The sequence below is a fragment of the Macaca fascicularis genome, chromosome 1 (assembly GCF_037993035.2).
Source record: "Macaca fascicularis isolate 582-1 chromosome 1, T2T-MFA8v1.1".
NCBI lineage: Eukaryota > Metazoa > Chordata > Mammalia > Primates > Cercopithecidae > Macaca > Macaca fascicularis.
This window is the reverse complement of record NC_088375.1, coordinates 217,963,969-218,076,823: the sequence shown is the minus strand read 5'-3', so window position 1 is coordinate 218,076,823 and position 112,855 is coordinate 217,963,969. Positions and strand designations below refer to the sequence as shown.

The 112,855-nt window shown below is 49.9% G+C and overlaps 1 protein-coding gene and 1 long non-coding RNA gene across 3 annotated transcripts; one reads left to right on the top strand and one right to left on the bottom strand.

The window, feature by feature from the left end:
- Window positions 1-9,390: 9,390 nt before the first annotated feature.
- Window positions 9,391-61,136, bottom strand: PADI2 (peptidyl arginine deiminase 2). 2 transcript variants are annotated; one of them, XM_045379599.2, is made up of 17 exons: window positions 60,965-61,136; window positions 46,977-47,160; window positions 45,178-45,250; window positions 38,116-38,177; window positions 35,744-35,861; window positions 34,284-34,409; window positions 30,094-30,159; window positions 28,389-28,567; window positions 26,474-26,577; window positions 25,601-25,712; window positions 24,419-24,526; window positions 21,198-21,349; window positions 18,570-18,714; window positions 17,746-17,839; window positions 13,979-14,064; window positions 12,689-12,817; window positions 9,391-11,884 (listed from the first exon to the last, which is right to left on the bottom strand). In XM_045379599.2, the coding sequence occupies exons 1-17, from the start codon at window positions 61,054-61,056 to the stop codon at window positions 11,651-11,653; spliced, it is 2,064 nt and encodes a 687-aa protein (XP_045235534.2). In that variant the 5' UTR covers window positions 61,057-61,136; the 3' UTR covers window positions 9,391-11,650. The 2 variants fall into 2 exon arrangements, with proteins under 2 accessions (XP_045235534.2, XP_005544699.3); XM_005544642.4 differs by lacking the exon at window positions 30,094-30,159.
- A 19,123-nt stretch (window positions 61,137-80,259) lies between these two features.
- Window positions 80,260-86,715, top strand: LOC102128096 (uncharacterized). The gene is made up of 3 exons (XR_010581035.1): window positions 80,260-80,589; window positions 82,480-83,388; window positions 84,928-86,715. It is a non-coding gene; the product is annotated as an uncharacterized lncRNA (long non-coding RNA).
- Window positions 86,716-112,855: the final 26,140 nt, after the last annotated feature.

The window sequence follows — 112,855 nt, the reverse complement described above, 5'->3', positions numbered from 1 at the left end:
CTTTGATTTTCTCCATATAACTTATTGCTATCTGCAAGTTTGTTTTTAATTCTTTTTTTTTGAAACAGAGTCTTGCTTTGTCACCCAGGTTTAAGTGCTGTGGCATGATCGTGGCTCACTGCAGCTTCGAACTCCAGTGCTTAAGTGATCCTCCCACCTCAGCCTCCCTAGTAGCTGGGACCACAGGCATGCACTACCATGCACAGCTACTTTTAAAAAAATTTTTGTAGGCTGGGCATGGTGGCTCACGCCTGTAATCCCAGCACTTTGGGAGGCCAAGGCAGGTGGATCACTTGAGGTCAGGAGTTCAAGACCAGCCTAGCCAACATGGTGAAACCTGTCTCTACTGAAAATACAAAAATTAGCCAGGTGTGGTGGTGGGCGCCTGTGATCCCAGCTACTTGGGAGGCTGAGGCAAGAGAATTGCTTGAACCTGGGAGGCTGAGGTTGCAGTGAGCTGAGATCGTGCCACTGCACTCCAGCCTGGGTGACAGAGCTTTTTTTGAGAGACGGAGTCTCCCTATGTTACCCAGACTGGTCTTGAATTCCTGGGCTTAAGCAATCCCCCTGCCTCCCAAAGTGCTGGGATTGCAGGACTGTGTGTCCATGCCTGAACTGAACTAGTGTTTTTTTTTTTTTTTTTTTTTTTTTGAGAGAGAGTCTCGCTCTGTCACCCAGGCTGGAGTGCAGTGGCACAATCTCAGCTCACTGCAAGCTCTGCCTCCCGGGTTCACGCCATTCTCCTGCCTCAGCCTCCCGAGTAGCTGGGACTACAGGCGCCCGCCACCACGCTCGGCTAATTTTTTGTATTTTTAGTAGAGATAGGGTTTCACCGTATTAGCCAGGATGGTCTCGATCTCCTGACCTCGTGATCTGCCTGCCTTGACCTCCCAAAGTGCTGGGATTACAGGCGTGAACCACTGCGCCCGGCCGCCTGGACTGTTTTAAATTTTTTATGAATATATTTATTGTCAGAGCCTCCCATGACGGATGTCAAGGACTCCCAGAATTGGAATAGATGGAATTGGCAAATCAAAATGTCAACCAGCCAGCGGCACAGACCCTTTCTAGCTCCTACTCCAGTCCCATCTATGATCGTTCTCAGAGAAGCCTTGTCCCTTATGCTAGGGCACTCGGTGGTCATCTGTACTAAGGTTCATGGGGATATTGGGGTGACTGATGATGGTAACTGACACATTTGGAGGACGTACTGTGTACCAGGCACCATGCAGAACACTTTGGATACATGTCCTCTCTCTAATCATTTCAGCAAAGGCACAAAGTAGGGATTACTATTCTTCATTTACAGTTGAGGCAACTGAGCCTCAGAGAGGGTCAACATCTCACTGCAGGTCACCCAGCAAGTAGGTCAGCCTTTTCTGAGGCTCCTGGGAACATGGTGGTTGCAGCCACTCTGGTCCACCTGCAGGGGGTGCTGCTGCCTCACAGAACTACCCAAGGCTCCCTGCCAGACCTTGCCAACCTGCCCTTAGAAAGGCCTTATCTAAACTCTCTTCCCTCATCCCATGCAAACCCCACCATATAATTAGACTTCTCAAAATATTCTCTTCGAGTGGGATGGGGACAATCATAGGCTACAGTCTTCTCCAATTTCAAGAGCAGCCTCTGTGGAACTCCCGGAGCAAAAAGTCATGAGCCACCCCCACTCCAGATGGAGCTGCGTTTCATACAGCTGAAGTCAGCTCAGCTGCTGGGACTTAGCAAGTGGTCCAGGGCCTTCTGGGGACTGTCATGCTGCTGGCCCTGTAGCAGCACACACACACATACATTTGGAGCTCACCCACCCTGCTAACCTCTGCCTCACTCCCAGATGCCTGCCATCACCAGCATACTCTCAAACGAGCAGTTAGTTTGTTCCTCTGGATGTGTATGAGTGGACGCTTTGCAAACACGGTATATTGCCATGATCAAATGCCCTTTCCAGCTCAAAAATCTGGATTTTGAGCGCTGTTTCTATCAGAGACAGAGCCATGCAAATGAAATGCAAAAACGAATAGTGATAAATATTCATGTGTAGCAGCTAGATGTCAGCCGACTGGAAACACAGTCAGAGAGCTGCAGAGTGTTAAAGGCAATTTGGCCTCTTAGGGAGGCTGGTAGCTAGAATGGTTAAGGGTGCAGGCCTTAGGGATCTGAAATCCTGTTATATCAGCCATTTGCTCTGTGATCTTGAGCAAGTTGCTTAACCTCTTTGTGCCTTCATTTCCTATTGTGCAAGGTGGTAAAAAAGAAACAGAGTCACATTGCAGGGAGGAGAATTAAGTGAATTAGTGTCTATAGGGAGCCATCAATCTTAAATTGGTAGTGGAGAGCCCAGCTGGGGGAAGGAAAGAGGTAAAAGATAGCTGTGCCTTATTAGGGGAAATAGATTATGCTTATCAGAATGGGAAGACTTCAGCATACATATGATGTCAAGGATTTCAGGCAGCTCTAAAAATTATTTTAGAATACTGTACATATGTAATTAAATTCTCACTATGTAAAAATTTCAAGCAATAGAGATAAAGCTTAAATCCCCTCAGTCACACTTCCTTTCCCAGGGGTGATTGCTATTGTCAGTTTTATGGGATTGCTTCCAGATTTTTTTCTTTGTATGTATTTACATATGTATTTTTCTACAGAAATCCATGGCTTTGCTTGCTGTTTTTATTTTATTTTATTTTATTTTTAGATGGAATCTCGCTCTGTCACCAGGCTGGAGTAGAGTGGTACAATCTCGGCTCACTGCAACCTCTGCCTACCAGTTCAAGTGATTCCCCTGCCTCAGCATCCTGAGTAGCTGGAATTACAGGTGTGCGCCACCACGCTTGGCTAATTTTTGTATTTTTAGTAGAGACAGGGTTTCACCATGTTGGCCAGGCTGATCTCGAACTCCTGACCTCATGATCTGCCTGCCTCAGCCTCCCAAAGTGCTGGGATTACAGGTGTGAGACACTGTACCTGGCCGTTTTTATTTTTAGAAAATACAAATGATAATGTACATGTTCTGCAAGCTGCCATTTTTTCATAAAGTGCTGTGTCTTGGAGGTCTTTCCATACTAGTATGCATAGATCTGTTTCATCATATGTGCTGCAGAATATTTAAAAGCAGGGCTGTACCATGGTTTGCTTATTCCTCAGGCAATTTCTTAAACATGTTTTCCCTATGAGTTTAATATCAATAAACAAACATGTTACTGTCAGTTTCCTAAAATACAGGATTGATCATGTGACTGCAGTGACCTCACACCTTCAGAGGGTTTCCAGGGCACCAACCCTAGTGTTTCCAGCATGACTGCAATCTATATTTTAGCTACTCACTATAATCACAATTTTGCAGACATATTATACACCTGGACCTCTTTGTGTCTCTACTCAGCTTGGCAACCCCTCCTCCCCTCTTTGCCTAATCATTCATTTCTACATTCATTCGGCAGTCATTCATCTTAGCAGAAATGAACACCAGGCCATCCTTGGTCATTCTTCCAGCAGGAAAGATGTGTGTGTATGTGTGTCCACAGATTTTTGTACCTTATTCATTCCTCCATTCAGCAAGTATTTATCAGGTGCCTATTCCATCAGTGTGCCTCTCTGGTTTCCTGTCTGTCTCCCTGACTCTGCTGTCAGCTCCTTGAGGGATGAGATCATGTCTCATGCACAGGGCCTTCCAGGGAGAACAAACACCCTGGTTCGCCGAGCGTAGTTCCGGATTCTCCTGTTGCCCTGGTGGAATTATTTGTAGGGCTCCTCTGAGCTCTCAGAAATACCCTGGTTTAGATGAAAAATTGTAGGATCGCTGGTTTTACACACCGTACACTCTTGGCAAATGTTAATGGAAGAAAGTGAACGGATGGATGAATGAATATAATTTGCTTTCCACGATTTAGAGATGCCACCTTCCTCCGAGCTGAGGACTAGAGAGAACGCATACTGAGCCACATAGAGAGCATTTCATTGTGGGCTTTATTGCCTTAGAGGAGTTTGTAGGAATCCTGTAATCGCTAGACATCTTGCTTGCAGGTAGAGGGGATTTCTTGTTGATAAGATTCTTCTAGGCCGGGCGCGGTGGCTCAAGCCTGTAATCCCAGCACTTTGGGAGGCCGAGGCGGGCGGATCACAAGGTCAGGAGATCGAGACCACAGTGAAACCCCGTCTCTACTAAAAAATACAAAAAATTAGCCGGGCGTGGTGGCGGGCGCCTGTAGTCCCAGCTACTCAGGAGGCTGAAGCAGGAGAATGGCGTGAACCCAGGAGGCGGAGCTTGCAGTGAGCCGAGATCGCGCCACTGCACTCCAGCCTGGGCAACAGCGTGAGACTCCGTCTCAAAAAAAAAAAAAAAAAAAAAAAAAGATTCTTCTAATAGGATACCTGACATGCTAAAAACTGACTGGTGCAAAGATAAGGTAACATTTGTGAATAAAAGAATGCTAAACTTGGGTTAGGAAGCTGTTTCTTTTTTCTTTTCTTTTTTTCTTTTGAGACGGTGTCTTATTCTATTGCCCAGGCTGCAGTGCAGTGGCATAATCTTGGCTCGCTGCAATCTCCACCTCCCGGATTCAAGCAATTCTCCTACTTTAGCCTCTCCAGTAGCTGGGATTATAGACGTGCGCTACCGTGCCCAGCTAATTTTTGTATTTTTAGTAGAGACAGGGTTTCGTCATGTTGGCCAGGCTGGTCTTGAACTCCTGACCTTAAGTGATCTGTCCTCTTGGCCTCCCAAAGTGCTGGGATTATAGGCATGAGCCACGGTGCCCGGCTAGAAAGCTGTTTCTGAGATGTAGTCAAGAGCAGGAGCTCAGTGGGTGGGCTCTGGAGCCAGACCACTCAGGTATGAATCCCAGCTCTGCCATTTCCTGCTGAGTAATCTTGAGCAAGTCACTCCCTCTCTCTGAGCTTCAGTTTCCTCATCTGTAAGGCGGGGATAACAGCCTCACAGCTTAGTTTTGATAATTAGATGAGATGACGAATGCAAAGTATTAGGTCGAACCATCAAAAATCACCTCTATTTGACCATTTTGACCTTCCAAATGGGGTTTCATATAGTTCCACCTGGCGGGAATGCAATCAGTGTTTAAGAAATGTTTGGGCTGACTTTTCTGCTTCCATTGCCTAGCTGAACAGATGTTTCATTCTTTTATTCAAAACACATTTGCTGACCACCAGCTATGAGCCAGGAATTGCCATCAGTGGGAAAACAAAATATTCCCCCCCCCTTTTTTTTTATTATACTTTAAGTTCTAGGGTACATGTGCACAACGTGCAGGTTTGTTACATATGTATACATGTGCCATGTTGGTGTGCTGCACCCATTAACTCGTCATTTACATTAGGTATATCTCCTAATGCTATCCCTCCCCCCTCTCCCCTCCCCACCATAGGCCCCGGTGTGTGATGTTCCCCTTCCTGTGTCCAAGTGATCTCATTGTTCAATTCCCACCTACAAGTGAGAACATGCAGTGTTTGGTTTTCTGTTCTTGCGATAGTTTGCTGAGAATGATGGTTTCCAGCTGCATCCATGTCCCTACAAAGGACACGAACTCATCCTTTTTTTGGCTGCATAGTATTCCATGGTATATATGTGCCACATTTTCTTAATCCAGTCTGTCACTGATGGACATTTGGATTGATTCCAAGTCTTTGCTATTGTGAATAGTGCTGCAATAAACATACGTGTGCATGTGTCTTTATAGCAGTATGATTTATAATCCTTTGGGTATATACCCAGTCATGGGATGGCTGGGTCAAATGGTATTTCTAGTTGTAGATCCTTGAGGGATCGCCACACTGTTTTCCACAATGGTTGAACTAGTTTACAGTCCCACCAACAGTGTAAAAGTGTTCCTATTTCTCCACATCCTCTCCAGCACCTGTTGTTTCCTGACTTTTTAATGATTGCCATTCTAACTGGTGTGAGATGATATCTCATTGTGGTTTTGATTTGCATTTCTCTGATGGCGAGTGTTCCCCCCCCTTTGTGTGTGTGTGTGTGTGTGTGTGTGTGTGTGTGTGTGTGTAATGGAGTCTCGCTCTGTCCCCCAGGCTGGAGTGCAGGGGCATGATCTTGGCTCACTGCAACCTCTGCCTCCAGAGTTCAAGCGATTCTCCTGCCTCAGCCTCTTGAGTAGCTGGGATTGCAGATGCCTGCCATCACGCCGGCTAATTTTTGTATTTTATTAGAGACCAGGTTTCACTTTGTTGGCCAGGCTGATCTCGAACTCCTGACCTTAGGTGATCTGCCCGCCTTGGTCTCCCAGAGTGCTGGGATTACAGGCATGAGCCACTGTGCACGGCCGGAAAACAAAACATTCCTTTTAAAGACTGAACGTATCTCTTCAGCTCTTCAGTAGCGCAGTAGCCTGCGCATGGGGCCTTAGCATGCTGGTCAGAGACTGTTAGTCATCTTTGGGTATAACCAGGGCTGTCAGAAAGCAGACTTTTGCTGGTGGAAGGTGAGGGGTCGAGGCCAAGCTGGCGTGGCCTGAACCCAGCAGTTTCCTTACAGACTACCCAGAGAAGACCTTTGCTTTTTCAAAGATCAGGGCTGAAAAAGAGCCCAGCTGGCCAGGGGGATGGGGTGAAGGTCTTTCACATCAACCAGGCTTGAGACAAGGCTGCAGAGCTGGGCTTTCTGCCTGGGGGCATCCTTTTTCTGCATGTGCAGCTGGAGAAGGGATCCTACATGCTGCCATTTGGTGTCACTCACTGTATTTAGTTGCTAATAACTTTTCCATCAGCCCCTTGGATCTGATACCACTTGGGTGAGGATCCTGCATGAATCTCACTGGTGAGGCAGATGGATTCCTGGCTGCTTTTTGTTTCGGGGGAGAGACCTCCCCCCAACCACTTCCATGGGGTTTTGGCTATGCCAAGGTGTGGCTCAGATCCCATCTGGAATGCTGGAGGAATCTGAGATAACAAGCTGCTCTCGCCTGGGACTCCAAGTACACATTTTAGATTAAATGCAGAATCAGTTGTATCCACAGGAACAGTGAGAGTAAAGAGAGGACCTGGTGGGGTGTTCCCATCTTGACAGTGGGCAGAGGGAACTTGGCCAAAGACAATCACGTTGCAGAGAGAGAGGGAGGTCCTGGTAACTTGGCAGCAGCCATGATTCAGACAAGAGGACTTTCTGGAAGGGCAAGGGTCTGCATACCAGGGCCAGTGATGGTTCGTATCTATTTTACATTTCTCTTTTCAGTATTATAATAATAAACTTTTCTTAACCATTGCAGTCAAACTAGCTGGACTCTGGGGGTTTAAGGAATGTGCCTATTTCCACAATTGGCGCTCAGCCTGGCAGAGAAGATTCTAGAACAATACCTTCCAATATGATAGCCACTTGTGGCTATTGAGCACTTAAAATGTGGCTAGTCTGAATAGATGTGTGATATAAGTATAAAATAAACATTAGATTTCAAAGACTTACTACCAAAAATGAGAATGTAAAATATCTCACTGAAATTTTAAAATTTGGATTACATATTGAAATGATAATGATTTGGATAGATTGGGCTAAAGAAAATATGTTATTAAAATTAATTTCACCTGCATTTTACTTTTTAACTGTGACTACCAGGAAATTCAAGATCACATTATGTAGCTTGCATTATATTTCTATTGGAAAGTGCTGCTCAAAAGTCTCAAGGTGACACTCAGTGACCCTGAGGTGGGTGATTGGCCAAGATGTGAAAACATCACCAGGATGAACTTGTTGAACATCCCAGCATCCATTGGGGAGTTGCAGAACTAGGTGGATCAGGAAATCCATGAAAGATTGGCCTTGCAGTGGCTTGGACCACATTAGTTGGGTATAAAACGGATTTCAGCTGAGCACAGTGACTCACGCCTGTAATCCCAGCACTTTGGGAGGCTGAGGTGGGCAGATCACAAGGTCAGGAGATCGAGACCATCCTGGCCAACATGATGAAACCCTGTTTCTATTAAAAATACAAAAATTACCTGGGTGTGGTGGTGCATGCCTGTAATCCCAGCTACTCTGCAGGCTGAGGCAGGAGAATCACTTGAACCAGGGAGCTGGAGGTTGCAGTGAGCCAAGATCATGCCACTGCACTCTAGTCTGGCGACAGAGCAAGACTGTCTCAAAGAAACAACAAAACAAACCCCCAAAAAGGGGATTTCAGAGGCCTGGTCCCCTGGGTTAAGCCTGGGAGTAAGTCAACCAGTGATTTTCATTTTGCAGTGGCCTCTTTAAAACAATGGCACCGAGATATTTGTCCAGAAGCCCAAGATGGGACTAAGGAGTGAGAAGGGCCCCAGGTGTCTCCCAAGAACTTGGAAGCAGCATCTAGACTCAGCAGCCAATCAGGTGGCTCTGTTTTAGGGCCTCAGGAGTTTGTACACAAAGACCCTGTTAGATCACGGTTATGTTGTACGGATTTTCATACCATGGGTCAAATCACAAATACTTATGTGTAATAGCTTTTTATTAAAAGAACACAGCATCACCCAGAGCAGTGGACCTGGCTGGTTACCTGCCTAGACCCTCTTCTGGTTGTGGCAGCCCATTTCTCCAGCCTGTGACTTTGCTCCTAATCCCAGTTGTGATCTTTAGATGGTTGTCTGTGAGCTCCTGGTACCCCCTCGCCCATTCAGAGGGCCACAGTCCCCACAGCCAATGACTGGTGCAGACGGACAAAGACTCAGCCTCCAGACAGGACAGCTCAGAGGTGCCATTTGTGCTCCAGAGCTCTCCAGGGATCGGGCTGAGGCTTCACCTCACACTCTTGTATAGTTTCTTCCCCTTCCTTGGCCTGCTCCCCCAGTTCCCATCTTGGTTTCTTCTGGAGGCTCTTTTTTTTTGAGACAGGGTCTTGCTCTGTCATGTGGGTTGGAGTGTAGTGCAGTGACACAATCGTGGCCCCCTGCAGACTCCACATCCTAGGCTCAATCTATCCTCTTGCGTCAGCCTCCCGAGTAGCTGGGACTACAGGCATGTGCCACCATGCCCAGCTATTTTTTAAAAATTTTTTATAGAGATGGGGATCTCACTATGTTGCCTAAGCTTGTATGCAACTCTTGGGCCCAAGTGATCCTCCCGCCTCGGCCTCCCAAAGTGCTGAGGTTACAGGCATGAGCCACTGTGCCTGGCCCTTTCTTAATAAATCACTTGTTGTCAAATGCTCATCTCAGGGTCTGAACAACATGGTCAGACTTTATTGCAGGTACTGGTCTTCACCTTTGGGGGTGGCCATGTAATATGCAGTCACTGAGTGTGTGGGGGATTCCGAACCCTCAAGATATCTATGCTGAGAGCCCAGACCCCGTGCGCAGAACAGCAGGGGCTGCAGGACCAGGAAGGCCCAATATGTGGCTTGCCTCACTCCAGGCCATGTCTATGAAGCAGCAAAGAACATCACACCAACAGCCATGTGACTTCCCCTTGGACCATTTATTTCATTGTTCTTTAGTCGAGCTCTTCCCTAAACATCTTTAGATCTCTACCACAGGCTCTTTTCCAGAAATTTGAAACTGTGTTCTTCTTGCCATCTTCACGACACCCCCTGCCCTCTTACATAGGATATTTCAACATCAAGGTGGAAACAGGAACTTAGCTGAGTTTTGCAACAGAGAAGCATATTCTAGGCCTACATTTATAGAAAGTGGGGGTGGGGAAGAGCCATGAGTCCACAGGGGTACATCCACACCGAGGGTCGTCACACTGGGTGGGCAAGTGAGATGGGAAACGGTGTGTGAGTCCTGGGAGCTTCAGAAACATCAGAAATTACCGACATCATTGGGGAAAGCCTTAGAAAAATCTATAAAGACACACTGTCTGCACGTGGGAGGCACTCACTTCCCCCTAATGTAGACTAAAAAAAAAGAAAGAAAACCCATAAACCCACATTAACCAAACACACACACACATGACAAACTCTAAGTCTCCAGACAGACACCCTCAAATAGGCACTTGGTGTTTTCAGCTCTGGGGCTGGAGAGATCTGGGGCTTTGGCCTCCAAAGGCAGGAGTTGCTGTCCCCAGAGAGGAGACAACAGCTTCTGGAGGCTCTGGGGACTCACTGGATAGGTACTGGCCAGCTAGATGGGAAGGAGGGCTGTTTAAAGAACACCCCCTCCCACCGCCCATTTCACCATGACAGTGACTTGCTGGAAGTTTTGTGCCCTGAGGATGAATTTCTGAATATAGTGGGCTGGCATTTCTAAAGAACGCATCACTGAAGGGGCAGGGGCTGGCCTTTAAATGTGAACTTTGCATGTTGGGGACTGATGGGTTCCATGCCAGTAGGGACCAGGTCCAGATTGCTACTAACCACTGTGTTTGCAGAGCCCAATGCCGTGCCTGGCGCTTAGGGGCATACAACAAATGTTTGTTGAATGGTTGAAAGAAATAATCCCAAATGAAAATCTTGTTCCTCCAAGAATATAATTACATTATAACCTTTTCATTGGTTATAAATTGGTTCTTCAAAATGGGATTATAATTCCTTTATTCTTCTGGCCCTAAAGGAACTTTTAAAGATTGAAATTGAGTCTTTTCACTTGGAGCCAGGAATGAATCTGGATATGTCCAAATGAGAGGGTCTTTGGCAAATGCACTGGTGAATTTCAATGGGATAATCAAACCACCCCTAAGCTGGCAGCTGACCCAAAACTGGCTGTTGGGCTGGAGGGCAGGCCAGGGTCCTTATGTGTTGGATGTGGTGTCTGGGACGAGGGGCTGGTCACTTATTATGCCCCAGGGAAGGCCTGATTCTGGCTGCTGGTGAACAAGTTCTTGTCTAGCTGCCTGGACAGATGGCATCAGGAATAAAAAGGAAGAAAGTCAAGGCAGTGGGAGGAGGAAGGTCAGGGACTGACCAGAGAATCAAGGACCAGGCAAGAGAGGATGGATATGGCTGACCAAGGGCATCTTTACACATTGAACTCTCAGGCCACAAGTATGCTGGTCTGGGGAGAAATCCCCATGCATGCGGGGGAACCTGCATCCATGAGACAGATGAGGTAAAAGGAGCATCCCACACGTGGGGAAACCTGCTCAGATGAAATATTTCCAGGAAGGTTCTAAGCTAACTTACTGGACCCTCAGGGAGTGGGGAGGACTAGCCAACAGTGTCCATGCTGCAGAGAGAAAGCCAAGAGGATTTGACAGATTGGTAAGGAATGAAAAATTGGAGGTGGCCACCTGGAAACCCTAAGGGAGGTGGATTTGAAATGATGATGGCAGTTCAAGATACGTCTAGGGTCCTGGGGTCCTGGGGTCCCTTTCCATGGATTCTACCTTGATTTTCAGGGCATGGCTGCTGGAAGAACTGGCGATCCCAGAATCTCCTTCCCTTCTCCCCTCATTCGGTGTCAGACTAGAGACTCAAAATTCTTTGGGGAACGGTTTGGGCACATGGTTTGCTGTGTTTTGTTTTGTTCCTTATGTCAGGGCTATAGAGACACTGGCCCAGCTATTTTCAGCAGGGACAGAGTCGAGGCTCACTGGGGATGGCTTCAGAGGACACTGAGGCCCCGTTCAGGGAGGGCAAGGCACAGACACCCCAAATCCCACCCCACGTCCCAAAGGTCTCCCAGCGGGGCTGTCCAGTCCATGTCAGCAGAAGGCTCTGGGCATGTGAGGGGTCTGGAGAACTCAGGGAAGGAGGCAAACACCAGGGCCCCTGGCAGGTCAGGGCACCATGTGCCACCACTTGAAGGTAAAGGGCTTCCTGCGGACGTTGGTGCCGCAGTGGACTTCCCCCAGAAACTTGTGGTAGGCAGAAATGTCGTCGATGAAGGTGCATTCGAGGCCCAGAGGCTCCAGGAGGCCGCGTACGTGCATCTCCAGGCAGCACTCCTCCTCCACCTGTGGCCCGAATGGCTTGGGGATGCCCAGGTCCTTGTCCAGCACGATCATGTTCACCTGTGATGGGGGATTGTGATGGTAACAGCTTCCATTTAGTGAGCACCTACTATACACATGCCCGTCTTAAGCTCACTGAACCCTCACAGCAACCTGTGAAGTAGTAACTGTGATTGGATAGGGACGGAGTGGGTCTAAGTCACTCACAAATGGCAGAGCTGAGGCGGAAAACCAGGCAATCTGCCTCTGTATGTATGTGTGTGCAAAAGCATTCACATGTCTGTACATGTATGTATACATGGCTATATATGCATGCATCAGTGTGTACATGTACATGTGTATGAATGTGCACACATGCGTGAGTATGTATGCATTTGTGTGTGCATGTGTATTTCTGTGTGTGCGTGTGTGTGTATATATGTTCATGCTGCACGTGTTTCTGTGTGCACGTGTATGTATATGTGTCCACGCATGCACGTGTGTTTATGTGTGCGCATGTGTGTATATATGTGTCCATGTGTGCATATGTATTGTTCTAACCTCTTTCTATGTTATGGAAGACTCTCCTCTATGTAACAGGAATCCCTCCTGTACATAAAGGACTTTTAATCTTTTGCACAGCACTTTCCTATCTGTTAAGAAAAAGGGTTCCCAGTATCTCAGTGAAGCAGCTAGGACGAGCATATCACCCCTAGGAGGAAATGGAGGCCCAGAGAGGGCAAGTGCCTGAGGTGAGGTCACACAGCAGTGCAGCCAGGATTGGGACCTGGGCCTCCCCATTGGACAGCCTCAGTTGAGGGGTCCTTCTGGATCTGGCTGCCCTATACTGGCATGGGGCGAGGGTTGGGGTCCGCAGGGCCTCACCATGTTTGGGAAGAAGGCTCTGGCGCGGTGGTCCTTGTCCATCTTGAACAGAGCGGGCAGGTCAATGATGTCCTGCTCTGTCAGTCCCAGCTCCTTCTTGAGGATGTCACGGTTCCAGTCCAGGCAGCGCTGGGAAGGAGAAAAGAGGGAGGGCATGCAGGTGAGGGGGACACACACCTGCCACCTTGTCAACCCCATCCCAGTCTGCAGCACCAGGCCAGGGGCCCCGGCAGTCCAGAGAGACTTCTAGCACTCAGTGGGCACCTCTGCAGCCTCTCCCCGGCCCTGTCTACCAGGGTTCAGGACAGAGGATGGTCACAGATGTCAGAGCAGCAGCTGCCATTTCCCCAGCACTCACTAGAGCCGGTCCCTGTACTAACTGTTTCCCACACAGCACCTCAGTGACCCCTTGGGCCACCCAACACTGATGATTTTGGTAATAACAAAAGCTAATGTGTACATGTGCCTGGTACTGTCTAAGGGCATTACATAGACTGCTTATTTAAGCTCCAGCCCTGTGATACAGATGCTATTATTATCCCCTTTTAATTTTTTTTTTTTGAGACTGAGTCTTGCTCCATTGCCCAGGCTGGAGTGCAGTGGCATGATCTCGGTTCACTGCAACCTCCACCTCCTGGGTTCAAGTGATTCTCCTGCCTCAGTCTCCCAAGTAGCTGGGATTATAGGCGCCCGCCACCACGCCTGGCTAATTTTTGTATTTTTGGTAGAGATGGAGTTTCAATATGTTGGCCATGTTGGCCTTGAACTCCTGACCTCGGGTGATCTGCCCGCCTCGGCCTCCCAGAGAGTTGGGATTACAGGCATGAGCCACCACGCCCGGCCAAAATTTTTATTTATTTATTTATTTTGTAGAGACAAGTGTCTCACTATGTTGCCCAGGTTGGTCTCAAACCCCTGGCCTTAAGCAATCCTCCCGCCTTGGCTTCCCAAAGTACTGAGATGACAGGCATGAGACACTGTGTGTGGCCCCCATTATCCCCTTTTTAGAGATGAGAGAACCAAAGACAACCTTAGTGAGTTGCCCATGGGCCTACCGTCCCAAGTGAGGGGCGGCACAATTTGGCACTCCTTTAACCCTGGGACTTTAGCCCAGAAGTAAAGCAAGGAGGCTGGCTGAATGCTGGTGGAGGCTCTTCCCCGTGCTGCTGTGCTCCGGGTCAGGAGCTCCTGAGCCCTCGGCCATTCTCTACGGAAGGCCCAAGGATGTGAGGGCCTGAGCCTCATCCCTCCCAGGGGCCCTCTGGCCCTGCACCCCTGCCCTGCCCTCACCTGAAAGTACAGGTTCTCCTGCACGAGGCTCTCGTTGGACAGAATCTTGTTGATGGTGATTCGTTTGCTGCTCATCCCACCCAAGCCTGCGGGGGTCAAAGGACAGGGGATGGTCAAGCTTTAGATACCCAGGCTGGCTGTTCCCCTTTTGCCAAGACCCTCCAGTCCCTGGGCTAACTGCTGGACTGGGACTGGGGAGATGGGGCTGGGGACAGGCTGGATCACAGGAGGGCACTCCCAGGAGAAATCAGGCCCCCTCTGTCTGGGAAGGGCAGCACACACTCTTTTCTCCAGTGTTGACTATGACATCTGAGCCAGGACAGTGGTGGCAGCTGCCTTGCTCTCACTCCGGCCAGTGGGATCAGGGGTGGTACAAGTAGCCCCCTGGTTCTCCCACCTAGAGCCTGCTCCTAAGGATGAGCAGCTGACCAGCATGAATGTGGCAGAAGCAGCATGGCCAAAGGGGACACCCTTCCCATTTTCCAGAACTGCCTCATCTTGGCTGCTGCTCGGGAGTGGCCTGCGTCTGGCTCCCATACCACATGATGGCTTATATGGCTTCCAGCTTGATTAGTAATGCCTAATGCTCAATGAGCACCTACTATGTGGCCGACACTCTTCTAAATGCTTTACATTGAACTAACTCATGGATCCTCCCCACATTTCTATGGGGTAGTCGCTACTCTGAAAAATGAGGAAACTGAGGCACAGAGAAGTTATGTGATTTATCCCAGGTCTTACACTAGGAAGTGGCAGAGTTGGTGTGCAGATCAGTCTGATTCCAGAGCCTATGCTCTTAACCTATTATTTATTTATTTATTCTTTTTTGGCCTCATCTGGGAAGAGCCTGCTGGTCAATTACACTTCCCAGGTTTATAGCTGCATAGCGGCAAAGATGCCCAGCTATAAGCTGGATGTAATCTTTGAGGCTTAGGGACTCAGAAGGCAGGGTCCCGGTAGAGACAGAAAACTTTAGGGATCTGTGATTTTCTAAAACTGATCCAAGTTCAGGGGATAGGTTCATATAAGCATTTTTCTGGAGGGCAAGTCTGTAGTTTTTATCGTCTTTTAAAGGGATGTGTTTTCCCCCAATGTTGTAGGCTCTGATCCAGCAGAGATCCTGGCTCTTTGGCATCGCCTGGTTCACCTTCCTCTCCAGGTCTCCTGTGCACTTCCAGTCTCTGCTGACTGCACATCCACACATCCTCTCTATGTCTGTCCCAATTATGTGAATGTCTAAGTCCAGGAAATAATGTCTCACTCCAGTACTGACGACAACGATGTCTGACCATGCCTTCTGCCCATCAAAATCCACTTTTCTTCCTGTCCCCAAACTGCATTATATCTATTTTCTCTCTATCTCTCTTTCTAAAATACAAGGAGAAATCTGGGGCACTGCATGTCCCTATTTGTACAAAAATAATGGTCCCTATATCCTATGGGTAGGTTTTGAGGGTATGTTTAATATTAGAGAGGAAGCCTCCAGGAAGTCAGGACTCAAGCTCGCCAATCCAAGAACAAACTTCCCGTTGATGGGGAATTTAAAAAGGGTGGTGGTGTTAAATTGGTCTTGTCTGTCCTAGACACCAGTGACAGTCAGGAACACTGTCTCTGGATCTGAGGGGCAGTCATGTATCAACCAGCTATGGGAGTGGATACCAAGCAGAAAAGTGACAAAAGTCATTTAAGAAAAAAACAGGCCGGGCGCGGTGGCTCACGCCTGTAATCCCAGCACTTTGGGAGGCTGAGGCGGGCAGATCTTGAGGTCAGGAGATCGAGACCATCCTGGCTAACACGGTGAAACCCTGTCTCTACTAAAAATACAAAAAATTAGCCAGGCATGGTGGCAGGTGCCTGTAGTCCCAGCTACTCGGGAGGCTGAGGCAGGAGAATGGCTTGAACCTTGGAGGTGAAGCTTGCAGTGAGCCGAGATCGCACCACTGCACTACAGCCTGGGTGACAGAGCGAGACTCCATCTCAAAAAAAAAAAAAAAAAAAAAGTATAATGGATATAGAGAGTGCTGATGCTTAGCCAGCATTGTAGATGTGTTTAATGTCCCGGAACTGTGCCCTTACAGATGATTAAAATAACAAATGTAGGCCGGGCACGGTGGCTCACACCTGTAATCCCAGCACTTTGGGAGGACAAGGCGGGTGGATCACGAGGTCAGGAGATCGACACCATCCTGGCTAACACGGTGAAACCCTGTCTCTACTAAAAATACAAAAAAAAATTAGCCAGGCGTAGTGGCGGGTGTCTGTAGTCCCAGCCACTCGGGAGACCGAGGCAGGAGAATGGCGTGAACTGGAAGGTGGAGTTTGCAGTGAGCTGAGATCATGCCACTGCACTCCAGCCTGGGAGACAGAGCAAAACTCCGTCTAAGAAAAAACAAAACAAAACAAAACAAAAACAAATAAATGTATTAGATTAGGTATATTTTATCACAATAAAAAAGGTATTGGACATAAGGATGGCAACAGCAAAACATTGGGGACTACTAGAGTGGGGAGGGAGACAGGAGGGAAATAGTTGAATGACTAACTATTGGCTACTATGCTCAGTACTTGTGTGATGGGATCATTCATATCCCGAATTACACAAAATACTAAGGTAACAAACCTGCACATGTGCCCCCTAAATCTAAAACAGAAGTTGAAAAAGAAAAAAAAAAGTATGAGGAATTTGCATGGTGTCTGTAACCTGGCTGGCTGTCTCCACCTGATCATCTTTCCCTCTTTCCATGATTAATTCAAATCCAAACCTCATCCCGTCTATATATGTCCCAATTATGTGAATGTTCAAATGTAGAAGATCATGTCTCACTCCTGGGCTGACAACCACGATGTCTGACCATAATATGCCTTTTGCCCACCAAAGTCCACTTTTCTTCCTGTCCCTAAATTGTATTGTATCTATTTTTCTCTCTATCTCTCTTTCTAAAATACAAGCTCCTTCAATGCAGACTGCACATCAGTTTTCTTTTCTTTTTCGAAATTTTTATTATAGAGAGGCTGGGTGTGGTGGCTCATGCCTGTAATCCCAGCACTTTGTGAGGCTGAGGCAGGTGGATCACCTGAGGACAGGAGTTCAAGACCAGCCTGACCAACATGGCGAAACCCCATCTTTATTAAATACAAAAAATTAGCTGGGCTTGGTGGTGCATGCCTGTAATCCCAGCTATTTGGGAGGCTGAGGCAGGAGAATCGCTTGAACCCGGGAGGCGGAGGTTGTAGTGAGCCAAGATTTCATCATTGCACTCCAGCCTGGTCAACAAGAGTGGAACTCTGTCTCAAAAAAAAAAAAAAAAAAAAAAAAAGAAAATATTATAGAGATGGGGCTCTCACTATGTTGCCCAGATTGGTCTCGAACTCCTGTCCTCAAGTGATCCTCCTGCTTCAGCCTCCGAAGGTGTTGGAATTGTAAGCATGAGCCACCAGACTTAGCTGCATGTCAGTTTTCAACCATTTAACCCTCCACTGGGTCTGCTGCCATTTAAAGTATACACTAGGCCTTGAAGATGTGCCATGCACTGCTGGTGACACTAAGGAGCTATGGGCTGCTCACAGTCCACCCAACCACAGCAAAGGTCACAGGAGGCCAGAGGTTCTTCCCACCATGGTGACCTCACAAACCCCGGATCAGGCCAGACACCCAGGGAAGTGGAACTGGGTGCTCAGGGACAAAGTGCTCATCTGCCCCACCCTCCCGAGGGTCTCTCTGGGGCCTCCAGCTCGCCACTTCCTGCCAAGGCCCTGTGACCACTTACCTTTGAACATGATGGCCTCTCCATGGCCGTCCTTCTGCTTCTCTCGGAAGAGCTTGTAGCAGGCCGAGGTGCTGGCCATAAGCAGCAGGAATTTCTCCAAGAGACAGTCCAGAGGGACAGAGTCAGCAGTGGGAGGGCACCCAAGGAGCATGGGGGAGGCCCTGCGCTGAGGACCCATTGCCTTGCCTGCTCATTGCCTCAGGCCCCCAACGCCGAGTGGCAAAGGCTGCCGGGGAGGGTGTTCTCTGCTTCAGAGGAATATTTCTCACCTTTCCTCTACCTCAGCAATGTCACCAGGTCAAGGCTCAGAGCCAAAGGTGGCCTTGGACAGGACTTCTCCAAGTTGCCAAGCAGCCACGCAATTTGCAGGGAATTTCCAGGGTATGAAGTTGTACCCATAAGAAAATGAAAGAACCTCTTTCCAGTGCCACAGGTGCATACTCTATTTCTCTCCAGAGCGTTATCGCCAACACAGTAGCCACTAGCCTTGTGTGACTATTGAACACTTGAGCTGTGGCTAGTCTGAATTGAGATGTATCATATGAGTAAAATCCTTACCAGGTTTTGAAGATTTAGTATGAGAAAAGAATTTAAATCTCTTGTTAATAATTTTTAGGTTGATTACGTGTTGAAATGCTAACATTTTGGATTTATGGGGTTAAAATTTTACCTGCCACAGCAACAACATGCAAACCAGCTTCAGCCTACTTCCTCCTTCCTTTATGCTGTCTGGTTCCCCTAGCTCTTGCCCTCTGCTGGCAGGGGCTGGTAATATATGGGTTTGCTGCTACCCCATTCACTCCAGCCACAGGGGGCTAGCTTACCTTTGTGCCAGGGATGGGGACAAAGGACATGAACTCATCCACGTGGCCCACAGTCAGCCAGTCCGAGTAGAGCTCCACGGGCGCCTGCACCTGCTGGGCCTTCAGGAAGTCACGCACCACCTTGGTCATCCTCCGACCACCAGACCTGGAGAAGGGAGGAACAGGAGTTTCAGAAAACTACCCACCTTACCAGAGGGCCTGCAAAAGGAGTTTGGTCTCTGGGACCCATCCCGGACCCAGAGTGGCATCAGCAGAGAAGTCCCAGGAAGGAGACTAGGTTGGGTTAAGAGACCCTGGCACAGGCAGTAAGGCGTTTGAGTCCAAGGGGAAAGAAGTAGGTGTTAGTTGCAGCTGCGGCCTGTATGAAGGGCAGGGAGCCCAGATCTCAGCCCTCGAGGGTGCCTGTGACTGTGCGGAGGCCACATTCTGTGTGTGAGAGTCCCACCTGGCCTGCCGGAGGGGGCTAGGGCACAGGAGGGCTCCCAGATCTGCCCTCATCCACGTGCTTCTTTGCTACATTAACTTCTACTTATTTTAATCTTTTTTTTTTTTTTTCTGAGATGGAGTCTTGCTATGTTGCCCAGGCTGGAGTGCAGTGGCATGATCTTGGTTTGCTGCAACCTCTGCTTCCCAGGTTCAAGCAATTCTCCTGCTTCAGCATCCTGAGTAGCTGGGACTACAGGCATGTGCTACCACGCCCGGCTAATTTTTGTATTTTTAGTAGAGACAGGGTTTCACCATGTTGGCCTCCCTGAGCTCCTCAAGGGGATTGGGGGCCCCTCCCTGGGCTGCCCTGACTCCCTGTCATTTTTTCTGTCGTTGTACGTCCCTCTATTTCATCAGGGTCTATGTGCATGCCTGAGACCTCTGCCATCTCCTTGAAGGCAGGGGCTGGGCCTCCTGTTTGGGACCCTGTGCCTGACACAGGGCCTGGCACTTGGCTGGTGCTCAGGAAATGGTTGCTGAGTGAATGAGTGGCCACTGAGTGGAGGGAGAAGGAGGCAAGAGTGGGCAAACAATCGCTGCCTGTGCCAGTGGCCTTCCCACAGAAGGTTGAGCATCCCATGTGACTCGGAGGAACCTGGTGCCCAAATCCTGGCTGATCCCATCTGTGCAGGCTCCTGGCAGCCCTTTTGTGGCATGAGAACCTAAGGTATTCACTCTCTCCCCAGCGACTGCCCTGACAAGGAAGAATCTTTTCACTGGCTGGTGGATCAACTGGGCAGGGAGTGAGGAGAATCATGCACAGGCCTGGGAGCCAGGGACTCACATTTCTGGGGCAGGACCACATCTGCTCATACCTCTTTTAAGTACGGTATTCCTGAGGATTCATTGGTATGCTCCCACTCATACCTGTCAGTGTTCCTTTTCCGGACTCCTCCCTCCCTTCCCCAGCTGATTTATTTAATATTTAATTGAATTTAATTTTGTTTTCTGAGACGCAGTTTCACCCTTGTTGCCCAGGCTGGAGTGCAATGGCACGAGCTCGGTTCACTGCAACCTCTGCTTCCTGGGTTTAAGTGATTCTCCTGCCTCAGCCTCCTGAGTAGCTGGGAGTACAGGCGTGCGCCACCACGCCCAGCTAATTTTGTATTTTTAGTAGAGACGAGGTTTGTCCATGTTGGTCAGGCTGGTCTCAAACTCTGGACCTCAGGTGATCCGCCCACCTCAGCCTCCCAAAGTACTGGGATTACAGGCGTGAGCCACCGCACCTGGCCTAATTTTTTTTGAGACAAAATCTCTCTCTGTCACCCAGGCTGGAGTACAGGGGCATGATCTCAGCTCACTGCAACCTCTACCTCCCAGGTTCAAACAATTCTCATGCCTCAGCCTCCCAAGAAGCTAGGATTACCACTATGCCTGCTAATACTTGTATTTTTAGTAGAGACGAAGTTTTGCCATGTTGTCCAGGCTGGTCTTGAACTCCTGGCCTTAAGCAATCTGCCTGCCTCTGCCTCCCAAAGTGCTGGGATTACAGGCATGAGCCACTGTGCCCAGCCTATCTATCTGTCTGTCTGTCTGTCTGTCTGTCTATCTATCTATCTATCTATCTATCTATCTATCTATCTATCTATCTTTGAGATGAGGTCTCTTTCTATTGCCCAGGCTGAAGTGCAGTGGCCTGATCTCAGCTCACTGCAACCTCCACCTCCCAGGCTCAGGTGATCCTCCCAACTCAGCCTCCTGAGTAGCTGGGACTACAGGTGCATGCCACCGTGGCTGGCTAATTTTCATATTTTTTGTAGAGACAGGGTTTGCCGTGTTACCCAAGCTGGTCTCAAAGCCCTGGACTCGAATGATCTGCCCACCTTGGCCTCCCAAAGTGTTGGGATTACAGGTGAGAGCTACCGTGCCCGGCCAACCAGCTGATTTATAATCTCATTATACGCCTTTCCATGTGGGGAAGAGAGTTGTTTATTTAGTTATATATTAGATCCTAAATCACACGAAGATGTAAAGGTTCGCTTAATTTTCTTTCCAAGGGTGTCAGTCTCTTAACAGGAAGTCGTGGGAGGGAATAATTCTCCCAGCCACTTGCTCCATGTGTGAGCAACCCAGGCCACCCTAAAAGAGAAACAGTGACCTCCCCACTCCCCCAGCCCCCAGCCCCAGCCTGGCTTCTCTTACAGAGGAAAGCTGCTCCCGATGAGGATGCGGCCAAGAGGGTATGTCTTGCCGTTCACGGTCACTGGGGGACTGACCTCCAGGTTTCCAAACGAGTCAAGGCTGGTGACAGGCTCAAAGAGGGGCTCCCGGGTCACGTAGCCAAAATCTGGGCCCTAGGCAGAGGGCACACACCTGCATTAGTCTTCTGCAGCCAGGGTCCTCAGCCCCCAAGCCAGCTACCCTCTTTTACCACCTTCAGTCTGGGTCTGTGGGCACTTAGTTTCTAGGCGGGTTGTCCTTGGTCTTCCTATGATTAATAAAGAGCAGGGGGCCTGGGCATGGGGAGGCTGAGTGTGTGAGCATGTCGGTGTAAGTGTGAGAGTGTGTGTGAGAGTGAGTGGGAGTATGAATGTGAGTGTGTGGGCATCTGCATTCCTGTGTGTGCCTCTATTTCCCAAGCACAGATACATATTGGTGATTTCAGGATTAGTCCCCATTTTATGCTATGCACTTTCAGTTTCCCCATCTGTTTTGTTGTTGTTGTTTGTTTTTTTTTTGAGATGGAGTCTTGCTCTGTCACCCAGGCTGGAGTGCGGTGGTGCGATCTCAGCTCACTGCAACCTCTGCCTCCCGGTTCAAGTGAGTCTCCTGCCTCAGCCTCCCCAGTGGCTAGGATTACAGGCAAGCACCATCCCTGGCTAATTTTTGTATTTTTAGTGAGATGGGGTTTCACTGGGTTGCCTAGGCTGGTCTCAAACTCCTGACCTCAAGTGATCCACCCACCTTGGCCTCCCAAAGTGCTGGGATTACAGGGGTGAGCCACTGCGTCTGGCCCATTTCCCCATCTATAAAGAGATACCAGATTAGGTAACCTGAGGACGGGGAGCAGCTTGTATTATTACTGTGCAGTAAGAGAATTTTGCATCCTGACCCATTGTCATGTGACTTCTGGCATCCTCCTGCAAAAGGAATGTACTTCCCTGCCCAGTGTCAGACTTGGTCACATGACTTGCTTTGGCCAATGAAATGTGAGCAGAAGGGATGCATGCCAGTGAACAGCAGAAGCCATAGGAACCCCCACGTGTGTCTGCCAACTCTTTGACTTCTCCCTGTGCTAGGAGAATGGCATTTCCCAGACTGGGGCTGCTCTGGCACCTTGAGTGCTAGAGTGAGGAAGGCATGAAGAAGCAGAGTGGCAGACCAGCATCAGCAATCAACAAGGAATGCCAGCAAGACACAGGCCTTTGCTGTTGTCAGTCATGGAGATTTCGGGTTGGTTTGTTACTTGGTGAAGCTGACCAATACATGTAAAAGTGGCAGCTGTGAATATACATGCCATCTCAACCCAGTCTCAACCTGCCAGACTTGCCACTGAGCCCAGAGGAAGCCTCAGAACCCTTCTTCACACAGAGCTCCAAAAAACTGGAGTTAGCACACAAGACATAACTCCATTGGCCCCTGAAATTTAAGATTCCTCTCATGACTTTTGGGGTACAAATACAGGAATCTTGTTTGGGAGCTTGCACTGGGCTTGGGATGAAGCTTGCCTGACAAAATCCAGTGGAGTAGGAGGATGTGGCTTATCCTGGCTCAGCTGAGAGGCTCCAGGGACAGCTGAGCCCATGCGGTGGTTGGCAGCAGCTTAGCGCTTTCTCACCTTGGGGCCCCAGCTGGCAACATGGGAGCTTGCCGAGGCTGGGGTGCTGGGGCTCTACAGCACCATACAGGTGGGCAGGTATGCAGCACAAAGCTGGGCCTGGTCTGGGCCTCAAGGAACAATGCAGCCGGGGGCCTTGGAACCAGGCCAGCCTGGAATACTAAAGGCAGGTGGTGACCTGGAAAGGCCTCGTTTCTCATGCCTGTGGCAACCATTGCTGGTTGCCTACTCATCATAGTGTTAGGGAAAGTGGACAATAGGCTCACTGAGGACAGGGCCCAGGGAATGATAACCATAACAACAGTGAATAATGGTCATTATACCAGCCATGGCACTGATGCCTTATATAACGCTTTCAATCTTCACAACATTCTGTGAGACCGATATCATTTCTATCCCCATTTTACAGATGAGGAAACTGGGGCTTGTGGAAGGTAATTGCTTGCCCAAAGTCACATGGCTGCTAAGAGGTGCAATTAGGACTCAAGACCAGGTCCGCCTGACATTCCAAAGCTCTGTGCCGACGCCATTGGCTCTAGCATCTCCTTGTGAACAGGGCACTGGGTTAGGAATGTGGGGCAGAACAGGTGTGAACCTGGCACAGGGTCAGCTCTGGGCAGTCCTGGCGTCTGACAGGAACGCTGTCCTGCATGTGTCCTTGGGAAAAGTCCCCTGACCTACTCCAGTCTCTTGTTTCATGCCCTGTTCAAACCTCCCCCAGCGTGTTCAGGGCAGAAGAGTGCAGACAAAAGAAAGATTGATTTCAGTTCTGCCCTCACACACTAGGTTGTTGAGGGCCTAAAAGGGGAGTGAGAATGGCTTCCAGAATGGGAGGAGTCAGATGGCTTAAAAACAAACACACAAAAAACATGGCCAAGTACGGTGGCTCACGCCTCTAATCCCAGCACTTTGGGAGGCCAAGTTGGGCAGATCACCTGAGGTCAGGAGTCCGAGGCCAGCCTGGCCAATATGGTGAAACCCCATCTCTAGTACAAATACAAAAATTAGCCAGGCGTGATGGTGCATGCCTGTAATCCCAGCTACTTGGGAGGCTGAGGCAGGAGAATCGCTTGAACCCGGGAGATGGAAGTTGCAGTGAGCCACTGCATTTCAGCCTGGGTGACAGAGCAAGACTCCGTCTCAGAAAACAAAAACAAAAACACACCCACACATGCACCGAAAACCATAGCCTCAAGGTGCTGATGAACTTGGAAGTCGGAACCATGATTTTTGACAATTGCATAACTATGTTTTTTTCTTCTTTGAAACTTACTTAACTCACTTTGCTGCAATTTGGAGGGGAAGGGCAGCACCAGGGACCAGGGCCTCTGGAACTAGATCTTACTCTATTTCCCTTAGCTCCCATTTCCCACTAGAAAACGCTCCATGTTTTGGAAAACATCAGTTATCAGAGCAGGAAAGGACCTCAGAGGCAGCTATCCCAAGTGACCCGTTTTGCAGAGGAGAAACAGAGGCTCCAGGCAGCAGACAAATGTGTCAAGGTGGCCCAGGGTCTCCTGACCACTCTGTCTTATGAGAGTCTCTGGGATCATCCTCCATCCCCAAGTGGCCCTAAGCATCTTACCAGGAGCTCCTTCACAGGAAAGTCCTTTAGGTTTCCATCTCGGGGGGAGTCCAGCACCACGGGGAAGCCTTTGTGGGGGGCCTCGATGTAGCCAAACTCAATCTCATCCTGCAGGGACACCAAGGAGAGCTGTTAGATGAGCCCAAGGGACAATTTGTGCACATGGGCAGAAAACTCGAGAAACACAAGAGCATCAAGGAAAAAGAATGTCTATCTTGTTCCCCATCCCCTGGTCCCCCATCCTCCTCCCCTCACACTGATGATGGCAGCATAGGTGTCCACAGGTGGTCTCTGCACATCACAAGCAGGTTTCTTACCGATATCAGCTCCATTTTTTTTTTTTTTGAGACAGAGTCTCACTCTGTTGCCCAGGCTGGAGTGCAGTGTCATGATTATGGCCCACTGCAGCCTCAAACTCCTAGGCTCAAGCGGTCCTCCTGCCTTAGCCTCTGAGTAGCTAGGACTACAGGTGTGCACTACCATGCCAGGCTAATTTTAAAATTTTTTGTGGAAACAGGGTCTTGCTATGTTGCCCAAGCATGTCTTGAATTCCTGGTCTCAGGCAATCCTCCCACCTCAGTCTCCCAAAGTGCTGGGATTACAGGCATTATCCACCATGCATGGCCTAGACCTCACTTTAAAAAACACAATAACCAGGCGTGGTGGTGCACGTCTGTAGTCCCAGCTACTTGGGAGGCTGAGGTGGGAGGATTGATTGAGCCCGGAAGGCGGAAGTTAAAGTGAGCTGAGATCGTGCCACTGCACTCCAGCCTGGGTGACACAGTGAGACCCCATCTCAAACAAAACAAAACACACAAATAGCAAACAGCATCCTGAATATGTTTTCCTTTGAGTAACAACTTAACTCGAAGCACATCCTGTATCCATATTGAGAGATTGGCTTCATCCTTTGTAGCGGTTGCACAGAACCTCCGGGAAGGCTGTTACTCAGTCCTCCACGGATGGACATTTAGGTTGCTTTGCAATCTTTTGCTACTACAAGAAGCAGCACTGCAGTGCGCTGCCTTGTATGTTCATGTCTTTGTGCACGTGTGCAGATATGAGCTGACAAAAGAATCTCCATCTGCAGAGCTGCTGGGTCCGGGCAGTTTACATGAAGCCGACTCTTCTTTGCCTGACCCCGGGGTCATGTCCTTCCCAGCCTGGACCTGGACTCCTCACCTGGATCCAGCGATCGCCTCGGTTTATGTACTGGAAGCAGACCTTCAGGTCACAGTTGGTTTTCTCCACCAGGTTCTTCACCTCTTTCAGGAACAGGTAATTATCCTTCATGCTGAGAAATTGGGGGAAGAAGGAGAGGCCAAGAGAAAGGGTGAGGAGGGGCCAGAGTCATTGCCCTGAGATGGTGACAGCAGCTGGTATCTCTGGGCTATGCTGGGCAGATCAGTCTACACCTGTGCTCACGGCCACCTTTATAAAGGCTGCTGGAATCAAAGGCCAAGTAAACCCACCCATTCATGTGGCGTTTGTCAAGGTCATGAACAAATAAAATGAGGAGGGGAACTCTCACCCCCACCTGTCCCAATGCCTTACACCTCTGACTCCACAGATTTTCAATTAAGAGCTATGCCTGGCATGAAGATGGGATGCATGTGAGGACCCGAGGGGTCCCTTTTGGGTTGCCAGACATCTAATCATAGGCACTTTTTCCCTTGGTTCTCATCTTGCTATTGTGGACCTAGCTCATAATAGGTGGTCAATAAAAGTCTGTTTAATGAATGAGTCAGATGAGCTGCATTTCCACTGCATAGGAGGTTGCTAAGTGCGTGGTAGGGGGTTAAGCAAGAGAGCAGAAGGGCAGCTATTATTTTTAGAGTATACCCTGCATGCTGGATCTTGGATAAATGCTTTGCCTGCTTCGCCTCATTTAATCCTCACCGTGACTCTATGATGTGGGCATTTCAGAGAGGCTGAGAAAGTTGCTAAAGGTAACACAGTGGTAAGTGATGGGGCCAGGAACTAGACTCATGTCCATCTGACTCGGCTCTTGGCCACTCTGCCATGCTGCCTCTCCAGGCTGGGGCCACCCCTTACCAGCATACAAACACCGACACAGGAGGCAGGATGTTGGGGGTCATGATCCACGGAGCAATTCGGAATATCACGGTGTCCGTGAAGATGGGTGTCAGGGGAATGTCCTGGGTGTGAGAGACAAGGCGTGGGGGGTCAAAAGGTCTTGTTAGGGTGCTTTCTTTGCCTGCCTTTCAAAGCGGGTGAAACTGATGACTGAATACATTTCCTGAGTACTTGCTGTGCACCAAGACTGTGCTAAGTACTTTCACACGTGCCAATTCTTTTCTGCCTTCCAACCACCACAGGAGGTAGATACTGCTATGATCCTCACTTTTCAGATGGGGAAACTGAGTCATGGGGCTGTTAACTGCCCAAGGTCACATAGTTGGTAAGTGGTAGAGCCAGGCTTTACACCCAGGCAGTCAGCTGCTGAGTTCACACTCTTAACCACTGTCCTATCTTGTCCAATCAAACTTCTCTTCCTGAAATCGCCCCACGCAACGGTTGAACCAGCCCCACGCCTTCCTCTGTTTTTGCCCTGGGCACCTTGCCCTTTTCTGTGTGTGGGCATTTTGGCATTGTTTTGGGTCAGTTTTGCTATGTACAGACTGTTTTGTTTTAAGGAATGGTCAAGCAGCTTGCCTGGAACCCGAGGGAAAGTGAGGTCTGATTCCAGGGTTCCTTTGTGGGGCTGGCTTTCAAAAGCTATAGGAAATGGACCCCATCCTTGGTGGGGAGGTGCGGGGGTGGGGGGACTGTTGCACGGCTTGCCTTGCTTGCCGTGGTCTGCCTTTTGAGTCTCTGTGGGTGCTTGAGAGATCCTGGGGTTCCGGTTGCCCTGGGCATGGGTGCCATCAGAAGCCCCATCCCTGTCCTCTATCCTGTTGGCTTTGCCTTTTGCACTTCCCAGGGAGCTTGAGGGTGCCTTGTAAGTAGAACTTTACAAGTTTGGATGCTCACAACCACCCCAGGCAGCAGATGCTTTTTGGATTTTCTGTCTTATAGATGGAGAAAGTACGGCATATTACCCTTAACTAAGGAAATTAACAGGAAGCTTAATTCACTTGCCTAGTGTCTTGTGGTGGTTAAACCAGGAGTTGAACCTGGGCAGTCTGCTGCCAGGGCTCATTCTCATACATCTCAGCTAGATCCAGCCTCACCCTTGTATAGCACCCATTGTATCCTTTCCCAAAGTGGCCTGGGGATAAAAATGAGGGGCTCTTGTGTCTGTGAGAGCAGTCAGGTCCCTCCCTTTTTTTCTGAGTGAAACAGGGTGGGCCTGAGAGACTAGGGTCTGGGGATGAAAGGTCTTTGTGATGAGAGGTTCTTGTGCACACAGCATGCCCTCAGTGAGGCGGGCTTCCCTAGAGGGACAGGACCTCTTCTTCTCATCCAGCTTCTCCCAAAAGCAAGAGCAAAGCTAGCTGAGACGCCTGGCCCCAGGGTAGGGCACAACCTGAAACTGGGATTTGGGGTTCAGCCTGCAGTCAGAGATGGTATAACCCCCAGATGGGGGAGGGATCAGAGTAGGGCAGGAAGTACAGAGCGCACAGTAGGTGGTCAGCAAACCCCACCCGGGTGGCTGCTTAGAGCCTTGTGCTAATCAGCAGGACTCTGGGCCTCAGACCTAGGCAGGGAGCAGGGAAGGCCAGGGCACAGGTGTGGAATGTGTCAGAAAACATTGCCCACAGGGAATCCGTGGGGAGCAGGAGCAGCAAGGAGACTGGCTCAGAGGACCCAGAAGCATGGCTCAGAGGACCCTGGCAGCCACATGCAGGCTTTGCAGGGGTCATCGAGGTCTCCTAGCCTGGACCCACCCCCTTGGCGCTTTGAGCGGGGTGGAGCATAGTGTGGGCTCCTAGGAATGGCCCACTGGTAAAAGCCCCACCCTGGCCCCCGGGGGTAGCCCCCTATGGTGGAAGCCTGGAGCCCTCACCTGGGCCATGTACTCCAGCAGGCTGACATGGATGGAGACCAGGCCTGAGAAGCCCTCGTCGGGGAAACAGAGGCCTTCTACGAAGAAGAGCAGCTCCGCGGAGCCACCCGTGTACTTGACCACATGGTAGAGCTTCCGCCGGCCCAGGATGTGGATATAGCGTTGGCCGAAGAACGGGTCTGGAGGGAAAAGGACCAACGTCAGACTCCCACTCACATCAGAAAGAGGTCAGTGGGGTGGTATCACTGATGGGGACAAAAGGGCAAAGTAGTTTGTTCTCTAGACAGAGAGAAAAGCACAAGCAGAAAATGCCACCAGAGTGGCCATGGCTAGGAGTCATCGTCATTTTCTCAGCACTGCTGTGTGCTGGTTGTGTGGCGCTTCGCCAGACAGTCACCCTCTCTGGCTTTTGGCTTCCCCATCTATGAAATGAACAAGCTCTCTCTGAATGGCCGATAGGAAATTGCCAGCTGAGCAGTTAGTGGTGTCAGGGGAGGGTATAATTGTTTCCATTTCACAGATGAGGAAACCGATCTCAGAAAGGAGGAGTGGCTTGTCCGAAGTCAGAGAGCCAGTAAATAGCTGAGCTGGGACTCAGGTTCAAGTCCAATTCTGAAACCCAAGCTCTCATCCCCTTTGTATAAACAAAACATAAATGTGCCCATTAGTACCAAAAATTCCCTCCATATCATGGAAGCCGTGTTGGTGTAAAGGCCAGTGCATGGGCTGTCCATTTTTGTGGCTGGGCGGAAAGGCAGGTTCCTCCAGTGCTCCTGCCCTCCTGAAAGCTCCCAGTTCGACTTGTGCTGTCCCCTCTGCCTGAAACAATCGTGTCCCTTCTTCCTTCAGGCCTTGGTTTGTGTCACTTGCAACAATCCGGCCCAGATCCCCCAGAGACAAAGCCAGGGGCTCTGCTTGGAGCTCCCACAGCCCCCTGCCGTCTCCATCACAGCCTTTATTTATTTACTTATTTGTTTATTTATTTATTTATTTATTTATTTATAGACGGAGTCTCGCTCTGTAGCCTAGGCTGGAGTGCAGTGGCGCAATCTTGGCTCACTGCAACCTCTGCCCACTGCAACCTCCCAAGTAGCTGGGATTACAGGGCACACCACCATATCTGGCTAATTTTTGTATTTTTAGCAGAGACAGGGTTTCGTCGCCATCTTGGTCAGGCTGGTCTCGAACCCCGTGCCTTAAGTGATTTGCCTCCCTCACACTCCCAAAGTGCTGCTATTACAGGTGTAAGCCACCACACCTGGCCTCATCACAGCCTTTTTAAATGTGGGTGACCTGTGCGAGGGTAGAGACAGGCCCAGTGTGGCCCAGGGCCTGCCTGGCACATGGTCATGTTTAACAAATGTCTACTGAACAAACCAATGACTCCCACAACACTCCCTGTGGGAGAGACCAAGGGGGAATTTTCAGGCAGATTGAGAGCACATGAATCAGGCAAGGACCTTCGGGGAGACAGAGGTGGTCCAGATGCAGCCTCTCTAAGAGCAGTGCTCAGCTGATGATAAGATGCAGCAGATGTGGGAAGCGTCATAACGGCAGCTATGGGTGAGATCCAGTCTGGTTACTTGGGGTAGGGTGGGAAGGGCAGAGGAGGCGAGGTGGGAAGCATTTGAGCAGAGGAAGGCAGCCTTTGAGATGCCCTCGTGGGGTGGCAGAAATGGGTGTGGTGGGGAGAGGAGATACTTGCATTGGTAAAGGCATGGAGATAGGACCCTACGCAGTTCCAGAAGGAATTTCTTTATGCCCTGTAGAGCTGGAAGGGCAGAATCAGCCTCAGCTTAGTGCTTTCAACGACAATGATAATGGTTAATGACCAGATGCTCAAGGGTTAGAACACATAACCAGAATAGCCTGGCACAAACCAGGTGCTTGATTAAAACGTGTGAAATAAGTGAATGAACTGCGAAGCCAGGGCTTGGGAGGGTTCCTCTTGTGGGACAATGTGCCGAATTAGACCCGGGTTATAAATCTCACTAAGGGTGCTTCCCTTAGTGGTTATGACTTCCAATGTCAGAGGGACCTGGTTTAAATACTGCTCTGGCTTTACAAGCTATAAAACCTCAGGGAGCCGGGCGCAGTGGCTCATACCTGTAATCCCAGCACTTTGGGAGGACGAGGCAGGCGAATCACGAGGTCAGGAGTTCGAGACCAGACTGGCCAACATAGTGAAACCCCATCTCTACTAAAAAATACAAAAATTAGCCAGACATGGTGGCGCACGCCTGTAATCCCAGCTACTTGGGAGGCTGAGGCAGGAAAATCTCTTGAACCCAGGAGGCAGAGGTTGTGGTGAACCGATATCACACCACTGCATTCCAGCCTGGGCAACAGAGCGAGACTCCATCTCAAAAAACAAACAAACAAACAAAAAAACCAAACCTCAGAGAATTCACTTAACCTCCCTGAGCCCCAGTTTACTCATCTGTTAAGTGGGAGATAATGATACCCATGCCACAGGGTCAATGCAAATGACACAGCCTCAGTAACTTCAGTAACCTCAGTAACCATGGGTAACCATCGATAACCCTGCTTGGACCTGTATTACAAGGACGTGAAGGAGTTTTCATTGAATAGTTTCCGAACAGAAGGCAGGGAAACCATGTCCCACCTCATCCTCCCTTGGGAAGGAGGAGTCCAAGAAATGAGGTAGAAAAATTCAGATACTGAAAGTCCCAAAGAATAGAAAGTGAGGTCCTGCTCACCCAGAAACAATAGTGGGCACCCTACGGCCCTATCACTCAGTAGATTCAGATAGATTAGCATCACGCAAACATTTTCTTCCAAGCACTTACGCCCTCCCACGCCCACAGGCCCCAGGCTGCACTTGAACTGATGCTCAGGGGAGAGTCAGGCCTAGAAGCCAACTTGTCCTGGCAGAAGCCACACAGCCAAAGCTTTCCCAGGGCTCAGAGCACCTGGGGGTCTCCCCCAAATTCTGGGGTAGGAACAGGGATCTGGCCGGGGGGGTGGTGGGGCAGGTGGAGGACACGTTCTAGTCTGTCTGTTGGCAGCTTCCTCCCTCCTGATGTGGCCCGTGGCCTGTGATTCACAATGCACCTCTGTTCTGGGCTGCTTTCTGACAGTTGGGGCCAGCTCCGGGTGGACTGATTCCTTGGTGGGAACAATTCAGCCATTGTCCCCAGGAGCCTCCTTTCCTCCGTCCTCCATCCCTGGCTCGGCACAGACCCCACACTGAGCATGGCCAGCTCTTTCTGCAGGAACCAACAATGCCACTCTATTGAGTGGTCCTCGTGCCTTGGGCTGGGCCCATTGACCACGGTGACCTCTCTGCCCCAGGAATTGGCCAGCACGTAGTATGATTAGCCTTAACCTTTCCAGCTACTTTGGAATGATTCCACTTCCTAGTGAGACTCCTTGATAGTGTGACCAGCTGATTTGGTTTCCCTAGGACTGATGGGTTTCCTGGCATGAGGGGCCCTCAGTGCTAAAACAAGGAAAGTCCTAGGCAAACTGGATTACCATATCCTTGTATAAAGAGGCAAGGCCCCAGTGCTTGGTGTTCTGGGCAGTATTTGAGGCGGAGGCAGTCACCAGGTCTTCCTAGAAAAACTGAAGCCTTTTGTCCACTCCAATCATTATAACCAACAGTCATCATCATCATTTCAACAAAAGCCTTAATTGCCATTTATGGAGAGCTTTCCAAAGGCCAGCTACCACACTCAGTGCCTGACACACCTTCCTCATTTGATCCCCACCACCATCTGGGACACCCGGCATACCAGGATAGTCGGGACAGTTGGGACTCTTGCTATTCCCATGCCACATCAGAGATGAGCACCCCAAGGCTGGGGCTGGTGAGGAGACTTGCCTGGACCCAGAATTGTAGCTCCCTGACTCCAGCACTCCCTGTAGGGGTCCTTCAGTCTCCAACCCAGCTCCCTGCCCTTGGGGAGAGCTGGTCTGACCCTACCAGGACACCTGACATTCGCTTATCTATAGGGGTACCTGGAATTTGACATAACCCCAAAGTGTTTACCTGGAAGAAAAGGAGACTGTGCTACTGGTCAATTATCTGTCGTCCTTTGCTTGTGTGTGTGTGTGTGTGTGTGTGTGTGTGTGTGTGTGTGTGTCTGTCGAAGAGTTTTCACCCAGAGTCAGCATTATTGGGAAACTGTCTCTTCTGGGTCCCCACCGTCTCAGCCATGGCTGCTCCCCACAGGATGGGCAGCCCAGATAAGAGGCTCCGAGGGACATTCTCAAAGCCCTTGCAGTAGTAGTTCCTCTTTTCTCTTGTCTGCTCAGGACCCGTCTCAAATGGCAAGTGATGGGGAGGGACGAGATTATGGAAACAGACCAAAGTCCACTCCCTTTAGCAAAGAGAAGAAACGTCTAGATAATGTCCAGACATCATGATTTGCCACAGGTCTCATGTCACGACACCAAGGTCAAGAGGCCAAGGTTGAGGTCCTGCTTGCATCCCGCCTGCTCCCGCCGGTGACCCCATCCTCCATGACAACCTTAGCCTGGATGGTGTAAACATCAACATTTCCGGCCCCCTGCGGCAGCAGAGCCAGCTTGACTCTGGGCACATTCCAACCTGTGTGAGGTCACTGCCTGGAGCCCAGGGTGGATCAGAAGGAGGACTGGCATTGGGTGACTGCTGGCCACTGCCATCCTGGCTAAATACTTCTCTGATGGGAGGGTCTGGGGTCCCTACTTACTTCCTGGCAAGTGCCCTGGATCTAGTGGGCCTGTCTAGAGGTGGGTCCAGGGCCAGGCCAGAGATCCTGGCCCCACTAGGCAGCTGGGCATGCAGAAGCACCCCCCCGCCCGCCACCCCACAACCCGCCTTGTACCATGGCAAATTGCAATGCCGACTATTTTGCTGAGGGAGCTTTTAGAATACATACATCATTATTATGACAGTCCCTTGCATAAAACCCTCTAATGGCATTCCATTGCACTCAGAATAAAATCCAAACCCAGTCTGCATGCTCTGGCCCCTGGCCCAGCTCACTGACCTTGACTCCCAACCCTGCTCTGGGCTTCCATCTGCTCTTCCCACACTCCAAACTGGTCTCCTTCTCCAGGCTTTGCAGATGCTGTTCCCTCTGCTTAGAACACTCTTCCCTCAGCTCACAAGTGGCTGGTTCCTTCTTATTGTTCGTTTGAGTCTCAGCTCAGATGTCACCTCCTCAGAGAGGCCTTTCCAGATGCACCCATCTAGTAGTGCCTCTGCCCTGCCATTCTCCTCACTTATTCTATTTCATTTCCTCCAGTTGTAGTACTGATTATGTCTCTCTTGCTAGACTGGCAGCTCCTCGAGGGCAGGGTGTGATTGTCGTGTTTACTGCAGAGATCTCAAAGCTGAGAACAGCGCCTGGCACCGAAGAGCTCAACACATATTCACAGAAAGGGTGAGGCAGAGCCGGCAGCTACAAGGACTAGCTCCAGGGCAGGAGTCCGTGCCCTACACAGTGGGGGCCCAGGACACTTGTTGCCATCAAGAGGAGCAAGGGGTCAACTCTTCGAGGGTGCCCACTGCATCTTTAGGGGGTCTTTGAAAGTCAGAGATGGCAGAAAATACCTGGAGGTGGTGCCTGCCCTGCCTCAGGCATCCTGAAGGTGACATGACTCCAGAAAAGAAGTGCCCAAATGCCCTTCCTCCCCTGATTCGTCGGGAAGAAGGGCCTCTGGGTTCTACATAGATCCATGTCACTCCAGACTCCTTTGAGAGGAGGAGCGATGTGTCCCCATGGAGTCTTTCAACTTCATGGGACAGCAGCATTGCCATGTTACAATCACCCAGAGACCAATCCAGGTCTTCTCCAGGCACCTGCACCTGTGAAGGCCACAGATGCTAAGGGGAGGAGGATAGGTGGCTAGAAAGGGCTGGGCTGGGCTGGGGTCACTCACTCTCCACGTAGAACACGCCCACTTTGTCTGAGTCTGACATGGAAATGTACAGAACCATCTCGTATCCGGCGGGGAGGCGGTCGGGGCCTTTGGTCCGCAGGATCATCTGGGACATGTCCTTGAGATCTGAGGGACAGGAGGTGAGAATGAAGAGATCTGCTGCTGGAGCCTCAGCTTCCCAATGCCTTTTACTTTGATAATCAGGAGAAAGTCCCCATGGATGTGTATGAATGGAAACTATAGAAAAGCATAAAGAGGCCATGTGCTGTGGCTCACACCTGTAATCCCAGTGCTTTGGGAGGATGAGGTGGGTAGATTGCTTAAGGCCAGGAGACAAACACCAGACTGGGCAACATAGCAAGACCCCATCTTTACAAAAATAAAAAAATTGGCCGGGCGCGGTGGCTCAAGCCTGTAATCCCAGCACTTTGGGAGGCCGAGGCGGGTGGATCACGAGGTCAGGAGATCGAGACCATCCTGGCTAACCCAGTGAAACCCTGTCTCTACTAAAAAATACAAAAAAAAAAAACTAGCCGGGCGAGGTGGCGGGTGCCTGTAGTCCCAGCTGCTTGGGAGGCTGAGGCAGGAGAATGGCGTGAACCTGGGAGGCGGAGCTTGCAGTGAGCTGAGATCCGGCCACTGCACTCCAGCCTGGGTGACAGAGCAAGACTCCGTCTCAAAAAATAAATAAATAAATAAATAAATTTAGCCATGTATGGTGGTGTGTGCCTGTAATCCTGGCTACTCAGGAGGCTAAGGCAGGAGGATGGCTTGAACCCAGGAGGTCGAGGCTGTAGTGAGCTATGATCATGCCACTGTACTCCAGCCTAGGTAACAGAACAAGGCCTTGTCTCAAAAAAAAAAAAAAAAGAAAAGAAAAGAAAAGAAAAAAGCAAAGCAAAGCATAAAACAGAATAAAAACTAGTTGTCATTTCCAACACTGGAGATGATTAACCTTTTGGGGAATTTCCTTCTAGTCTATTTTCTTTTTATTCTTTTTTTTTTTTCCAAGACAGAGTCTTGCTCCATTGCCCAGGCTGGAGTTCAGTGGTGTGATCTTGGCTCACTGCAATCTCTGCTTCCTGGGTTCAAACGATTCTTCTGCCTCTGCCTCCTGAGTAGCTGGGATTACAGGTGCATGCCACCATGCCCGGCCAATTTTTGTATTTTTAGTAGAGATGGGGCTTCACCATACTGGTCAGGCTGGTCTCGAACTCCTGACCTCATGATCCGCCTGCCTTGGCTTCCCAAAATGCTGGGATTACATGTGTGAGCCACCACGCCCGGCCCTCGTGTATTTCCTATGGTTTTGCCTTTGGCTTTAAGCAAGAGTGGTATTTGTGTCCACCATCCCCAGAGGCCTGAGTCCACACCTGCCTCACCCTCAGCCCAGCCCAGGACTGGGCATGAATCTTTTCACTTCTCCCATCCTGTCCCCCCAGTGCAGGGCCTGCTGGCACCTTCCTTGCTGTAGACCTTCTCGTCACGGCAGTCCTCCTTGGGCAACCAGGGTGTCTCTCGGTCGCAGTTCACCAGCAGGATGGCCCCCTGGCCCTCGGGGCCCCAGGTCCAGGATGCCTACAGTGGCAGGAAGAAAGGTCAGTGCCCTCTTCTCTATGCTTGTATAGACCCCATGGGACACCGGAGAGACAGCCCCACGATGAGGGTAAAGAGTAGCCGCCACCCACTGGGGCAGCTGTGACTTGGCAAATGTGAATCTCAAGACTGATGTCCACAGAGGATGAACATGGGCATCAAAGGCAAGTTCAGTAGAGGCACAGAGACAGGAAGGCTGACTGAGGCATTTATGGGCCTCCTGTCTGATGCGGCTGGTGTCTGGCATGGGTGGAGGCAGGGAGGTGGAGGCTGGCCAGAGAAATGAGCAGACGGACATTCTACCACAGGTCCTGAGGTCCCTAGGGGAGCTCAGGAGGAGATGCCTGGATGGATGACACCCAGCTGTTTCCAGACGCCCTCCTCGTGCTCCAAATAGGACCTGCACGGTGCTCCACCTTCTATACTGCAGCCAGAGCGCTACTAGAACAAACTCGGGCCAGATTGTGTTGCTTCCCTGCTTGAAGCCAGGTCAGGGGCTCCTGGTTGAATTAGGATGAAGCCCTGATTCCTTGCTGTGGCCTGGAAGGCCTGGTGAAACTTGCCTTCCTCTCTATCTCATCTCCTCCACCTTGCCCCTCGCTCACTCTGCCCCACCCATCCTGGAGCCTTTCTGCTCCCAAAAGACTCAAGCTCCCAGCCCTTTGCCCATGCCAGTTCCTCTGCTGCCGTCCTGCCCCTTTCCACCTGGCCCACTCTACCCTTCCTTTATTACATCATAACTGTCTCTTCTTCCTGGAGGCCTTTCTGATTCTCTAGGACAGAGCAGCTTTTCCAGATCCACATCTGGCACGGTACACATCCTTTTTGGGAGGACTTAGGACAATTGTGATGAGACAGCCATCCACAACACTCAATTTTTAATGTGGACCATGGGCTCCTTAAGGCCAGGGCTGTGTTTCTCTTGTTCTTTCTGCATCCCCTGGGCCTGACCCACTCCTGGAACGTAAAAGATGCTCAGCAAATATTTATGGGATGAGTAAAGAAAATGTGAAAACTTCACCGGCCCAGATTTAGAAATTCTGGCCAAGTTCAGGCTCATGGGATTGTGTGACTTTGCCAAGACTGCACAGCCCCTTGGGGGAGGTTGGAAGCTGTTCACCTGGGGCTGCTGGGCCTCAGAGGCCTCTGTGGAGTTCATTTTCATATGGCTTGGCCACAGACTCAGAGAATGAGTGTGCAGGGCTGGCCCTGGTCTCACGCAAGCCTTGCTCGCGATCCTAGAAGAAGGGACTCTCCTACAGGGCTGAGAACCCTCTCCTGACCTGTAGAGAGTCAAGGGAGCAGGCTTCTAGGACCCAGGCTTCTTCTCATCAGGCTGTGTTTATTTCACTTCATAAGTACCCCTCTATGTATACTTTACCCTAGGCTTCAGAGTGTTATTATAAAAGTCACATATGCCCACAGCAAAAATTTAGATGATACAGAAGGGCAGAAAACGGAAAGCAGTTAGAAGCAACAGCCTGAATGTACACAGAGCAAGACTGATGGAGCCTAAAAACTGTGTTGAGGGAAAAGTACAAAAGAGAACGAGATGGAGAAACCACGCTGTCTGCACGAATTAAAAATACATGCACACCAACCACACCACATGCCTCCTGAGAGTCACCAGAGCAGAAAGAGACGCATTAAACCCAGCAAAATGGTCCTCTGTGGGGCAGCAGAATGGGAGTGGGGAACGCAAGATAAAAGAAAATAAGTAAATGAATGAGGGAACAAATGAATGAATGGTGAATGAATGAATAAATAGAAAGAGGAGAGGAGCTGTGCATGCACCAGCAGAGATAATACCGCATCTGGAACTGAGAATGATGAATGCAACCCTCTGTCCTGAGGGTCTGTCTCCCCCACCTCCCCAGTCTTAAAAGAAGAGGCAAAATAACAAGAGCAAATGCCTTCACAGCGCTTCCTCTGCAGCAGGCACATTTATCCTTTCCAATAGTTCCATGAACTGGACATCCCCATCACAGGATGGAGAAACTAGGACTCAGGAGCCTGCTCTGTAGCCGTCTCTATAAGATGCCTGAGCTCGTCTGTGGGTTCCATCATTGGTATGCTGTCTGGTATATGTCTGGGAGCCTGTCTTGGGCCTCGGTCTCCTGAGCTGTGAAATGGGAATTGCTGCTTGGTGGGGGAACCATGGCTGCCTGCACGATCTGGGGCTGTGCCCTCAGAAGCCCCGGGGTTCAGGGTGGTGCCTGCCCTGATAGCTAGGTACCTTCTTTGGGTTGTTCTTCTCCACCACACCATCCCGGTCTGCGTCCACATCCAGGGAGATCTCTGGGGAGAAGAGACATGGGTGAGTTGCTGAGCCTGCCAGGCAGGTTGGGGCAGGGGCACGAGGAAGACCTGTGGGATTAGGGTGCATCTCAGTCATTCATTTGGTCACGGGAAAGGGAGGACCTCGCTGACATCATCTTACACAACCCCCTGCCTCAACATTCCACTACCCACTGAAGACCATCGGCAGACACTGGGTGGACTTTGTAGCTTATGGCTGCAAGAGCTGCCATCGGGGAGGTCCAGGTCCTCCCACCACTTCTCTGTTCTTGCTGGGGGTTGGGGAATGATCCTCGATGCACAGATCTGGGAGCCTCAGTTCAGGGGTGAAGTCACATGCCCAAGGTCACATAGGGATGCTAGCAGAACTGGGGTACACAGTGCAGTTGGTCTGATTCATAGTTCGTATTCTGAAAACTTACAGGCATAGCATTCCCAAACTGCCTTTCTCAGTCTACCCGGGCATGCACATAGGTGTGCACACATGCACCTGTGTGTGCATGTCTCTTTCTCTCCAAGAACTTCCAGTGGTCTAGATCCCACCTTCAAGGACTGAGGGTTTTACTGTGGGTGGGAAGCTGTCTCTAATCCCTCTTGGTCTGAGGGCACCTGTGAGTCCAGATGGAGGAACCAGGGCCAGGCCCCCACTTATCCCTTCTTTTGGTGAAGGGACCTTCAGCATCCCTAGGCCTGCCATGGAGATAGGCTTTGTGGAGGCTGTAGGGAAATGAAAAGATTTAGCATCAGACAAGATGGAGTTTAGACCCTGATTCTCTGCTTATAAGCTGTGTGACTTTGGGCAGGTTAGACAACCTCTCTGAGCCCCAGTTTCCTCACCTGTAACATGGGGCCCTTCCTGGTTACAGCAGGTGCATTAACTGCAATGGAAGGCACTACTGACATTTTTGAGCCAAATAATTCTTTGTGTGGGTACAGCCTGTGCATTGGAGGATGTTTAACAGCACACCTGGTTTCTACCTACTAGATGCCAGTAACATCCCTCCCAGTCACGACAGCCAAAAATGTCTCCGGGTATTGTCAAATGTCCCTTGGGAGGTGAAATTGCCTTGAGTTGGAGACGGATGGGGTTGAGTAGGGATGTGGTTGGGAAGGTGTTGGGAGTGTCACACACGTGACGTGTGCAGGTTCCAGGCCCCTAGATCTGCCCAAGTGGGCTCGTCTCACGCTGAGCATGACTTGGACCTGGTGGGTGCTGGGTGGTAATGAATGCATTCCTGGTTAGTCCCCTTGGCAGGCACACCCTCTGCCTGGAGGGCATGGAAAGGAGGGTCCTGGCACACGAAGCGCACTGATGTCACCCTTCTCTGGGCCAACCGAGCCCAATTGAGTCCAGAGATCACGTTCAGGTCCTCCCTTTGCCTATAGCCTGCATACCCTAGGCCTGCACATGACTTCTCCGGTCTAGAAGGAGGCTGCAAGGGCGCCTGGCCCTTGGGAGAGGCAGCTCTCTGTGTCCCCGCCTCTGCGGCCCTGCGGTGAGTTAGGTGCTGTAAGGCATAATTTGTAACCTCCTGCCTCCGATTGCATTCACTCCACATTTCACTGCTGAGGAGCTACTGTGCTCCAGAAACTGTACTAGGCAATGGGCAATGGAGGCACAGCACCTGCTCTCAAGGCGTCCACAGTCCCATGAGATAAATAGCATTGCTCCCGTTTCACAGGGCAGCAAACCCAGGTTCAGAGAAGCCACTTGTCAGCAAATCGGGCTGGTAATCTGGGAGGCCGGTGCAGGATAAGGACCCCAGGGGAAAGAAGGGAAGGTGGTACCACCAGGGGCTGGTAAAGAGGCTGGGGTGCAGGGGCAGGAATAATATTGGTTTTGGCTCCTGCACCTTTGTGAACTTTCCAGCCGGTCACGCCCACTGAATGCTGCCTTTCAGGGAACTCAGCTTCCTGAAACTCCTCCCTGGGAAGGAGCTGCAGGTCCAGCCTCTTTAGGGAGCCACTCTGTCCGTTTCAAGGTAACGATCTCTCCCTTGCGGGCATCCTGCTCTGCAGGTGCACAGCGTTTTCCATGGCGTGCTCTCTCGGCCACCCCGGGGAGGCGTGATCACCCCCACCCCCTAATGATACAGATGAGGAAACCCAGGCCCCCAGCAGGGAAGTGACCACCGAAGTTCCCAGAGCAGAGCCAGGCTCTCAGCAGGGCCTCAGGCTCCAGATGCCTTCTCTCTGCTGTTCCCTGCAAGGAACACAGGCTGACCTCCCCACAAGCCATTTCCAAAAGCCCAGCCCAAAGTCAAAGACCCAAGACTTGCTCCCTTGAAGGTCATTCCCAGAGGAAGTGCCCACGTCCCCACCTTGGCAGCCCTGTGGCCTTCGTCTCTAGGCTGCAAGGTGACATTACATTGGGACTCCTTGTGGTGGGTTCATTACAGCAGTGGGGCCATGGGCTAGGAGAGAGATTATGGTGCACTCTAGACTGCTTTATTTCATTACGAATTCTTAAATGTAAACATTTTATTCATGTAATATTTGGACATACTGCAAACAAAATCAAATAAAACAGTAACACACTTTCTAAAGAAAGACAGCAGTTCCTTGTCCAGCCCTTCTCCTTGGATGCCTGAGGCAACCTCCCTAATACTAATTACTCATGCTTATTGTGATTTCTTGATTTATTGAATTCAGACAGGTTTTGTTACCTTCCTGTTATGAAATGTGGGCATTTCACAGCGTGGCTCCCTTATCGTCCTCCCAACCTCTCACAGGGCTTCATAACTCCTCTCTCATGACCCATGACCTGTCCCCGTAATCCACTGAAATGACCTTCTGGCCCCTTCACCCTCAGAGACCTCCCACCCCGTAGTCATGCCCCTAGGACTTCACCCCTATAAGGCCTCCCCCAGTGTCTGATTTAACTAGATTCCAGGGGGATGCTGCGGGGAGGGGCAGAGAACATGCCCAGAGCATTGCCTCTTGGGATGGCTCTGCCTTCCCGAGGGGGAGGAGGGAGAGGACCTCTGCTTCAGGGCCTCTGGGCTCCAGACAACATTTCCCAGAGGCTCTGGATCCCACCTCAGCTCCCCAGAATAGCCCCAAGGCGTCAGGTGGCCCCTGGGTGTGGGGCAGATTGACGGGAAATGTCACTAGGATTGGGTTCAAGGCAGTCTGCCCTGAGAATGAAGACACTGAGGCCTCAGCTGTGACCGAGAGGCACCAGCATTTTGGAGGGTCGCCAGAGAGTGGCAGGGTGCCTGGCCTTCTTGCCTTACTAAGCAGCCCGAGGTGTTGTGGAAAGGAAGGACTCCCTCCCCCACAGCCAACCAGGGCAAGTATCCCAGGCTCTGGGGAGAAGGCGTAGGATCAAGCTCCTGAGGTTGATGTTAACATTTTTTGAGGCCCACGTGTGGGTACTCCTTCCACTGCCAGGACCTCAAATAGGGTGGGATTCTTCCTCCCTCCCTACACCTCACCTCTCCCTCTCCCCCATCCCTCCCAAAAAAAGAAAGTCTTTGCAAATCAACCCTACCCAGAGTCTTGAAGGTCCTTAGGGATTAATTAGCTCAAACCCCTCATTTTATAGTTTGCAAAAAGTGAGTCCTTGTGGGGGTGGCTACTTGTTAAGGTCACACAGCAAGTCCTTGGCAGGATTAGGACCAAGACCCAGAGCCTGATTTGGCCAAAGGAATCATGAATTTGTTCCCAAATCCCAGGAGGAAGATAGACAGACCATATGTTTCTTTAACTTCACCCAGGCAGAGAGAAAATGTGGCTACCCCAAGAGCAACGGAGAAAAGCAGGCAGAGCATTGACTGAGCACCCACTGTGTGCCGGGCCCTTAGCACACAGCATCCCACTGAATCCTTGCAAACGCCATGCAAGGCTGCTCTGTGAAGCGCATTTTGTAGATGAGGAAGCCAAGGCTCAGGGGGATGATGTGACTTGTCCAAGGTCAGAAGGTGGTTGGAGGTGGGCAGAGAAAGATCTTAGGCTTACTTCTGTCTACTCTGAAGCCAAGGCTCTTTCTGCTCAATGTGGACTCAGGATAGGACCAGGGTGGGAGAGATTCAGATATATTTTTGTGCCTGGGGGACAGTCCCAGAATCTCGAGATATTGGCGGTATCCTTGCCTCTGAGGCACTGTCCCTGAGTGACTGATTACTCAGGATGAGGGGCTCAAGGGCTCCTGGGGCAGATGCTCGACGAAAGAGAAGACCTAGAAGGGACAGACATAACAGTGGTTCCCAAGGGAAACCAGATTTTCACCAGGGTCTCTGTTGGAACAGGAAACAGTAGTTCAATGGGGTTAGTTTCTCATAAAGTTTTCTTTTTGTAATTGAATGACTGTCTTTTATTCTGTTTTTTGTTTGTTTGTTTGTTTTGTTTTGTTTTGTTTTTGAGACAGAGTCTCACTCTGTCGCCGAGGCTGGAGTGCGGTGGCACTGTGTCAGCTCACTGCAACCCCTGTCTCCTGGGTTCAAGCAATTCTCCGGTCTCAGCCTCCTGAGTAGCTGGGATTACAGGCGGCCACCACCACGCCTGGCTAGTTTTTGTACTTTTAGTAGAGACAGGGTTTCACCATGTTGGCCAGGCTGGTCTTGAACTCCTGACTCTCAGGTGATCCTCTCGCCTCGGCCTCCCAAAGTGCTGGGATTACAAGCGTGAGCCACCATGCCCGGCCATGACTGTCTTTTATTCTGAGATTATGCCTTGCCTATTACTTAGGAGTTAAAATGATGGTGATAGTTGATAGTAATTTTTTTTTTTTTGAGACAGAATCTCGCTCTGTCGCCCAGGCTGGAGTGCAGTGGCACCATCTCGGCCCATTGCAACCTCCACCTCTCGGGTTCAAGCAATTCTTCTGCCTCAGCCTCCTGAGTAGCTGGGACTACAGGCATGTGCACCACGCCCGGCTAATTTTTGTATTTTTAGTAGAGATGTGGTTTCGCCATGTTGGCCAGGCTGGTCTCAAACTCCTGACCTCATGATCTGCCCACCTTGGCCTCCCAAAGTGTTGGGATTACAGGCGTGAGCCACTATGCCTGGCCTCAAATTGTTTTATTAACGTATTTTTTTTTCTTTTTTGCCAAGCATCAAAACTGTTAGTCTTCTCATTTTTGGGGGGTGGGGAGAGGGGACATTTGATTGGCCCATGGAATCTAAATATCTGGAACTTGTGGCGGTTAAATAATTATTAAGAGACCTCGGACGGATGAACTCGGTCACTTGTCCTGGGCACATGTGGCATCTTTTGGGACTCAGCCATGCTGCCAACTCTGCGTGGGCTTCCTCTAAGCACAGCTTTGTCATCTTCTAGTGAGCAGGAAAAGTCCAGTCCTGCCTCCTTATAGACCCTTATTTTGCCATCTATCCTAAGGCTGTCTTGCTTTGGTGGAAGTCTTGTTAATGGTGCAGTCAGTCTTCTGGGATCACCCTCGTTTGATAGGTGTCAGGCCCCTGTCCTTCCTGCTCCCGTCCTCAGGTGTCCCTGTCTCAGTGGGATTAGGTTTCCTCAGGGACTGTCATCTGAGACTGCCTGTGTGCTGTGTGCATGCAAGGTTCACACACGTGCCAGGGCTCAGCACAACCCAGGAGTCTTTGGTTATCATCTGCCACCCTCACCAAGGTCATCCCGAGGTTCCCTACCCCAGGGCTGGGCACCTCCTTGGTGCAGAAAGAGGGACAGGGGGACCAGCAACCAAGCCCATTTGGGATTAGCCAAGAATGAGAAGGGCCATGCTGCTAAGCCTATTTCAGCAGCTGAGAGCACAGGGCTAGAGAGGGAGGGGCTGGCTTGGGAGCTGGTTGTATTTTGGGGAGGTTCTGAGACCCACCCTGAGAATGTGGGATAACTGGAATGACTTGGCATCTCACCAACCATTTTCCGGAGATGTGGCTGCAGGCAAGTATTTCTTTGTTTTACCTTTTCTGAGCCTTGATTTTCTCATCTATAAAATGGGGATGATAATAATGTCTATCCTTGAAACAGTTGGAAGAAGAGATTGAAATCGTGACGGTAAAACATTGAGTACTGGAGCCTGGCACACCATAGGAGCTCAATTGATATCAGGTGTTTATCATCCTCCCCCTCCTGCTCCTCATCAAAGTGCCCAGCACAGCTCTAGACACAGAGTAGGTTTGCAACAAGGAGGCCGCATCATTATTTTTAAAGCACTCAGCATGCAGTTGACTCTCAATAACCGGTAGTTCCCTTCCTCTGCCATGTGGCAACTCTGTCAATGTTAAACCAAGGCTGGATGAACAAAATGACTCTCTGAAATGTCCTCCTGGCTTTAACATTCTATGATTAAAAAATGAAATAAAATACCATAAAAGTAATGCCTCAATTTCAGGGGGTGGGGTGATGGAAAGTTCAGATGATCACAGTCCAGTGTCCTGTAGAGCCAGGCTAGGCTCTGCCTCCCTGGCGTGCAGGCCTGGCACCCAGCGCAGGACAGTGTGATGCCATGGACAGAACCTGAGACAGGGATAATCCTGGGTTCTGGACTCAACTTGCCACCCAGTTGCTGTGTGATGTTGAATGAATTCCCTAACCTCTCTGGGCCTCACCATCCTGTGGATCAGATAAAGGACTATGCACCCTCAGGGCTGAATCTGGGGAGAACCAGGGGGCAGCTGGGATTGTCAAGAACAGCTGCTAGTTTTATAGACTGTGGCCATTCTGCTTGCCATGAGAGGGATGCTCTTCTCTAGGCTGCAGGGGAGAAGTGGGGGCGGGGGGGACACACTTTCCTTTCTCTATTTTAGGGTCCACAGAGCCTGGGAAGGGGACCTTGACACTGGGGGGAATTACTAATGAATCAGGGAGTGCCTCTTCCTGCAGATAAGTCCCCACCCCAGTACGGAAGGGCCAGGGCAGGGGACATGTGACATCCCTCCCCAGGACTGTGCCATTCAGAAGAAGCTCCAAGTACCAGGTCAGCTGCACTGAGAACAGCCTAAGTGCCCCAGAGAAGGACAACAGTGCCAGGCCCTGGGAGATGAAGGCACCGAGACAGCAGCCACGCTAACTCACCAATGGCAGTGAGGAACAGCCCCGCCTGGTCAATGGGAATGCTGCCTTCCTCATCGTAGTAGTTGACGGTGACCTTGATGGGGAGGAGGCACATTGGGATAGAGAGAAAAGAGAGCAGAGATCACAGATCACACGCAGGAAAACCTGAAGCAACTGCTGTCCCTCACAGCCTGTCAAGCCAATCCTCTCCAAGCATTAGAACTCTCTCCTCCAGGAAGCACTCCTGGGTTGGCGGGCAGCTTCCCTCAGCTAACTGAACTAGACTGTGGACTCCCCTCCTGCTGGCTGAGAGTGCAGTCAGGGTGCCGTCTGCCTTCCTGTGCCACTGTGTGCATTCTGCTGCCTGGCGGGGGGAGGGGGGCCATATCTGCCATGTTGCATGCCTAGTGCTCACTGAGGGGTCAGGGCTGAGGCTATTTTCTCTGGACCATGTTCAGTGCCATCACTGTGATGGGGCACATGGTAAAGTTCATAATTACAGAACCCAGCAAGGAGACAGTTCTGGTCTCAGCCTCACCCCTTGGACAAATCTCCCATGGGCGTTCAGCACCCCATTTTACAGAGAGACCAAGGACACTTGTGACTGTAAGCTCCAACGATTCTGTGGTTCTGAGCCCCTAAACTTTCTATCACTCAGCTGTCTATACTTTTCATCCTTTATGAAACCATCATTCCACGGTCTAACCTCACAACATCCACATGACTACCGAGTACTGGGAATGCGGTTGTTCTGAATGGAGATGTGTTATAAGGTGTAAAACTCACACTAATTTTAAATTTGGTATGGAAAAGGAATATGAACTACCAGCCTGGGCAATACAGTATAAGACCTGTCTCTCAAAAAAAAAAAAAAAAAAAATTAGCTGGGCACGATGGCAGGTGCGTGGAGTCCCAGCTTCCTAGAATATAAATGACCAGCCTGGGCAATATAGTAAGACCCCTGTCTCTACAGAAAAAAAAAAAAATTAGCTGGGTATCATGGCAGGTGCCTGGAGTCCCAGCCTCCTAGAATACAAACTACCAGCCTGGGCAATATAGTAAGAACCCGTTTCCACCAAAAAAAAAAAAATTAGCCGGGTATGATGGCAGGTGCCTGGAGTCCCAGCTACTTGGGAGGCTGGGGCGGAAGGACTGCTTGAGCCCAGTAGCTTGAGGTTGCAGTGAGCTATGATCGCACCACTACACTCCAGCCTGGGCATCAGAGTGAGATCCTGTCTCTTAAAAACAAACAAACAGGTGAGCGCAGTGGCTCACGCCTGTAATCCCAGCACTTTGGGAGTCCAAGGCGGGTGGATCACAAGGTCAGGAGATTGACACCATCCTGGCTAACACAGTGAAACCCCGTCTCTACTAAAAATACAAAAAAAAAAAAAAATTAGCTGGGCATGTTGGCGGGCACCTGTAGGCCCAGCTACTCGGGAGGCTGAGGCAGGAGAATGGTGTGAACCTGGGAGGCGGAGCTTGCAGTGAGCCAAGATCGTGTCACTGCACTCTAGCCTGGGCGACAGAGTGAGACTCTGTCTCAAACAAACAAACAAACAAATAAAAAACAACAATTTTGTTAATATTTTTTATATAGATGGCATGTCAAAATGATAATATTTTGATAGATGGGATTAAGTAATATCTATTAAGACAATTAATGTGACCTGTTTCTTTTTGCCTTTTCAATGTGGTTACTGCAGAACTGAAAATGACACATGGCTCACATGCGGTTTCTATGGGACAGGGCTGGTCCAGCCTGCCTCTATCTCGGCATGGCCCCGGACCCGCGGAGGCTGGACTTCCCGCCGTGGTACCTTGTCACTGCTGGCCTCGGTGCTCGCCTGGCTCATGGTGACCCGCAGGGTGGTGCTGGGCGAGAGAAGCCAGCGTTGCTTGCCATTGGTGGCCACCTCCTCGGCCTCCCCATCGCGCATCACCTCTACCCGCACGCGTTCCGAGTGCTTCAGGCTGAAGGTTTGGGCCCCAGCTGGGGCCGCGCTGTGGGGAGAGATGAGAGAGGGTTAGGGGGAGCCCTGGGGCAGGTGAGATGGGGGAGCTTCAAGAGGAGACTCCTGCTTCCAGCACTTTGGGAGGTCAAAGCCGGAGAATCACTTGAGCCCAGGAGTTTGAGACCAGCCTGGGCAACATAGTGAGATCTTGTCTTTACAGAAATTAAAAAATTAGGTGGGCATGCTGGTACACGCCTGCGGTCCCAACTACTCAGGAGACTGAGGTGGGAGAATTGCTTAAGTCTGGGAGGTTGAGGCTGCAGTGAGCTATGACTGTGCCACTGCACTCCAGCCTGAGCAACAGAGCAAGACCGTGTCTCTTCTTTCTTCTTCTTTTTTTTTTTTTTTGTAAGACAGAGTTTTACTCTTGTTTCCCAGATTGGAGTGCAATGGCATGATCTCGGCTCACCACAACCTCTGCCTCCCGGGTTCAAGTGATTCTCCTGCCTCAGCCTTCTGAGTAGCTGGGATTACAGGCGTGCACCACCACACCCAGATAATTTTTGTATTTTTAGTTCAGACGGGGTTTCGCCATGTTGGCCAGGCTGGTCTCAAATTCCTGATCTCAGGTGATCCACTCACCTTAGCCTCCCAAAGTGCTGGGTTTACAGGCGTGAGCCACCCTGGCCAAGGGCAGGCTTCTAATCAAATAGGAGAAGAAAGATGAGAAAGGAGGAGGAGGAGCAGCAAGAGAGGGAGGGATAGGTAGATAGAGATCTCTCTCCATGGACTGACGAAAGATCATGTGAGGACACAGTGACAAGGTGGCCATTTGCAGGCCAGGAAGAAAGCCGTCACCAGAACCGGCCCATGCCGCCACCCTGATCTCGGACTTCCAGCCTCCAGAACTGTGAGAAGATGAATTTGTTTTTAAGCCACCCTGTCCATGGTGTGTTGTTGGCTTAAGGAGAGGTGACAGGAAGGACAGGGGACTAAGGGAGGAAGGTGCTCAGGGCTGGCGGCTTTGCTAAATCCAGCCACTGGTCTGAAGGCCCAAGAGGGCTCAGAGGGACTTAGGTGGGATTCTCGTGGGATTTGTGACTAACACATAGGTGTAAGCCTGTCTCAAAGGCACAGCTGCTATTTTGGGGGCCTGGCGCTTTTGGGCTCCAGGAGTTCTCAACTGCAGCAGGCATCAGAATCATGAGGGGTGCTGTTTAAATCTATAGGGCGTTTTTCTTTGAAGGCTGCAGATCTGTGGATCCCATCTCTGGAGAGGCTGGCCGGCATGGCGGAGGCTGAGGGTGCTGGGGCAGCTGAAGACGGAAACAGTGGCCAGGGTTGAATGACAGGTATAGGCCAGTGGCTGTCAAAGCGCAGCAGCAGTGGCTGGGGCGGCGGCACCTGGAGGTCTGGTCACAACACAGACTGTGGGGCCCCATCTCAGAGCATCCGATTCAGGAGGTCTGGCGTGGATCCCGAGAATCTGCATTTCTAACTTACTTCCAGGAACTGTTGATGCTGCCGATCCCAGTACCACACCTTGAGAACCACTAGTCCAGACAATCAGCACTGTGGACTACTGTTCAGAGCCCTGGGCCGGACAAAGCCGCGAGCGTGAATCTGTAGAGGCTGCCGGGCAGCGTCTCTCTGACCTGGGCCACAGACTTCAGGGGCTACGGGCAAAGACTACTGGTCTTGTGCTCTGGTAGGAGCATGGGGAAGGACTCGGCAGCCTGTGGCCAGTGCTGGGAGAGGAGCTCAATGAAGACACCCCAAGGTCACTCTGGTTCTTGTCCTGCCCCCTTCCAAACTCCACAGCCTGTCCTGGGATGATGTGAGACTGGACACTTCTTGGTCATGGCCTGCTGCTATCCCCTCTCTGCATCCATCTTTTTTTTTTTATTTTTTTTATTTTTAAGGAGGAGTCTCTCTCTGTCACCCAGGCTGGAGTGTAGTGGCATGATCTCAGCTTATTGCAACCTCCATTGCCTTGGTTCAAGCGATTCTCCTGCCTCAGCCTCCAGAGTAGCTGGAATTACAGGTGCCTGCCACCACACCTGGTTAATTTTTGTATTTTTAGTAGAGTTGGGGTTTCACCATGTTGGCCAGGCTGGTCTTGAACACCTGACCTCAGGTGATCCACCTGCCTCAGCCTCCCAAGGAGTTGGGATTACAGACGTGAGCCACCGCGCCTGGCCACATCCATCATTAAGAGGGGTGCAGAGTCTGGACAAAAGCCCTGGACTAAGGGTGCACGTGCAGAGGACCTGGGTTTGAGTCCAGCTTTGCCCCTGACTTGAGGGGGTCTGCACATTCTGAGTGTTCATCTGTTAGTCCTTATGCCTCAGGAGGACTGCCGCCCTCCTGCCCATAGTTCTCTCACTCCTCCTAGGGCTGGGGCCACGTTTTGCTGAGTGGTGTTGCCACGTGGTACCTGCCCTCCTTTGGGTTCTAAGTCCCCTGAGGGTATGGTCCGGCCTCTCCCATCCTCGTTCTTCAGAGTCTAGCACAGGGCTTGGCCCATCATACACACCCAAGGGAAGGGGCAGAGGTGAGTGGGATGGAAGGTGAGCCGCTCCCAAGGAGAGGTGTGAATGCACACCCTGGATGCTTTAGGTGGCACAGGGAGGAACAATCTAGAAGACTTATGTGTTTATCAAACACAGTATCTTTTTATGGTGACTGATAAAGTCTTGCTATTTATGGTAATGCTACAAAATCTCTGTTTAAAATAAAGTTATTAAGAAAAATGTGAGTTGGGTTAAAGAAAAGTATTAATAGTGCGACAGGTTGAAGATGATTTTGGCCAAAGCCATGAGAGTCTGGGAAACTGTGGCCACAGGTCTGGGAAGCATTCCTCTCCTGCAAGTCTCAGCTTTGCTCATCAATGTGCTGGGTGGCCTTGGGCCAGGGACTTTCTCTCTCTCAGTTTCATCGAGTGTTAGGTGAGAGGATGGAACCAGAGCAGAGGCAGCTGAGTCCAGAGTGCAGAGAAGAGGTCCTGGGCAAAGGGGTGAGGAAGAAGGCTCTAGAAAGCTGGGGATGGCTGGGCGCAGTGGCTCACACCTGCAACCCCAGCACTTTGGAGGCTGAGGTGGGTGGATCACTTGAGGTCAGGAGTTCAAGACCAGCCTGTTCAACATGGCAAAACCCTATCTTTACTAAAAAAAGTACAAAAATTAGCCGAGCATAGTGGCGTGTGCCTGTAGTCCCAGCTACTCGGGAGGCTGAGGCAGGAGAATCACTTGAACCTGGGAGGTGAAGGTTGCAGTGAGTTGAGATTGTGCCACTGCACTCCAGCCTGGGTGACAGAGTGAGACTCTGTCTGAAAAAAAGAGAAAAAAAAAGAAAGCTTGGGATATCTCTGCTGGATTCCTGCCACTCACCTCCTCCCTGCCTTAACCAGAGCCACTACTACTACTATTTATTTATTTATTTATTTATTTTCTTAAATTGAGACAGAGTCTTGCTCTGTCACTCAGGCTGGAGTGCAGCGGTGCTATCTCGGCTCACTGCAACCTCCGCCTCCTAGGTTCAAGTGATTCTCCTGCCTCAGCCTCCCAAGTAGTTGGGACTATAGGCATGCACCACCACGCCTGGCTAATTTTTGTATTTTTAGTAGAGATGGGGTTTCACTATGTTGGCCTGTCTGGTCTTGAACTTCTGACCTCAAATGATCCATTTGCCTTGGCCTCCCAAAGTGCTGCGACTACAGGAGTGAGCCACCACACCTGACCCAGAGCCACCATTATTTCATCTGGTTTTATATATTGAGCTTCTGCACACAATTCTATTTAGGAAAAAATGTTTTACAAGATGATCTCTTAGGACCCTGACTCAGTTACTGTAAGTGATGCTTCCTGCCCACCTTCATTCCTCTGGACCAGTGAGAAACCAAAGGAGGCCTCAGAGGCTCCAGAGGGTTAACGCCCAGCCCACATCGAAGCTCCAGGGCCCCACACCCTCCTATGCCCCAGCACCAGCCCTGTTCTGAGCTGAGCAAACAGCTATTCTTGGAGTGGCTCTGGGCAAAGCAACAAAGGGGCCCATTGTGCCCCTGCAGATCCCGTTGGCTGCCTTCCTGCCCAGGAAGAACCCTTTAGAATCCCTATCGCAGAAAGCAGAAACCCGAGAGCCAGGGGCTTCAGGCACCAGGATTGTCCCTGGAGGCTGCAGGGAGGGGTCCAGGACAGTACTGAGGGAAAGGGAGGGGGCTTGGGGGTGGTTATGACCTTCTTGCTTATTAGAGAGAGGCTAAGGAGAGCATGGATGGAGGGACAGGCTGCCAATCCCTGTGGCCAGGTCTCTTCTGCCTACCAAGGAATCCCAGAACCCAGGACATGGTTACACTCAATGTAGTCTTTGGCAATACATTAATGAATGCACCTGCCCTTCTTGGCTTTGCAAACTGTATTACCCAAGTGATTAAAAAAAAAAAAAAAACAGAAATCAGGTCATTTACTTTCTTGAAGATATTCACTGGCTCCTCAGTGCCTGCCCATACAAGAATATCCAAACTCTTCATCCTCATGTTGAACTAGGGGCATTTGGCCATTGGAACTCAGCTTGATTCTCTGGTTTCATTTTCTGTGGTTCCTTCCACCACTTCAACTCCCTGCATTGTTCCATCTCACTGTGCATTTTGACATATGTTGTTCCTTTTACCAGCAAGACTTTCCCCTGACTTCTCTGCCCGGCAAATGTCCATCTCTCCTTGAAGACCTAACTCAATCCATTTGCCCCCACAGTTACTGGCCCTTTAGGCAGTTCACTCCTTGAAGTTAGGGATTGTATCTTCTTGTTTGTTTGTTCGTTTGTTTGTTTCAGCACCTGGCCTAGTATGGGCACACCTTAAGTGTAAATGTTTGCTGAAGGAGGAAGGACTTACTTATATGGTCATTCATTCACTCAACATGTATTTACTGAACACTTACAATGTGCCAGGCACAGTTCTAGGCGTTGGGGGGCAGATTGGTGAAAAAGTGAACACCTTCCCTGGGCCCATGGAAAAGACAGACCCTTTTTTTTTTGTTTGAGACGGAGTCTCGCTCTGTTGCCCAGGCTGGAGTGCAGTGGCACAATCTCGGCTCACTGCGATCTCCGCCTCCCAGGTTCAAGCGATTCTCCTGCTTCAGCCTCCTGAGTAGCTGGGATTACAGGCGCGTGCCACCACGATGCCTGGCTAATTTTTGTATTTTTTAGTAGAGACGGGGTTTCACCATGTTGTCCAGGCTGGTTTGGAACTCCTGACTTCAAGTGATCTGCCCGCCTCAGCCTCCTAAAGTGCTGGGATTACAGGTGTGAGCCACCGTGCCTGTCCAGAAAAGACAGACTTTCAATGGATTACACGATTACAGCTGTGTTAATTGCTATAAAGGAGAGGGAGAGGGTGCCATGAGCCCCCAGTCTGGGGTTCAAAGAGGGATTCCCTGAGAAAGTGGCATTTGAACTAAGGTCCAAACTTTATACTCTAAAGGACAGGTGGGAATTAGTTACACCATTGCAGTGTTGACTGTAAAAAAAAAAAAAAAGAATTAAACCAGAGATTCTTAATTTTAAGTGTGCATTCCCACTACCTACAGGGCCTGCTAAAATACAGGTGAATGGGCCCAGCCCCTGAATCTCTGATCTATCAGCTATGGAGTGGGACCTGAGAAACTGCATTTCTAACAAGCTCCCAGGTGATGTTGATGCTGCTGGTCCAGGGACCACAGTTTGAAAACCACTGAGTTGGACAAGGGAGGAGAGGAAGAGGAGCACAGATTTCCAAGCAACAGGACAGCTTGCTTGATGGCCCGAGGTGGAGGTTAGTCCTGCATGTTTGAGAAGCTGGAAAGAGGGGAGTGTGTCTGGACTTTGTGAGCAAGGGGGAGGGAGAGTGGTGGGAGCAGGGGTTTTAGATAACAGTGAGGAGCTGGCCTTCCTCTGATTGTAGAGGGAAGTCACTGAAGGTTTCTAAGCAGGGGTGGCATGATCAATTTTGCGCTGTAGATAGATCATCCAAGGTGCAGGGTCACCCAGAATGCAGGGTGGGGGATGGATTTCAGGAGAGCAACAGAGGAAGTGGGGGAGGGGATGGCTACAGCTGCCCACGTGAGCAATGATGGTGTCTTGGGACCAGACAGTGGCGGTGGAAATAGAAATGGTCACTTGGTGTCAAACAAAGGACATCTGCCCAGCCCCACAAATGCCTCGTGGTCTCTAGGAGCCATGGGTCCTCTCTGGTCTTGGCTCAGTCAGTGGGGAGGGTCACTGGCTTGGCCTTGCAGGGCTGGGGTGGCTCACCAGCCCCAGACTTGAGGGCATGAAGTGCCTGCTCCTCACTGGCATCTGGCTCTCTTAGCTTGCCCGCCTGGCCTGGGCCTCATTAACACCAGCCGGGGCTCATCCCCAGAGTGACCCCAGCTCCTGGCAGCCTGGGTGTGACATCCTGCTATTGGGGCTTTAGAGAAGTCTCAGGGGGGGAGTTGTGGGTGCCAGCCTGGCATGCAACCCCATGGTGAGCAAGAGGCAGGCAAGGACCGGGGGGAGAATGACCTCAGTCCAGACCTCACACCTGGTGCTCGGCTTGGTGATGGCTACAGCCCTGCGGGTGAGCAGCTGCCTTGAACAGGGAGCAGTGGAGGCAAACCATGACGTCTGCCTTCAGCCAGCTTCCCTCACCACCTGGTGCATCCAGCTGTCCTGGGCCTCTCATTAGGGAAGAAACAATCTGATCTATAGCTGCTCCTCTCCTCAGAAACCTTCAATGACTCCCTGCTACTCACAGAACGAAGTCCAATGCCTGAACAATGCATTCAAAGCCCGGTTAGAGCTCATCAACCCTCTAGCCTTATACTCCTGGCCACTGAAACTGTGCCCCTTCTGTGTGCCCCAACTTTCCTGCCAGTTATCTCTGGCCCTGAGTAGCATGTTCTTGGTCTCACTCTGAACCCCAGTCCATCCTTCAAGACCCAGCTCAGTTGCCACCTCTTCCAGGAAGTCATCCCTGATCTCATCAGCCAGAATATATCTCTCCTTCCATTTATTGGTGTCTCAAACAACACTTAATAAATGTGGTTCAACATTTTTTTCCCGTAAGTGCTATGAACTCTTTGAGGACAGGGATCAGGTCTCATTATTATTTGTTTTCAAAAGAAACTCAATACTAATACGTAACAACTTACTGAGTATTTACAATTATTATTATTTTTCTAACCACTAGACCACCAGGGAACTGAGTATTCATTATGTCTCAGGGATTGTACCAAGCCCATGGCCTACATGACCTCAGTCCATTCTTTTGATAACCCCATGAGGCCCATTTTACAGATGAGCACACTGAGGCCCGTAGAGGGCAAGCACCCACTTCAAGTCTCAGGGACAGTCATGGCTGAGTGTGAGGAGAACTCAAGCTCTCTGAGACCTGGGCCTGGCTTCCCCCTCCCTGGAAGAGAATTCAAAGTCTGGAGTCTTCCCTAAGGTCCGCCAGGTAGGTGTGTCTGGTGTGGGGCAGAGGGGAGGGTCAGGCCTGGCTCTGAAGAGGACCAAATGAGAGCCCCTTACTTATTTCACAGGTGGGAGTCTGAGACTCAGAGAAAGGACACCAAAGACTGGCTTCCTGTCCTGGGTTCTTGGGTAAATGACAGAGAAGCAGGCCTGGGCCCATCAAAGCCCCTGGGTGCAAGGTCTGGTGTGGCTGGGCAGGAGAGAGCTGCCTTCAAAAACTGCCTCCTCCAAAGTGTAGCAGGTGTGTCTGGCCAGCTAGGGGTGGGCACTGGGGTGAGCCCCTGCCACTGTGCTCCCATCCCAATTCAGGGCCCTGCAGGCAACGAGGGAAGGTCTCAGGGACCCCAGCTATGCAGGGACCGTGGGCCCGGTCCTCCTTAGAACACTCCCAACCCCAGGGAACTAGTCTGAAACCAGAGCCCTGGAGCAGCTCCTGGCAAGGCCTCCCGTTTGGGGTTGAGGGCTCTGGGTGCTGTTCTAATTTATGGGCCACCTGACCCGGCCTGAATTCCTCCCACCGTCATTCTCTCAGGAACAAGTGCTGCTCGGGCCAAGCTTGGCCACGTGCCCCTGACCTTCCACAGGCCCATCCAACAGTGCCTGTCCCTTGAGGCTGGGGGTAGGGAGCTCAGCCCCATGACAGGCCAGTCCACAGGCATCACAGGCCACCTTCATTCATTCATTCATTCATTCATTCATTCATTCATCCATCCATCCATCCATCCATCCATCCATCCATCCATCCATACATCCAGGGAGCCCTTCATTGACTCCAGGGAGGATCACAAACAAGGAGGAGTTACACCTGAAACACGAGTGCCAGGAGGGCAGCCCAGCAGAGCAAGCAGGGCCCTGGGCTCTGCACCCCACAGTTTACCAGCTGTGCCATCCTGGACAAACATTCCTTCCTTCAGTTTCCCCAGCTGCGAAAAGGGGGCAATAATCGTACCTAACTCATAAAGTTATTGCAAGGTTTAAATACGTAAATTATTAAATACCCGTGAGATGAGCATGCAAAGTGCTGAGAAGGCTGCTGGGCGCAAAATAAGTGTTCAATAAATGTAAACTAGCAATATTAAGAAACAATGAGACGTTGTGCAAAGAAAAAAATGTAATGAGACAGAAGTTCTCGGGACTCAGGGTAGGGCACCATATGGGGTAGTCAAAGAAAGCTGCCTGGAGGAGGTGACATTGGAGCTGAGACTTGGCTGATGAAAGTCAGGCTTGTGGGGATCTGGTGGATGGTGTTCCAGGCAGAGGGAACAGCAACTGCAAAGGCCCTGAGGTGGGAACGAGCTTGGCGCAGCCAAAGGCTAACAGCATCTACAAAACTAGAGTGGCCGGAATGGAGTGTGTGCTGAGGAATTGCCAGGAGAGGAGATCAGTGAGGTGGGGCCTGGCACACTATGGGGAAGGGAGCCCATAGCACCTCAGGCCCCCATCACGGCAAACTGGATCTCAGACCCTCCTGGCCTTTGTCTTAATGACACTTTTTAAAAAAGCAAATACCCTGTAATCCCAGCACTTTGGGAGGTGGAGGTGGGTGGATCACAAGGTCAGGATATCAAGACCATCCTCGCTAACATGGTGAAACCTCGTCTCTACTAAAAATACAAAAAAATTAGCCGGGCGTGGTGGTGGGCGCCTGTAGTCCAGCTACTCGGAGGCTGAGGCAGGAGAAGGGCGTGAACCCGGGAGGCGGAGCTTGCAGTGAGCTGATATCCGGCCACTGCACTCCAGCCTGGGCGACAGAATGAGACTCCGTCTCAAAAAAAACAAAAAAAAAACCAAAAAAAAAAACAAAAAAACAAATACATCTGTAGCCCTCACACCAACCAAGAGACAGAAAGTCTGGGAGTGAGTCTGTGCCAAAGTGCCTCGGAGCGCCTGCCTGATACCTTCTTCCTATCTTCTGCCAGCGAGTTATGGGCAAATCATTATTATTTACTTGATATTACTAGCTGACATTTATCTTCTTTCTATCTTCTGCTGGGACAATGGCTGGTCAGCCTCTGCCTTGGGGAATCCCAGGGAAGGGATTCCTCCCACCTCCACCTCACAGACGCAGCTGGAACCAGGAGACTGCTCTGCACAGCAAAGGGACAATGTGTCCCATCATTCCAGTGTCCTGAAGCTCCTGCAGACCTCAGGATCCGGATCCTGGCCCCTGTCCACCAGGGAGGAAAAGAAGAGCCCTGCCTTCTTGGGAACTCTCACTGACAGAGGCATAAGCTGAGGGAGGGACAGAAGAAGCCATTCCCAAGGCCCAGCTTGTGGGCAGAGGGTGCCCACCCTGCTACCTACTTTACTCCGAGGCTGCCCTCTCTCTAATCCTTCCAGACTCCGGGGGTGTCCATGCCTCCAGGGCTCACAAGAGGTGGGTGGCCAGGATGGAACCAACCTAGGGACTCCCTCTGTGCCCTCTCTCCAACGTCAAGCCCGAATCAGATGGGGACCCAGGCTAGCCCCCTTGAAGACATGGCTTTCGGCTAAAGGGGCCACCGGAGGAGATTGTGTGGGCCAGGTGTACCTGTGCCAAGACTAAGATGAGTACATTTGGGAAGAGCAGAGTAAAGATACTCTTTACTCTGTCTCATCACATTTTTTTCTTTGCACAACTTCTCATTGTTTCTTAATATTGCTAGTTTACATTTATTGAACACTTATTTTGTACCCGGCAGCCTTCTCAGCACTTTGCATGCTCATCTCACGGGCATTTAATAATTTACATATTTAAACCTTGCAACAACTTTATGAGTTAGGTACGATTATTGCCCCCTTTTTGCAGAAGGAAGGAATGTTTGTCCAGGATGGCACAGCTGGTAAACTGTGGGGTGCAGAGCCCAGGCTCCTGCTTGCTCTGCTGGGCTGCCCTCCTGGCACTTGTGAGTATCTTTAACAACAATCACAAAGTACAATTTCTAAGAAACACCCTACTTCCTTCTTTCTGTGTATCTGCTCATTGCTTGCTGGAGACTAGCAGTCAGAATGAGGCTAGGTCAAGGCATCCATCCCCAGGGGGGCCAGTTTTGCTGGGAGAGCATGGGTGGCCCAGAGCACCCCTGCCCTTGGTGACCTGGATGACCCCTCATGGGGCAGCAAAGAGGTCGATTGTTCATCACTGTGACCCTGAGTGTACAACTTCTATTGAACACAAAATCCCTCCTCCTGTTCTCTGATCGACCCTCATTTGGGTCAGTGGAGGCTCAGAGAAGTGAAGTGATTTACTCAAGGTCGCACAGCCCATGGATGGAAGCTGGTAGGGCAGTGCCTGCCAGGACCACAAAGTCTATTGAGGAATGGGGCCGGGGAGGCCCCTGCTGTGTGTCTGGAGGGGAACAGGCTGTGCCAGCATCACAGGAAAGGGAGCCCAGAGCCCCTGGGAAGGGGAGTGGGTGCTGAGGCCGGTTCGCTCACCTTTGTGGCTCAGGAGTGAGGGTCAGGACGCCACTCCCTAATTAACTGGACCCAGCAGCCCCGGGCCTTGTTCCTTGGGGTCTACTTGGAGGCTCTGGGGACATCACTTGGGGTCTTGAGCCAGGACCTGTGTCTGGGCAGCAAAGGACTCCGGGAAGAGTGGAAGGTCAAATGGGAGTTGGTGAAGTCTCTGGGGACAGTGGGCTCATGGCCAGGGTGGAAGAGACACAGGTTGAGAGGGCCGTCCAGTTCAACCTGCTGGTTTTAGGGTCACATAGGACAGAGCAGGAGATAAGAACATGAGTCCTGAGTCAAACAGACCTGGACCCGAGTCCTGTGTGACACTGGACAAATGGCTCCGTCTCTCTGCACCTTACCTTCCTCATCTGTAAAATGGGATGATCAATGAACCCTCCAGGGTCTATGGTGAGGAAGAAAGGAGGTGGTGGGTTCAGTTCCTAAGTGCCCACTAATACCTCCTCCATCAATACTGACAGTTGCTCTCATTACTACAAGTAATTCGAGTCACAATAGCAATAGCAACTCAAGCTCCTCAGTCCTGGAAGAGGCTTCCTTCCACTGGACCAGTGAGTCCTCAACTGGCTGTGACTTTGCCCCCCTGCCAGGGGACTGCTGGCACTGTCTGGAGACATTTTTGGTTGTCACAATTTGGGGGTTGCTACTGGCATCTAGGGGACAGAGTTCAGGGATGCCACTAAACATCCCGCTACAATAAAGAAATATCAAGCCCAAAATGCAATAGTGCCGAGATTGAGAAACTCTGCACTGGACCTGTGCTGTCCAGGACGGTGGCCGCCAGCACCGTGGCCCGTAAGCACCTGAGACGCACTCAGTCTACGCTGAGATGTGCTGAAGTGTAAAATGTGCACTGGATTACAAAGACTTAGCATGAAAAAAAGAAGGTAAACCATTTCCTGGATAATTTTTATATCGATTGCATGTTGAAATGATAATATTTTAAAATATTGGGTTAAATAAAATATATTATTAAAATTATGCCTGTTGTTTTAACTTTTAAAAAGATGTGGACTACTAGAGGATTTAAAATGGAATTGTGGTTTTATTGTGGTTCACCCTGGACTTTTCTGGACAGTAGTGGTCTACAGCGCACTGCCCCTCTCTTTGGTGGCAGAGAATCTTAAGTGCTGGTGGGGTGAGGGTCTTTGTGGTCGTTGAGACAGGACAAGGGGAATCGTCACACTGCTGCCCCCTGCTAGAGGGAGGCTGAGTCCACATCTGCCCCACTGCCTGCCCCTACCCCAGCTGGGCCTCTCTTTGCCAGGATAGAGCGATGGCAGGGGGCCTGAGCAGGAACCCTCCTTTGCTCCCCACCCCCGACTGGGAGGATCATGCCAGTCTTTCATGCTGCACCAACCATGCTCCAGCAAATAAACAGGTGGGTATGGTGACAGCTGAGGCTTAGAGACCTGAGCACTCTGGCTCCGTGCCCACTCCCTAGCGGCGCCAGCTCAGGGCTGGGGGTGGGGAAGGCAGGGGAGCTCTTCCAGCCCACCGGTGCCCCTACCACCCTCCACTGCTGTGTTCTTGTCCTCAGAGACCACCCAGTCCGCCTCTGAGGTTTACATGGGGGACAACTGAAGCCCAGGGCCAGGGGGAGGGAGAGGTTGAGGCCAGGGGCAGAGGCGTGGGGCGGGTCCCTGATCCCGGGGCTTGGAGGTATCAGCGTGGCCAGTGCCTCTGCAGAGGTGGCAGGAGACTGGTTGGGCAGGTGGGAGGGCTGTCAGGGCTGTGTGGGGAGACACATGATGGCTTCGGGGGGTCTGGGAGAGGAAGGGTGCTCCAAGTGTCAGGATGATTGGGGAGCTACAAACCATGATGGTGCCGCTGTGTGAGTTCAGCTTGAGGCAGAGAGAGGATAGGGGACCCATCTGGTGTCAGCACAGGGCCCCACCTCAGAGTCCTGCATGCCCCCTGCCCACAGCACTGACCCCTCCAACCCTAGCAATGGGAGCATTTTAAATACTTGGAATAGAGGGGGGCGGATCAAACCCCAGCATAACCCCAGCCCTTCATTCACACCAGCCACACCTTTCCAAGGCCCTGTCCCATGTACTCAGGGAGACAGATCATTGGACTTGGCTGCTTACTGGGATTTGGGGGGAGTGGTAGGGCCCTGCCCTATCTTCAGCTGTCTCAGACATCCCGCACTCAACCAAGTTCTTGGACAGAGAGAAGGGGAGGGAGCAGAATTCGGAATCAGGATCCTTTTCCAACAAAGTACCCCACTATACACCCTAAGTCCCTGTTGTCAGCTGGGTGGAGTATGGTCCCTCTGCGGTCTCAGAATGAACTCAGGGGAAGGCATCTGGGGACACGGAGCTCAGGGCCAGTGCCTGGGGACAAGCAACCTCCAGCAGCCCCCACTGGGCGAAATCGGAGCCTGAGTAACCTCCAGGGCCAGATTCAGCCTCAGGGCAGCTCCCTTCGGGTCCTGCCCCAGTCCCGGGCAAGTCTCCGCGGGAGCTCCGCTGAACTGGGAGTGGGAAGCAGGAGAGGGGCTGGGATGAGGTGGGTCGGAGGGGAAGTGATGTGCGGAGGGGAAGTGAAAGGGGAGAGGACGGCGGGGAAGCTGAAGGGGTGTGAGGTCCCCCGGGAGAAGAACTGGAGAGGGCCAGACGGAGTGTCACGGGTGAAAGGGAGGGTCTGCGAAAGGGGTCGTGAGGGAGGTGGGGCTGAGGCCGTGTTAGGGGGTCTAGGAGAGTCTCAGGGTTTCAGGAAGGTGGACACAAGGTTCAGGGGTTGTCAGGTTTCTGGATGAGGTTCTTAGGATTTCTGGGCGCGGGGGCCTCTGGATTAGGGACAACTCGGGCTGGACAAAGGCAGTCCATGTCCCCGAGTATGAGCGCGTCTCAGGATTTCTGGGCGCGAGATCTCCGCCCGGGCACCACGGTGGGCCGGCTCACCTGTAGACATCGGTCCAGAGGTAGGTGCCCAGCACGTACACCGCCTCCACGCGGCTCCCGTACTGCAGCCGCACGGTCCGCTCGCGCAGCATCCTCCGCGCCGCAGTGCCCGCGCTCGCTGGCCCGGGGCGGCCGGTAGTACCTGCAGCAGGTGCGCCTTCTCCAGCAGCCTGCGCCCCACGGCTGGGCTTGCAACCTTATCCAGTGGCTGGTGGGCGGGGCGGCCCGCCCCAGTCCTCTCGCAGTGGGCTGCGGGCCTGTCGGTCAAGCGTGGTCCCGCCCCTAACTCGTCCCGCCCCGCTGCGGTCGTGGTGAAGTCATCAGGGACCACTTTTGTGCTTGTTTGTTCATTCCTTCATTCAACAAACTTTCGGTGGGCGCCCAGGTGTTGGGCGCCAGGACGCGGGGCCCTGGTTCCCCTCCGGACGCCCTGGCCCAGTGGGGCAGGAAATGCAAATGTGGGAGCACAAAGAGGGTGCCCTAACTCAGCCTGGGGGCCAGGAAGCCTTCCCAGAGAAGAGGATCCCCGAGCCTTCTTAAAGGAGGCGTTTGCAAACTGAAGGCGAGGAGAGGGAGCCGCCTGTGTAAATCTGGGTACAGCCCGATACCCACGCCCGCCAACAGTCAGATGGACCTCACCATAGGAAAAATGGGAAGCGGTGGGGATGGGGAACCCGGCAGCTGACAGGGACCAGGACGCCAATCCAAGGCATTAGAGGGTGGGAGTGGGAGCTTGGAGTGGCTGCCTCAGCAAGCCGCGGTCGGGTGTGCTCGTGAAATGGGTCTTTCGGGCTGCCGGCTGTTCCTGGACAGGAGGCTGGGCTGGGGATGGGCAAGGAAGCCCCTGGCTGTGGCTAGAGCTGGAGAGGTGGGGATTGATCCGGCCACTGCTTATGGACTGGGATTTTGGTGACACCTGGTGACTGACAGGATGTGTGGGTTGAGGGAAAGGGGAGGGGTAGCAATTAGGGCCCCGGTTCTGGCCTGGGCCACCAAGGGAAGGGGGGTGCCACACAGAGGTCATCGTGTGTCCCATAGAGGCAGAGATGTAGAATGACAATCAGTGCAGGCCTCAGCCAGCCCCACCCGCGTTCCAGCCCTTCCCCTCCGACCCAATCAGAGCGCTGTTCAGACACATACATCAGGCCTGCATGAGGAAGTGGTCTTTGGTAGCTGAGGACAGAAACTGAGGGTGGGTGGGCAGAGGCTGTGGGAGGGAAGGAGTGGGGCAGAGGGATGCATGTTTGGGAAGGAGTTAGGGCTGATGGAAGATGGAGCTCCAGGAAGGGGTGCCCCCAGACAAGAGGGGTGAGGCCCACAAGTGCCCAGTGCAGACACACCCAGCCCTTGGACTCCAACCTTCTCCCTGAGGCGGCCCAAATTAGGAGATGGTGAAGAGCCCAGCTGCTTCTGAGTGGCAGGAATTTGGCAGGAATGTGAGTGGGGAAGAGGGAAGGCCTGAATTTTAGCCAGGAGGTCATTTGTCCCCCAAAGGCACAGCACACAGACCCAGGGACGGGCCAGTAACTTTTTTTTTTTTTTTTTGAGACATAATTTTGCTCTTGTTGCCCAGGCTGGAGGACAATGGTGCCATCTCAGCTCATTGCAACCTCTGCCTCCCAGGTTTAATTGATTCTCCTGCCTCAGCCTCCCAAGTAGCTGGGATTACAGGCATGCACCACCACACCCGGCTAATTTTGTATTTTTAGTAGAGACGGGGTTTCTCCGTGTTGGCCAGGCTGGTTTCAAATTCCTGACCTCAGGTGATCCACCCACCTTGGCCTCCCAAAGTGCTGGGATTACAGGTGTGAGCCACAGCGCCCGGCTGAAGCCAGTAACTTCTGATGAGCTCCAGGCACCGGCTGAGCACATCCTCCAATCAGGAGGAGTCTCTTGGGGGCCACCTGCCAAACTGGGACAAAACTTGTGTGGCTTGGAGAGACTTTGAGGTGCCCCCAGAGGTGAGCTCGTGTCTGGGCACCCCTCTGCCACGAGTGACTTTGGAGCCCTTGCTGTGCAGCAGATAATGGACACCCACTAGGGTTCTTACATTCCTGGGGTTCTTTCATTTCACTCACGGGGAGACTGGGGCCAGAGTGGGGGAGGACACTGTGCCCCCACTGACGGAGACCCCGGGAGGCTAATAACAGGACATTGCGCAAGGTAGTGATAACATCGGACCGCAATACCCAGGAGAGCAGGAGTAAGAGCGGGCGCTTACTGTGTTCTTTCTGTGGGTCAGGAACTGTTCCAAGTGGCGCTTTTCATGTGTTAGAGTTAGATCACTGAACCCTCCCAGTAACTCCGCCACTTTACAGATGAAGAAAGTGAGCTGTGAGCAGGTGGGGGAATCGACTCTGGGTTGCAGAGCTCCTAAGAGTGGCAGAGGGAGGAACTTGCAGAGCCACTGGGGTGGAGGCAGGGGCAAGGCCGAGTGAGGGGCAGGGGCGGGGGCAGAATGTTGTCCATGCTTTGCAGATGAGGAAGTCGCAGTTCTAGGCCCAGCTCGCTTTTGTGCAGCCTCGAGACATGTACCTTGCCATTCGGAACCCCATTTTCTGCCTCTGTGAAATAACTGATCCCTCAGCACGGTGTAAGGACGGTATTAAATGAGATAACAAGGCGCAGAAAATATTAGCACGGAGCCTGGCACAAGGCTCTAGAAATGAAGCCCCTTCCCTTTAAAAACTCAACTCAGACCTGGCCACTCACACTCAGGGCTCCTGCCTGGGCTCAGGTCATGATGTTGGGCCCAGAGCCTGGTGGATGAGACAGGAGTTTCCTGGTGCCCAGAGGTTTAAAATAGCTGAAGTGGTCACAGCTGTTGGTGGATTCAGGGCCGGAGGTCGCAGGCATCACGGCTGCTCCCCACTCTCCCCTGGGGTCCGGAAGAGCCACAAAGCATCTCACGGTGTCTTTTGGGGACTTAGCTCAGGCCGGTTCCTGGCACTGACCTGCACCCACCCCTCCAACACCCGCCCCTGCCAAGCCTGTGGGCAGAGTGCCTGGGCTAGGAGGGGCTCTGCTGAGCTGTTTTTTGTTAGGTTCCTTTACTGGGTGTGGGGTCTCTGTGCCAGGCCTTGGGGGAACCTGGGAAGCCACTCAAACTTCAACAGGCCTGCTTTGAGGAAACTAACAGCTCACCGAGAGCACTATACATACAATAATTTAAAAAGAAAGAAATGCACAAGTATTACCTGGTCATTGTGGAAAAGTTAAAAAACAAAAAAACAAAAAAACGAAAAACCATGATCACCCACGACCCTGGTAGCACAGATCAGTCTGAATCTGTCTGAGTATGATCTGGCCGGGCTGCCCACAGGCTGCTGTGGGTGAACACACTTCCTGAGCCCTTGTGCCATGCCAGGAGCTGTTCTGAGCCCATTCACACACACATCTCAACCTATTTAATCCTCACGACAGCCCTATGAGGTGGGAGCTATTATTATCTTCCATTTGCACAGAGGCACCAACCAGGCTGGCAGTGAAGAGCGTGGACTTTGGCCTTGGTGGACCTGGGGTCAAGTCTGGCTCTGTCCCTCACTAGCTGGGGGCCTCTCTGGGCCTCAGTTTCTTCTTCTATAAAGGAGATGCTAGGAATTGTTATAAGGAACAAGGAATAACAAGATGATACCCAGTAAAGTACTGCGCATCGTGGCCTGGCACAGACCCAAGTTCCAATAGATGGTAGTTATTTCCTATGCGCATATAGTTATTTTAAGTTTTTGTAAACCTGGGCTTCTGACTACATGCTGTTTTATAACACACTTCAAAGCTTCTACAACGTGAGAGGCTGGGCTGGCTGTGGCCAGGTCACACAGAACATTGTAAGTCGTGGAAAAGGCTTTTGGGCTTTCTCTTTATGGGGTCATGGGGGAAGCCTGGGAAGGACTTTGGAAGGTGTCAACGGCACGATGTGTACTTTAGGAAAATCACTGTGGCTGCTGTGGGCAGCTAAATTTGACAAGAATTCTGGCAGAAGACCAGAGAAAGGAGGGGGTCGGGGTCTGGGCCATGGATCCCCAAAGCAATCCCTCTGTGGCCAGGGACCGCCCCAACCCCTGACTCTGTACCATGGGGACCTGCAGGCGTACCCTCAAGAGCAGATCCCCATAACCCTGGCCCTGCCTGGCCCCCTCACACTCCCTTTCCCCTGGCAAAGCCCACCCTTTGGTTTCACTCCCTTGAGAAGAGTCTCTGGGGTGGGGGCATTGATTCAACCTCTGCCTCAGCTCTTGGTCCCGAGAGACATCGAGCTCAGAGGGAGGGAAGGGCTGGAGTGCTCCATTGTTCTAATACTGTGTGAGTTCAGAATGAGGAAGTCGTGTCTGTTCTGCATGCTGCTGTGGCTGTACCCCACCCGGGGGTACATTTATATATGCAGAGAGAGAGAGAGAGAGAGAGAGAGAGAGAGAGAGAGAGAGAGAGAGAGAGAGATTTATTTTAAGAAATTGGCTCACATGATTGCGGGGGCTGGCAAGCCTGAAATTTTGTAGAGTTGGCCAGTCAGAAATGGGGGAAGAATTGATGTCACGGTCTTGAGACTGAATCTACAGGTTGGAAACAACACGGTTTCTATGTTGCATTCTGGAGGCTGAATTGCCTCTTCTTTGGGAAACCTCAGTCTTTGCTCTTAAGGCCTTCAACTGATTGGATGAGGCCCACCAACATGTTGGAGTGCAATCTACTTTACTCAAAGTCTACTGATTTAAACGTTTATCACATCTGAGAAATATCTTCACAGCAACTGATTCAGACTGGTGTTTGACTAGATGATGGGGTGCCATAGCCTGGCCAACTCTACACAGAAAATTAACCATCACCACGCTGAAAGGTGGGCTAAGGCTTTCATTCATTAGGTCGTCATTTATGGAGCATTTATTTCCTGCCTGGCACCTGTGCTAAGCACTTTGTGTGTGTTATCCCATTGAATTCTTGCTACAATTCCAGAAGTAAGTATTTTTACTACCCTTATTTTACACATCCAAGGGTAAGATGACTTGTCCAGACCAGGATTCTATCATTAGTCAGTGAAGCAAAGCTAGAAAGGTGAATTCTGGAGAAGATGTAATAAACCAGTTGTCTGAAGGGCTGCCAGGTGGCCAGAGTAAGCCCGGGAGGTCCTAGACCCATTTTTTCCAACATGTAGCCACTGCCACATGAGGTTCATGTGGCTAATCCTAACTGACACGTGCTGTAGGTGTAAAACAGTGGTCCCCAACCTTTTTGGCACCAGGGACCTGTTTTGTGGAAGACAGGTTTTCCATGGATGGGGGTGGGGATGGTTTCCGGATGATTCAAGCTCATTACATTTCTCGTGCACTTTATTTCTATTATTATTACATTGTAATACATAATGAAGCAATTCTACAATTCACCGTAATATAGAATCAGTGGGAGTCCTGAGCTTGTTTTCCTGCAACTAGACGGTCCCATGTGGGGGTGATGGGAGACAGTGACAGGTCATGAGGCATTAGATTCTCATCAGGAGCGTGCAACCTAGATCCTTCGCATGTGCAGTTCACAATAGAGTTTGTGCTCCTATGAGAATCTAAAGACAACGCTTTCCTTGCTAGCCCACCGCTCACCTCCTGCTGTGTGCCCGGTTCCTAACAGGCCACAGACCAGTAATGGTCCATAGCCCGGGGCTTGGGGACCCCTGGTGTAAAATACACACAGGTTTCAAGGAGTTAGAAAGAGAAAAAGAAAGTAATTTTAAAAATAATTGACTCCATGTTGGAATGATAATATGGTGAATGTATTTCATTAAATGCAAATGTATTATTAGCTGGATGTGGTGGCTCACGCCTGTAATCCCAACGCTTTGGGAGGCTGAGGAGGGAGGATCACTTACATTCAGGAGTTTGAGATGAGCCTGGACAACATAGCAAGACCCCACCTCTACAAAAAAAATTAAAAATTAGCCAGGCATGGTGGTGCACCCCGTACTCCCAGCTACTCAGGAGGCCAAGGTGGGGGGAATCTCTCGAGCCCAGGAGGTTGAGGCTGCAAGTGAGAAGTGACTGTGCCACTGCACGCCAGCCTGGATGACAGCAAGAGCCTGTCTCAAACAAACATCAAAAAGCCCAAAGACGTATTGTTAAAATTAATTGTATCTGTTTATTTCAGCTTTAAAAAAGATGTGGTTACTAGAAAATGTGGTTAACTGTGAGGCACACATTTGTGGTTGGCACCATTTTTCTTTCTCTTTTTCTTTTCTTTCTTTCTTTCTTTTTTTTTTTTTTTTTTTGAGACAGGGTCTTGCCCTGTCACCTAGGCTGGAATGCAGTGGCATGATCTTGCGTCACTGCAACCCCCGCCTCCTGGGTTTAAGCGATTCTCATGCCTCAGCCTCTGGAGTAGCTGGGACTACAGGCACGCGCCCCTGTGCCCGGCTAATTTTTGTATTTTTAGTAGAGACAGGGTTTCGCCATGTTGGCCAGGCTGGTCTCGAACTCCTGACTTCAAGTAATCCGCCCACCTCAGCCTTCCAAACTGCTGGGATTACAGGTGTGAGCCACTACACCCGGCTGGTTTGCATCATTTTTCTATAGGTGGTGCAGATCCAGACGCCTCTAAACGGTTAGGCAGGGACTTGTTCATGATTTTTCTGGGTCGAGCCTGGGCACAGCTGGGCACAGTAGATAAATATTTGGTGAAGAGAGTGGAATTGTTTCAGAGTTCCCAGAGGGCAGCAGTGGGGTTAGAGCAAGAGTTAAAAACAAGTAACACACGAAGGCCTCAAGAGGCGGAGACCACAAGGTGGCGCCAGATCCCCATCTTGGAAGCAGGGAGGAGGCGCTGGCCGGCCTGAGCCCGAGAGATTGGAATGCCTCCGCCTCTGTCCCACCCTACTCAGCACCTTCCTTCAGCTTTTGGGACTCTCTTTGTCCTGATGGTTTGGGTCAGAATTCAGGGGCCACCTTTGTGTGAGGTCAGTGGCAGGTCCCTTAGAGTGGGAACTTCTCGCTGGACAGAGGGGCAACTGAAGCCCCGAGAAGGATGAGTGGGGCCCAAAGAGGGGCAGTGCCCGGCCCAAGGGCGCAGAGCCAGTTGGTAAAAGAGGGAGGTCTTTTGTGTTTCATCCTTCAGGCCTGTCCTGTTACCTCAATGCCTTTGTCTTGTGAGCCTGGGTCGTTGATTCAATTTTAAAAAACACTTAATAAACAAATCAGAGAGTCAGGTGCTGTGTGGCAGGCGTGGGGACATAGGTCCATCCTTATGAGCAACCTAGTGGGAACAAAAAACATGCACGGCTGCTCACACACACATGCACACAAACACGTGCACACACGCACACTTGCACACATGCACACACACATACCCTTGTGTAGGAAGAACACCACGCAGTCATTTACAACCACATTGGAAGAAGGCGCTATGATCATTTCTGCCATACCCCATGAGGTGGTCACATTTTCCATCTCTAGAATCGGTCCACCTGGATTGATATCCTAGCCCTTCCTGGCTTAGGAGACCTTGGACAAGTCATCTCACTTGAGTCTCAGTTTTCTCATCTGTGAAATGGGAGTTAATTATGACACCTCCTTCCCAGGTGGTTGTGAGGTTTAAACAAGATAATAGGCCGGGCGTGGTGACTCACACCTGTAATGCCAGCACTTTGGGCGGCCGAGGCAGGCGGATCACGAGGTCAGGAGATCAAGACCATCCTGGCTAACATGGTGAAACCCCCGTCTCTACTAAAAATACAAAAAAAATTAGCCAGATGTAGTGGTGGACGCCTGTAGTCCCAGCTACTCGGGAGGCTGAGGCAGGAGAATGGCGTGAACCTGGCAGGTGGAACTTGCAGTGAGCCGAGATCGCACCACTGCACTCCAGCTGGGGCGACAGAGCGAGACTCCATCTCAAAAAAAAAAAAAAAAAAAAATAGGCTGGGTACGGTGGCTCACGCCTGTAATCCCACTATTTTGGGAGGCTGAGGAGGATTGCTTGAGCCCAGGGGCTTGAGACCTGCCTGGGCAACGTAGCAAAACCCTGTCTCTATGAAAAATACAAAAATTACCTGGGCGTGATGGCATGTGCCTGCAGTCCCAGCTACTCAGAAGGCTGAGGTGGGTGGATCGCTTGAGCCCATGGAGGTTGCAGTGAGCCAAGATGGTGCCACTGCACTCCAGCCTGGGTGATAGAGCAAAACCCTGTCTCGAAACAAACAAACAAGATAATACAGAGACAGGGTCAAGCACATAGAAAACGCTCGGTCCATCCAGTCGGTGGTTTTAACGGCCCTTACTCAAGGCCGCTGGTGGACAGGGCGGCAGCAAAGGCGTCAACTAAATGCCCATGAGGGGCCTTGTGGGGTGGCTCATGGCTATAATCCTAGCACTTGGGAGGCTGAGGCAGGAGGATCACTTGAGCTCAGGAATTCAAAACCAGCCTGGGCAACATAGACCCCATCCCTTAAAAAAATTTAAATACCAGGGAGGGAATGTATGAGTATCTGGGTGTGGGTTCCCCCGACACAGATCCTGAGACAGAAATTCAGCATAAGTTGTTCATTTGAGAGTCAGTCCCAGGAAATATTGATAATGGAGTGAGGAATTGAGACAGTAGAGATTAGGGAGTCGACAAAGAGTGTAGTGTCAAGTGATTGAGGGCCATAGGCAACTGGAGCTTGATCCCACTGGGGGTCTCTGGGAGACTGTGGAAAAAGAAACTTAGAGTTATTGCAGTGAGGAGTGAGGGAGCTGGGGTATTTATCCTCCACCAGTCATGTGTCCAGGGCTGTGCTTGGATGGGGTGGGGTGGAATATTTCCCCCGCACTTCAGGTCTGTTCCCCACAGGTAGAGAAAACCTTCAGGCAGAGATGCCAATGCTGTCCGGAGTCAGGCTCTTGTGCAGTCTTGGCTTCAACAGAAGAGGAAAGGTTAATACTAGCTAAGGCAAGAAGGGAAGGCTTCATGAAAGAGGTGGCCTTTGAGCTCCCCTTTGAAGAACAGGTAGGAGTTTGACAAGCAGAGGTAGGGGAAGGACGTTCCTGGCAGGAGGCAGAGCTCAGCCAAGTGAGGGGAGTGTGGAAGCTCAGGGGGCATGTGGGGTAAATTGTAGGAGGAGATTTTGGGTATAAGACCAAGAAAATAGTCTGGGGCTAAGCCGTGGGGGCCTTCAGTGCCAGGCCACAGAGCATTCGACTGGGTTCTGTGGAAGGAGAGAGCCATGAAAGGGAGGAACCCCTGAGTGTTGGTGAGAATGGGTTTCAGGGATTCTGAGAGCAGGTGGGAGGCTGTGCTCTAGGTGACAAGTGAAGAGGCCCTGATGGGATGGGACAATAGGACTGGCCTTTGAGAGAGGCAAACTGAAAGTTAAGGAATTTTCTGGGGCAGATTCTAGAGATCTTGGAACGTGGAGGCTTCTCTGCCTTTCCCCTATTTAGAAGCCTCAGATGAGCTCCTCCCTGAGCAATGGGCATGGCTGTGCATACACGCAGCTTCCAGCAGGAGACGCCAGGAGCAAAGGCACCTGGCGCAACCTCTCAGAGCTTAAGGAAGGAAGGAAAAAGGGGCTCACTCTGAGGAAGTAATGACCTGGATCCCATTCTTTGTCAGGGCAGGGAGCTTGAGGTCTAACAGGACGCAGTGGAGAACCCTGGAGCTGCATTTGAATCCTAGCGCTGCCTTTTCCTGTCTGTGCCTTGATGCTCCCATCTATAAAATGGGGGTGATGAAAGTACTTTCTTCCTGTGATCGTTTTAAGAACGAAATGAGATGATGCACATAAAGCCCCAACACGTAGTAGGTGCTTAGAAAAGGGTCGGCGTTGGTTTGCTGCTGTTGTTATTGGTGGGCAGGAACTGAAAACAGGCATTACCCATGCTGGCTGAAGCCAGCCTGGTCTGTCTGGAGAGAAACAAGTCACTAGGGCCTGGCTTGATGATGTCTGGTCTATTCAGACCTTGTGGTGACCCTAAGTCTCTGGGCAAGTGGGAGGGGGAAACCTGCTCTTAATTTTCATGGCCATCGTTACATGACTGTGAGTGCTGATTTTTGGCACCCTTGAGGCTTGAGGCTTTTGTGTCAAGAATGGATTATCAGTCTCCTTTGGTTTTTGGCTGGGAGCAGTGGCTCATGCCTATAATCCCAGTACTGTGGGAGGTGGAGGCAGGCAGATCGCTTGAGTTCAGGAGTTGGAGACCAGCGTGGGCAATATGGTGAAACCCCATCTCTAACAAAAATGCAAAAACATTAGCCGGTCGTGTTGGTGTATGCCTGTGATCCCAGCTACTCCAGAGGTTGAGGTGGGAAGATTGCTTGAGCCTGGGAGGTAGAGGTTGCAGTGAGCCGAGGTCGGCCACCGCACTCCAGCCTGGATGACAGAGTGAGACCCTGTCTCAAAAAAAAACAAACAAAAAAAAAACAACAAGAAAAGGATCTCCTTTGGTTTTCAAAAATTATTATTCCACTTACTGTCATTTCAAATTCAACAATCCCACTTTAGCTTTGAGTTCAGGTTAAAAAATCTTCTCTTATGGACAAATTCCATGTTTTTTCTTTTATTTGCTAGAGATGGAGTCTCACTATGTTGCTGGTCTTGAACTCCTAGGCTCAAACAATTCTCCCACCTCAGCCTCCCAAAGTGCTGGGATTACAGGCATGAGCCGCTGTGCCTGGCCTATATGATTCCACTTCAATGAGGTGCCTACAATAGTCAGATTCACAGGGACAGAAAGTAGAAAGGAGGTTGCCCTGGGGGCTGCAGAGAGAGGGGAATGGCAAATTGTCATTTAGTGGGCATAGAATTCTAGTTTTGCAAGATGAAAAGAGTCTTGGAGATTGGCTACATTTAACAACGTGAACGTACTTAACACTGCTGAACTACACACTTACAAATGGCTTAGATGGCACATTGTAAGGTATGTATATTTTACCACGATTAAAAATTAAAAAAAAATTTAGAAAAAGTATTCTTTTAAAATATAACAACTTTAGTAGGCCAGGCATGGTGGTTCATGCCTGTAATCCCAGCACTTTGGGAGGCCAATGCAGGTGGATCACCTGAGGTCAGGAGTTCAAGACCAGCCTGGTCAATATGGTGAAACCCCGTCTCTACTAAAAATACAAAAATTAGCCAGGCGTGGTGGCGCGTGCCTGTAATCCCAGCTACTCGGGAGGCTGAGGCAGGAGAGTCGCTTGAACCCGGGAGGCGGAGGTTTCAGTGAGTGGAGATCGCACCACTGCGCTCCAGCCTGGGCGACAGGTGAGACTCTGTCTCTAAAAGAAAAAAAAAAAACTTTAAAAATTATTATTAAATTATTAAAATGCCTCAACTGAATATTTGGTTCCATTTATAATCTTGGCGAATTAAACATGCATGAAAATATAATGTAAAAGCTGTCGGAACCCCCCAAGACACTTCAGCCTTGAGAGAGCTGTGACAGATCTGAGTCATGTGCCTCTTGTTCCTCAGATTGTAGATGAACTCGCTTTCTTATTTTTCTTGTTCTGTTCAATGACTGGAGAGAATTAAAGAGTGTCAGGGACAAACCCCTCCTACCTTCTTAATTAATGACCCTGTGACTCATCCACTTCCCCTTTGTTGTCCTGCTCTGCGTGGAACAGATGCCAGGAAACGCATAGCTATCATACCCTTCACAAAAAATGTGAAATGTACCCTCCCCGAAAAGAAACACTGCCCATAACCAGTCAAATGGCTGTAACTGTGCACCAGCCTTGTAGGAAAAATGCTGTAATCCGGCTAAAAATTCCTCTGTCCCTGCCTCTATAAATGAAACTGTCACTTCCCTACTTCGGAATGCTGAGTTCATTACTTTGGAGTTGGGGTATTTGGGTGGCCATCCTCACACCTTGTGCTTGAATAAACTCTATTTTGTTTTATTTTAGTGTTTTTTATATTTTATTTTATTATTATGATTTTTTGAGACAGGGTCTCACTCTGTTGCCCAGGCTGGTGTGCAGTGGCACAATCACGGTTCGCTACAGCCTCAACCTTCTGGGCTCAAGCAGTCCTCGCACCTCAGCCTCAGTAGCTGGGACTACAGGTGTGGGCCACCACACCTGGCTAATTTTTAAAAGTTTTTGTAGAGACGGTGTCCCACTACGTTGCCCAGGATGGTCTCAAAGTCCTGGACTCAAGGGATCCACTCACATTCAGCTTCCCAAAGTGCTAGGATTATTGGTGTGAGCCGCTGTGCCTGGCCTAAACTCTTTTTAAATTATACTCTGATGCTCTTGGTTATTTCAGGTTGACACATATTTAAACATTTTTAACTGCATGTATACATTTAATATATTCAATTTCTTTTTAAAATACTTCAGTTGCCTTAATAACAAACACAACGTTCTCAAGCACTTAAATTATTCTTAGAAATCTGGTAACGTATGCTTATCATGAATTTAAATTTTTATAACTTTTTAACACTTCTGACAAACATAGTAAGATTTCAACTTAAAATATCGCAAGTCTAAATCAATCAATGATTCATTTGTGCATTTTACTTTATTTTTGAGATGGAGTCTCACTCTGTCACCCAGACTGGAGTGCAGTGGCACGATCTCGGCTCACTGCAACCTCCGTCTCCCAGGTTCAAGTGATTCTCCTCTGTCAGCCTCCCAAGTAGCTGGGATTATAGGCATCCACTACCACACCTGGCTAATTTTTGTATTTTTAGTAAAGACAGGATTTTACCGTGTTGGCCAGGCTGGTCTCGAACTCCTGACCTCAGGTGATAAGCCTGCCTCAGCCTCCCAACGTGCTGGGATTACAGGCGTGAGCCACTGTGCCTGGCTTCATTTGTGCATTTTAAATTAAAACCTTAAGACTGACCTTTTATTCACACAGACTAGGGGTGTGCAATCTTTTGCCTTCCCTGGGTCACATTGGAAGGGGAAGCATTGTCTTGGGCCACACATAAAATACAAATACACTAACACTAACAATAGCTGATGAGCTAAAAAAAAAAAAAAGAATTGCAAAAACAAAAATCTCATAATGTTTTAAGAAAGTTTGCGAATTTGTGTTGGGCCGCATTTAAAACCACAGCTGCATCCAAAGCCACTGGCCAAGGGTTGGACAAGCTTAACATAGCCCATATTCTCTTAAATATTAAAAGCATTTCAAATTCCAAAGTTGAAATTGTTTGATTCTCTGCATCATTTCTTTACTCAATTCTTGTCAAGCTTAAAAAATGAGAGCCTGCTAAGGCAATGATGTTGTCACACCAAGAAAATTTCGAGATTAGTTTTCCAACCCAATTTTGGAGTTCCTACCTCCTCTAAGATTCCTTAATGTCCACGGAAACTTCAGGCTTGGATGGAGGTTTTGTCCAAGGTCTTGATAGGACACAAGTCCTATTGTTAGTCATTTAAACAGGATTTCCCATAACCTAAAAAGGGCGGAGACGTAGCCTGTGTCGCTAGGCTTCGGCATATGCATTTCTTATTTCTTAAGTCAGATTTGGGGCTAAGTAATACCGTCCCAGGTGGCTTCACCACTAGTTTGGATTCAGTTGGTGTTTTAGTCCACTTGGCATTATAGGAATACCTGAGGCTGGGTAACTGATAATGAAAAGAGGTTTATTTGGCTCATAGTTCTGCAAGCTGTATAAGAAGTGTTATGCCTGGATGACCCAGGCTTGGCAAAATACTAAAAGCAAGAAAAAAATAAAAAAGAAGCATTGGTGGGGTGCAGTAGCTTATACCTGTAGTTCCAGCACTTTGGGAGGCCGAGGCGGGTGGATCACCTGAGGTCAGGAATTTGAGAGCAGCCTGGCCAACATGGCGAAACCCCATCTCTACTAAAAATACAAAAATTAGCCAGGTGTGGTGGTGGGTGCCCGTAATTCCAGCTACTCAGGAGTCTGAGGCAGGAGAATTGCTTGAATCTGGGAGGTGGAGGTTGCAGTGAGCCGAGACTGTGCCACAGATCTCCAGCCTGGGTGACAGAGCGAGACTCCATCTCAAAAACAACAACAACAAAAAGACAGAAAGAAACATGGCGCTGGGGTAGAGCCCCAGAAGAGACTCTAAGGCAGTGGTGAGGGGAAATGTGGGGCTGGAGCCCCCACAGAGAGTACCCACAAGGGCACTGCCTAGCACAGCTGGGAGAACAGGGCCACTGCCCTCCAGACTCCAGAATAGTAGAGCCACTGGCAGCTTGCACCCTCAGCCTGGAAAAGCTCAACTCCAACCTGTGATAACAGCTACGTGGGCTGTGCCCACCCCGCAAAGCCTTGGGGCTGGGGCTGCCCAAGGCCTTGGGAGCCCACTCCTTGTGGCAGAACGCCCTGGATGTAGGATATGGAGTCAAGGGAGATTATTTTGGAGTTTTAAGATTTAATGTCTGCCTTGCTGGGTTTTGGATTTGTATGTGGCCTGTTCTCCTTTCTTTTTTTTTTTGAGACAGAATTTTGCTCTTGTTGCGCATGCTGGAGTGCAGTGGCACAATCTTGGCTCACTGCAACCTCCACCTTCTGGGTTCAAGCAATTCTCCTACCTCAGCCTCCCGAGTAGCTGGGATTACAGGCATTCGCCGCCATGCACAGCTAATTTTTTTTTTTAGTAGAGACGGGGTTTCTCCATGTTGGTCAGGCTGGTCTCGAACTCCTGACCTCAGGTGATCTGCCCGCCTTGGCCTCCCAAAGTGGACTGTTCCCCTTTGTTTTGGCCACTTTTTGCCTTTTGGAATGGGAATCTTCACCCAATGCCAGTACTGCCATTGTATCTTAGAAGCAAATAACTTGGTTTTCATTTTATAGGATCATAGGTGGTGGAAACTTGCCTTGTGTCTTAGATGGAACTTTGGACTTTTGAGTTGGCAGTGGAACAAGTTAAGACTTTTGGGGACTATTGGGAAGGGGTGATTGTATTTTGCAATATAAGAAGGCCATGAGATTTGGGGGCGAGGGGCACAATGATCCAGTCTGAATATTTGTTCCTTCCAAATCTCATGTGGAAATGTGATCCCCAATATTGGAAGTGGGGCTAGAGGGAGGTGTTTGGGCCATGGGGGCAGATCCCTCACGAAGGGATTTGTGCCCTCCTTGTGGTCATGTGTAGTTCTCACTCTATTCGTACACATGACAGTCGACTGTTTAAAAGCATATAACACCCCTTCCCTCTCTCTTGTTTCTTCTCTTGCCATGTGACATGCCCACTCCCATTCACCTTCCGCCATGATTGGAAGCGTCTTGATTCTGCCATGATTAGAAGTTTCTTGAAGCCCTCACCAGAGGCATGGTGCCAGCAGATGGATTTACTGCTTGATCTTATTCTGGATTCTGTTCAAAGACTTTTTATCTGTTGGGGACCACTCAGCTACAGGTATTTACATGACATCCAATGGAACCTCCTCCCTTCGTCTGGTTCCTGCGGACAGTTCTAAGGTTTATATGGGGACAGTGAGTCACAGCTTAAGCAGCTAGGACTCAGCTAAAGAAATTGGGTGGTGCACACCTGTACTGTAGGCCCAGCTACTCTGGAGGCTGAGGCGGGAGGATTGCTTGAGCCCAAGAGGTCGACACTGTAGTGAGTGATGATCACACCACTGCATCATTCCAGCCTGGTGGACAGAGACCCTGTCTCAAAAAAAAAAAAAAAAAAAAAAAAAAAAAAAAAAGAAAGAAAAGAAGAGAAGAAGGGCTTGGTGCTCTCCTCGTGGTAATGAGTGAGTTCCATACTCTTTACCAATAATGAGTTGGGGGAGTGGAGGCGGAGTCTGGGGTGGAGGCCTCTTTTCTATTCAGGCTTTGGCTTCCCTGACCACTCAGGCTAAAATAGACCCCTTCCTTCACTCTCTAGCCTCGATTATTTTCCTCAGACTGTTTGTCACCAGCTGCAGATATCTTACGTAGGCAAACAAGAACACAAGACACCTGGTTACATCTGAATTTCAGGTAAACACCAAATAATTTTTCCAGGTTCAAAATATTGCGTGGGACATTCATCGTTTCTCCACGCTGCACATTTGACTGGGCTTGCTGTCGTTTGTCTGGCAACCTTACTTATGTCAATCATTGCCTGTTCTGCATTCTCCGCAAATACCCCATAAGCCCCCGAGGGCTCAGTCTGTCTCTGTCTTGTTCATTGCTGTGTTCTTGGTGCCCTGTGAAGGACCCAGCTCATGGTGGGTGCTCTGTGAATGAATGAATGATTTCAGGACCTGAGAGAGGTCCCTGGTTAGCAGTGGGTGCAGAGGGAGTACTACAGGGAGGCAGGTGTTGGCTCTTCCCAAGAAGGTCAGGGATGTGACTGAGAAGCCGGCTGCCTCTGGAGGGCATGTGTCCCCCTGGGGCATTTCTGGCTCAGACTGGTCCTCCCTTTTTGGGGGGGTTGTCCTTGGCTATCTATGAAGACATCAGAGTGAGTCTCTTCACTGAGTTTGACACTGAGTTTTCTTCTTGCGCTGCCTGGGCTCTGACTGGGTTTTACCCCATAGAGATACAAGCTGGACACAGTTGTTGAGCTGTTTTTTTTTTTTTTTTTTGAGACGGAGTCTCGCTCTGTCGCCCAGGCTGGAGTGCAGTGGCCGGATCTCAGCTCACTGCAAGCTCCGCCTCCCGGGTTTACACCATTCTCCTGCCTCAGCCTCCCGAGTAGCTGGGACTACAGGCGCCCACCACCTCGCCCGGCTAGTTTTTTGTATTTTTTTAGTAGAGACGGGGTTTCACCGTGTTAGCCAGAATGGTCTCGATCTCCTGACCTCATGATCCACCCGTAAAGTGCCGGGATTACAGGCTTGAGCCACCGTGCCCGGACTGTTGAGTTGGTTTTTCCAGTGTCTTACAGTGTGTGGCTGGGACTGGTGGGGACCCTGGCCGGGAAGGCTCTGCGGTGCCTCTGAGCCCTGACACACTGTCTGCCCCACCATCCTGAGGCCGAGATGGCCCCACAGCCAAGTGGAGTGCGTCCCGAGCCCTGTGGAATCCCAGTGCCCACTCAGGGCATGGCTTCCGGAGGTCCAGGAGAGGACACAAAGGTCACACAGGTGGGCTGCAGAAATGTGTCTTCCCTTGGGATCAGGAGGGCGACCTCCTGCCCTCACAGGCTCTCACGGACTCCGAGCAGGGGCCCTGGGGTCTCCCGTGGGGCTGAGCTGCATGGAGTCACCTTTTGTTGACTGAAATAAAGAAACTGAGGCAAAAATTAATATAGAGAGTTTATTGGGGCCAAGGTTGAGGACAGCAGCCCAGGACACACTTCTAAGGTGCCTTGGGGAGTGCTCCGTCCAGCCTTCGTTACAAGCAGGTTTTTGAAGCGGATACACAGTTGTTTGACAAGCTTTCTCACTGGGTTGCAGAGATGACCCTGAGCCGTGATTGGCTGTGCATTGTTGAATGATAGGGTATGAGGTATGGTGTCCAGATGGCATTTTGTGGCTACCTGGTGTCAGTCAGTCCACATAGCAAGTGGCTTCAAGAGGTCATTATTTAGCTCACGGCAGGAGAGAGACATGGCTGCTGTCACATTTCAATGCCTCTCTGGGCCTGATCGTTTAAAAGGGCTCACATTCCTCAGATACAAAATTTCTCTTTTTTCTCACCTTGCTCCCCAGCCAGGGCTTGGGGTGGATGCCTGGCCTGCAGCTGAGGAATGGCAGCAAGGCCTGGATTCCTAGGGGCCCCGTGAGGGGTCACAGCCTCAACCTCAGCCTTGATGGAGCTGACTGTGTGTGCACAGATGTGCACAGATGTGACAGTCTCACCTGGTCCAGACACATGCATGCATGCACGCGTGTGCACACACACACACACACACACCCTTACCTACCCACACACCTGTGCACCCCCCACATGTACACACACACACCCTTACCTACCCACACACCTGTGCACCCCCCACATGTACACACACACACCCTTACCTACCCACACACCTGTGCACCCCCCACATGTACACACACACACCCTTACCTACCCACACACCTGTGCACCCCCCACATGTACACACACACACCCTTACCTACCCACACACCTGTGCACCCCCCACATGTACACACACACACCCTTACCTACCCACACACCTGTGCACACACACCCACACACCTGGGCACCCGCACATGCACACACACGCCTTTACCTACCCACACACCTGTGCACACACACCCACACAACTGTGCACCCCCCATGCACACACACATGCGCACACACACACCCCTTAGGGGCAACCTAAATAACACCTGTGCACACACCCCCACACACCTATGCATCCCTCACATGCACACACCCCCTTACCTACCCACACACCTGTGCACACACCCCCATACACACATGCACACACCCCCTTACCTACCCACACACCTGTGCACACACACCCACACACCTGTGCACCCGCTACATGTACACACACACACACCCTTACCTACCCACACACCTGTGCACCCCCACATGCACACACACACCCCTTAGAGGCTACCTACACAACACCTGTGCACACACGCCCACACACCTGTGCATCCCTCACATGCACACACACATATGCACACACACATATGCACACACTCTTACCTACCCACACACCTGTGCACATGCACATACCTCTGTACCCCCCACATGTACACACACACTCTCTCACCATATACACACACACCTCATCTACCCACACACCTGTGCACACACACACACGTGAGCACCCCCCCACACTCTTATCTACCCACACAGCTGTGCACACACCAACACATCATGCACCCACATGCATACACACATGCACACGCACACACACACTCCTACATCTCACAGAACACTTCTATGCACAGCCACACACCTGTGCACCCCTACCCGCATGCACATACACACACACAGCCGTCTACACCTATTCACAGAACACCCGTGCACACACTCGGACACCCGTGCACCTCCCCCATGCACACACAATCTCTTCCTCCATCCTCCCCCGCCTCCCACCCACCCCCACACAGTTCCCACACACAGCGTGTCCTGCCTCAAGCCTGTTGAGCTCTAGGAAGTGTGAGCTCCTGGTGGCCTCCTTGACACTGTTTGTGGCCTTTCTCCTGCACCTCGTGCTGGTTCTCAATGGCCTTTAGCTCAAAATAGTCTATGTGCTGAAGAGACATATTTTGGGGTGGCTAGCACCCCTCTAGGAGAGCATGCCCCCCCTGCAGCATCGGCAGGGGGATGGTCCTTTTCCTCACCCACCTTCGGCTTTCTGGCTGGGGCCCCATGGGGAGACTTGAAAAAGACAGATGAACAAGCGAAAAACAAACAGACGTTCGTTAATAAGCGCATTGTGCATACACAGGAGAGCATCCAGCGATCAGTAACCAAAGGGGTGGGTGGGACTGGGGTTTAAATATCAACAAAGGAAAAGGGGTTTTGAGTTTCTGGGCTGGGGGGGGCTGTTCTGGGAAGGGGTCGGGAGGAGGTGTAGGTAAATAAGAGTCATCTTGTTCTGCAGAAAAACCTCAGGTGAGAGCAGGGCTCCCCGGGAGCAGCTCTCTTCCCGGTATGAGATATCTTTACAAACGGAACTTTCCCTTACAGAAGGGTCTATTTGTGCATCTGCTCCGTGACTTATGATGGTGCCTTTTCGACTTACAATATTTTCCATTTACAGTGGGTTTATTCTGAGTTAACCCAAAGTCCAGGAACGTACTGAATGCACCATCACACGGCCGAAAAACCCCAGATTGGACCACGGTAAGTTGGGGATCATCTGCACTCTATTTTTAGGCAGTTAGGAGGAGGTAAGGAGCTTTTCCGGTGGTGGCTGGTTCTCAATGGCCTTTAGCTCAAAATAATCCATGTGCCAAAGAGGCCTGTTTTAGGGTGGCTGGTACCCTTCACTAGCAAGCTGCAGAGCCAGGGTGCAGACTAGGCTTTGCGCTCCAGAATCTGTGCTCCAGATGTTCCACTAAGCTGCCAGCTGTAGCCCCATACTCTCCACATACAACACCAACACACGCATGAAACATACACGAGAGGGGTGCATCCCCATCAACGTCCTCGTGCACACACAGGCACGCCTATGCATGCATACCTCCCTCTCCTCCGCCCAGTGCCCCTGCATCCACTCGTCCTCACACAGGTGCGTACACCCACACACCTAGTGTGCATAGGCACACATACACACACACGCACACATGCTCACTCTCTCAGTCTCCCACACACAGGCAGAGTCACGTTCTTTGTGCCTGGGAAGGAAGTCTGTAGAAAAGCGTGTAGCCGGCTCTGACTCTGACCCCAATCTCCTGTCATCCTTCTACTGCCTGCGGGGATCTTCAGAGTGACCCCTCTATCCTCTCCCAGGGCAACCCAGCACTCATCATTGTCACATGCCACTCAGGTGGCTGTGGGTCAGGGCCCTGAAGCAAGGGATCTGGTGGGGAAGGGGGACCCAGCCAGTGGTTCATGGAAATGGGGTAACATGAGCCCCGGCCCTCAGGATCTGGTAGGGGAAGGTGGGCCTGAGCTGCACAGACTGTTCCCTGCTTGCCCTGCAGAGATGAAGCTCCCCTCCAGAAAGGAGATTGGGGCACTGGGCTTGCACTTTTTTTTTCTTTTTTTGAGATGTAGTCTCACTCTGTTGCCCAGGCTGGAGTGCAGTGGTGTGATCTCGGCTCACTGCAACCTCCGCCTCCTAGATTCAAGTGATTCTTCTGCCTCCTCTGGGATTACAGATGTTCGCCTTCATGCCTAACTAATTTTTGTATTTTTTTTAGTAGAGACAGGGTTTCACTATGTTGGCCAGTCTGGTCAAGAACTCCTGACCTCAAGTGATCCACCCACCTTGGCCTCCCAAAGTGTTGGGATTACAGGCGTGAACCACCGCACCCAGTCGCATCTGGGTTTGAATCCTTGCTCTGCCGCCTGCCAGCTGGCTGGCCTTGCACAAGTTACCTAACCTCTCTGAGCATCAGTTTTTAAAATCTATTACGTGAGGACGAGGACTACAAATAAATAAGAAGAGTTACGGCCTATGGAGCACTTATTATGTGCCAGACACCGAGCTAAGGTGATTAGATGGATTAATTAATGTAATTCTCCCCAAAACTTTCCAGGGCAGATCTGTGTGAAATTGCCATTATTATAGGTCAAAAGAGTTAAATGTTGACAAATTTACTTGGTTTAGCCTAATATTATTATCCCTGTTGAGAGGATTCAGAATGTACTACCCCAAAATATGGTACCTTGGATATTGAATATTTGAAACTGAAAGAATTTGAGAACTGGCAGGCACAGGAAGGACTCTCGGAACTTTCCCTGAAGCAGATCACAAGACCTTCACGTGAGAGGTGCCCTCCCTGTACCTGGAGGATAGGAGCACCTTCATCTCCGAAGACAGAGGGACGGGGAATCCAACAAGCCGCCCTGCTGGGTGTTCCCAGTTTACTGCCCTGAGCTCAGATCCTTCTGTCCTTCACATTTTCCCATGACTCCCTGCCCTTCATCCAACTCAGCAACAAAATGCTTAGCTACAACTGCTTCTGTGGGTCTTCATTTCCTTATGAAGGCTCCTGTGTCATGTAAAATTTATATTAAATACATTTGTATGCTTTTTCCTTGTTAATCTGTTTTTTTCTGTTACAGGAGCTCCAATCAAGAACCTAGGAGGGTAGAAGGAAAAGTCTTTTCCTTTGCTACCCTATGTTACAGATGAGGACACTGAGGCTCAGAGAGGAGAAGCGACCTGCCCAAGGTCACACAGCCAGCACAAGGTGGAGCTGGGATTCGAACCCAGCTCTTAATGGGATTCGAACTGGCTCTTCTGTTACACTTTCACTCCTGATGCTAGCTTTGGTGTGAACCAAACCAGAACCCATCAAGTGTTTAGCATAGCACCAGGCAAACAGTAAGTGCTCAACAAATGCATGGTTCTTTTCCTTGTTTTCTTTCCTTGACTTTCAGGACAAAGCTGTTACTCCTCAATGAGCTTGATGATTGACACTGGCTCGATGATTTACTCTGCCCAACACCATGTGTCTCTTACTCCAGTGCTGGGGTGAAATCACGTGGTGATCCCACTCCACATCTCACCCTCATCTTCTGCCATCATCTAAATAGTTCCTGGCAGAAGCAATCTATCCTCTTTCAGGGAGTCATCCTGGATGGGCACCTCCCTGCCAGGTGCGCACTTCCTTTCTTCCTGGGCTCAGGCTCAACAGCTCATTCAGTTGGTTCTGCATTTGCCCATGGAGGCCCCGATCTGGTGCAACCAGCCAGCGCTCTGGAGCCAGCATGCCTCCTGAGGTCTTCAGCTCATGTTGGCTGAGCTCCTCTCCTGTGTCAGGTCCTGGGCTGAGTATTTTCTGTGTTACAGAATTTCATTCCCACAACAACCCTTTGAGGGGCATGCCTTTCTTCTCCTCATTTGACAGGTGCTGAGACTGAGGCTCTGAGACTTGAAGGAATTTGTAGACATGAGGTGATCTGTAGGCATGAGGATAAAGGAGGGCTGTGAACCGCCACTCAGGAACACAGGAGCACATCCTTGTGCAGGTGACGTTTGGGGAGACCCTTGACAAAGGGCTAGCCTCTTAACAGGGAGACATGGGGAGGTGAGGAGAGAAGGGAAGGGCAAGCTGGGCAGAGGAGACCACGGGAGCAAGGCAGGAAGATAGGACTGGCTTCCAGTATCTTCAAGGATTGGATGGAGAGGGTGGAAGGAAAATAGGGCTGGACTGTGAAGCACCTTGGGCAGCAGCCAGCAGCCAGAGGACAAGGTCTCAGCAGCTAGGAAGCTCAGAGCGTGCCTGAGCAATGAGACCCTTGGATGGGAATCAGGCAGGGAGAGGAAGGCTGCTGGGGGTCGGGAGGGATTTGTGCCTCAGATAGGATGTGTGTTCCTGGCTTCTAGAAGATCGCTCCACCCAGGACACTCTGATATTCCATGGTTCTAAGAATCTGCAAGTTTTTTTTTTTTTTTTTTTTTTTGAGACGGAGTCTCGCTCTGTCACCCAGGCTGGAGTGCGGTGGCTGGATCTCAGCTCACTGCAAGCTCCCCCTCCCGGGTTCAGGCCATTCTCCTGCCTCAGCCTCCCGAGTAGCTGGGACTACAGGCGCCCGCCACCTCGCCCGGCTAGTTTTTTGTATTTTTTAGTAGAGACGGGGTTTCACCGTGTTAGCCAGGATGGTCTCGATCTCCTGACCTCGTGATCTGCCCGTCTCGGCCTCCCAAAGTGCTGGGATTACAGGCGTGAGCCACCGCGCCCGGCCAGAATCTGCAAGTTTAACACATTCTGGTTAAACAACTCCACCATTTTAATGGTTTTTATATTTTAACAATTTAGCACCCTAAGATTCCCTAATTCTAATATTTTCAGGGCCTAAGTTCCTGCATTTCTTCCATTCTAAACTTGTACTAAAAAGCTTAGGAGAGCCAGATGTGGTGGCTTATGCCTGTAATCCCAGCACTTTGGGAGGCCGAGGCAGGCAGATCACTTGAGGCCAGGAGTTCCAGACCAGCCTGGCCAACATGGTGAAAACCCATCTCTACTGAAAATACAAAAATTAGCCGAGCATGGTGGCACATGACTGTAGTCCCAGCTACTCGGGAGGTTGAGACACAAGAATCGTTTGAACCCGGGAGGCGGAGGTTGCAGTGAGCCAAGATCATGTCACCACACTTCAGCCTGGGCAACAGAGCCATGAGATTCTATCTCAAAAAAATAAAAATTAAAAATTAAAAAATTAAAAGAAAAAAACTTAAGAGAACTTAAAAGTTCAGAGCTTGTATAATTCACACCTGCTGCAGAGCCTGAGCACCTCAGATGATGTAATGTGAAGATTCTATGATTAATTTCAGGAAGGTGCTGAGCATGTGGGTGGGGAAGGCAGGGGGACAGGTCTGGGTGCATAAGTATCACCTTGCCTCTCGTGTCAACTTCCCAAGGGCTGGGTACAGAAGAGGCATCAGGAAGTATTTATAGAATGACTATTTGGGCGAGAAAGGACAGGTGTCTTAGTCTATTTTCTGTTGCTTATAACAGAATATCTGAAACTGGGTAATTTACAAAGGAAGGAATTTATTTCTTACAGTTATGGAGGCTGAGACATCCATTGTCAAGGAGCTGCATCTGGTGAGGTCCTTCTTGCTGCTGGTGACTCTCTGCAGAGCCCCAAAGTGGTGCAGGACATCAGCTGGTGAAGAAGCTGAGTGCTCACACGCTAGCACAGCCCTCTCTTCCTTTTCTTATAAAGCTGCCAGTTCCTCTCCCATGATTGCTTAATGGATCAATTAATGGGTTAATCTATTAACCCATTAATTCACTAATCCATGACTGGATTAACCCATTCTTAAGGGCAGAACCCTCATGACCCAGTCACCTCGTAAGGGCCCCACCTCCCAGTACAGCCACATTGGGGATTAAATTTCAACATGAGTTTGAAGAGACAAATACTCAAACCATAGCAACAGACCTGGCTTGTGGGTGGAGATGGGGGTTAGGGGTGGTTCTGAGTCAGGTTTGAACGGGCAAAGTTGGGAGGAAACAGTCAAGTGCATTTGCAGGGAAGCCCACACGAAGTTGCCGATAAAAGGTTGAACATTTGAGTTGGTATTTGAAATCGGGCCATGCCAACATTGGCATGCAACGAAGTGGAACTTGAGGTTCAGTTTCGCGACTGCTGTGAAGCCAGGGCAAGACAAAAACTGGGTTGGCCAACTTTTTCTATAAACAGCCAGAGAGTAAATATTTTAGACATTGTGGAGCGAGACATGTATTATAACCTTTTAGCACAGATACAGTGTCATTGCCTAATAAGCACAATGTTTTGCTGTCTAATTGGATAACAAAATAATGCACACTTCACTGGGCTTTAAAAATGTGATGTTCCACCATTGATGGATAAATAGATAAACAAAATGTGGTATATACATACATAGAATATTATTCAGCCTTAAAAAGGAAGGAATAGATGGGAGCAGTGGCTCATGGCTGTAGTCCCAACATTTTGGGAGGCTGAGGCGGGCAGATCACATGAGGCCAGGAGTTTGAGACCAGCCTGGCCAACATGGTGAAACCCCATTTCTACTAAAAACAAAACAAAACAAAACAAAAAACAGCAAATTAGCTGGATGTGGTGTCACACGCCTGTAATCCCAGCTACTTGGGAGGCTGAGGCACGAGAATCATATGAACCCAGCAGGCGGAGGTTGCAGTGAGTCAAGATTGTGCCATTGCACTCCAGCCTGGGGCACACAGCAAGACTCTATCTAAAAAAAAAAAAAAAAAAAAGAAAAGAAAAGAAAAGGAAGGAAATTCTGACACACGCTGCGATGTAGATGGACCTTGAGGACATCATGCTCAATGAAATAAGCCAGTCACCAAAGGAGAGATATCGTAGAATTCTACTTCTATGAGGTACCTAGACTAGTCAAAATCATAGAGACAGAAAGTAGGGTGAAATAAAATTTACTGGAGGCCATTTTTTTGGACTAAACTCCTGCACTAGACCCCAGGACCGAGACACTCATGCTAGGTGCCACGTAATCAAACTGACCTTTAAAACAGTCAGCTTTCCAAAACAAACATACAAACAAACAAACAAACAAACAAACAAAAACAGATTTATAGCAACCAACAAAGAAGGTCCCAGTCAACCTGAGCTAATGTGATAAGGAAGTCCCCTCTGCGTTCATCCTACAAGGAAAGTAACTTTGAAATGCCCAGCCAAAAGTAGGCTGTTCCTTGTTTCTGTTCCCCTTCTGCCATTTTGTGCCCCCAAAGCCAACGCCCTCTGCTCATTGGGGTGCTTTTTTCTATTTCATCGATGGGATGCTGCCCAATTAATGAATCAATAATAAAAGCCAGTGAGTAAGCTCAATTCATTGAAATGTTATTTATTTTTTTTTTTTTTGACAATGGAATGGTAGTTGCCAGGGGCTGGAGGAGACACGAGAATGGGGAGTTCTTGTTTAATGGGTACAGGGTTTCAGTTTTTCAAAATGAAAAGAGTTCTGGAGACAGACGGTGGTGATGGTTGCACAATAACGTGAATGTACTGAACGCTGCTGAGCTATCTAGTTAAAAATAGTGAAGATGGTAAATTTTATGTTGCGTGTATTTTGCCACATGATTATCATGTATTTTTAAAAAGTACAACACTGGAAGTCCACTCTTCTTGTTTTGACATGATGTGTATGCACCAGTAATAAAAAAATAAAATGCTGCCCCACAGCGATGTGCATGCTGTCGACTTGGAGCTGTGGCATGTGGTTCGTAGTGTGCTGAGCAGCCACACAAAGAGATGAGAGCAATGACTCTCAGTGGCTACTACTGAGCCCCGCCATTGTAGCAGGAAAGCAGCCTGGATAAATGTAGCAAACGGGCTGTGTCCCAATAAAACTTTATCTGTGGACACTGAAACTGAATTTCATTTAATTTTCATGAAAATGTCACAAAACTTTCTTCTTTCAGTTTTTTTTTTCCTCCAACCATTAAAAAAATGTAAAAACCATTCTTAGTTCATGTACAGTAGTTGCTGACGCCTGGTGTAAAACATCACATTTCTTGATCATTTGGCCAATTTTTTTTTTTTCTGAGAATTGATTATAATTCTATTTAGTAAAAAGGCTCTTTGGAAGGGGTGATATTTGAAGGGAGACTCAAAGGAGGAGGAGACGAAAGCAGCTTGAAAAGCCAAGAAACCAATATTCCAGGCAGAGGGAAGAGAGAGACAAAAGTGTTTATGCCAGAATGAATCTACCTAACTCAAACCCTGGTACATTCTATAAAATATCTCGCCTGGATTCCAAAAATGACAAAGTCACAAAACAAACAACCGAGGAACTGTTCCACACTAAAAGAAACCACAGAGACACGATTGGAAGCAACACATGATATTGGATTTACTTTTACTAAAATGGGCACCGTGTTGACAACTGGTGAGATCCCGATGAGATCTGTGGATTAGATAGTAGTATTGCATCAATGTTAATTCCTGACTTTGATTCTTGTACTTTGGTTACCTAAGATAATTCCATACTTTTAAGAAATACAAGCTCAAGTACTTACGGTAAAGAATACCATGCCTGCAATTTACCACTAAGTGGTTCAGAAAAATATATACATATGTCGTATATAAATATAAAACTATTGTATATACACATATATACACACATATATACACATGTATATACATATATACATATATACACATGCATATATGTACATATATCCATATGTGTATATACACACACATATATACATACATATGTGTGTGTTTGGGGAGAGAGAGAGAGAAAGAGGGACAGAGGGAGAGGGAGAACACTAGTGTAGTAAGATAATATTTGGGGAATATAGGTGGATGAAGGGTAGGGTATCTGGGAATTCTTTGTATTATTGTTGCAGTTTTTCTGTAAGTCTGAAATTATGTCAATAGACAAGTTTAGAACAAAGTATAGGATTGATCATTCTATTTTATATGCCTCTTGATCAATATTGAGAAAAAAGCCTTCTAAAAAAAGATGATACTACTTATCTTCTTACCAATGGCAAATCAGAGTGTTTGTTTCTCTACTTCTATGCCAATACTGAGTATAATTAATCTTTAGAATCTTTGCTATTGCGTTAGATGGAAAATAGATCTCATTTGTCTTAGTGGGCATTTCTTTGGTTATAACTGGGGCTGAGCACAATTTTTAACATGTACTGGCCATCTGTATTTTTTCTTTCACATAAATAGGGAAGTGAAGGGGGCTAGGGCCAGACCCTGGGCCTCTTCAACACTTAGAGGAGGAGCCAAGACAGTGTGGTATCATGGAAGCCAAGGAAAGAAGATGCTTCAAGAAGAAGGGAGGTCAACTGTGTCCAAAGCTGCCAAGAGGGCCAGTAAGATGGGGACAGAGGAGTGACCATTGGATTTGGTGGCCTGGAGGTTATAGTCTTAGTTGAGTGCTGGGATGAACGCTTTGTTAGAGTGGGTGGAGGGGAGAATGAGAGGTGACATTTTGAAGAGACAGACTGTAGCAACTCTTTAAGGAATTTTGCTATGAAAGAGAGTGGGGAAATGGGGCAGGCACTGGAGGGGGAGATGACACCAAGCAGCAGTGACACTGTGTTTGCTTATGAGAATGATTCGGAAAAGAGAGAAACTGGTAATGCAGGAGAAAGCAGAGATAACAGGAGAAATGAAGTTTTTCAAAAGAAGAGAGGGGATGGTATATTCTCCTTATGTGATCTCATTCAATTCCACAGTGAAAGTCCCATCCAGGCACCAGGGACTCCCAATCGCAGATTCCCTCTTCACCCTGACACTCCCCCGCCCTCGGTGGCATGCACACACCTGCCTGTTGGAGCTCTCTCCACGAAAGGTTGTCTTAGTGCGTTTGTGCTGCTTTAGCAAAAATACCCGAGACTGGGTAATGTGTAAAGGACAGAACCTTGTCTCTCACAGTTCTGGAGGCCGAGCAGTCCAAGATCTGGGTGCCAGAAGATTCAGTGTCTGGTGAGGACTGCTCTCTGCTTCCAAGATGGTGCTTTCTTGCTGTGTCCTCACAAGGCAGAAGAGTTGGAAAGGGGAAATCAACTCCCTCAAGCCCTTTTGTAAAGACACTAATCCCATCCCAAAGGTCCCGTCTCTTAATTGGGTCTTAGGTTCCAACACGAATTTCGGAGAGACACATTTATACCATAGCAATGGTCAGTGGGCACTCAAGCCCAACCTGGCCAAAAATAAAGACTCATGACTTTGGATAAGTTAAGTATTCTGGGCCTCAGTTTCCTCATCTGTGAAATGGGGATACTATCAGGATGGACCTTATAGAGTGGTTGTGAGGATTACAGAAGAGAATCCACGTAGAGCAGTGTCCTCACCAGGAATGATGTCCCCCAGGGGCCATTTGGCAGTGTCTGGAGACATTTTTGGTTGTCCAACTCCCTCTCTCTGTGTGTGTGTACACTCATGCATGTATACTTGCATGCACACTAATGGTGTCTAGTGGTTAGGGGACCGGAGATATTGCTTAACATCCCACAATGTACAGGACAACTCCACAACAAAAAATTATCTCATCTCAAATATCAACAGTGTGGAGATTGAGAATTCCCTGATGTAAAGCAAGCCAGGCACAGAGGAAAAACTTGGTAAATGTGAGCTCTTACTATTATTTTAAAACTTCTCTCCAAACCAGCTCCTGCCCATCTTCTGCCATTTTCCCACCTAAGAAGAAGTACCACCATTTACCCACCAATTTTTCAAGGCAAAAAATATGTATACACAGTTTTCTTGAGACTTATTTCCCTCTCATCCCCAATTGCAGTCCATGATCAGCAAATCCCATCCATTTCTACCCCCAAAACATCCTGAATGCTTTGCACCTCCACCTCCACCCCTTCCACTTTATGCCAAGTGTTTGTCAATTCTCCCTTGGGTCAACGCGGGAGCCTTCGAACTGGATTCCCTGCTTCTACTCTCATTTTTGTCAACTCTCCACACAGTGGCCAAAGAGATAGTTTGAAAACGTAACCAGATGATCATGCCCTTCTTCTGCTTAAAATCTCCCATGTCTTCCCACCTCACTCAAATCTCAACTCTCTCCCCGGCTTACAGTCCTGCACGCTCCGGCCAATCCCATACTCTACACTTTCCTCCTTGCCTACTTCTCTCTGGCCTTCTCTTGTCTTCTTGAATATTCCCAGCTCATTCCTTCTTGGAGATCTTGCACTATCTTTGCTGGTCCCTCCTCTGGAAGGCTTTCCCCTCTGGCCATTGCATGGCTGCCCATTCTTGGCATTCAGATATCAGCACCTCCTTGCGAGACCTTTCCTGACCACCCCTCCTAGAGCAGCTGTGTCAGCTCTATCAGATCACCTTATTTTACTTTGCTCCATATGCCTGCCATAGGAGAGATATATGTGTATTTGCTTGCCTGTTTCGCCTCACTAGGGCATTCCATGAGAGCAGGGACCTTGTCTTGTTCATCATGTACCTCCACTGTCTAGAACCATGCCTGTTATGCAGTAGTGGCTCAATGAATCATTGTTGAATTGATTCTAGATTTTGTGGCTTGCCTCTTCGTGACTTTTACTTATTTTCCCACTGAGTTACTACTCTTATTTATCTGTAAGGGTTCCTTGTTTATTAAGAATATTAATACTTTAATACTTTGTCTTTTGATTCTTTCTTTCTTCCTTCCTTCCCTCTTTTTTTTTTTTTTTGAGACAGAGTCTCGCTCTGTCACCAAGCTACAATGCATTGTTGCAATCTTGGCTCACTGCAACCTCCGCCTCCTGGGTTCAAGCGACTCTCCTGCCTCAGTCTCCCGAGTAGCTGGGACTACAGGCATGCACCACCACACCCAGCTAATTTTTGTATTTTTAGTAGAGACAGGGTTTCACTATGTTGGTCAGGATGGTCTCGGTCTCTTGACCTTGTGATCCACCTGCCTTGGCCTCCCAAAGTGCTGGGATTACAGGCATGAGGCACCGTACCTGGCCTTGTCTTTTGATTTTGTAAAAGGTGTTTGCTGAAATAAATGGTGCAACCTTTTAACTGTGATCGTATAAGTTCCTAGCCGTAGTCACCTGGGTGAAGTGTTCCAGCTTTGGAATATAAACAGTGAAAAATCATTAACGGACACTTAGGGTTGGCCATCTCATATGCAGGATCAAAGGGAAGGACTATTTCCCCTCCTTGGAATGCTGAGGGGCTTGGACTCTCAGGCTCTTGCCCTGACTTGGCCAGTGGTATGAGCAGATGACTTTTCGGCATAGCTTTTTGGCTGAGCTGAGTCACTTGCAAATTGGGGTTAATGAGGTTTGTCTTTGGTTCATCAGTTTGGTGTGTTTTCAGCCTTTCAGGTGGTAGGGTTTGAGCTTTAATCAACAGGTCCACGAATATTTAGTGAATTCCCTGTCTGTGCCAGGATGGTGAGGATCCTGATAGAATAAGACATGGTTCTGCCTTCTAAGAGTTTACAGTCCAGAGAAGGAGAGAGACAAGTACACAAATCACTACAGTGGCTACAAGAAACAAATGTGTGCACAGGTACAAATGTACCCAAGAAGAAGTGGGTGACCGTCTAGAGGGAGGGCAAGGAAGATTTCCCAGAGGAGATGTCATCTGACTAGGGTTTGAAGAAATGAATAGGAGTTCGCCAGACAGGGCCAAAGGAGGGGGGTGGGGCCGGAGGCGCTGTCATAGCAGAGGGAACTGCATGTGCAAAGGCTTGGAGAAAACAGCATAATGGATATGTGGAAACTGCAGTTCTATGGGATTCTTGTCTGGCTGACCCAACACTTCCATTACTTCTTTCCTTTCCCAACTTTGTCCCGAGCCAATGTGGTCTTAGGGAGGTTACTGCTGTGTGATTGCAGGAGTGCTGAGCCTCTTTAGGGAGGGATGGGAGACAGTCCTGCTAGAAGGCACTGCCTGAGAGGAACAGGTCTTCAGGGGGCTTGTTAAGCATCCTTTCTTTGCACCACAAGGGAAGAGGCAGAAGGAGGCTCTGCCTCCATGTCTCTCTGGTTTGTCTCAGTAGTGTCACTCATCATGGGGGAGGATCTTTTCCAGGAGCAGAGAAACCACAGGGCTGGAACCCTGGGAGAATTGGAGAATATTGGGCTGAATGGCAAAGCTAGGTAGAACCTGAGCTACCTTAGTTTGGAGAGGACAAAATATTTCATCTTCCCTAGCACCTCTACCCTTGGTGCTTGGCGGCTGCTGGTTTTGTTTTGTTTTGTTTTGTTTTAAGAGACAGGGTCTCCCTCTGTCACCCAGGCTGGAGTACGGTGGCTTGATCATGGTTCACTACAACCTCAAACTCCCGGGCTCAAGTGATCCTCCCACCTCAGCTTCCTGAGTAGCTAGAACTACAGGTGCGAACCAGTATGCCAGGCTGATTTTTTAACTTTCGGAGAGACAAGGTCTCACTATGTTGCCCACGTTGGTCTTGAACTCCTGGCCTCAACCAATCCTGGGAGTTAGGTACTTGAGGCCGAAATGTGTTTCAGCAGGAAAGTGTGCCATGATCAATGAGCAATATCTGCCATGAGTGCTGGAAGGGAGTATACTTGAGTGCACATTAATAGAAGGGAGAGAATGGGTCTGCATGCCATCTCTGCCATCTCCAACCTCGTACACATAGGGAATCTGAGGGGCAGAGTGTGCGAGGGTCTTATTTATTGCTCTGTCTCTAGTCCCAGAACAGTATCTGTCACACAATATCAGGAAAGGTCTGTGGAACTGAGTTGCATTACCCAGTTCTCCCAAGTCTCAATTTTGGGACTCTATGAAAATGGGACAAGCGGCTGTTTGGTGCATAAACTCTTGCACGTCTCAGGGGTGATTTTTCTGCAAAAGAACAGACTCCAAAGGAGGCTAGGAAATCAGAATGGTGCCCTCTCCTGGTAACTTTGGGATACCTGGGCACAGAGGCGGGGAACAGACTGAAGAACCACACTATAGCATAGCGGACTTGGCCTTTTTCAAAAAGATCCATTCAAAAATATTAAATATTGCAGCAGAGCCACAGAACCTTGAGTCTGAAAGCTCTAAGCAGACATTTAGTTCAATTCAGCTAAAACCAAACCAAACCAAACCAAACCAAACCAAACCAAACCAAACCCCCACAGACTGAGGTTCAAATCTCAGCTCCATCTACTTCTAGCTGCAGGGCCTTGGGCAAGTGACTTAACCCTTCGGATTCCATTTAGTTTCCTCACTTGTAAAACAAGGACAATGTAATCTCTAGCTCACAGGATTAAATGAAATACGTAAGCAAACTGCCAGCCCGGTGCTTCGTGTGGAAAACAGGAGTTTCCATTTTGCAAAGTGATAGTAAAAATTTTTTAAAAGAAAGAAAGAAAAAGGATTCCAAAGAACACTAGGAGCTCTATTTCTAGCAAATATTCCTGTAACAGAGGCACATTTTACTGTCTATTCTGCATCTTCCAGAATATTTCACCCCTCACTTCTCCCCTTGTCTTCAGGCCACAGTCTTGTTCTTTTCACCATTTCAATATGGCGTTCTGGGCTGAACCCAAAGGGCCAGATTCATTCCTTTACAACTCAACAACTACTATGTTCCACGCCCTGGCCACAGCATTAGGGCACGAGTTTGGTCCTCAAAAACCTTTATTCTAGAGGGGACCAGGTGATGACAGTCAGGCGGCTGTTCATGGTGGCCATAGGGAAGTCTAGCTCTGCTGGCCCTGGGCAAGTTCCTTCCCGCTGGGCCTCGGTTTTCCCATCTGTGACATGGGCACGTGGGCTTGTACCAAAAAAACTCTGGGGGCCCTTCCCGCTCCGGCCCGGGGGTTGGGGAAGAGGTGAAGTGCCTGGCGTGAGCAGGGTGAGAGAGGCGCGCCCCGCCGGGCCCTGACCCGCCCGGCCTGGGAGTGAGCCTGCAGCGAGGGATTAGCGAGGCACTAGCCAGGATTAGCGAAGGCGGCGAGCGTGTTAGTGACTAAGCAGCGCGTTGGCATCCCGAGCCACTGCTCCTGGCCCCTGAGCTCCAATCACAAGCCGGGTCTCCAGTCGCTGCCCGGGAGCGGGAGAAACGCCGGAGCCCATTGGCTCCGCAACCTGCAGGGGGACTGGGGACGTGCGGTGGCCCCTCCCTATAGCCCAAAGGCCCCACCTCACTCCTCTCGGAGGTCTAGCTCCCCCCAAAAAGCCCCTGTTTGTCGGTGGTCACAGGCATCCTGCACATTGCGGCAGCTTGGCCTAGAGGTGCAACCATGGGCCTTGGGTTCAAATCCCACCTGAGCCGTTTGCCTGCTCCGTGACGTTGAGAAGTTAAGCTCTCCAAGCCCCCAGTTTCCTTGCTGGGTCGTGGTAAAACTCGTTATTAATAATAACAATAGCGAAGAAAGGGAAGGAAGGAGTAAGAGAGAGAAGAGGAGGATGCCTAGGAATGGGAGCTATTTCTAGAACTTTTCTTCCCCGTTTTCCAGGTGGGGTAACAGGCTCAGCGAGGTTAGCTACCTTTCTGCGAATCCCACGGCCAGAAGCAGAAGGCGCCCATGGAGCTGCGCCTTGTAAGGCTCATCCCTCCCCCAAAGCTCAGGCTGTACCTGCCTCAGGGTCAGGACCTGGGGCCCTACCCTTGTTTCTTCTGGTCTCTCCCAAGACTCTCCCTTATTCCTACTGCTTTGGCCCTGGCCAGGGTGAGGTAGCTCAAGGTCAAAGGTCTGAAAGAAGGAATGGGGAAGTACAAGGCCAAGTATTAGGCTGGTGCAAAAGTAATTGCAGTTTTTGCTATTAGAAGTAATGGCAAAACCGCAATTAACTTTGCACCAACCTAAAACTCAGGCTTCCTTGCTGAGGCACAGGGCGGGCTTCCCCTGGCAGGGAGAAGGCTGAGCCCCTTGCCCGGCCTGGCAAGAGAAGAGTGGGACCCCACCGTAACCCTGGATTTGAACCCAGGACTTTGTGATTTCAGGACCAAGCTCACAGCCTCTAGTTTTCAGATGATTCCATGGAGGTCAGGGCTACACTTCCTATTTACAGAGGACGGAGACAAGGCTCAGCATTAGTTTTCTTGGGTGCTGTAACAAATTAGAACAAATTTGGTGGCTAAACAATATAAATTGATAAAGAAGAGAAACTTTTTATTTTATTTATTTGAGACGGAGTCTCATTCTGTCTCCACGGCTGGAGTGCAGTGGTGCGATCTCAGCTAACTGCAAGCTCTGCCTTCCAGGTTCATGCCATTCTCCTGCCTTAGCCTCTCGAGTAACTGGGACTGTAGGCTCCCACCACCATGCCCGGCTAATTTTTTTTTTTTTTTTAATAGAGAGGGGGTTTCACTGTGTTAGCCGGGGGGATGGTCTTGATCTCTTGACCTCGTGATCTGCCCTCCTTGGTCCCCCAAAGTGCTGGAATTACAGATGTGAACCACTGCTGCAACTTTTTATTTTTAATTAAAAAGAAAAAGAAATTTGTGAGACAAGGTGATATGGTTTGGATTTGTGTCACAGCCCAAACCTCATGTGGAATTGTAACCTCCAGTGTTGGAGGCAGGGCCTGGTGGGAGGTGATTGGATCATGGGGGCAGTTTCTCATGAATGGTTTAGCACCATTCCCTTTTTACTGTGCTTGTGATAGAGTGAGTTATTGTGAGATCTGGTTGTTTAACCCTCCCCCCTCACACTCTTCTTGCTCCTGCCCTGGTCATGCAAAATGTGCCTGCATCCCCTTTGAAGACATGCCTGCTTCCCCTTTGCCTTCCATGAAGACTGTAACTTTTCTGAGACTTCCCCAGAAGCCAAGCAGATGACAGCATCATGCTTCCTGTACAGTCTGCAGAGCCATGAGCCAATTAAACTTCTTTTCTTTATAAGTTACCTAGTCTCATGTATTTCTTTATAGCAATGTGAGAATGGACTAATACAGAAAATTGGTACTAAGGAGTGGGGCTTTGCTATAAAGATACTTGAAAATGTGGAAGCAGCTTTGGAACTGGATAACAGGCAGAGGTTGGAAGAGTGTCAAGGGCTCAGAAGAAGACAGGAAGGTGAGAGAAAATTTGGAATTTCCTAGAGACTTGTTGAATTGTTTTGACCAAAGTGCTGATGGTGTTATGGACAATGAAGACCACTCTGAGAAGGCCTCAGGTGAAAATGAGGAACTTACTGGGAACTGGAGTGAAGGTCACTCTTGCTATGCTTTAGCAATAGCCTGGCTGCATTGTGCTCCTGCTTTAGGGATCTGTGGAACTTTGAACTTGAGAATGATGATTTAGGGTGTCTGGTGGAAGAAATTTTTAAGCAGCAGTGTTCAGGATGTGACCTGGCTGCTTCTAAGCACCTATTCTCATATGTGTGAGCAAATAAATGACCTGAAACTGGAACTTATATTTTAAAGGGAAGCAGAATGTAAAAGTTTGGAAAATTTGCAAACTGATCATGTGGTAGGAAAGAAAAGCCTATTTTCAGGGGAGCAATTCAAGCTGGCTGCAGAAATTTGCATAACTAAAAGAAAAGCAAATGCTGATAGCCTGGGACACTGTTCCCTGAATCCCAGCTGCTCCTGCTCCACCTGTGGCTAAAAGGGGCCCAGGTACAGCTTGGGCCACTGCTTCAGAAGGTGCAAGCCATAAGTCTTGGTGGTTTCCACGTGGTGTTAAGCCTGCAGGTGCACAGAATGCAAGAGTTGAGGCCTGGGAGATTTCAGAGAATGTATGGAAAAGCCTGGATGTCCAAGCAGAAGCCTGCTTCAGGGGTGGAGCTCTCATGGAAAACCTCTAATAGGGCAGTGCAGAGGAGAAATGTGGGGTTGGAGCCCCCATGAACAGTCCCCAACTGGGGCACAGCCTAGTGGAGCTGTGAGAAGAGGGCCACCATCCTCCAGATCCTGGAATGGTGGAGCCATGGGAAGCTTGCACTTTGTACCTAGAAAAGCCACAAGCACTCAACACCAGCCCTTGAGAGCAGCTGCAGGGGCTGAACCCTGCAAAGACACAGGAGTGGAGCTACCCAAGGCCTTAGGAGCCCACCCCTTGCATCAGAATGCCCTGGATATGGGAAATGGAGTCAAAAGAGATTATTTTGAAGCTTTAATATTTAATGACTGCCCTGCTGGGCTTTGGAGTTTCATGCGGCTTGTATCAACTTTCTTTTCGCCAATTTTCCTTTTTGGAATGGGATTGTTTACCCAGTGCCTATACCCTCCTTGTATCTTGGAAGTAACTAGCTTGTTTTTGACTTTACAGGCTCATAGGCAGAAGGGACTAGCCTTGTCTCAGAAGAGACTTTGGATTTTGGACTTTTAAGGTAATGCTAAAATAAGCTAAGACTGTTGGGAAGGCATAATTGTATTTTGCAATGTGAGAAGGATACGAGATTTGGGAGCGGCCAGGGTGGTGGAATGATATGGTTTGGATCTGTGTCCCTGCCCAAACTTCCGGTCGAATTGTAATCCCCTGTGTTGGAGGTTGGGGCTGGTGGGAGGTGACTGGATTATGGGAGCAGTTTCTCATGAATGATTTAGCACCATTCCTTTGGTTTTGTTCTCATGATAGTGAGTTTTCACAAGATCTGGTTGTTTAATGTGTAGCACCTCCCCGCTCACACTCTTCTTGCTCCTGCTCTGGCCATGTAAGATGTACCTGTTTCTCCTTCACCTTCTGTCATATTGTAAATTTTCTGAGGCTTCCCCAGAAACCAAGCAGATGCCAACATCATTCTTCCCATACAGCCTGTGGAACCATGAGTCAATTAAATCTCTTTATAAATTACTTAGTCTCAGGTATTTCTTTATAGCAATGCAAGAATGAATTAATACACAGGGTCTTGCTCTGTTGCCTAGGATGGAGTGCAGTGGTTCAATCATAGCTCACTGCAGCCTTGACCTCCTGAGCTCAAGCAATTCTCCTGCTTCAACCTCCCAAGTAGCTGGGACCACAGGTGTGCACCACCACACTCAGCTAATTAAAACAATTAAAAAAAAAAAAGAAACAGGGCCTCACTTTGTTGCCCAGGCTGGTCCCTAACTCCTGGCCTCAAGTGATCCTCCTGCCTTGGCCTCCCAAAGTACTGAGATTACAGGTGTTAGCCACCATGCCTGGCTGAAAAGAAACTTTCTATTTGTGGAATGTGAGCCCACTTATTTCTAAGGCCCAGAGAGCATTGACATGTGACAGCATGTGACAACAGTCACATCTCACTCCCACTTTGAGCCAGATAATGACCTCTTGAAACCACTTGCTGTGTGGGGTCTAGACTGACAGGTTCCAAGTAGCTATAAAATGCCATATGCTGGACACCATAACTCATACTCTATCATTCAACAAGGTATTGCCAATCATGGATCAATGTCATCTCTGTAATCCATTGAGAATGCCTGCCAAACAGCTGCATATCCACTTTAAAAATCTGCTTGTAACAAAGGCTTGATGGAGCACTCCCCCAGACAATTTGGAAGTGTGTCCTGGGCTGCTGTCCTCAACGTTGGCCCAAATAAACTCTCTATATTAATTTTGCCTCAGTTTCTTTCTTTAGGTCTACTAAATTTATTATCTTACAATTCTGGAGGTCAGAATCACATCTTGTATCTCACTGGGCTAAAATCCAAGGTCCTCAGGGCTGCATTCCTTTCAGGAGGCTCTGGGGAAAATCCATCTCCTTGCCTTTTTCAGTTTCCAGAGACCACCCACCCTCCAGTTCTAGCTTCCTTCCTCCAGCCTCCAAGTCAGCAATATTGTGTCTCTCTGACCTTTCTTCCACAGTTGTGTCTCCCTGCAACCACAGCTGACAAAGGTTCTCTGCTTTTAAGGATTCACGTGATTAGATTGGACCCGCTTGGATAATCCAGAATCATCACCTCATCTCAAAATCCTTACCCTTAACCATATCTGCCAAGGTCCTCTTACCACGTTCACAGGTTCCAGGGATTAGGACGTGGACATCCTTAGTTGGCCGTCATTCTGCCTTGCACAGAAAGAGTAAACATTCTGCCCCAAATCACACAGCCCAGAAGTAGCAGAGCCAGGACTTGAACCCAAGCCTCGAATCCCAGTGACCTCTCCCACTGTGCTCCTCTGCCATTCTGGTTCTAACTTCTATTGACCAGGTAAGGGTTCACCCAAAGGTCACAGGAACTCTCTGAATTAATAAATCACTTTACAAATGGAGATATCTCAGTAGGTGGTTGATAGATATGATTAGGGAGGACATACCTAAGGACATGCAGAAATGCCAAAGCTAGGAAACTGTCACAGCTGCCTATGGAAAGTCTGTCTTTCTGCCAGAGCTGGCCGAAAGATGGGAATTTGTTTGTGAGAGAGCTGTGGCTCCTTTCAGATGGAAGAAAACTGGCTGGCCTCAGCCAGTGTCCTCCACTGCAGGTGCTTTAGCTTTGCCTGTATGCTTAGCCAGCAGGCTATGGGGCTTCACCCCAGGTTCGTATTTGGGCAGATAACCTTGAGGTGATCAGCTAGCAAAAACTGTGGAGAGAGGTGGAAGTATGGATGGAGCTGGAGGATAAGTAACCCCCACTTCCTGCTCTTCTACAATCCACTATAATAACAAATGTTGTAGGAATCAGGAGGACCAGAGAGACCTTGGGGTGTATACAGGAGGATCTTTATTGAGTGCACTCAGACCCAGCAGATTTAACATCAAAAAACTGGGCCCAGAACAAAGATGGCACTTGACTTCTATACACACTTCAAAAAGGGGGTGGGCTAGCTTGAAACAGACTTACAGTGGCGTGAAAGCCAGGATACAGAGGCAGAACAAAGACAGTTAATCAAGTTGTGACAGGTTCACAACTCAGGATTACACACGACCATTGCTATGCAGCCCAGATGTCTGTTATCTAGATTTCCTCTAGTGCCTAGCATGGGCTTATCCCGTAACTTTCACTATGGTGGCCAGGTGGCTGTATCTCAGGCCTGCTCAGTTGGTTTATGACCTTCACTCCACTGCTTAGATAAAAGAGAATACTTGAAGTTACTAGTTACAGAGAACAGGAATCTATAAACTCATACCATAAGAGAAAGGAAAATTTGTTTTACTCCTCCCTATGTTGAGGGAGTGCTGGGAGAGTTTCCAGGGCACATTCCTTTGTGTCCTGGCTTCTTAGGTGGTATAAAGACTTTTCCTGGGTCTGGGCTGTGCCTGTTTCTGCCTCTGGGACAAGTCAGCCTAATACAGGAAAGCTTATTTCTCCTTTTTAAATTTTATTTTTCTTTCTTTCTTTCTTTAATTTCCCACCTCACAAGTAGTGAGGCAGGAGAATAGGGTCTGGAGGCAGGGAACCTAAGGCCAACACACACTGACTTGCTAGAACTAAATCAAAAGGAAAACCCCAACTTTCCATGCCTAAGTAACAAAAAGACCAGAGGGTTACTCCCTTTGCAAACCCACACCCTCTTCTGCCCGGAAATGGCAAATTGAAAGTATCTCTGATTGGTTGCTTTCTTCAACCAATCATATGTTTGCATAGGAGTGTAATTTTTGTAACTTCACTTCAGCCTCTGATTGGTTGTTGTCCACAACCAATCAGACTGATTGCTGGCCAAGTCTTTGTTTGCATAGAAGTGCAACTTTGTAACTTCACTTTAACCTCTGATTGGTTGCTTTCCCCTGCTCAGGCTGCTTCCACACTGGAGTACACTTTCATTTTCAATAAATCTCTACTTTTGTTTCTTTATTCTTTCTGTGCTTTGTTTGCGCATTTTGTTCAAAACACCAAGATCCTAGACACCCTCCAATGGTAACAGTAGGGTTATGAGACCTTTATAAAAACAGTCACTGGATTTCTTATGGAAATACTATTGAAACTGTTTATATTTGTCTGGATACTGTATTAGGCCATTCTTGCATTGCTATAAAGAAATACCTGAGATTGAGTAAATTATGAAGAAAAGAGGTTTAATTGGCTTATAGTTCTGCAGGCTTTATAGGAAGCATAGTGGTCTCTGCTTCTGGGGAGGTCCCAGGAAGCTTTCAATCATGGCAGAAGGCAAAGGGGGGAGCAGGTGCATCACATGGCAAGAGTGGGAGCAAGAGGGAGAGAGAGTTAAGTGTCGCACATGTTTGAACAACCAGCTCTTGGCTGGGCATAGTGGCTCACGCCTGTAATCCCAGCACTTTGGGAGGCTGAGGTGAGTGGATCACGAGGTCAAGAGATCAAGGCCACCCTGGTTAACATGGTGAAACCCTGTCTCTACTAAAAATACAAAAATTAGCTGAGTGTGTTGGTGCATGCCTGTAGTTCCAGCTACTTGGGAGGCTGAGGCAGGAGAATTGCTTGAACCCAGGAGGCAGAGGTTGCATGAGCCGAGATTATGCCACTGCACTCCAGCCTGGTGACAGAATGAGACTCCATCTCAAAAAAACAAAAACAAAAAAACCAGCCAGCTCTTGCAAGAAGTCACTATTGTGAGGACAGTACAGGGAGATGATGTTAAGCCATTCATGAGAAACCCTCCACTATGATCTAACCACCTCCCACCAGGTCCCATCTCTGATACTGGGGATTACAATTTGGGCTGTATCAGATACTCTTCAGCAGCTACAAGTTGTAGAAAACCCAGTTCAGCTAAAAATGGAATTTATTGGCCCATGGAACTGAAGTCATAGGTTGGTTGGCCTTCAGGTACAGCATGATCCAGCAGCTCATATATGCTCATTTCCATAGTCTCAGTATTAGGTCTATTCTCAGTCATACTCTCCTTTTGTGTTCCAAAGATGGCTGCAAGAAGTTTCTGTAACTCTATGTTTTTAGATTAAAATGCAGTAGAAAAGAAAAATATACCTCTCTGGTGACTCAAAATAGTTCATATATGGGATCTTACTGCCTCCAATCGGCCTGCCTTGGATCATCTGTCTGTTTTCCAATCAATAGCTGTGGCCAGAAGCATGGGATATGCTGATTGGCTTGAATCAATTGGTGCCTACCTCTGAAGTTGAGAGTAGGTCAATTTTTCCCAAAGCTCCAAGTTGGCAAATTGGGAGTCCTTGTTAAAAAGGGAGACCGGAGTCATTGTTCTTCCACATATCATCATGTTCCCCTTGTGAGAACACACAACTTTGCTCTTTCTGAGCAATGGGTATGTTTGTACCTATGGATCTCATGACTCTTATATGTGTGTACATGTGTGTGTTAGGGGGGTGGGTGGGTATGGAGTGGGGTGGGGTGGATTCAAATGATAAATAAATTAGGGAGGAGAGAACATGAAGGTCAAGTAAGATAAAGCCAGGGAGAATTAGCACATAGAAATTAATGTCACAAACTTGTTCTTTGTCCTGGTCTCTCTGAGCTTTAGTTTCCTCATCTATAAAATGAGACTGTTAATCCCAACATCATGAAATTAAATGAGAAGAGGTCTGTAAAAGTTTGTGTAAACACAACCAGTTACAGATTTTTTTGTTCTCTTCTATTCCTGCTGCTTCACTTGACTAGCCTAAAAAAAAGTTTGTGTAAATAGAAAGGAGTGGTCATTCTATCATTCAACAATCATTCATTAAAAGTGCCTACTATGTGCCAGGCTCTGTGCTGGGGATCTAATGATGGATAACACACACGATCCCTGGTCCAAAGGCAACAGAACTTTTCAAGTACAAGAAATTATTTTTATTATTATTAAAAGATGCTAATGCCAGAGGGGGATCTCCAACAAGTCATGGATGGTGCTATACTTTGGATGTCTGTCCCCTAAAACCTCATGTTGAAATTTGATTCTGGTGTTTGAGGTGAGACCTAATGGGAAGTGTTTGGGTCATGGGAGTGGATTCCTCATGAATAGATGAATGCCCTCTCTTGGAGGTGAGTAAGTTTCTCATCTACTGGCTCCTGTGAGAGGTGGTTGTTAAAAGAGCCTGGTACCTCCTGCTTGCTCTCTTGCTTCCTCTCTTGCCATGTGATCTCTGCACATGCCAGTTCCCTTTCACCTTCCTCCATGAGTGGAAGCAGCCTGAGGCCCTCACCAGATGCCTCCTGGACCTTCCAGCCTGCAGAACCATGAGCCGAATAAACCTCTTTTCTTTATAAATTACTCAGCCTCAGGTATTCCTTTCTAGCAACACAAAACGGATAAGACAGATGTGCCTTGGGCCACATGGTGGAGGAGCTGGGACTCAAACCCAGAATCTCCTGGCTCTCTCTGTTGCTTCCCACGGCCTCTCCCTTCCCCACACAGTAGCTACCCCTTGGTTAATAGGTCAGACTTCCCTCTGGTGCACTTAGGAATTGCATTTGATGCTGCTTTTCCCGGCTTCAGGAGCAGACAGGTCCTTCCTACTGATAACTGGAGTGCAGAATTAATCATGGCTTTGTGGTTGCACTTTCCCTGACAGTAGCCCTGCACTGCTGCCCAGAGAGGGAGCTGGAATGAGAGCACCAGGTAATGATTTTTGTGTTTTGGGATGAGGCCACTGGGAGGAGGTCAGGGCTGCTCCGCTCTGTGGGTACATATGCCTGAGTGCATATGCACATTTGGGCATGCAGGCTGTGTGTGTGTGTGTGTGTGTGTGTGTGTGTGTGTGTGTGTGTGTGTTTGTAAGTGTTGGGACTATTGCTGGAAAAGGTCGGGACTCTCCCCAAAGGAGCCCGGGATCTAGACTTTGTTCCACCATTCTCTAGCTGGGTCACTAAGGCCAAATCATCCCTCCCCTGTGGGCCTGCATTTTCTTCACTGTAAAATAGGGGTAATCCTTGCCTCATTCCTTGTCTTCCTCATGAGAAGCCTGCGAACATCAAAGAAGGCCAGGAGGAAGAAACTGAAAAGGGCAGAACACCCACAGAGGCAGAATGACCTCATGGTTGGAGTCTAGACGGCCTCTATTCAAGTCCCAGCTCCCCCATTTACTACTAGCTGCATGACCTCAACTTCACCTCTCTGGGCCTCAGTTCCTCATTTGCAAAACAGGGAGAATATGAGAAGTTACCCAAATTGATCAAATCTAAGATTCCATCAATTATCAGATACCAATATTTTATGTACCATAAATAAAGAAAAAAATGCCACTAATTGGCCTTGCCCTGATTTTTCTGACCTGAGATGTGGGTGCCAAGGTGTATGTGGCACTGTGGGATCATGACAAGTGACATTGGGCCAAGGTAGCTGAGACCCCATGCCTGGGAACTAGGCAGGGATACAGATTCCTCAAAGGATGGGTCACAAACCACATGCCATGTCTACCTCTTAATCTACCTGCATGTCAGATGGCCCCAGCTCCTGTCAGTGAGATTATGAACTATATTTAAGTCATTAACTAAAACTCAAATACTACTGGGAAAAGAAGAAGGGGCGGGTGCCAGGTAGAAAAAGCCCTACATTGATGGAACTCACTTTGATTTTCTCAAAGGCACACAAATCCTGATTGACAGAAATTAATCTGAAATGACCAGGGCTGCTCATTGGCTGGTTTAGGTTTCCACCACCAGGGAATGGGGAGCTTGAGACACAGACTACTTTTGGTTGCAGAAAAAATAAATTGTGTTTCTTGTGTAAACCAAAAGGTATCAGAGACAAGTCTCAATCAATTTAGAAGTTTATTTTGCCAAGGTTAAGGACATGTCAACGGCACAGCCTCAGGAGGTCTGATGACATGTGCCCATGGTGGTTGGGCTACAGCTTGGTTTTATACATTTTAGGGAGACATAAGGCATCAATCAATACATGTAAGATGTGCATTGGTTCAGTCTGGAAAGGACGGACAACTTGAAGTGGGGAGGGAGAGGTTCCAGGTCGCAGGTGGATTCAAAGATTTTCTGATTAGCAATTGGTTGACAGAGTTTATTTAAAGACCTGGACTCAATAGAAGGGAGTGTCTGGGTTAAAATAAGTGGTTGTGGAGACCAAGGTTTTTATTATGCAGATGAAGTCTTCAGATAGCAGGCTTCAGAGAGAATAGATTGTAAATGTTTCTTATCAGACTTAAAGAGTCTGTTCTGTCTCAAGGTCTCTGCTTTAATGTTAACGCTAGTGAGCTGTGCCTTTCTCCACAGGGAGAAAGGTATGATGAGACATGTCCAACTACCCATTCCCATCATGGCCTGAACTAGTGTTTCAGGTTTACTTTGTCAGGCCTCTGAGCCCAAGCTAAGCCATTATATCCCTTGTGACCTGCACGTATACATCCAGATGGCCTGAAGCAACTGAAGATCCACAGAGGTGAAAATAGCTTAACTCATGACATTCCACCATTGTGATTTGTTTCTGCCCCACCCTAACTGATCGATGTACTTTGTAATCTCCCCCATCCTTAAGAAGGTACTTTATAATCTCCCCCACCCTTAAAAAGTTTCTTTGTAATTCTCCCCACCCTTGAGAATGTACTTGGTGAGCTTCCCCCCCTGCCCCCAAAACTTTGCTCTTAACTTCACTGCCTATCCCAAAACCTATAAGAACCAATGATAATCCCACCACCCTTTGCTGACTCTCTTTTTGGACTCAGCCCCCCTGCACCTAGGTGAAATAAACAGCCATGTTGCTCACACAAAGCCTGTTTGGTGGTCTCTTCATACGGACACTGAAATGTACTTTAGAATGCCCTTGGCCAAGAGGAGGAGTCCATTCAGTTGGTTGGGGGCTTAGAATTTTATTTTTGGTTTACATTTGCGTACCTGAGTTTGTGTACTGGGAAATCCACACCTCCTATACATTCAAATACACATGCCCCCATAAATAGATGAACATTCATGTTTATATTGATATACAATATGTCTAGAAAAAAGAATCAAAGGAGAAATGCCAAATGCTGACAGATTCTCTCTTGATGGGGCTACCTTGGTTTGTATCAGTTATCCCACAGATTTGGCTAGTGTCACAAAGATCAGAAAGCAGTGGCTTTAATAAGGGAGGAAAGGAAAGGGTGAAATGGATGTGGTCCAGGAAAACTGAAAGAGCTGACTGACATGTGGGACCAGGCTCTTTCTGCCTCATTGCTCCACTCTCTCTAACACTTGGCTTCTACCTCATGATCTAGTCTGGCTGTCCAGGCCCCTCCATCACATCTGCATTCCATCTAATGGGAAGGGAGACAAGGGAAAGGGAAAGCATGTTTCTTTATTGTTTTTTCTTAAGGACACAATTGAATGTTGCACATATCACTTCCTCTCACATGTCTTGTACATATCCTGGTCACGTGATCACACCAGCTGCAAGGGATGCTGGGAAATGAAGTCTTTAGCTGGGTAGTTTTGTGCCCCAGTGAAGCACATCTCTGAACATTCCAGCTCTGGAGCTTCCTGTGGGCTTGGCTGAGATCTCTGTTGGAGTCCACCACAACCCAGCTGCTCTCTGCACCCAATCCATTTCCCTTGGCCTGCCCGCACCCACCCTAGGTATTGGTCCTGAAAGCATCTGCCAATTCAGTGTACCAATCTCCTTCCCAGAGCCAGTTTCCCAGAGCACACTGCCTAAAATGCACTGTAAAATGGAAACAATATGATTGTAAGGATTAGATGTGATATTTTAAAATGAAACACTTCCATTGAGTAGATGCTGAATAAATAATGAAACTGGCAAACACTCCTACAGATAGCACTGCCTCTTCCAGATGGTGTTCTAAGCCCTTTTCATGCGTAACATCATTCACTCTTTGCAGCCAGCCTATGAGGGTGGTACTATCATTCCCATTTTACAGATGAGGAAGCCGAGGCTCAGAGAGGTTAAGTACTACACTCCAGCTGCCCAGTTTGTAATTACTCTGATGCAGCACAGACACCTGTCAACTGGTGTGTCAGGATTACAAGGACAGAGCCAGGAGGACGGTGATGCGGGAAAGGAGCCTGGGCCTCGGTCGCCGTTGCTGGGAACCTCCAACCCTGTCACCTTATGGGCTCTTCGAGGCTCCCATGCGACCACAGATGGAAGTGCTTTGTAAACTGTAGAGTACTGGCCACCACTGAGGTGTGGTCATCTCTTGTGATTCTTTTTATAACAATGATAATTGGGCCCATTTGTGGGGCACTTACCATGTGCCAGGCCCTACATTAAACACTTGGCAAACATGATGTCATTTACTTCTCACCAACCCCACGTGGCGGGCGGCTGTCACTGTGAGGCTATAGAGGCTCCAGGAAGTTGGGTCAATTGCCTTAGGTCCCAGGGCTGGGAGGTGGCGACATGAGACGTGAGCCTAGGTTGGAGTGAGGCTGGAGGGCATCCCTCACCTTGGGGCCTGTGGAAGGATGTTGTTCCTGCCACGCAGCTGCCCTCGAACAGCCACTTCTCAGGTTCCATTGCACTGACTCTAAGTGGACGGGGACTCGTTTTCCGGGGCTGGCCAGTCTCCCAGAGCAAGGGGGTCCAGGGAGTTCCAAGGGGATGACAGAGATCCACCCTGGGAAGGCCCCTGGTTTGAGGGAGAGGCTCAGCTTCTGCCCCGGCAGAGCCACTGGTCTGAGGAGTACCCCTGGGAGAGCTCCTGGTGTGGCGGGAGAGGCACAGGCTCTGGGGAGGCCCCCAGTTTGAGGGGGAGGCTCAACTTCTGCCCTGGCAGAGGCACTGGTCCAAGGGGTACCCTTGCGGGACCTCCTGGTGTGGCAGGAGAGGCACGGGTTCTGCCTCGGGGGAGACCCCTGTCTAATGAGGGAGGCTTAGCCTCTGCCCTTGCTCCCTGCTGACGGGGACTCTGGATGCCAGTAGATGCCCCAGGAAAGAAGCAGCAGTGATGAGAAGGGGCTGAGGAAGGAGGAAGCTGGGCAGGGCTCTGGCCAGAGGCCCATCTCTCCTACCTTGCCCTCCCCCATCTGCCCGAGGCCTCTGTACCAAGCCTGTGAGTAACTGCCTGGTGGCGGCACGGCCAGTCATAAGGACGTGATGGGGCGCCATGAGGAAGCCATGCAGGCCCTGGTGAGGAGGACCTGCTGATTCAGGGGCTCTCCAGCCGGCTTGTGCCCTGGGCCAGCTCCACTATCTGCCTGGGCTGCGCCTGCCCCTTGCTGTGTAGCCCCAGGCCACTCCTCCTTCGCAGGCCTCAGTGTCTCCATCTGCGCATGGGGAAATGGCCCTGGACAGCCTCTCTCCCTGTGTGGCTCGGTCACCTCAGGCCACAGACCCACCAGGAGCCCTCTATCTGGGAAAGCTGGTCCTGGAGACCTCCTGCCTCTGGTTGCTGTCCTGGCTGGCTCCGTTCCTCACACCTTCTCAGCCCCATGGCCCCCAGAGAGTCCCTTTGGAAGATGTCTTTGCCACCACAGCTAAAGGAGAGTCCTTGCCTGCACAGTGACTTTGACTTCATGATCTGCGCGTCCCCGGGCTGGATGGCACGACACGGTCCCGGTTCTCCTCCTGCTGCTGTGTCGCCTCAGCACCCTCCTGCTGTCTGTCACCCCCGCACCCCCACCCCATGTTGGCAGGGTGCATGGGGTGGGGGACACTCAGCAAGAGGGCCCCTCTATAACAGTGACTCCCAGGGCTCATGTCCAGTGGGGCTTTCCCACGGGGGTGTCCCCAGTACAATCCGGCAGGATACATTAGGAAGATGCTCGCCGCAGTTCCCCATGCCCTACTGTCGATGAGCGGAGTGATTTTCCCCTTCCTCATCGTCATTAGTGAGGCCTTGGTATTACCCCACCCAAGGGGGTTTTGGTCTGGTACCCAAAGCCAGGTACCCTTCAGATGCTATGCTCTGAAGAGTTGGGACTGTATATATCTTGCACATTTTTATAGCCCGGTTCTGTCTTCCAAGTCTGGCACATAGTAGGTGTTCAGTACATAGTTGTAGACTCAGTGGGGGACTGACTGGTGGAAGAAATGCATCACATGTTATCTGCACAAAGAGGTGGCATGATACTGTCGGGAAGAGAGAGGAGAAAGGCCTGTGAGGGCCCAGCACGGTGCCGGACGCACAGTCAGGGCCTGGTGTGGGCCGACAGTGGTTGTGACACCTGGCTGCAGTTTGACAGGGCTGAGTGATGTGAGCTTGCACCTGTTGCCCCGGGTTCCTTCGGGCCTTGATTCAGATTCCTGCCCATGGCCTTTCAGATGGGTCCAGGCCAGCATCTGTCAGAGGAGCTCAGAACTTCTGAAATCTCAGCCTCCAGCTCCCGATGACCTGTGGGGCCGTCCAGACCCTGAAGTTGTCGGCCATGCCCTCAGCAGTAACTGGAAGGGCAACCAGCAGCCTTTAGAGGACTCCACCTGAAAAAACAAGGCCGAGGCAGGACTTCACATGGAGGGTGACTCCTGGGCTGTGCCAGGCTTTGGATCAGTCCCTGAGTTTCTGCTGAACACCTGCGGTGTGCCTTGCCTGGGGAGGGGTGGGCTCCGGGAAAGCTGTGAGAAGCAGCTGCTGACGTGGAGTTTGGTGTCAGGCAGACTTGAAGTCAAACCCTAACTGGTGACCCTGGAGAAATTCCTTCACCCCTCTGAGCCTCAGTTTCCTCATGTGGCCAGATGACTAAGTGATGCCTGTTGGAACATGGAGCGCAGCCTCATATGCTGGAGCTTTAAGAAAACAACACCTACCTTTTACACTTAGTTCTAGGATACAGTCTTGACCCTAAGTATCTCTCTCACATTCCAGCGGGAGAGATGGAATTGGAGAGAAGAAAGCTGGTAGTTCATGAATCCCACCATGGGATCCCATGTGACATGCAACTGGGAAGAGCTGAGACAGAAGCTCATCTAGATTAGAGTGATCAGGGAGGGCTGAGTGATCAGGGAGGGCTTTCTGGAGGAGGTGGCCCCTGAGCTGAGCCCAAGGGAGGAACAGGCTGTGGACAGGTGGATGGGAGAACAGAGGGTGTGTGGGCAGGGGGACAGGGTGTGGGAGCCGTGGTGGTGGGATAGGACCCATACACTGAACCTAGGTACAGTGTTAATGGGAGGCAGTGGGGTGACCTGTAGACTCTCAAGCACAATTTGGGGTGTAACAAGAATGGGGTGGGAGGCAGGGCCCACAGTCTTCTGGTGGGGGTGCAGGTGAAGGTCACTGAGTTGGCCCCGTTTAAGAAAGGCTTATTTCTTCAGCACCCAGCAGAGTTGACAATAGGTCTTGGCAGTTCAGGGGAGAGATGGGGGTGGGGGGCTACAGCCTTGTATCGCCTTCAGGATAAAGTCCAAGCCCTCATTCCGGCCTGCAGGGACCTTTGGAATTGTGCTTCTTCTCACCTCTCCAGCCTGAGCATCCCCACCCCAATCCTCTAGCCATGTTGCGGCACACCCAGTTCCCTCAGCGTGCCTCTGCGCCACTTCTCCATGGATCCTTCTGCCTGGAACATCTTCCCTCATAACCACCTGGCAGACCCCTACTAACCCCTTAAGACTTGGGTTAACATGACCTCCTCTATGATATCTGCCTTGATCTGCCCAGGAGGATGGTGGCAGGACACCCTCCTCTGTATCCCATAGCACTTGCTATCCACAGACTTCATAGCCAATTCATTTTGCTCTCATGATAACTGGCTGTGTGACGTTGGACAAGTAAATAAACTCCTCTGTGCCTCAGTTTCCTAATCTGCAAAATAGGGGCAATAATTGTAGCTGCCTTGGTTGGGCTAGCACTTGTAAAGACTTTAGAAGAGTGCCTGGTGCTTAATAAATAGTTAATGTTACCCATTATTAAAATAATTATTCTTACCTCATAGGGCTGTTATGAGGATTAGAAGTTAAGTGCTTGTATCATGCTTGGAACATAGTGAGCCCTAAGGAATGAGAGCTATCATCCCCACCGTCTTCATTGTCCCCCTCATCCTCACCATGATCCTCACCATCCCCAATACCATCCTTACCATCCCCACTGCCATCTCCATCATCCCTACCACCATCCCCAACATTCCCACCATCATCCCCATTACCATCCCCACCATTTCCACCATTCCCACCATGGTCATCATCACCCCTACAATTGCCATCATCATCCGCACCATTCCTACCATCCCTGCCATCACCATCCCCATCCCCACCATCATCCCCACCACCATCCCCATTACCATCCCCACCACTATTTCCACCATTCCCACTATGGTCACCATCACCCCCACCAACCCTATCATCATCTGCACCATCCCCACCACCATTCCCACCATCCCTACCATCCTCACCACCATTCCCACCATCCCTACAATCCCCACCACCATCCCTACCATTGTCCGTCATCCCCAATATCACCACCACAATTCCCACCATCCCTACCATCCTCACCACCCTCCCCACCATCCCTACAATCCCCACCACCATCTCTACCATTATCCGTCATCCCCACTATTCTCACCATTTCCACCATCCCTACCATCCTCCCCACCCTCCCCACCATCATCCTTAACACCATCCTCATTACCATCCCCACCACCATTTCCACCATTCCCACCATCTCCAATACCACCCCCACTATCATCCCCAATATCCTCACCAGCATCTCCATTATCATCCCCACCACCATTTCCACCATTCCCACCATCCATACCACCATCCTCACCATCCGCACCACCATCCCCACTACCACCCCACCATCCCCACCATCACTACCACCATTTCCACCCCCCCACCACATCCCCACCACCATTCCCACCATACCCACCACCATCCCCACCATCTCCACCATCATTCCCACACCCCACCCCTCACCATCCCCACCAACATCCCACCATCCCTACCATCATCCCCACCAACATCTCACCATCCCCACCACCATCCCCACCAATATCCCACCATCCCCACCACCATCCCCACCAACATCCTCACCATCCCCACCATTCCCAGCAACATCCCCACCACCATCCCCACCAACATCCCCACCATTCCCACTATCCCCACAACCATCTCCACCATTATCCCCACCATCATCCCCACCAACATCCCCATTGTCCCCACCACCAACCCACCACAATTTCCACTACCATCCTCACCATCCCCACTACTGTCCCCATCATTCCCACCATGACTGTCACCATCCCCACCCCCACGATCCCCCAACCCCTATTATCTCATTATCATCTCCACTATCGCCACCCCCCATCATTTCCACCCCAATCCCCACCAACCTCACCACTATCCCCACCAGCTCTACCACCATCCCCACCAACATCCCACCATCCTCACCATCATACCCACCTATATCCCACCATCCCCACCACTGTCCCCACCACCATCCTCAACATCCCCACCATTCCCATGATCCCCACCACCATCCCCAACAACATCCCCACAAACATCCCATCATCCCCACCAACATTCCACCATCCTCACCACCATCCCTACCAACATCCCACCATCCCCACCAACATCCCACCATCTCCACCACCATCCCCACCAACATCCCACCATCCCCACCACCATCCCCACCACCATCCCACCATCCCCACCAACATCCCACCATCCCCACCACCATCCCCACCACCATCCCACCATCCCCACCACCATCCCCACCACCATCCCCACCAACATCCTACCATCCCCACCACCATCCCCACCACCATCCCCACCAACATCCCACCATCCCCACCAACATCCCCACCACCATCCCACCATCCCCACCAACATCCCACCATCCCCACCACCATCCCCACCACCATCCCACCATCCCCACCACCATCCCCACCACCATCCCCACCACCATCCCAC

What these genes read in the sequence shown, in the direction of transcription:
- PADI2 (XM_045379599.2), bottom strand. Translation starts at nt 61,056, where the DNA reads ATGCTGCGCGAGCGGACCGTGCGGCTGCAGTACGGGAGCCGCGTGGAG. An exon ending in CCGAGGCCAGCAGTGACAAG is followed by an intron (nt 45,251 to 46,976) that starts GTACCACGGCGG and finishes CTCCCCATCAAG; the next exon opens with GTCACCGTCAACTACTACGA. An exon ending in GAAGGTCTACAGCAAGGAAG is followed by an intron (nt 34,410 to 35,743) that starts GTGCCAGCAGGC and finishes CCTGTCCCTCAG; the next exon opens with ATCTCAAGGACATGTCCCAG.